Source organism: Hyperoodon ampullatus, assembly GCF_949752795.1.
Source record: "Hyperoodon ampullatus genome assembly, chromosome: 2".
Classification (NCBI taxonomy): domain Eukaryota; kingdom Metazoa; phylum Chordata; class Mammalia; order Artiodactyla; family Ziphiidae; genus Hyperoodon; species Hyperoodon ampullatus.
Window position 1 is genome coordinate 184608074 of NC_136915.1, and position 144179 is coordinate 184752252.

Genomic DNA, 144179 nt, shown 5'->3' on the forward strand with positions numbered 1-144179 from the left:
CAATTTTGTTTATCTTCTCAAAGAACCAGCTTTTAGTTTTATTGATCGTTGCTATCGTTTCCTTCATTTCTTTTTCATTTATTTCTGATCTGATCTTTATGACTTCTTTCCTTCCTCTAACTTTGGGGGTTTTTTTGTTCTTCTTTCTCTAATTGCTTTAGGTGTAAGGTTAGGTTATTTATTTGAGATGTTTCTTGTTTCTTAAGGTAGGCTTGTATAGCTATAAACTTCCCTCTTAGAACTGCTTTTGCTGCATCTCATAGGTTTTGGGTCATTGTGTTTTCATTGTCATTGTTTCTAGGTATCTTTTGATTTCCTCTTTGATTTCTTCAGTGATCTCTTGGTTATTAATTAGTGTGTTGTTTCGCCTCCATGTGTTTTTATTTCCTACAGATTTTTTTCTTGTATTTGATATCCAGTCTCAGAGTGTTGTGGTCGGAAGAGATACTTGATATGATTTCAATTTTCTTAAATTTACCAAGGCTTGATTTGTGACCCAGGATATGATCTGTCCTGGGGAATGTTCCATAAGCACTTGAGAAGATGTGTATTCTGTTGTTTTTAGACAGAATGTCCTATAAATATCAATTAAGTCCATATTGTTTAATGTATCATTTAAAGCTTGTGTTTCCTTATTTATTTTCATTTTGGATGATCTGTCCATTGGTGAAAGTGGGGTGTTAAAGTCCCCTACTGTGATTGTGTTACTGTCAGTTTCCCCTTTTATGGCTGTTAGTATTTTCCTTATGTATTGAGGTGCTCCTATGTTAGGTGCATAAATATTTACAATTGTTATATCTTCATCTTGGATCGATCCCTTGATTGTCATGTTGTGTCCTTCTTTGTCTCTTGTAATAGTCTTTGTTTTAAAGTCTATTTTGTCTGATATGAGAATTGCTACTCCTGCTTTCTTTTGGTTTCCATTTGCATGGAATATCTTTTTCCATCCCCTCACTTTCAGTCTGTATGTGTCCCTAGGTCTGAAGTGGGTCTCTTGTAGATAGCATATATTTGGGTCTTGTTTTTGTATCCATTCAGCCAGTCTAAGTCTTTTGGTTGGAGCATTTAATCCACTTACATTTAAGTTAATTATCGATATGTATGTTCCTATTACCATTTTCTTAATTCTTTTGCTTTTATTATTGTAGGTCTTTTCCTTCTCTTCTGTTTCCTGCGTAGAGGAGTTCCTTTAGCATTTATTATAAAGCTGGTTTGGTGGTGCTGAATTCTCTTAGCTTTTGCTTGTCTGTAAAGGTTTTAATTTCTCCATCAAATCTGAATGAGATCCTTGCTGGGTAGAGTAATCTTGGTTGCAGGTTTTTCTCCTTCATCACTTTAAATATGTCCTGCCACTCCCTTCTGGTTTGCAGAGTTTCTGCTGAATGATCAGCTGTTAACCTTATGGGGATTCCCTTGTGTGTTATTTGTTGTTTTTCCCTTGCTGCTTTTAATATTTTTTCTTTGTATTTAATTTTTGATCGTTTGATTAATATGTGTCTTGGCGTGTTTCTCCTTGGATTTATCCTGTATGGGACTCTCTGTGCTTCCTGGACTTGATTAACTATTTCCTTTTCCATATTAGGGAAGTTTTCAACTATAATCTCTTCAAATATTTTCTCAGTCCCTTTCTTTTTCTCTTCTTCTTCTGAGACCCCTATAATTCGAATGTTGGTGAGTTTAATGTTGTCCCAGAGGTCTCTGAGACTGTTCTCAATTCTTTTCATTCTTTTTCTTTATTCTGCTCTGCAGTAGTTATTTCCACTATTTTATCTTCCAGGTCACTTATCCGTTCTTCTGCCTCAGTTATTCTGCTATTGATCCCTTCTAGAAAATTTTAAATTTCATTTATTGTGTTGTTAATCTCTGTTTGTTTGCTCTTTACTTCTAGGTCCTTGTTAAACGTTTCTTGTATTTTCTCTGTTCTATTTCCAAGATTTTCGATCATCTTTACTATCATTATTCTGAATTCTTTTTCAGGTAAACTGCCTATTTCCTCTTCATTTCTTAGGTCTGGTGGGTTTTGGCCTTGCTCCTTTATCTGCTGTGTGTTTCTCTTCTCATTTTGCTTAACTTACTGTGTTTGGGGTCTCCTTTTTGCAGGCTGCGGGTTCCTTGTTTCTGTTGTTTTTGGTGTCTGTCCCCAGTGGCTAAGGTTTGGTCAGTGGGTTGTGTAGGCTTCCTGGTGGAGGGTACTAGTGCCTGTGTTCCGGTGATTGAGGCTGGATCTTGTCTTTCTGGTCAGCAGGTCCACGTCTGGTGGTGTGTTTTGGGCTGTCTGTGGCCTTATTATGATTTTAGGCAGCCTCTGTGCTAATGGACGGGGTTATATTCCTGTCTTGCTAGTTTTTTGGCATAGGGTGTCCAGCACTGTAGCTTGCTGGTCATTGAGTGGAGCTGGGTCTTGGCGTTGAGATGCAGATCTCTGGGAGATATTCGCCATTTGATATTACGTGGAGCTGGGAGTTTTCTTGTGGACCAGTGTCCTGAACTTGGCTCTCCCACCTCAGAGCCACAGCCCTGACGCCTGGCTGGAGCACCAAGAGCCTGTCATCCACACAGCTCAGAATAAAAGGGAGAAAAAATAGAAAGAAACAAAGAGGATAAAATAAAATAAAGTTATTAAAATACAAAATAAATAATTATTAAGAAAACATATTTTTAAATAATAAAAAAATAAATAAATGGACAGACAGAACCCTAGGACAAATGGTAAAAACAAAGCTATACAGACAAAATCACACACAGAAGCATACACATATACACTCACAAAAAGAGAAAAAGGGAAAAATATATATATATCGTTGCTCCCAAAGACCACCTCCTCAATTTGGGTTGATTTGTTGTCTATTCAGATATTCCACAGATGCAGGTACATCAAGTTGATTGTGGAGATTTAATCCGCTGCTCCTGAGGCTGCTGGGAGAAATTTCCCTTTCTCTTCTTTGTTCGCACATCTCCGGGGGTTCAACTTTGGATACGGCCGCAGCTGTGCATGTAGGTCGCCTGAGGGCATCAGTTTTTCACTCAGACAGGAAGGGGTTAAAGGATCAGTTGGTTCAGAGGCTCTGGCTCACTCAGGCTGGGGGGAGGGAGGGGTACAGATGTGGGGCTAGCCTGTGGCGGCAGAGGCTGGTGTGACATTGCACCAGCCTGAGGCGTGTCATGCGTTCTGCCAGGAAGTTGTCCCTGGATCCCGGGACCCTGGCAGTGGCGGGCTGCACAGGCTCCTGGGAGGGGAGGTGTGGATAGTGACCTGTGCTTGCACACAGGCTTCTTGCTGGCGGCAGCAGCAGGCTTAGCATCTCATGCCCATCTCTGGTGTCCGCGTTGATAGCCACGGCTCACACCCGTCTCTGGAGCTCATTTAGGCGGCGCTGTTAATGCCCTCTCCTTGCGCACCAGGAAACAAAGAGGCAAGAAAAAGTCTCTTGCCTCTTCGGCAGCTCCAGACTTTTTCCCGGACTCACTCCCGGCTAGCCGTGGCGCACTAGCCCCCTTCAGGCTGTGTTCATGCATCCAACCCCAGTCCTCTCCCTGGGGTCCGACCTCCTAAGTGCGAGTCTCAGCTCTCAGACCCCTCCCGCCCCAGCGGGTGAGCAGACAAGCCTCTCAGGCTGGTAAGTGCTGGTCGCATTGACCCTCTGTGCAGGAGTCTCTCCGCTTTGCCCTCTGCACCCCTGTTGCTGCACTCTCCTCCGTGGGTCCAAAGCTCACCCCTCTGCCACCCGCAGTCTCTGCCCGCGAAGGGGCTTCTAGTGTGTGGAAACCTTTTCTCCTTCACAGCTCCCTCCCACTGGTACAGATCTCATCCCTATTCTTTGTCTCTGTTTTTTCTTTTTTCTTTTGCCCTACCCAGGTACGTGGGGAGTTTCTTGCCTTTTGGGAGGTCTCAGGTCTTCTGCCAGCATTCAGTATGTGTTATGTAGGAGTTGTTCCACATGTAGATGTATTTCTGTTGTATTTGTGGGGAAGAAGTTGATTTCCACATCTTACGCTTCTGCCATCTTGAAGCTCCTCCCTGCTATGTTGGGTCTTCGTTGCTGTGAGTGGGCTTTCTCTAGTTGCGGTGAGCGGGGACTATGTGTCGTTGCAGTGCATGGACTTCTCGTTTTGGTGGCTTCTTTTGTTGCAGAGCATGGTCTCTAGGTGTGCGGGCTTCAGGAGTTGTGGCATGTGGGCTCAGTAGTTGTGGCTTGCAGGCTGTAGAGTGCAGGCTCGGTAGTTGTGACACAAGGGCTTAGTTGGTCCGCAGCATGTGGGATCTTCCAGGACCAGGGCTTTAACCCGTGTCCCCTGCAGTGGCAGGCAGATGCTTAACCACTGCACCACCAGGGAAGTCCCTTAAACTGTCCTCATTTCTTTTCATTCGTTTTTCTTTATTCTGTTCTACAGCAGTGATTTCCACTATTCTGCCTTTGAGCTCACGTATCCAATCTTCTGCCTCATTCATTCTGCTATTGATTCTTTCTAGTGTATTTTTCATTTCAGTTATTGTATGTTCAACTTTGTTTGTTCTTTAGATCTTCTAGTTCTTTGTTAAACATTTCTTGTAACTTCTCAGTCTGTTCCTCCATTTTTTTCTGAGATCTTGGATCACCTTTACTGTCATTACTCTGAAGTCTATTTTCAGATAGATTGACTAGCTTCACTTCACTTAGTTGTTCTTCTGGGGTTTTATTTTGTTCCTTCGTCTGGAACATATTCCTCTGCCATCCTATTTTGTCTAACTTTCTGTGTTTGCGGTCCCACAAGCTGCAGGATTGTAGTTTCTTTTGCTTCTGGTGTCTGTCCCCTGGTGAGTGAGGCTGGTCTAAGAGGCTTGTGCAGGCTTCCTGGTGGGAGAGACTGATGCCTGCCTATTGGTGGTTGGAGCTGGGTCTTGTCCCTCTGTTGGGCAGGGCCATAACAACAGGTGTGTTTAGAGGGGACTGTGGACTGAGGAAGACTTTAAACAGCCTGTCTGCTGATGGGTGAGGCTGTGTTCCTGCCCTGTTGGTTGTTTGGCCTGAGGCGACCCAGCACTGGAGCATGCAGGCTGTTGGGTGTGGCCAGTTCTTGGCATCAAAATGGAGGCCTGCAGACAGCTCATACCAATAAGTGCTCCCCAGTACCTTGACACCAGTGTCCTTGTCCCTGCAGTGAGACACAGTTGCCCCCCCTACCTCTCCAGGAGACCCTCCCAGACCAGCAGGTAGGTCTGACCCAGGCTTCTGTGAAGTCACTGCTTTTTCCCTGGGTCCCAGGGTGCACAAGACCTTGTGTGTGCCCTCCAAGAGTGGAGTTTATGGTTCCTCCAGTCCTGTGGAGTTCCTGCGATCAAGTCCCACTGGCCTTCAAAATCAAGTGCTCTGGGGCTGCTCCTCCTGAGGCCAAACCCCCAGACTGGGCAGCATGACATAGGCTCAGAACTCTCACTCCTGTAGGAGACCCTCTGTGATATAATTATTTTCCAGTTTGTGTGTCACCCACCTGGCAGGTATGAGATTTGATTGTATTGTGAATGCACCCCTCCTACCATCTCATTGTGTCTTCTTCTTTGTCTTTGTACGTAGAATATCTCTTTTGTTAGGTTCTGGTCTTTTTTGTCGATGGTTGTTCGGCAGTTAGTTGTGATTTTGGTGTTTTCTTGAGAAGAAGTGAACTCAGGTCCTTCTACTCTGCCATCTTGTCCTCCACCCAGGCATCTATTTCATTCTTTTCTATGGCTCAGTAATATTCCATTGTATAAATACACCACATCTCCCTTATCCATAAATCTGTCAATCTGTCAGTGGATGCTTAGGTTGTTTCCATGTCTTGGGTATTGTGAATAGTGCTGCTATGAACATAGGGGTGCCTGTATCTTTTTGAATTATAATTTTGTCTGGATATATGTCCAGGAGTGAGACTGCTGGATCATATAGCAACTCTATTTTTAGTTTTTTGAGGAACCTCCATACTGTTTTCCGTATTGGCTGCACCAACTGACATTCCTACCAATAGTGTAGGAGGGTTCCCTTTTCTCCAGAACCCCCTCCAGCATTTGTTATTTGTAGATATTTTAATGATGCCCATTCTGATTGGTGTGAGGTGGTACCTCATTGTAGTTTTGATTTGCATTTCTCTAATAATTAGCGATGATGAGCACCTTTTCATGTGCCTATTGACCATCTGTATATCTTCTTTGCAGAAATGTATATTTAGGTATTTTGCCCATTTTTTAATTGTTTGTTTGTTTTATTGTTATTGAGTTGTATGAGCTGTTTGTATATTTCGAAAATTAAGCCCTTTTTTGGTCACATCATTTGCAAATATTTTCTCGCAGTCTGTAGGTTCTCTTCGTTTGGTTTATGGTTTCATTTGCTGTCAAAAGCTGATAAGTTTGATTATGTCCCACTTGTTTATTTTTGTTTTTATTTTTATTGCCTTGGGAGACTGACCTACGAAAATGGTATGATTTATATCAGAGACTGTTTTGCCTATGTTCTTTTCTAAGAGTTTTATGATGTCATGTCTTATATTTGTCTTTAAGCCATTTTGAGTTTATTTTTGCACATGGTGTGAAGGTATGTTCTAACTTCATTGATTTGCATGTGGCTGTCCAACTCTCCCAACACCACTTACTGAAGAGACTTTCTTTTCCCTATTGTATGTTCTTTCCTCCTTTGTTGATAATTAATTGTCCATAGGTGTGTGAGTTTATTTTGGAGCTCTTCTATTCCATTGATCCATGTGTCTTTTTTCTGCCAGTACCACACTCTTTTGATAACTGTAGCTTTGCAATATTGTCTGAAGTCTTGGAGGGTTATGCCTCCTGCTTTGTTCTTTTTCCTGAGAATTGCTTTGGCAATTCTGGGTCTTTTTAGGTTCCATATACATTTTAGTGTTGTTTGTTCTAGTTCTGTGAAAAATGTCATGGATAATTTGATAAGGGTCAAATTAAATCTATAGATTGCTTTGGTTAGTATGGCCATTTAACAATATTAATTCTTCCAAGCCAAGAGCATGAGATATCTTTCCATTTCTTTTTATCATCTTCAGTTTCCTTTATTGATGTTTTGTAGTTCTCAGCATATAAGTATTTCACCTTCTTGGTGAGTTTTATTCCTAAGTATTTTATTTTATTTTATTTTTTGATGCAACTTTAAAGGGTATTGTTTGTCTACATTCCCTTTCTGATATTTCATTGTTTGTATAAAGAAATGCAACCGATTTCTGTATGTTAATCTTGTATCCTGCTACTTTGCTGAATTTATCAGTTCTAGTAGTTTTTGTGTGGAGTCTTTAGGGTTTTTCTCTATGAAGTATCATGTCATCTGCATATAATGACAATTTTACCTCTTCCCTACCAATCTGAACACATTTTATTTCTTTTCCCTGTCTAATTGTTGTGGCTAGGACTTCCAACACTATGTTGAATAGAAGTGTTGACCATGGGCATCCTTGTCTTGTTCCAGATTTTAGCAGGAACGCTTTCAGCTTTTCACCATTGAGTATTATATTGGCCATGGGTTTGTCATAAATAGCTTTTATTATGTTGAGATGTGTTCCCTCTCTATCCACTTTTGTGAGGGTTTTTATCATGAATCGATGTTGAATTTTATCAAATGCTTTTTCTGCATCTACTGAGATGATCATGTGGTGTTTGTCTTTTTTTTTTTGATTTGGTGCATTACATTGATTGATTTGCATATGTCAAACCATCATTGTGACCCTGGGATGAATCCAAGTTGGTTATGGTGTATGATCTTTTTTATGTATTGTTCGATTTGGCTTGCTAATATTTTGTTGAGAATTTTTGCATCTATATTCATCAAAGATATTGGCCTGGGGCTTCCCTCGTGGTGCAGTGGTTGGGAGTCCGTCTGCCAATGCAGGGGACACGGGTTCGAGCCCTGGTCCGGGAGGATCCCACATGCTGCGGAGCAACTAAGCCCGTGCACCCCAACTACTGAGCCTGTGCTCCAGAGCCCGCAAGACACAACTACTGAGCCCACGTGCCACAACTGCTGAAGCCCGTGTCCCACAACAAAGAGTGGCCTCTGCTCTCTGCAACTAGAGAAAGCCCGTGCACAGTAACAAATACCCAACACAGCCAAAAATAAAAAAATAAGTAAATAAATTTAAAAAAAAAAAAAAAAAAAAAAAAAGATATTGGCCTGTAATTTTCTTTTTTGGTGGTGTCTTTATCTCGTTTTGGTATCAGGGTGATGGTGACTTCATGGAATGTCATTGGGAGTGTTCCCTCCTCTTCAGTCTTTTGGAAGAGTTTGAGAAGGATTGGTGTAAGTTCTTTGTATGTTTGGTAGAATTTGCCTGTGAAGCCATCTGGTCCTGACTTTTGTTTATAGGGAGTTTTTTTTTGTTTGTTTGTTTGTTTTTTGCGGTACGCGGGCCTCTCACTGTTGTGGCCTCTCCCGCTGCGGAGCACAGGCTCCGGACGCGCAGGCTCAGCGGCCATGGCTCATGGGCCCAGCCGCTCTGCTGCATGTGGGATCCTCCCAGACCAGGGCACGAACCCGTGTCCCCTGCATCGGCAGGCAGACTCTCAACCACTGTGCCACCAGGGAAGCCCTATAGGGAGTATTTTTATTACAAATTCTGTTTCATTTCTAGTGACTGGTCTTTTCAAGTTATCTATTTCTTCTTCATTCATTTTTGGTGGACTGTATGTTTCTAGAAACTTGTTCATTTCTACTAGGTTGCCGAATTTGTTGGCATATAATTGTTCATAGTATTCTCTTATGGTATTTTGTATCTGTGCTTTCTCCTCTTTCCTTTCTTATTTTATTTGAGTCTTCTCTCTTTTCTTCTTGGTGAGCCTAGCCAGAGGTTTGTCAATTATGTTTACCCTTTCTAAGAACCAGCTCTTGATTTTATTGATTTTTTTCTATTTTTTTTAAAAATCTCTATTTTATTTCCTCGCTGATCTTTATTATTTCCTTATTTCTGCTGACTTTAGGTTTTGTTTATTCTTTTTTTTTTCTAATTCTTTTAGGTGGTAGGTTAGGTTTTCTTCCACTTTTCTTGTTTTATGAAGAAGGCCTGTGTCACTATGAACTTCTCTCTAAGAACTTCTTTTGCTGCATGCCATAGATTTTGCATGGTTGTGTTTTCATTGTCATTTGCCTCAAGGTATTTTAAATTTTTTTCTTTGTTTTCATTGTTGGCCCATTGGCTTTTTAATAGCATGTTGTTTAGTCTTCATGTAATTGTTTTTCTTTTTTCCTCATTTCTTTTTCTGTGGTTGATTTCTAGTTTCATGCCATTGTGGTCAGAAAAGATGCTTGAAATAATTTCTATACTCTTAAATTTGTTGAGTGTTTTGTGCCCTTGTATGTGGTCCATCCTAGGCAATGTTCCATGTGCACTTGAAAAGAATGTGTATTCTGCTTTTTTAAGATGTAATGTCCTGAAAATATCAATTAAGTCTAACTGTTTTATTGTATCATTTCAGAACTCTGTTGCCTTATTGATTTTCTGTCTAAAAAATCTTTCTATTGATGTGAGTGAGGTGTTAAAGTCTCCTACTATTATTGTATCCCCATCAGTTTCTCTCTTTATGTCTGTTAGTATTTGTTTTATGTATTTGGGTCCTCCTATACTGGGTGCATATATGTTGACAAGTGTAATGTCCTCTTATATTGATCCCTTTACCATTATATAGTGTCCTTCTTTATCTTTCTTTTTAGACTTTGTTTTAATGTCTATTTTGTCTGATATGAGTATTGCGACCCCCACTTTCTTGTCATTTCTGTTTGCGTGAAATATCTTTTTGCATTCCCTCAGTTTCCACCTGTGTGTGTCCTTTGCCTGAAAGTGGGTCTCTTGTAGGCAGCATATTGTAGACTCTTGTTTTTTATCCAATCTGCTACTCTATGTCTTTTGATTGGAGCATTTTGTCCATTGACATTTAAGATAATTATTGATATTTTATTGCCATTTTAAACCTTGTTTTCCCATTGATATTGTATTTCTTCTTTGTTTTTCTTTTTCTTCTGTTTTTCCTTTTGTGGTTTGATGATTTTCTTTTGTATTATTCTTGTGTTCTTTTTGGTTTTTGTGAATTTATTGTATGTTTTTTATTTCTGGTTACCTTGTTTTTCAAGTATATTAGCCCCTTCCTGTATCTACTGGTTTTAGACTGGTAGTCATATAGTCTCAAACACATTCTGGAAAAAAAAATCTACATTTTCATACTCTCCTCTCCCACATTTTATGATTTTGATGCCTTCTTTTAATCTTCATGTTCATCCTTTTGGTTATCATTGCTTTCACAGAAATTTTTTCTTTTAATATGTGTACTGGCTTATGTAAGTGATTTAGTTTCAAACTGAGATTTTCTGTTTCCTATAGATTCTTGTTTCTTTTCTATTTAGAGAAGACGTTTTGATATTTCCTTTAGGATAGGCTTAGTATTGCTGTATTATTTTAGTGTTTGCTTGTTTGAGAAATTCTTTATCTCTACTTCTATTCCAAATGATAAGCTGGCAGGCTAGAGTATCCTAGGTTACGTATTTTTCCCTTTCAGGACTTTGAATATATCTTGCCACTCCCTTCTGGTCTGCAACATTTCTGTAGAGAAAGCAGCTGATAGCCTTATGGAGGTTAGCTTGTAATTAGCTCTTTGTTTTTCTCTTGCTGCCTTTAGATATTTAGCAGGCCTCCTCTTTGCTCTGTGGTTGTCACTGCCCTGTCAGGGGCAGAGTCTGCTCCTGAGTTGTTGGAGTAGAAGCCCTCAGAACGGTTTCTGAGCTTCAGTGTGAGGTAGACGAGAGTGGAGTGTTCCCGCTGGGAGAGGGGCCACTGAGTCTTCCTTTGCCAGAGCTGTCTACCAGGGAGTGTGCTCTGTGGTGTCACCTGTGCAGGCTCACAAAGTACACTGTGGTTGGCACTGCCCTCGGCACCACCTCCACTGTGGGAATTCAGGCAGTTGTCCCTGTTGTCCCTCAGGCACTGTTTTCACAAAGCCACCGTTTTCACAAAGCCACCAGCACAGATCCTTAGATGCCGATCCACTGAAGTTGGGTACCAGGACCGCAGTAGTCACACACCTGGACCTGCCATGGGAGCTATGGAAACATCCCAGACCCCAGCCCCGCCTCCAAGCACATGTGACCGCAAAACCCACAGCTGCTGAGGCCAGACTTGTCTGAGCCATGGGAGCACCCACTGTCCTGCTCCCAGAGCTCATAGAGGCAGCAGGGAGAAAGAGGCTGTTATGGCAGGCTTCACTCCTCCCTTCACATGCCCTTTAGCAATGGCACTTTGCCTCTATGGCAGACCCACACTTCTTCTGTGTACACCCCAGTTGTGGCCCATACCACACTCCAGCCCCTTCAGGCTGTCTCCATGCTGCCAACCCCAGTCCTCTCCCTGGGTCTGTCCTCTGAAGCCTGAGTTTCAGCACCCAGCCCTGCACATACCAGTAGGCATGCATCTTGGACTGGGGATTGCAACAAAGTAGCACCGATCCTCTGTGCCCATCTCTCTCTGTTCTGCCTGCTGCCAACCAGTTGTTGCCCTCTCTTCCGAGCCTCTAAAGCTCCCTTTCTGTCCCAGCTGATCTCCCCACCAGTGAAGGTGCTTCCTAGGATGTAGGAACGTTTTCTCTTTCACAGCTCCCTCCTAGGGGCACAGGTCCATCCCAATTTCTTTTTTTTTTTCTTTTGCCCTACGCAGTTATGTGGAGTTCTTTCTTGCACTTCTGGGTGTCTGATATCTATTGCCCTAATTCAGTAAGGTATTACGTGAGAATTATTCTACATGTAGATGTATTTTTGAGTATTTGTGGGAGGAGGTGAGCTCCACGTCCTTCTATTCTGCCATCTTGATTCCTCCCTCCAAAGAATTTGCTTTAAAATATTCCAAACGCTGATACCCCACTTTTGTTTTCAGTTTGACTCCGTGGCTGATGTATCTGATGTGTCAAGCAATGTTACCCTAAAAAGTTACACCATGCACTTCGAGGTACCTCTGTGTGCTGCATGAATGCACGATCTTTGCATGGTGTGTCGATGGCATGGTGAAAAGCAGAACACTTCACTGATTGGTTAAATCAGCTAAATCAGAACCCTCAGATGTTTAGAGCAGCTACACTTCCTAATGGCACATTCTAGATCCTAATCATAGAGTGCCTTTGTCTTTCTGATGTCTTTGTGTGTCTCTTTATTTTGGAGCCTGGAATCCTATAACAAGGGGAACAATGTGGAATGAGAAAAGAGGGAGGGAGGAGTCAGGTTCCCTACATAAATCCAGGAATTTTAAAGTAAAATACAATTGTGCTCACTTAGTGACTGACCATGAGAGAACATTGCTCATTTTGCTCTGGGGAAGGGCTGTTCTCAAGAAGGGGGCTCTGTGCTGACACCCATGAAGAGGCTACCTTGCTAACCCGACCCCTCACCCTACTGCTTTGCGATGCAGCAGCCCTAGTCCACGGGGAACAATAGCCAAAGCACCAGTATGTGAACTCTTGGGACACTAAGAATGCTGGCCATCTAACGTGACCATCAGCTTATTGTCTCACCTTCACCAAGAATCCAGGGGCCACAGGATTCCACAGGAGCTAAGTTCCATAGGAGGAGATGGGGACAGCGTTCCCTTCATTGATGACATGTGACACATGATTTTCTATCCTACTTCAAGAGTATTTTCTTTAGACCTTAGTCACCAACAGTAACTTTTCTTTCAGGGCTTAGCTGATACCAAAATCCCCCGGTCTGGGACACCTGTGAGTATTAGGAGCAACCGGAGCCTGTCTGTACTACGCATCCCAAGTCAGAGCCAAGTCAGCCAGACCTATTCCCAAGGCTCTCTCCACCGCAGTGTCAGTCAGCTCATAGACATTCAAGACAAGAAGGTCTTGATTGACGACTCGCTGTGGGAAACCATCGTGGGCCATGATAGCGGACTGGTGAGTCAATTTCCTCATCCAGAGCCTTTGCTAAACATTCCAGAAGTATATCGATAAAGAGGTGGCATGCAGCTTCCTGTACCTCATTGAAGGATGGCCACACAGCACTCAGTGCATCCCTCTGACCATTTACCCAATTATTTTGCAACAACCTGTTTACCTGCTTGATGAGCAGGGTAGAAACTTTGTCTTGTTCTTCTGGCACAAAATAGATGCTCAAAAAATAAATTCATGCATAAGTGAACGGACAAACAGGCTCTACTTCATTATCTTGGGCAGAACATGACTGAAAACATTGGAACTGGCCTAAAAGAGGCATAAAGTACAAGCACCTGTTTTACTAAAGGGAAAAAAAAAAAAGAAAAGGAAGTGTGTTTTCCTTCTGGTTTATGGTTAGAGGAGAAAAAGAGTCTCTCAATAGGATCAATAGTTTCTTTCCAAGAAACTCAGAAAATTATGATAAATAAGGGCATTACTATTTATGAACTTTGTTTTTCATAATTTCAGTCCAGGGGATACAAAAGAGTTAACGTCATCATTATGTAATATTTATTTTGAGCCCCTAGTGGCTGAAATGAGTAAAGTTCTAGAGTTTTTAGCAACCATCACACTTCATTGTGTCAACTACCTCCATGTCTGAGGGAGTACCATTCCTTTGGAATAGTTGGACAATAAACAGACAGCCAACTAAGAACTTAGCGCCTCTGCTTACTCCTCTGAGCCAGAAGTCATCACCTCCATTTCTTTCAACTATCTGCTTCTGCATTTGGACTCTCACTCATCTCTCTCTCCCCACTTCTCACTTTTCCTTCACTGAAAAGTTGATGACTTCCATGAAACCTTTCTTAACTAATGGCAAGGAATAAAGCAAGTTTCCTGGCTCCAGGTTCCAATCACAACAAAAAATAAAGTTTACAGTCCTTCTGGTTTGCTTAGAATGATGATAAATAACAAGCATTTAAAAATCATGGGGCTGTTTGAAGTTGTTACAACTATTGAATTCCATGATTCCATTTTGGATCTAAAGTTTCTAAATATCAGGAATAATTATATTAGGTTGAAACATAAATAATTGTTAATTGATCATATTTGACATGCAAAATGGCAGTTCCACATAGTTCAACATAATACATTGAGGGCTTAGATGAATGTGTGCCCTTACCCAAGAACACACAGCTAGTAATTTTTTTGTGGAATTGGGATCTTAGAAACATTGTCTGATTACACTGCCCCCATTCTTCACTATTATACTGTATTGCCATTTTGCTTACTTTTGACCATACTGGTAATAGGCAGTATGCAAAGTGATTCAGTGAAAGCTTTTCAAGATGCCCATACTCGGCAAATTATCTGTTCATTATAACATTATAATCAGTATTACTAGCCCTATTCAATAAATATAAAATACAGTAAGAGAGTGAGACACAGTGGAGCATAACAGCTTGCATTCTGGCTCTTCTGTTTAATTTTGAACAAAATCATATAAAACGTCCCCACTTTACAGATGAGGAAACTGAGGCTTGAAAGGTTAAGATATGGTACAATGTAACGCTCAAATGATATATTAATACATTTTGCATAAGACTATTGCCAGCAAACATCCTAACCAGTGATGATTGGTTTCTTTTTCAGTATGTGGATGAAGAGGACCTGATGAATGCCATCAAGGGTTTCAGCTCTGTGACTAAGGAACACACCACATTCACCGACACTCACCTGTAAAGGATGGAAACCTGTAAGCTGGATGAGGGCTCCACACCCCATCCCCACTGGGTTATCACACATCATAAATGCTAAAAAGCCATTTCTTGTTATCCTATAATCCTTTAAAAAAATGAGGAGTGTTTTTGAAATTGTTCCTCCCTAATAGAGGTCTAAGAACTATTATTTGTCTGGCTGTCTGAAATGTGGGGTTTCTGAAATTTTATGTCCATATGAAAATACTTATTTTGCTCTCCTTATTTTGTGGAAGCTAAATAAGCATATAGCTTTTACTTGGCTCATTTGGCAGTGACGCCATTGTTTAAATGAATAATCAGTGGCAATTTCGAGTTGGCCCACAGTTGCTACCGGTAAATGAAGTTACTAATTTAAAAACTAAGGATTCTTCTGAGGGGATGTCATTGCTGCTTCTTTGAGCAGCACAGCACGGCTTCTGCTTTCATTCCCCTATTTCCATGAAAGTTGACATGATCCTGTGAGGAACAGTTCTAATAATAACTGCAAAATCAAGTCCCAATTTCAGATCAAGCTGAAACACTTAAGAGAAAAACAAACTCTGCATTGAGGCTACACATTTGGCTGTAGGTTCTATTTGATTACAATGATTAGGGATAAATATTTACCAAACCACATAAACTTGTAAATCAATGTCCATTCTTACATTTATGAATCTTCTAAAAAACTAAGGAATAAACAGCTAATTTATAGATTTCAAGGAGAAAAATGAAGGGTTTTGATAGATATTTTACATAGTTTTGAAACTCCAATCAGTACTTTACATAAAATTCTCTCAATTCACTGAATACCCAGGAATATTGATATCTTCAACTTGGCACATTTCACACGGAAACTACTGTTTTATTTGCATTTTTTAACTAGCCTACGTGAAATTAAAAAAGGAAAAATTTTGTGTTCCTTCCAGCCTTGAAATTATAAAATTAACATTTATATGTAAATACAGGATTACATATATGAATATGTATCGTATATCTGTACTATATCCCTTCATTTCAGAGAACTACTAGAATCACTAAGAGCAGATGATACTTAACAGTACCAATTTCCATGGGTCAAAAGTTTTTGCTATTTACTCTATTTGGATTATAAAGCTATTGGTAAGTCCTACATCAAGAAGCATTTTTCCCCCCAAGTCAACATAAAATGAAATGTATTTAAGTTTGTTCTTTGTGGAAAACAATGGAAGAAAACCCCTTCTTCATTCCTAAAGGTCTTAATGACTCCAGGAAGTTATTTTGAATATGTATGTCTAAAACACAACTGTCGGACATATTTTGTGAATTACATTCAGAAATAGGTGGATTTCCCCAAAGCTGAGATGGCAAAAACTTGTAAAACAAGGAATAACCTTACTTACTCTGCCTGAAAATGATGAATTACCCTAAATGTCCAACAGTCAAAAGATCATGAACTTTGGGGGTACTGAGATTTTATCCAAATCTGCGGAAGAGCAGCTCCTCAGCATGACCAACTCTTGGACAAGCCTTGCCAACCGTAAGTGTCAAAAGCACAGACCAGTATTAAGCAGAAGTTCTGCCCCCTTGTTAGAAATGCTACAAGCAAACGAATCTGAAATAATTGTGCACATTTGGCAGTGGATATTCAAAGTATATTGTCTCCTCGCCAAAAGTTTTATACTTTCTGAAATGGAAACAGGATTGGCTAATTTAGTTTACAGGTTTTAATTCCCACTTGCTGATTCAGTCTTAGCTATTTAAAGCTGGCACAGATGAGCCTTGACCAACCAAGGCTGAGTTTCTGATGCATGTGAGCTACTTAAGGTATATACAGAAAAGTGTTCCTTCCCAGTCCTGTGCTTGCATCCTTATACTTGGTCTACTCCTCTGCAAATATGATTGGCTAGTCATGGGTGGATTCAGGAGAATGAGCACATCTCACTGTTGAAAAATTAACTAGACACTATTATCACATTCTAAAGCTTCAAAGGAACATAAAAAGAAAATTGCAGGGGGTTTTATCTTAAGTTTTTCTCTACTTAATCATCTATTTAGACATCCGGTTATTGCATGAATTCGTTTAGCTGAATCATTTACATTTTGATCCCGTGGCTCATAGTGGACAGAAGCCTGCACAGCTTCCACACACAACACCACCCTTGTAACACTTTGAACTCTCCTTGTATTTACTTCAGAGAAGCCCAAGATGTTGTCTTGCTACTTTTAAGTGGTAATGTGTGCCAAGCCCCTGTTCAACAGTTGGACTCACCCCTGGAGATTCTGATTCAGTTGGTCTCGGGTGATGCTGAGGCACCAGTACCTTTAAAAGCTGCCAGATATTCCTAATGTTGAGACCCAGTTTTGTAAAGAACCTGCAAGAATACATGCTGTGCACAGGGACTCCAGTACTCTCCCACTTCTCCTTTACAGAGACTACAACAGGTGGCTCTCTCTAAATCTGACTCGTGTCCCCTCACTTGAAGAGGCCACATACTCAGCTTAAATTTTAAGAACTGCTTTGTTATGCCTGATATTAACTGTTTGATAAGAGTACACACCTATGCTTTTATAAGCTCTACCAAGAATTGTACTTATAGATGATCTATTGCCATTTCTACTAAATGGAAGACCTAAATATGAATCTGTTATAGTACCTTATGCTGATCTAAAAACCATGTTGGCATCAATATAATTCAATCTGAACAACCTGTAAATAAAACATAGGCCAGGTGGAATAATTCAGTGAGAAGGAATTAATTATGTCACACATGAATAGTTTATTTCCAATGCACAAATATCATGTAAATTAATCTAAAGATGGTTTGCTTAATAAATATTTAAATGTGAGCCGTTTGATTTAATATATTTATGAAAAAATACTAACAACTCTGAGTTGTATTTACAGTTTACACATAAATGATAAAGGTGAGCCCACTTAAGAAAAAAGGATGTTCTGAATAATCTCTCAACCATCGATGAATTAGGTGAACGTTAGAATCAACTGTTAAGACTTTTTTTCAAAACATGAGTCCCAACGACCAGAGATTCAAATTTAGCAGGTAACCTCAGGTGACTCTGATATAGAAGCCTGGATGGGAAAGCCAGGAAAAGACCATAGGCTACTGAAACAGATGTGGGTTCAGAAGGTGGCTCAGTAGCTAAGGAGCCTTATGGTGAAATTATTTATCCTCAGTGGGTCTTGGTGATCTCATTTTGAATGAGGATAACAATACTTATCCTAGTGACATGAAAATACTTGAGTGTTGTTTTGAAGTAATTTCAGAATTCCTGGAAAAACTTTTCATCATGAGAATTATAATTCTGTTGTTTTTCATCAATCACACGAAGTATATACGTATTTCTTTTTTTTTCCTCAATGTATTTGTTTTTTGAAGTTTTTTCTTGTAGTTGATTTCTAATCTCATAGTGTTGTGGTCAGAAAAGATACTTATGATTTCAATTTTTTAAAATTTACCGAGGCTTGCTTTGTGGCCCACCATGTGATCTATCCTGGAGAATGTTCCATGTGCACTTGAGAAGAATGGGTACTCTGCTGTTTTTGGATGGAATGCTCTATAAATATCAATTAAGTCCATCTGGTCTAATGCATCATTTAAGGCCTGTGTTTCTTATTGCTTTTCTGTCTGGATGATTTGTCCATTTAGGTAAGTGGGGTGTTCAGTTCACCCTGTATTATTGTGTTACTGTCGATTTCTCCTTTTGTTAACATTTGCCCCATATATTGAAGGGCTCCTGTGTTGGGTGCACATATATTTACAGTTGTTGTATCTTCTTGGAATCATCCCTTGATCATTATGTAGTGTCCTTTGTTTTCTCTTGTAACAGTCTTTATTTTAAAGTCTATTTTTCTGATATGATTATTGCTACTCCTGCTTTCTTTTGACTTCCATCTGCATGGAATACCTTTTTCCAACCCCTCACTTTCAGTCTATGTGTCTCTAGATCTGAAGTGGGTCTCTTGTAGACAGCATATATACAGGGGTCTTGTGTTTGTGTCCATTCAGCCAGTCTATGTCTTTTGGTTGGAGCATCTACTCCATTTATATTTAAGGTAATTTTCTATATGTATATTCTTATTGCCATTTTGTTAATTGTTTTGGAGTTGTTTTTGTAGATCTTTTTTCTTCCTTTCCTCTTTTGCCTTCTTGTGATTTAATGACTATCTTTAGTGTTGCGTTTGGATTTCTTTTTCATGTGTATATTATAGAGTTTTCTTTGGTGGTTACCATGAGGTTTTGATATAGCAGTCTATATATGTGTACATGATTGTTTTAAGCTGCTGATCTCTTAATTTCAAATGCATTTCCAATATCCTGCACTTGCACTCTCCTTCTCTCATGATTTTTGGTTTTGATGTTACATCTGTGTGTGAGTGATTTCCTACCTTTACTCTATTTTTGCCTTTACCGGTGAGCTTTCCCACTTCATAATTTTCTTGTTTCTAGTTGTGGCCTTTTTGCTTCCACTTACAGAAGTTCCTTTAGCATTTGTTGTAAAGCTGGTTTGGTGGTGCTGAATTCTTTTAGCTTTTGCTTGTCTGTAAAGCTTTTTATTTCTCTGTCAAATATGAAGAAGAGCATTGCTGGGTAGAGTATTCTTGGTTGTACGTTTTCCCCTTTCATCACTTTAAATATATTGTACCTTCTGGCCTGCGGTTTCCACCGAAATATCAGTTGATAGTCTTATGGGGATTCCCTTGTATGTTATTTGCTGCTTTTCCCTTTGTTGCTTTTAATATTTTTTTTTTGTCTTTCAGTTTTATCAGTTTGATTACTATGTCTCGGCATGTTCCTCCTTGAGTTTATCCTTTATGGCACCCTCTGTGCTGGGTGACTGTTTCCTTTCCTGTGTTAGGGAAATTTTCAGCTATTATCTCTTCAAATATTTTCTCAGGCCCTTTCCCTCTTCGCCTTCTGGGACCCCTATAATGCAAATATTGGTGCATTTAATGTTGTCCCAGAGGTCTCTTAGACTGTCCTCTTTTCATTCTGTTATTTATTCTGTTCCATGGCAGTGATTTCCACCATTCTGCCTTCCAGCTCACTTATCCATTCTTCTTTCTCATTTATTCTGCTATTGATTCCTTCTAGTCCATCTGTTTATTCTTTAGATTTTTCTAGCTCTTTGTTAAACATTTCTTGTGTCTTCTCGGTCTGTGCTTCCATTCTTTTCCTGAGTTCTTGGATCATCTTTACAATCATTACTCTGAACTCTTTCTCAGGCAGATTGGCTATCTCCACTTCACTCAGTTGTTCTTCAGGGGTTTTATCTTGTTCCTTTGGTACATATTCCTTTGCTGTCTCATTTTGTTTAAATTTCTATGTGTATTTTTATGTATGTAGTAGCTTAGTTACATTTCTCTATCTTGGAGAAGTGGCCCCTTGTAGGGGATGTACTATGTGTCCCAGCAGTACACTCCCCTCTTGTCACCCAAGGGCCAGGGGCTAGTTGGTCCCAGGGTAGGTTCTCATCTGTGCTGTGGACTCAGTTCTACAGGCTGCAAGACTGTAGTTTCCTTGCTTCTGGTGTCTGCTCCCTAGTGGGTGAGAATGGTAGAGAGGTTTGTGCAGGCTTCCTGGTGGGAAGGGCTGGTGCCTCCCCACTGGTGGGTGGAGCTGGGTCTTGGCCCTCTGGTGGGCTGAGCCCTGTCAAGCGGTGTGTCTAGAGGTGGCTGTGAGTCCAGAAGTCTTTAGGCAACCCATCTGCTGATAGGTGGGGCTGTTTCCCACCCTGTTGGTTGTTTGGCCTGAGGCATCCCAGCACTGGAGCTTACAGGCTGTTGGGTGGGGCAGGGTCTTGGTGCCAAGGACTCAAAATGTCTGACTCCATCTAGAGTTCACACAGGTCCCCACATCTGCCACCAGCTTTTATGACCCCCGAGAGCCACAGCTGCCCCTGCCTCCCCAGGAGTTGCTCCAAGACTAGCAGGTAGGTCTGGCCCAGGTTCCTACGGAGTCACGGCTTTTGCCCTGGGACCTGGTGAGTGTGGGACCTTGTGTGCACCCTCCAAGACTGGAGTGCCTATTTCCCCCAGTCCTGTGGAGCTCCTGCAATCAAGCCCCACAGGCCTTCAAAGGGAAATGCTCTAGAGGCTCCTCCTCCCAATGACTGACCCCTAGGCTGGGGAGCCTGGTGTGTGGCTCAGAGCTCTCACTCCTGCAGGAGAAGTTCTGTGATATAATTATTCTCCAGTTTGTGGGTTGTCCACCTGGGTGGTATGGGATTTGATTATATTGTGAGTGCACCCCTCCTACTGTCTCATGATTTCTTCTTTATGTCTTTGGATGTAGAATTTTGGCGGGGGGCGTTGGGGGGAGATTCTAGTCTTTTTTACTGATGGTTTTTCAGCAGTTAGTTGTGATTTTGCTGTGCCCAGGAGGGGAGGGTGAGCTCAAGGTCCTCCAACTCCACCATCTTGTCTGAAAATCTCTGTTCACGGTTCTGGAGGCTGTAAGTCTGAAATCAAGGTGCTGTCAGGCTTGGTTTCTGGTGAGAGTGCTCTTGTAGGTGGCCATCTTCTGAGTCCTCATATGGCCTTTTTTCTAAAATCTTCCTATTCTTCCTTACAACAATGGACAGTGTTAAAGATGTTCCTGTTCTCCTAAGAAGTGAAAGAAGTTCACACAGCAGAGGTGAGGAACAGAGGAGGTTGTGGCGTGCAGGTGGCTGTGGAGGTTTTTCCCCTTTCGGTCTCAAAAACTCTAATAAGGTAATTATCCCTGCTATGCCTAAGTTTTTTCATTATAATCTGCTCAAGGTTACAAGTTAAGTGCCAGAGTAGACTCAAGTTCCTGCTATAACATCAATGTTCAAGCTCTTGTTATGTGAAAGAGAAAAGATTTGTAGTATAATGCAAATATAGTACAGAATAATGATATAGTGAATTGCCTTTTTATAAGATTTTATTATATAATTCTTAAAAAAAACTTCCAGTGGCCTTTTACTCTTGGAAAAGATTGGGTAAAAACACTCATTTGTAAAGTTTTCTTACTTGCCCACCCAACTTTTACATGAGTATGATAATGAGAAAGAAGGGTGTAAGAGAGAATTAGAGAATTACAATCCTTAGTAATAATGAAATTATGCTTTGCCTAACAATATTTCCCCTCATTGGTAATACAAGTTAGTTTTCATACATATAAATTGCTCCCTCTCCCCTTCCGCTTTTTTATTATGGGAAAAAGCAAAGACAGACATGAACAAACTCATGGTAGGTGCACTTTAAACAGGGTAACTGTTCCTTAAATAACTTGAAAACACAGTCTTAATCACTTTTATTTGACTTAATTGACAAATACAAGAGAATGGCTGTGAAACCACTGGCAATATAGTAAACTTTAAAGAATTTATTGACTTGATCCACTTATACTTCTCAGAATGGGAATATATACATTATTCACCAATAAATGCTTAATGCTTTAAATTTACAATTACCTTATTTGCAGAAACTTGGAAATCATTCCAATTAAATGGAAAAAAAATACAAAAACTTTTTTGTTCTTATAATTCAAAATATATTTAAAATATTTCTACAGCAGCCAAAACCTTTAACCAAAAAATTCAGAACTGCAGTCTCAAGCTTAACAAAATGGCCACATTCTAATTTAATCATCTTGATTATTAACACAGGAAAAAAATACGGTGGCTCCTAAAACAAGGCAGACTAGCAACTGGTACAGTTTTCCTTTGTGGGCACTCAAAGCTGTCTTTATTATTTTTATTTCATCTGTTCAAACACAGACAATTGCTCCAACTTTAAGAAAGTTTAAACTGACTTTTGACCAATTTAATATTGGTGATGCTTGCTAAGATTTAAGAACTCCAACAATGAGACTCAGAAAATGACCACAATTAAAATAAAATTATCCTAAAGGACTTCCTACTACACAGAGTAATCTGGTATTCAATAGTGTTTTTGAATTACATACTTTTTCACAAACATAGCACCTCATTAAATAACTGGTAAACCACTTTGCAATCACAATAAGGGTTGGGAGACTAAGCTCCAAAGAGAATTATGTAATCCACTTAATATAACATTGCAAGACAAATCTCAGGCATAGTCAACATTAGGAATGCAGTCTGTTGGTTCCCACACTCTAAGGGGATGCTCATCTATATGGGCACCATCTTATTAAGACATGGTGCTATGCTTCCAAAATCCACAGAGTAAACACTGAAATAGACTCCTGCTTTACAAATGATCTATTAAATGTGCCTGTAAAACTAAAAAAAAAATTTCCAAAAGATCTGAAGAGATGATATGCTTATTTTATCTCCTTACCCCAGGTAATTCTGTCAAAAAGATACTGAATGAGGTCCAATCTTAATTTGTAAAGTTTTGGTGTAAAAGCTAATGTGCTGAAATCCAGTAAAGTTTAACTCTCATCTAAATTAATGAAACTACTCATTTTGCTGAGTTTTCACAAGCTGTACTCTTGACCTGAAGAATCACTTTTTTTGTGCCGAGGAGATGGAGTAGTCTTCGTAGGAGATGGGGATGCAGTACCAGGTGAGTCAGTTCCTCCATCAGAGGTACTTGGTGATGATGCCAGGTGGGGGACTTTCTTTCTTCCAAGGAATCCTCCTCCTTCAAATCCTCCTTTCTTCCGTAACTCCACTTTATTTTCATTTTCATCTTCTGATGACCTTTTCTTGGATTCTAGAAAACCTTCAGCTATTTTATGCACCTCCACTCCACTATCAGATTCTCTCAAACTTTTAACTTCGGCTCCAGGAGACTTTCTCTCATACACATTACATTCCCCTGTTGCCCGCTTCACTTCAGCTTGTACTGGACCCAAGTTACCATCTTCAGGGACAGCTCTTTCTACATTTCTGTTCAAGTTCACAGTCTGGAAGTCCCTGTAACTGTGAAAGCTCTCAGTCCTCCTTGCTCTTGCTAACAAGGGACTTTCTCTGTAAGGCCTCATGGAACCATAAGTAGCTGCTTCATGGATGGTTTCATGGTGCTGGAGCTGAAGACTGAAATACAGTTAATAATTACAGCTCACATTTCTTTCTGGGATTTTTCAGGGGCACATCTCATTAATTAAACTACCAGTTAAAACATATAAGTTTTATAATGAATACTATATCCTTATTTATATATATAAAAATGTATTTTAAGCACGCTATATACTGTATGTGTGTGTAGAAAATTAACAATGCAAATAATACACCATACATATATATTTGCAATGAAGCTAGATTTTTGAATAGCTGAAAAAAGCTGGGGAAAACACCTTTAAAACCAATGTGGAACCAACACAGTTTCAGTATTTGGCCCTTAATTCAGATTTTGGAATTTTTTTAAAAATATGGTTAACTAAAACAATATACTAAGGCATTATGTACTTTTAATACAATGACAAAGTAAGATTAGACAAGATAATGTTATTTTTATTAATATGTCCCTAGGCAATAGGAACACCAGTTCCACATACCATCTAAGGGGACATGTGATTTTTCTAATTTCCTTTGAATGAATTCTTGATCACATAATAATCCAAATTGGCAGCAATTCACAAAATAAGTAAAAGGGTAAAAAATGTTTTTTTATGAAAAGAAACGCATATAGTTGAGAAATTTAGTAAAAAAAATTAAAAAATTGAATAGCAACATAAAGTATGAATTTAAAATGTACTTTGAAAAATTTGGCTTTAAAGAACTATGTGATTACAATAGCTCAGCCAATTTTCCCAAAGCAATCAATTCAGCTCTTTAACCTACCTAGAATTTGATTCACGAAGACGGCTATGCTGAACCACAGAAGTTGCTGGACTGATATTAGGAGTAGCACAGCGAGATGTGCTCAGATCACATTGATCCAGTAATTTGAGTAGCTCCTCTTCAGTCGGACCACCTACATCTTAGGAAAACATACATCACTATAATCACTTATGTCAAAAGCCTACCCTGTGCCAAACACCTTTCCATATGGAACCTACCCTTATCCTCACTTTTGTTAACCATATCCATGGCAGTGGTCAGATCCCACATCTGAATGCTGCCATTTGTGTGGCCTGTGAACAAGTAGCGCCTTGGCCTTGAGCCCATCCTACTGGAGCCCTCACATTCTCTCACTGTAAATGAGGATATTGTAGTACAGTCAACAGCTTGGATCTCACAGATTCTGCAAAAGATATCGTACAGTTGTAAACCATGAGGAACAAATTACATTTTATAATTCAGATTTTAAAATTAATTGTCTGTTTGCAAAGTTACAGTTGACTCTTCCACACATATAAAACAGATTTAAAGGAGTCAAAGAAAGACAACAGGAATAAAATTCAAGCCTTGTATTCTCCAATATATTAATATTCAACTTTTTCAAAGAATTTTTATAGCTATCTTCATTGATTTTTTTCATAAAAGATAAAAGAACCTGACAAAGAGCAATTATCCACATTTGACAAATGAGGAGACCAAGCAATGTCAGTAAATGGTGTCCCAAAGCCATAGAAGGGTTAATAGAATTGTACTTGATTGAAACATTTATCCCAGCCTACTTCAAAACAAAGTTGAGGAAGCTTATTTAAAAAAAAAAAAAAAAAAAGATTATTAACAATTAGTGCCAGGCAAATGCAAGGTCTGAAAATAAAGGAGGAAGAGGAAAAACAACTCATATTAATGTGAGAAACACAGGAGCAGAATATGAAGCTTAGCTGAGCTTCCTAGCAGGCTGGGAAAAGGATGGTGGAAGGTAAGAGGTGAGTTCATTCCTGCAATGCCCACATATAGCAAGTGACAGAGCCCATCCCAGTCTCATTCCCAATCTCAAGGCAAAAGCTAGTATTTCACCATTCAGTATGAGGTTTGCTACAATTACTTTTGCAGATATTATTTATCAGATTAATGAATTTGCCCTTTATTAAGTGCTAGGATTCTTTTTTAAAAATCATAAATGGTTGCTGAACTGTCAAATGTTTTTTGTGTTTATCAAGATGATCACTTTTCTATTTTTGTTAATGTAGTTAATTATTTTTCAATAATATCTGTGAATTGACAAAATATTTTTAAAAATCTAGATTCCTGTTTCTGTTTAAAACTACAGTCAGCCCTCCATAATGTGGAACCCACAGACACAGAGGGCTGACTGTACTACACCAGTTCATATAAGGGACTTAAGTATCAGGGGATTGTGGTATCCACCTGCAGGGGGGAAGTCCTGGATAAGGATGTCCCACTGTAAAAAAAACAGTTGGACAGCCCCATGCAAATCAATGACAGTAAAACATGCCCTCACATCATACACAAAAATAAACTCAAAATGGCTTAAAGACTTAAAAATAAGACATGATACCATCACATTCCTAGAAGAGAACACAGGCTAAGCATTCTCTAGCATAATTCATACCAATGTTTTCTGAGGTCAGTCTCCCAAGGCAATAGAAATAAAAGCAAAAATAAATAAATGGGACCTAATCAAACTTACAAGCTTTAGTACAGCAAAGGAAACCATGAACAAAATGAAAACACAACCTACAGACTGGGAGAAAACATTTAGACTGGGAGAAAACATTTGCAAATGATGCACCCAACAAGGGTTTAATTTCCAAAATATACAAACAGCTCATACAACTTAATACAAAAAAACAACCCAATCAAAAAATGGGCAGAAGACCAAAAAGGGAACCCTCCTACACTGAAGGCAGGAATGTAAATTGGTACAGCCACTATGGAGAACAGTATGGAGATTCCTTAAACTAAAAACAGAGTTGCCATATGATCCAGCAATCCTACTCCTGGGCGTATATCCAGACAAAACTCTAATTCAAAAAGATACAAGCACCTCTATTTCACAGCATCACTATTCACAATAGCCAAGACATGGAAACAACCTAAATGTCCATCGACAGTTGAATGGATAAAGAAGGTAACCTGTCTACAATGGAATACTACTCAGCCATAAAAAAGGAATGAAATAATGCCATTTGTACCAACGTGGATGGACATAGAGATTATCATACTAAGTGAAGTCAAAGACAAATATCATGTATCACTTTTATGTGGAATCTAAAATATGACACAAATGAACTTATTTATGAACTAGAAGTAGACTCACAGACATAGAGAACAGACTTGTGGTTGCCAAGGGAGAGGAGGGATGGATTGGGAGTTTGGGATTAGCAGATGCAAACGATTATATACAGGATGGATAAATAAGGTCCCACTGTATAGCACAGGGAACTATATTCAGTATCCTGTGACAAACCATAGTGGAAAAGAATATGTGTGTGTGTGTATGTGTGTGTATATATATATATATATATATATATATATATATATAAAACCAAATCACATTGCTGTACAGCAGAAATAAATACAACATTGTAAATCAACCAAACTTCAATAAAATTAAACAATTAAAACAAGCCTAAGTGCATGAAAACAAACATATGAATATGATTTGGCTCTTTTAATTTTTCCTACGGGATAGATTCCTTAGAATTACTTCTTCCTTTAAAAGTTTTTACAAGTTTTTTTCCCTGCCTACTTATAAAGCCCTTTCATTTCACTTCTCATTGTTAAGAACCTGAACTGTCTTTAAACAAAAAGCTTTGCTTCACATTAGCTTCATAAGGGGCTGATTTCCTATTTAATATTACAAAGTAATTTGTACAATTAGTTTTTTTTATGGAGGGGAGGGGAATAAAGCCTAAGGGCCTGGATTTTAAATGAGAGAAAAAAACATTTCCAACCTGGCTCCTTGGCTTATTATCTTTACAACTATAGCTTTTCCTCTGGAATCATAAACTTAAAAACTATATAAAACTTGTTTTATCATGCAGAAATTGTAGTTGATTACAACACTCTGCTATTGTTTGAAGTGACAGAACAATACTTACGGAAAGAACAACACTGGAGAGGACATGAGCACTGAAGAAGAATATGAAAGACTACATTGTTAGAGAACGCTGTTATAACAGCAGCTTTAAACCATTTGGAGCTTCTTCACCTAACATGTACACCAACACTAAAGCGCAGTGATGCATTTCTCCAGATAAAAATCTAGCCTCTAACTACACTGTAGGTTCCTAATAATATTTTCTTAAAAAAATAAAAAACAAGTTTAGAACACAAAAAAGTCATTTTCTGGAATCAATTCATTTAACAATCACTGATGACTACATGCAATGAACTTTGATGGAAAGAAAATTTATCATTCAAAGACTTTTATCATTAAAATATTAAGACATCAGCGATCACATGCTGAAGAAAAGATAATAGAGAAATTCTTTAAAATATCACTAGCATTAGTAACATTAATATAAAAATTTGTAACCTACTTAGTAACTACTAATAGGAATTTTACTTTTTTCACTTTCTTGACATGCAAAAAATTTGTTTTTAAAGAGGAGAAATGTTACAGTGCAATATGTTTGAGGCTGTAAATAATAATTTTAAGTGAAGTACAATTTTAGTCAAATGAAAAAGAGGAAGAAACTAACTCCTACTGAGCATCAATTATAGGGACTATGCAAGGTATTTTGCATGTTTTTCACTCAGTGAAATCTTGGCAAGGTAGTTAAACTTTAAAAGAAACTGAGGCTCACAGAAACAAAGTAAGTTAAGTTGAATTTACATAGCTAGTAAGAGGAAGTGCCAGAATTAGAATTTCACTTGTCTACCATCCAATTCACTGTGTATCTGTTCTACTATCATATCGCTAGTCCTTCCTAAATGTCCACAGCATTAGTGAAAATCATAAGTAGATTCTAGAGAATAAGCACTAAGTATACTGTCTTAATTTTAAGTTAAAACGACCACAAGATAAAGAATAGACGTCTCTCTCAAAGATCTGTTTCTGATACCACTATTTATCAGTGTCAAATGACTTCACATGTTTTGCAACACAAATGTGCCTTCTGAATATAATATCTTTACAGTAAAGTGTTACCTCTTTCCAGTAGATGAGAGTCTTACAAACAGTTTGTTAGTGATGGGAACAACTTTCTGGATAAACACCTGTTGATCATCTCTCTCTCCAAAAGGCCCTTGGGTCAGAAAACAAAATGGCAAAAGTTAATTAAAATTCAACAGGTTTCATTTAAAAAAAGGAACATTAATTTTGAAAAAAAAGAATTCTTCATGTCTGTCAATGTGGCATTGCATTCCATGTCAAAATCAGACACAAAATGCAACACTACAAGTAGTTCATACTGCATCAGAAATTTAAAAAAATAATAACTCAAAATGGATTAGAGACCTAAATTTAAGACCAGACACTATAAAACTCTTAGAGGAAAACATAGGAAGAACACTCTTTGACATAAATCACAGCAAGATCTTTTTTGATCCACCTCCTAGAGTAAAGGAAAAAACAAACAAACAAGTGGGATCTAATGAAACAAAAGCTTTTGCACAGCAAAGGAAACTACAAACAAGACAAAAAGACAATCCTCAGAATGGGAGAAAACATTTGCAAACAAATCAACGGACAAAGGATTAATCTCCAAAATATATAAACAGCTCATGCAGCTCAATATTAAAAAAAAAAAAAAAAAAAAACCAATCCAAAAGTTGGCTGAACACCTAAATACAGACATTTCTCCAAAGAAGAGATACAGATAGCCAAAAAGCACATGAAAAGCTGCTCAACATCACTAATTATTAGAGAAATGCAAATCAAAACTACAATGAGGGCTTCCCTGGTGGCGCAGTGGTTGAGAGTCTGCTTGCCAATGCAGGAGAGATGGGTTCATGCCCCGGTCCGGGAGGATCCCACATGCTGCAGAGCGACTGGGCCCGTGAGCCATGGCCACTGGGCCTGCGCGTCCGGAGCCTGTGCTCCGCAACGGGAGAGGCCACAACAGTGAGGGGCCCATGTACCGCCAAAAAAAAAAAAACCTACAATGAGGTATCACCTCAAACCAGTTAGAATGGACATCATCAGAAAATCTACAAACAACAAATGCTGGAAAGGGTGTGGAGAAAAGGGAACCCTCTTGCACTGTTGGTGGGAATGTAAACTGATACAGCCACTATGGAGAACAGTATGGAGGCTCCTTAAAAAACTAATAGAATAGAATTACCTTATGACCCAGCAATCCCACTACTGGGCATATACCCAGAGAAAACCATAATTCAAAAAGACACATGCACCCCATTGTTCATTGCAGCACTATTTACAATAGCCAGGTCATGGAAGCAACCTAAATGCCCATCGACAGACGAATGGATAAAGATGCGGTACATATATACAATGGTATATTACTCAGCCATTAAAAGGAAGGAAATTGGGTCATTTGTAGAGATGTGGATGGATCCAGACACTGTCATACAGAGTGAAGTAAGTCAGAAGAGAAAAATATCATGTATTAATGCATTTATGTGGAACCTAGAAAAATGGTACAGATGAACCAGTTTGCAGGGCAGAAGTTGAGACCCAGATAAACATATGGACACCAAGGGGGGAAAGAGGCGAGGGGGTGCTGGTGTGATGAATTGGGAAATTGGGATCGACATATATACACTAATAAGTATAAAATGGATAACTAATAAGAACCTGCTGGGGCGTCATTCAAGATGGTGGAGGAGTAAGACGTGGAGATCACCCTCCTCCTCACAAATACATCAGAAATTCATCTACATATGGAACAACTCCTACAGAACACCTACTGAACGCTGGGAGGAGACCTCAGACCTCCCAAAAGGCAAGAAACTCCCCACATACCTGGGTATGGCAAAAGAAAAAAGAAAAAACAGAGACAAAAGAATAGGGACAGGACCTGCACCAGTGGGAGGGAGCCGTGAAGGAGGAAAGGTTTCCACACACTAGGAAGCCCCTTCACTGGTGGGGACTGCGGGTGGCAGAGGGGGGGAGCTCCGGAGCCACAGAGGAGAGAGCGCAGCCACAGGGGTGCGGAGGGCAAAGCGGAGAGATTCCTGCACAGAGGATCGGTGCCAACCAGCACTCACCAGCCCGAGAGGCTTATCTGCTCACCCGCCGGGGCGGGCGGGGCTGGGAGCTGAGGCTCGGGCTTCGGTTGGAGCACAGGGAGAGGACTGGCGGCATGAACACAGCCTGAAGGGGTTAGTGCGCCACAGCTGGCCGGGAGGGAGTCTGGGAAAAAGTCTGGAGCTGCCGAAGAGGCAAGAGGCTTTTTCTTGCCTCTTTGTTTCCTGGTGCGCAAGGACAGGGGATTAAGAGCCCTGCTTAAAGGAGCTCCAGAGACAGCTGTGAGCTGTGGCTATCAGCGCGGACACCAGAGACTGGCATGAAATGCTAAGGCTGCTGCTGCAGCCACCAAGAAGCCTGTGTGCAAGCACAGGTCACTATCCACACCTCCCCTAACGGGAGCCTGCGCAGCGTGCCACTGCCAGGTTCCCATGCTGCAGGGACAACTTCCCCGGGAGAACACATGGCGCACCTCAGGCTGGTGCAACGTCACGCTGGCCTCTGCCGCCGCAGGCTCGCCCCGCACTCCATACCGCTCCCTCCCCCCGGCCTGAGTGACCCAGAGCCCCCGAATCAGCTGCTCCTTTAACCCCGTCCTGTCTGAGCGAAGAACAGACGCCCTCAGGCGACCTACATGCAGAGGCGGGTCCAATTCCAAAGCCGAACCCCAGGAGCTGTACGAACAAAGAAGAGAAAGGGAAATCTCTCCCAGCAGCCTCAGGAGCAGCGGATTAAATCTCCACAATCAACGTGATGTACCCTGCATCTGTGGAATACCTGAATAGACAACGAATCATCACAAAATGAGGGGGTGGACTTTGGGAGCAACGATATATATTTTTTCCCTTTTTCTCTTTTTGTGAGTGTCTATGTGTAGGCTTCTGTGTGTGATTCTGTCTGTATAGCTTTGCTTTTTTACCATTTGTAGCAGGGTTATGTCTGTCCTTTTATTTATTTATTTATTTTAGTATAGTTTTTAGCACTTCTTATCACTGGTGGATTTCTGTTTTGGTTTAGCTGCTCTTCTGTTTTTTTAAATTACTTTTTAATTTTTTAAATTTTTAATCATTTTTAAAAATAACTTTATTTTGTTTATTTATTTATTTACTTTTTTTTCCTCCCTTTTATTCTGAGCCATGTAGATGACAGGGTCTTGGTGCTCTGGTCGGGTGTCAGGCCTGTGCCTCTGAGATGGGAGAGCCGAGTTCCAGACACTGGTCCACCACAGACCTCCCGGCTCCATGTACTATCTAACGGCAAACATCTCCCATAGATCTCCATCTCAACGCCAAGACCCAGCTCCACTCAACGACCAGCAAGCTACAGTGCATGACACCCTATGCCAAACAACTAGCAAGACAGGAACACAACCCCACCCACTAGCAAAAAGGCTGCCTAAAATTAAAATAAGGTCACAGACACCACAAAACACACCACCATATGCGGACCTGCCCACCAGAAAGACAAGATCCAGCCTCATCCACCAGAACACAGGCACTAGTCCCCTCTACCAGGAAGCCTACACAACCCACTGAACCAACCTTTGCCACTGGGGACAGACACCAAAAACAACAGGAACTACGAACCTGCAGCCTGCGAAAAGGAGACCCCAAACACATTAAGATAAGCAAAATGAGAAGACAGAAAAACACACAGCAGATGAAGGAGCAAGGTAAAAACCCACCAGACCAAATAAATGAGAGGAAACAGGCAGTCTACCTGAAAAAGAATTCAGAATAATGATAGTAAAGTGATCCAAAATCTTGTAAACAGAAGAACTAAAGAGCAAACAAACAATAATGAAGAACACAATAAATGAAATTAAAAATTCTCTAGAAGGAATCAATAGCAGAGTAACTGAGGCAGAACAACAGATAAGTCACCTGGAAGGTAAAATAGTGGAAATAACTACTGCAGAGCATAATAAAGAAAAAACAATGAAAAGAATTGAGGGCAGTCTCAGAGACCTCTGAGACAACATTAAATGCACCAACATTTGAATTACAGAGGTCCTAGAAGAATAAGAGAAAAAGAAAGGGACTGAGAAAATATTTGAAGAGACTATAGTTGAAAATTCCTTAATATGGGAAAGAAAATAGTTAATCAACTCCCGGAAGCACAGAGAGTCCCATACAGGATAAATCCAAGGAGAAATATGCCAGGATGCATATTGATCAAATTATCAAAAATTAAATACAAAGAAAAAATATTGAAAGCAGCAAGGGGAAAACAACAAGTAACACACAAGGGAATCCCCATAAGGTTAACAGCTGATCTTTCAGCAGAAACTCTGCAAGCCAGAAGGGAGTGGCAGGACATATTTAAAGTGATGAAAGGGAAAAACCTCCAATGAAGATCACTCTACCCAGCAAGGATCTCATTCAGATTCGATGGAGAAATTAAAACCTTTACAGACAAGCAAAAGCTAAGAGAATTCAGCACCACCAAACCAGCTTTCACTAGGCAGGAAACAGAAGAGAAGGAAAAGATCTACAATAACAAACCCAAAACAATTAAGAAAATGGTAATAGGAACATACATATCAATAATTACCTTAAATGTAAATGGATTAAATGCTCCAACCAAAAGACTTAGACTGGCTGAATGGATACAAAAACAACACCCGTATATATGCTGTCTACAAGAGACCCACTTCAGACGCATACAAACTGAAAGTGAGGGTTTGGAAAAAGACATTCCATGCAAATGGAAATCAAAAGAAAGCTGGAGTAGCAATTCTCGTATCAGACAAAATAAACTTTAAAACAAAGACTATTACAAGAGACAAAGAAGGATACTACATAATGATAAAGGGATCAATTCAAGAAGAAGATATAACAATGGTAAATATTTATGCACCCAACATAGGAGCACCTCAATACATAAGGCAAATGTTAACAGCCATAAAAGGGGAAATCAACAGTAACACAATCATAGTAGGGGACTTTAGCACCCCACTTTCACCAACGGACAGATCATCAAAATTAAAATAAATAAGGAAACACAAGCTTTAAATGATACATTAAACAAGATAGACTTAATTGATATTTTAGAACATTCCATCCAAAAACAACAGAATACACTTTCTTCTCAAGTGGCCATGGAACATTCTCAAGGATAGACCATACCCTGGCTCACAAATCAAGCCTTGGTAAATTGAAGAAAACTGAAATCGTATCAAGTATCTTTTTGGACCACAACGCTATGAAACTAGATATCAACTACAGGAAACAGTCTGTAAGAAATACAAACACATGGAGACTAAACAACACACTACTTAATAACCAAGAGATCACTGAAGAAATCAAGGAGGAAATCAAAAACTACCAAGAAACAAATGACAATGAAAACACGGTGACCCAAAACCTATTGGATGCAGCAAAAGCAGTACTAAGAGGGAAGTTTATAGCAATACAATCCTACCTTAAGAAACAAGAAACATCTCAAATAAACAACCTAACGTTACACCTAAAACAATTATAAAAAGAACAAAAAAACCCTAAGTTGGCAGAAGGAAAGAAATCATAAAGATCAGATCAGAAATAAGTGAAAAAGAAATGAAGGAAACAATAGCAAAGATCAATAAAACTAAAATCTGGTTCTTTGACAAGATGAACAAAATTGATAAACCATCAGCCAGACTCATGAAGCAAAAAGGAGAAGACTCAAATCAGTAGAATTAGAAATGAAAAAGGAGAAGTAACAACTGACACTGCAGAAATACAAAGGATCATGAGAGATTACTACAAGCAACTATATGCCAATAAAATGGACAACCTGGAAGAACTGGACAAATTCTTAGAAAAGCACAAACTTCCGAGACTGAACCAGGAAGAAATACAAAATATAAACAGACAAATCACAAGCACTGAAATTGAAACTGTGACTAAAAACCTTCCAACAAACAAAAGCCCAGGACGAGATGGCTTCACAGTCGAATTCTATCAAACATTTAGAGAAGAGCGAACACCTACCCTTCTCAAACTCTTCCAAAATATAGCAGAGGGAGGAACACTCCCAAACTCATTCTACGAGGCCACCATCACCCAGATACCAAAAACAGACAAAGATGTCACAAAGAAAACTACAGGCCAATATCACTGATGAACATAGATACAAAAATCCTCAACAAAATACTAGCAAACAATCCAACAGCACATTAAAAGGATCATACACCATGATCAAGTAGGGTTTATCACAGGAATGCAAGGATTCTTCAATATACACAAACCAATTAATGTGATACACCATATTAACAAACTGAAGAATAAAAACCACACAATAGGGCTTCCCTGGTGACGCAGTGGTTGAGAGTCCGCCTGCTGATGCAGGGGACACGGGTTCGTGCTACGGTCTGGGGAGATCCCACATGCCGCAGAGTGGCTAGGCCCGTGAGCCACGGCCGCTCAGTCTGCGCGTTCAGAGCCTGTGCTCTGCAATGGGAGAGGCCACAACAGTGAGAGGCCCGCGTACCGCAAAAAAACCCCACGATATCTCAATAGATGCAGAAAAAGCTTTCGACAAAATTCAACACCCATTTATGATAAAAACCCTGCAGAAAGTAGGCATGGAGGGAACTTACCTCAATATAATAAAAGCCGTATATGACAAACCCACAGCCAACATCGTCCTCAATGGTGAAAAACGGAAACCATTTCCACTAAGATCAGGAACAAGACAAGGTTGCCCACTCTCGCCACTATTATTCAACCTAGTTTTGGAAGTTTTAGCCACAGGAATCAGAGAAGAAAAAGAAATAAAAGGATTCCCAATTGGAAAAGAAGAAGTAAAGCTGTCACTGTGTGCAGATGACATGATACTATACATAGAGAATCCGAAAGATGCTAGCAGAAAACTAATAGAGGTAATCAGTGAATTTGGTAAAGTAGCAGGATACAAAATTAATGCACAGAAATCTCTTGAATTCCTATGCACTAATGATGAAAAATCTGAAAGAAAATTAAGGAAATACTACTATTTACCACTGCAACAAAAAGAATAAAATATCTAGGAATAAACCTACCTAAGGAGACAAAAGACCTGTATGCAGAAAACTATAAGACACCAATGAAAGAAATTAAAGATGATATAAACAGGTGGAGAGATATACCATGTTCTTGCATTGGAAGAATCAACATTGTGAAAATGACTATACTACCCACAGCAATCTAGGGATTCAATGCAATCCCTATCAAACTACCACTGGCATTTTTCACAGAAGTAGAACAAAAAACTTCACAATTTGTATGGAAACACAGAAGACCCCAAACAGCCAAAGCAATAATCTTGAGAAAGAAAAACAGAGCTGGAGGAATCAGGCTCCCCAACTTCAGACTATACTACAAAGCTATAGTAATGAAGACAATATGGTACTGGCACAAAAAAAGAAATATCCATCAATGGAACAGGATAGAAAGCCCAGAGATAAACCCATGCACATATGGTTACCTTATCTTTGATAAAGGAGGCAAGACTATACAATGGAGAAAAGACAGCCTCTTCATTAAGTGGTGCTGGGAAAAGTGGACAGGTACATGTAAAAGAATGAAATTAGAACACTCCCTAACACCATACACAAAGATAAACTCAAAATGGATTAAAAACCTAAATGTAAGGCCAGACACTATAAAACTCGTAGAGGAAAACATAGGCAGAACACTCCATGACATAAATCACAGCAATATCCTTTTTGACCCACCTCCTCGAGAAATGGAAATAAAAACAAAAATAAAGCAATGGGACCTAATGAAACTTAAAAGCTTTTGCACAGCAAAGGAAACCATAAACAAGACGAAGAGACAACCCTCTGGGCTTCCCTGGTGGCCCGGTGGTTGAGAGTCCACCTGCCGATGCAGGGGACACAGGTTCGTGCCCCGGTCTGGGAAGATCCCACATGCCGCGGAGTGGCTAGGCCCGTGAGCCATGGCTGCTGAGCCTGCGCGTCCAGAGCCTGTGCTCCGCAACGGGAGAGGCCACAACAGTGAGAGGCCCGCGTAGCGCAAAAAAAAAAAAAAAAAAAAAAAGATAACCCTCAGAATGGGAGAAAATATTTGCAAATGAAGCAACTGACAAATGATTAATCTCCAAAATTTACAAGCAGCTCATGCAGCTCAATATCAAAAAAACAACCCAATCCAAAAATGGGCAGAAGACCTAAATAGACATTTCTCCAAAGAAGATATACAGATTGTCAACAAACACATGAAAGAACGGTCAACGTCATTAATCATTAGAGAAATGCAAATCAAAACTACAATGAGGGCTTCCCTGGTGGTGCAGTGGTTGAGAGTCCGCCTGCCGATGCAGGGGACACGGGTTCGTGTCCCGGTCCGGGAAGATCCCACATGCCGCGGGGCGGCTGGGCCCGTAGCCATGGTCGCTGAGCCTGCGCGCCTGGAGCCTGTGCTCCACAGCGGGAGGGGCCACAACAGTGAGGGGCCCGCGTACCGCAAAAAAAAAAAAAAAAAAAAAAACTACAATGAGTTATCACCTCACACCAGTCAGAATGGCCATCATGAAAAAATCTACAAACAAATGCTGGAGAGGGTTTGGAGAAAAGGGAACCCTCTTGCACTGTTGGTGGGAATGTAAATTGATACAGCCAGTATGGAGAACAGCATGGAGGTTCCTTAAAAAACTAAAAACAGAACTACCATATGACCCAGCTATCCCACTACTGGGCATATACCCTGAGAAAACCATAATTCAAAAAGAGTCATGTACCACGATGTTCACTGCAGCAGTATTTACAATAGCGAGGACATGGAAACAACCTAAGTGTCCATCGACAGATGAATGGATAAAGAAGAAGTGGCACATATACACAATGGAATATTACTCAGCCATAAAAAGAAACGAAATTGAGTTATTTGTAGTGAGGTGGATGGACTTAGAGTCTGTCATACAGAGTGAAGTAAGTCAGAAAGAGAAAAACAAATACCGTATGCTAACACATATATATGGAATCTAAAACAAACAAACAAACAAAAATGGTTATGAAGAACCTAGGGGCAGGACAGGAATAAAGATGCAGACCTACTACAGAATGGACTTAAGGACATGGGGAGGGAGAAGGGTAAGCTGGGACAAAGTGAGAGAGTGGCATGGACATATATACACTACCAAATGTAAAACCTATAGCTAGTGGGAAGCAGCCGCATAGCACAGGGAGGTCAGTTTGGTGCATTTTGACCACCTAGAGGGGTGGGATAGGGAAGGTGGGAGGGAGGGAGACCCAAGAGGGAAGAGATATGGAGATATATGTATATGTATAGCTGATTCACTTTGTTATAAAGCAAAAACTAACACACCACTGTAAAGCAATTATACTCCAATAAAGATGTTAAAAAAAGAACCTGCTGTATAAAAAAATAAATAATTCAAAAATTCAAAAAAATTTATATAACATTTCAAAGTTATATTTTATGCACTAAGCCTGTAAAAACTGAAGGCAATAATTTGCTTGAGATTATACATTAAGAGTACTAGAAGGAGACCTGTTAAAATATAAGCTCTACATTTACTATCTTTCAGAGTGTGCTCAGTTTCTTATCACTTCAAGAAAGGGATGTATACATGAAGTTACTTTATGTATTGATGTTACTTTTTTGGAAAACTTAACATGCAAAATCTTAAAAAATAAAGTACAACTTCATTAAGTAGAATTTCATTTATCAGAGCCTGTTGTACCCTTCAAGGATTTCAATCTAAATGGTAAATTCAATTATTTTTACTTTATTGTACTTGGCAAGGTAGGAAAATGGCTCATGTGTTTTAGAAAGAATGTGAACAATATAAAGTGTTTTTATGCAAAACTTACACATAAAACTTTAATAATTCTTTCCTGATACTCATTAGCTAAATATCAACTCATTCACAAAAAGTATGTGATATACAACACATTTTTTAAAGATAGTATATCCCAAGTTATCTTATGTGAATCATACCTAATTAACAAACAGAATAAACACTCTTATTAATTAGCAAATACTTATGCTTACTATGTACACTACATGCTTTACAAATCACTCATTTGAATCATCATAACAACCACATAAAGGATGCACTATTATCATCTCCATTTTACAAACGAGAAAAGTAAGGCACCAACCGGTTAGTTAACCAAAGATCTCTTAGGTTCTACTTGATGGAACTGGAATCCAAACCCAAGCTGTCTGGCTTTTCACTAAGCTATGCAGTTGCCCAATTCCTGCACAACTCTCTGAAGTCTAATTCTATTGAAATGAAAAGACAGTCCTCACTCAATAACCCATAAACAAAGTCAAAATATTGATGACGGGTGAAATAACCAGGAAAGAGGATTACGGGACTATATCTTCCCTCCCCCTCAAACTTTATTACTGATGTGAGATTCTCACATAACTTCATACCTTAAGTAATTATCCATACCTCCCCTCTTATAGTTTCTCCAACACTTTTGCCCAAATTAGCACTTTTCCTTCAGAGAACACAAAAAAATATCCTTACATCTGTTATCTTCAATGGCGAAGAAAGGAAGAGGACTCAAACCTATGACCTTTGAATGTGCTCACCTTCTAACTAGCTCCATTTCTTTCTGGCACAGCTGTTTCCCGTATCTGTTACTCCAATCCCCTTTACCATCTACACTCCACCCCTACCATCCCCACCGACACTGGACTTTCTATTCTGTTCCACTAGTCTACATGTCTACCTCTTAGGATATTTTTTTTAAACAAAACTATGAACAGAAAAGAAAAAACATCTCCCTGGCCCTTTTAAACATTTTACATATGACTGTCTTAAGTAATTTACAGGGCTGCTTCTAAGTATCTTTTATTCACATTACACATGTGCTCCCCGATCTGACGCCTGCCTATCTACCTAGTCTCATGTCCTACTATTCTCAGCTACATACCAACAATTAATGACGTTCTTGACATTTGCCAAACCTGCCAGGTTCTATTGGCCTCTATCCTTTTAACATGCTGTTTTCCCTTCCAGGAATGTCCCTGTCCTGGAACTTACACCTTCACATCTCAGTTCAAACTCCTAGCATCACCCCCTGCCGCCTCTCTCAGTTCAAACATTAAGAACTCTGTGAAGTGCTCTGCCTGACCACTGGTTTCTCTCAAAGTTAAGTGGGGGTAAGATCTACCTCATAAAATTGTCAAAAAGATTAAATGTGAGTGTATGTTACAACACCTAGCACACAGACTAGCACTCTCTCCTAGGGGCTTTCCGTCCTATGCACTTGAGCAGTGTGCAAAATACAATCGATTGCTTTTTATTCCCACTGCTCACTATAGTGTAAGTTGATGTTCACTGCAATTTTTTAGATTTCTAATGCCTGGAGCAAAAGTACTCAATATCTGTTGATGCTACACCTTTAACTTACACTATGTTATATGTCAATTATATCTCAATAAAGCTGGAAAAAAAATTGTTGTCGAAATAAAACTTTCAGTGCCTATCATCACACTGGGAACTGGGATCACACAGCAATTGATAAAAGTGACAACACTGAGCAGCTCTGTTATAATGCTAAGACCGTGGTACTACAATTCTCTTCAGAAGCTTACATTTTTTAAAGATAACTATTTTTGGGGCTTCCCTGGTGGCGCAGTGGTTGAGAGTCCGCCTGCCGATGCAGGGGACACGGGTTCGTGCCCCAGTCCGGGAAGATCCCACATGCCGTGGAGCGGCTGGGCCCATGAGCCATGGACGCTGAGCCTGTGCGTCCGGAGCCTGTGCTCCGCAACGGGAGAGGCTGCAGCAGTGAGAGGCCAGCGTACCGCGAAAAAAAAAAAAAAAATGCATTTAGTACACCTAAGCTACCAAACATCATAGCTTACCCTAGCCTACCTTAAGTGTGCTCAGAATACTCACATTAGCCTACAGTTGGGCAAAATCATCTAATACGGAGTCCATTTTATAGTAAAGTATTGAATATCTCATGTAATTTATTGAATACTGAAAGTGAAAAAGAGAATGGCTATGTGGGTACAGACTGATTCTAAGCACATCACTTGTTTACCTTTGTGGTCACGTGGCTGACTGGGAACTTTGGCCTGCTGCTGCCCGACACCACGAGAGAATATGGTACCACATATCCCTAACCCGGGAAAAGGTCAAAATTCAAAGTCCTGTTTCTATTAAATGTGTATCACTTTTGTACCTTCATAAAGTCAAAAAAATTGTATATTTTGTGACTTTATAGAACTTAATCAGAAAAACATTAAACTTCTGTTTTAAATGAGTTTCAAAGTGAAAATGAAAAAATTATATTTAAAACTCCTTTTTAGGTTTCTACTACAGATAATATACTTCTTCAGCATTGCCTACACAGTCCTTGAAACTGTCCCCCCGAAAGATCTAGCCCACCTATGTCGTTTCCAGAGGAATAGCTTCCATGGCTTTCTGTCTCCTCCAGGGACAGTATCTTGAACGATGCTAGAGGAGTAGAACCTGGCTGAGTAGAGATCATTCCTCTGAATCGTGTTACCGTCCATGTCCGGACATGATTATTATCTGCACAAACTAGGAAAGAAAGAGAGCACACAACAGGTGTTAAATATAGATTATGAGAGCACCAACAAAATCACTTTTATAAACATATTTTAACTTTTTTCACTATAATTTACAGTAAACAGATCGTAGCACATTTTGAGTGGCAAACAGCTTACTTGTCTTAAAATTACACTTAATTTGTACCTAGCCAACAAAAATGAGATAACTGAATATGGTTTACCTTACTGCAAATATAAGGTATATAAGTAAAATCTATGGATCCTTATAAAAGTAGCCTGGGTATGAATTTAGAGAAGGTTAAAAAACAAACAGTGTATGTAAGAGAGAAGATGCTGAATATTTTTCTGTTCTGTGGTTAAACTCCATTGTAAACAAGTTGCCTAGTTTATTTTTTCCAACCATATAAATTGTTTCTGCTTATGTTACTCCAATATTAAACAACCAAGATCAGGAGCTACTGAGAATTTATTGGCACAAATAACATTTGTCAAAAAGCTTATAGGAACCAGTTATCTATTGCTCATTCACAGTTGCATCAAGAAAAATTAAGATTTCAATACTAAAGCTGAGAATTATTTTTATATGAGAGTCTGAATTTAAGAAACATTCCAATTAGCTTTATTTTTTCACGGTAATATTAAGTGGGTATATATTGAGATATCTCCTAACAAGTAATCTATTTCTGCTGTTTTTTCTGTCTGAATAGATACTCTGCTAAAAAATATAAACCAAAAAAAAGATATCATTAGTGTAAAAACTGTACTTTTGTGGCATGCCTTAATAAAAAATGTATTAATTTGCCATTTATTATGAACTCATCAGTATCTACTAGGAAAGTATCCAAAATTTCTTATACGCACACATTTCCTACTGGATAAAATGTCACAGTTGCATATTTTAAACAAAACTTTAGAAATTTAATTTTGGCAAACAGCAATAAGAATAAAAAGTGTACATATATTAGTTATACAACAAAATTCTCAGTTCTCAGGATGCCAGTTTTCTGGTGAAAAAGAAGACATTTACTTCTAGGCTACTGAATCAGCTTCACGGGAAATAATTTCCTAATTTCATTATTAAACTTACTAGGATTCAGAAAAATAACATACTTCTAGCTGACTCAAAAATGCAATTATGGATTGGGATTGACATATATACACTAATATGTATAAAGCAGATAATAAGAACCTGCTGTATAAAAAATAAAATTCAGAAAAAAATGCAATTATGCAATTTTGTTAGTATTAATCATTATCTAACATTTCAAACCTACATGAAATACTTGTGTTAAAATGCAAATTTAACTATGTAGTTCTTTGACATCACATACAACAATAACATCATTACCATCAAAATAATATCAACTGCTACTGAGTATGGCATTGTCATTTAAACATCAAAACAATCTTGCAAAGGAATAGTCTATTTTCTCACAGGACCAAATTACCTCATTTTATACAACATTTATTCCTAAGGACTAAGCTAAGTGCTGACAATAGGGTGGAGAACAAAAGTTTCTGCTGCTGTAGAAACTTACTATATTCTAGAAGAGGGAAAGAGATGATAAATAAGAAACAAAGTGATAAGTCTGTGAAGAAAACAAATCAAGATACTGATAGCAGAAAGTGTCTGTAGACAGAGGGCTGGCTAGTTTAGACAGGGTGGCCAAGGAGGCCTCACTGAGGAGATATTTGAAATGGGACCTGAATGTCAAGGAGAGACAGCGAAACAAACATCTAAGAAAGAAGATGTCAAATGAAAAGAACAAGTGCAAAGGTTCTAAGGCAATTTTAAGAAATAGAAAAGCCAATGAGTTAGGTATCATGAGCAATAAGAAAAGTGACATGGGAGGCATGAAAAGTGATTTGCAAGGTGAGCAGGATCCAGAACAGGAAGAGCCATATTAATCTGTTTATTCTATATACAGTAAGAAGCCATCGGAAATCAGATCTGCTTTGCATTTCTTTCTTTTTCTTTTTTAAAAATAAAATTTATTTATTTATTTTTGGCTGTGTTGGGTCTTCGTTGCTGCACACGGGCTTTCTCTAGTTGCAGTGAGCAGGGGCTACTCTTCGTTGCAGTGCGCGGGCTTCTCACTGTGGTGGCTTCTCTTGTTGCAGAGCATGGGCTCTAGGTGCACAGGCTTCAGTAGTTGTGGCTTGCGGGCTCTAGAGCACAGGCTCAGTAGCTGTGGCATACATGGGCTTAGTTGCTCCGCGGCATGTGGGATTTTTCTGGACCAGGGCTCGAACCCGTGTCCCCTGCATTGGCAGGCGGATTCTTAACCATTGCGCCACCAGGGAAGTCCTGCTTTGCACTTCTAAAGATATTTCTGGCTGCTGTGTGGAACATGTACCATAGAGAGCCAAGACAGAAACAGGGAAATAATGGAGTAACCTAGGGGAGAAATGCTGATTTGAGCTAAGGGGCTGGCAGCAATGGACACAAAGTGAAGTAATCAGACTTGTGACGTATGTTGAAGCAGAGAAACGGGACTTACAGATGTATTACACGTATGCGGAGGGTGGGGGGAGGCGGGTGCAGTGAGAAAAAGGGAAGAATCAAGTGTGATTCCTAGATTTTCAGCTTGGGTAAATGAGTAGCAATATTGTGTACTAAGATGGCTTTTGAGACAGAAATCAAAAGTACTATTTGATCTAGGTTAATTGAGAGATGCCTATTAAACATACAACCAAATACTAAGGACAAGCACTGGATATACAAGTTTGGAACTCTGTGGATGATCACAGGTAAAGGGAAAGTCTGGGAGTCACTGGCATGTAGATAATAATATTCAAATCACCACGGAAAGTACAGACAAAGAATGGAAAATCTAGAAAGAGATTTGAGGCAATCCAATACTTAGTAACTGGGCAAAAGAGGAGGAACCAGACATACAGAGTGAGAAAAACTCCTCAGCGAGGCAGGTATTAGATGAGTACTGCTCTATGAAAGATTTAAAAAGAGACTGTTTCAGAAAGGCATAATTACATCCAAAATAATGAGACATTCAATAACAGCATATTCATCCATCTATCCATCCATTCATATATGGACAAGGTATTTCAGCTCCATTTGGTGTTTAATTAGTGAAAGATGCATCACCTTTTTATATTAGGTAGTCTTCATATAAACAAAGCTGATATATGAAAATGATGTTTATAAAAATTTAAGTTAGGCAGGAACTGATCTACAAAAGATTTAATGCAAGATTGTTTTAAAAAAGCAAACTACTGATATACCTGACTCAATTCAATTTTCATAAACTCTTTCAGAAATCATCTATCATAGACAATCAATCTCATGATGGAATTTTACTTTGTGATCATTTTATTTTGTGTCAGGCTAATTTTGCTTGAAAATCTGTAACTAATTTTTTAAGTATCAAATTAGTATCTAAATGTTAGAAACATCTATGACTATGAAGAACAACAAACCGACAAATGTTATTTTCTTCACATCTCTTTACACATTTTACTAATTTTTAACATTAGTAGTTGATGTTAGTGAGACTATTAACATTCTACTAACTTTAGCATTAAACCTTAAGACAACACAACCCAATTTATATTATATTCATACTTGAAAAATCTCTCTAATAAAAAATTCTTCAACAGGATTACGATAAATATTCTGAAGTAAAATATGCCATAAAAACAAAATATTAAAATAGAGAGTAAATAAAAGATATGATGCCTTCTAAATTTATGTATACTATAACCAGACAATATCAAAGAAACCTTAGAAGACAATCATAGTATTTCTTCAGTTATTAAACTTTTCTACCACTTTTTCTGGTATGTTTTTCTTACATAAAACACTGCTTTTGTATTCTTTTAATTTGTAGGAGTCTAAAAAATAACACCCAAGGCAAGGATTTACATTACATGAGGTAGACCTCCTTACAAGTACTAATAAAATCACTTTACCTGATACAAGATGCTTCTCTGAGAGCATGATTTTTGTGACGGGACTTCGGTGAACTGTGAAGGTCTGAAAAAGCTGAGGGCCTGACCCAACCGTCTCTGGGTGCTGCACAATTACTCGTACAGCTCCAGAGCTCGTACCATAGGCAATCTCAATCCAGTTACCACTGACACCTAACCAAAATCAAAAATTGAAAGGTGATATAATAGAAGACAATAAAAAGAAAGCTGCCCTTGCAAAGTATTCCCTGTGACAGAAGAGGCAGAGCTGGATTCAGCACTTGTATCAGCCCCAAATCCAGCTCAGCAAAGAAATCTTAAGACTTCTCTGACCACCTTAAATTCATTATTTCCTTTACAAATCTTTTCCTAACACTCACTCCGATATAGAATTGTTCACTCTCTCCCTTGTACTTTGTATTGGGTTCTATCAGAGCAACTGTAACACCCCAATTCTCTATTTCCATGTCTATCTACCTCTACTCTTTATTGATAAGAGACTGGATCATAATCATTTTTTAATCTACATCACCTTACAGAGTGCCTGAGACATAGTAGGTACTCATTAAATGTTTAAAGAATAAATCTGACATGCTAAGAACACCACTGACACAACACAGTATTCCTAAAGCAATACTCCATATTACTTCTAGCCTCGAATGACCATCGGTTTTACTTCTGCCACAATATTGAATCTTCTCTTTGAATAATCAAGTAATCCATGTACTATTCAACAGTTTCAAAACTGTTAGCTACGGGAAAATATACCCATTACATTGCTTACATCACACTTACCTATATTGTTCTCTTCTAATTATATACAACTAGCTCATGACGTCAGGTTCATCTATGGCTATTTTTTCAAACAAGTGCCCAGATTCCATCATATATTTAAGACAGAATGGAGTTCAGTGACCTACATTCCTTAAAAGTGTCACAGAGAACCTTAGCTTTGACAGCTGTTCTTTCTGATTCACCTGAAAATACTGGAATCTAAGGAAAAGGGCATGCTATGGAAAACACTTCTCAAAACTTAAAAGGCAACTCCATTCTTGTGTCTTAAAAGAAGACACTGCCACCACAAAAGAAGTTTTATTCTCCCTTTTTAATTAGACTGGGGGGAAGGGGAGCATATCTCATTCTAGAGCAGGGTCAGCAAACTTTCTATAAAAAGCAAATAGTTTAAACTTTGCATGCCACAGCCACTCAACTCTGTCACAGTTGCAGAAAAGCAGCCAAAGACAATACATAAGGCTATTAATAAAAAGAACATGGTTTGCTGACCTCTGTTCTGGAGCAACATAGTTTAAATCCTACAATTTCAATCAAAATCATCTGTGCACACCAGAATCTTTCTTTCTTTCATACCAAAGATATGCATTCATTACAATGTAATGAATTCATGTAATGCATTCATTACAATGCATTCAATGAAATGATTATACAAGTAACATATTCAAACTATTAATATTACTAGCCACATGTAAATATTTCCTAGAATTCCTTTCATTACAGATTAATTTTGAATTTCCCATTTATGTTTATCTTTCACTCTAGAATATAAAAATTCTTAATAATTTACAGAGCTAGTTTGTTAATTTCATTGCAATGGCCTTTGAAAAAGCAATAAGTTATGGATACTGAGGTTTTCCAAAACTTAAAATTTAAAATTTCCCAGAGAGGGCTTCCCTGGTGGCGCAGTGGTTGAGAGTCCGCCTGCCGATGCAGGGGACGCGGGTTCGTGCCCCGGTCTGGGAAGATCCCACATGCCGCGGAGCGACTGGGCCCGTGAGCCATGGCCGCTGAGCCTGCGCGTCCGGAGCCTGTGCTCCGCAACGGGAGAGGCCACAACAGTGAGAGGCCCACGTCCCGCAAAAAAAAAAAAAAATTAAAATAAATTAAAAATAATAATAAAATAAAATTTCCCAGAGAAATAAGCTCATTTTTCAATAGAGATTTAAAGTCTAAAAGCTTTCGTTGTTGTTATTGTTGTGAAAAAAAAATAAAGCTCTTAGTTTCAAAATGAAATCAGCTGTCATAGGAAGGTAAATGTGCAGATAAGTTTTAAAAATAATTTTAGTTATTATTATAATAGTAGGGCTTAACAATACAATTCAGAAGAGGAAAAGTTCTAACTTCCCACCTCAGATTATGTTTACTGGTCATGTCTGACTTCAGTATAAAACCAAACATAAACTTTAGACTCTAAGAGATGAAATCCTCAGCACTGCAGTTCACCAAAACAAAGGGCCAGATTAGTGTTACAATAAACCAACGAATAAACATACATTCTCAAGAGAACTTCAACAATTTATAATAATTTTGCTATGCACTAACTTGTTTTGGGTGTGAGGTAAACACTCAGAGCAGTAATAGCATCATTTGAAGGATCATGATAAAGTTCAGTGACAAGAAGATCATTATCCTTCATTCGCAAAGGGAACTTCTGCATATCTAAAAAATAAAAAATAAATAAATAGCATTAAAATAAATAGTGAATCTATTTAAAACTAAAAAAGGTAATATTTTCTTGTTCTCATTTTAAAAATCATACTAAATAGGACCATACTAAGTGTCTGACCACTTACCTATATAATATATTGATCCATTGTTACATCCCAGTAGAAGGAACGACCCAGCAGTGTCATAACTAGTTATAGGAACAACGTCTTGAACCTGATATAGTGAGAATATTGTTAGATGTCAGTTATTAATTACAATCTATATTTTCTGCTCAATTTCCTCAAAATTTTTGAGTGTTTTAATAAAAAGGATACTAATATCCGATTTAAGTAGGGCTTAGAAAATACTTTCTTTACACACACACACAGACACACACACACACACACCTCCAAGGGGAACTCTGACCTTTTAAAGCTTTTTAAAAAATTTTTTATTTCCAACAGCAGCACTTTCCTTTCAGAATTTACTCATCTCCTTTTTCTGCACATGACTGTGAGGTCACAGCACACTTTAGGACTGGAAAACCAAGTCTGACCAGGCCCCTTTCCCCCTTCTCTCTCTCACAGAAGAGATGAAATGACCTGCCCAGAATCAGAACTAGAAAACAGATCAACCGACTTCCAGATAGCACTCGCCCCTTGGTAATTCATTACCATTTCTTTGAAAAGGTAGTCTTCTCTACTTTCATATTCCCCACTAAATACTTCACCTCTATTTCCTAGGAAATGGCCAAACAAGTTCTCAAATGCTTTTATTTTTTCAAGTACTAGAATAAAAAACTCAGTTTTCCAAGCAAATCAGTCTAGTTACAAATTAATGAATGCTTATGTGTGTACTAAGAGAGAAGCAAAGGGCATGATTTTTACTATAAAACAAAACGAGAAACAAACAAACAGTGCTATTGTACTGGTGATGACATCAAACTGAATCATCCCTATGTACAGCCAGGCCAGACATGCATGTGAAAGTTTACACACAACATTTAAATGAAACACTTTTTATGTACCAGATATTATCCAGGTGAACAAGTACTGGAATGGATAGGGATGTGAAATATCACTTTTGCTCTGTAGAAGCTTAGAAACTTGTGGGCAAAAAAGAAAAAAAAAGACAATTATAATGTGATAGGCACTAAAACAGAGTGTGCAATACAATCATAGAAGAGGGAGAAAGGATTCCCATCTCAACCCCAGTCCAGGGAGAAGCACAAAGATCAAGGAAAAGTTCAAAAAAAGTAAAGCTTGAAAACTAAAAAACTAACTAGGAGTTAGGTAGAGGAAGGGAAAAAGCACACTTCTGACAGAACAGCAAACATAGCAAGAGTCTAACTAAAAACACAAATTTAAAAACAGCTAAAACTTGGAAATAATGATTCCTAGAAGCTGTTCATGTCCATGACCCTAATTTCTGTGTGTGCCTTCTGGTGTCATGCATGGTTACAAGTTACACTAGAAATATCTCTGCAAAGACTCAATGACCACCCCCAACCCCAGGTCAGCTTTCTGTCTCATCAGAGCCAACACGTTTTGTAGCAGGTAAACACCGACAACTTCTCAGTGATATGAGTAAAGATGTCTGAAAAATGGAGGGAAGGCTGCTTCACTGACCAATTTTCTTACACCAAGTGCATCGTTTTAGCCCCAGCACTCCAGGAAGAGCTTCAATTCTACCCAGAATCTTCACAGTCAGAGGCTGGGGATAGGTAAGGTCATGAGATTCCTCTCCCTCTGGACCCATTTTTTCAGTGAAAGACCAGCAGCAGCCTGGAGCTTTCCCAGGCATGTTCAAGACAGATATCTGACCTTTCAGTTCTCTGGGAGGATGGGCTCCAGGATTAGAGCCTTCCTATCTCTTTTCCTGCAACCCCTGAGCATGTCCTCCTTTTCTGCTCAAGTCTACCCCTCAGAACAAGGAGAACAGGGAAAGCAGAGGATAAGTAAAGTTAGGTTACAGAGGAGTTGGTACTAAGTTATTCTCTCCCAGCATAAGCAAGGAGCCAGCCTTTCATGGCCTCCTCTTCTTTACCCCAACAGCTTCATGTCAGGGACCTGAGACACCATACTGATTAGTATATTTGGTTCAGTCATGGTGGTCACAAACCTAAGGCGGAAGTGGGTTTTCTCTCCTAATGTTGCATGCAGTGATTATCATTAACTCCTATGTAAAAATTTAAATGATTTACATTTTGAAAATCACTCTATCTTCCCAAGCAATAGAAGGCCGCTAGAATCCTTTAACTACAATCTCTACCTGGATGATGATCATTTTTTTTTAACATCAGTATGTTTTAACCCTCACCCATTACTTTTTTTTTTTTGCCGTACACGGGCCTCTCACTGTTGTGGCCTCTCACGCTGCGGAGCACAGGCTCCGGATGCGCAGGCTCAGAGGCCATGGCTCATGGGCTCAGCCGCTCCATGGCATGTGGGATCTTCCCGGACTGGGGTACGAACCTGTGTCCCCTGCATCGGCAGGCGGACTCTCAACCACTGCGCCACCAGGGAAGCCCCACCCATTACTTTTTAAAGACTTATTTAGATTCACCAACACATCTACAAATTCTCTGGCTAGTCATGTTTATTGTATTCCACTACTTCCTCTTCTAAGTATAAATAACCTTATCAAAGGGCATTTCTATAGAGGTCCTTCCACTGAAGGTTATAAGTGACAAACTTTGTATTATCTGAAAACATCTCTCATTCATGTTTGAATGATAGTTTTGCTGGATGTGAAATCCTAAGTTGAAAGTTATTTCCCCAACTAACTTGAGAATAGCCTATTGTCTTCTGGATTCTACTGCTGGTGATGAAGAGTCTGTTTTAAGTCTAACTACAGTGTACCTCTCATTACTCTGTGGACACCTTTATGATACTTTTATCTTCTATTATTGGTTGGCCAAAAGGTTCGTTCAGGTTTTCCCATAAGATCCTATGGAAAAACCCTAATGAACTTTTTTGCCAACCCAACACATCACCATGTGTGTAACTGTGAATCTCATTTTATTTAGCCTTGATGTATTTCTTTAATCAGTAGAGTCATGTCTTTCTTCAATTCTCCAAAATTGTTAGCAATTACCTTTCTAAACTGCCCCATCTCCACTGTTCCTTTCTGAAAGTGATATTCTCATTTTTTTCTTTTCATATTTTCTCTCTCACTCTTTCTGCTTCAGTGTCAATGATTTTTTCAAATGTGTCTGTCAATTCATTGTCTTTTTAGCTGTCCTTCTATTTAACACATTAAGAGTTTTGTTTTGTTTTTAATTTTCAATGACCTTTAAATTTCTACTCTTTCATTTTGCTTCTTTTCTGACTGGTCCTATTCCTTTATTATAGTCTAGCCCTTCTTCTATCTCATTAAATAACTTCAGAAATTTATTCTACATTAGTTGTCTAATTGTTCAATTATTTTCAGCTTTGGGGTACATTTGTACTCTAACTGCTAACATTTGATGACTTTCCCTCATTTGCTTTCATGTTTCATGTGTAGTTTACAAATTTGGGGAGGTTATGGGCTCACTTTCAGTAGAAAATATTTCTTCTGCAGAGTCCTGTGCGCCATATCTTGTGAAAGTTCAGTTTCATGGAACTGGAAATGCAAATGGCCCTAAACCAGCTTTTTACATTAATTTCTCAAATTGGAGTTCCCATACTTACCTTTGTGTTTTCAATTCACACATTTGTACTCCTAATTTGATTATTTTGGTCTCAATTTCTCATTGATGGTTTTCCCCTGCACCACCTCTCCCCAATCTAAGACACTAAACACAGGTCAAGCTTTCTTGTTCCAAAATTGTTGAGCAAAATTTTCCCATTCTTCTTCTCAGGGACTGAAGCAGATCTTTAAAGCTTCAGCTTTTTGCAGGAGGCTGGTTTACACTGTCCCATGAAGCCATGCCTCCTATTCCTGGTAGAACCCCAGACCCCAGAGCCTTTACTCTGATACGTGACATGCAAATATGTATAAACAAACAAATAAATGTAATTCAATACTTGATATAGATACAATATATGCTGTTGTAATATTTTTACCCAATATTTCTATATGTCAGATGATTTAGCTATGTTACTGTAAATCCTAAGTAAGCAAATATAACATACTCAGGGTAGTGGTCAGTACATAATAGACACCAAAATGTCAAGTCTTCTTACCAATAATTGATCTAATTCAGCTACGTTACTGTGAATCCCAAGTAAGAAATACAACATACTTGGGATAGTGTTCAGGACATAATAAGACACCCAAATGTCAGTCCTCTCCAATGAATTCTGGGCCTAAGATTCCAATGCCCACCTTATTCTTGTTCCTAACTTGCAGGGGTTCATAAACCTATTACAAAAACAAAAAACAAAAAAGTAAATCCCACCAAACCCTACTTGTGACATCAGTGCTACAAGTGCATCAGAGCACAAAAGAAGAGAAGCTACATCAAATAAGCCTCCCTAGTTCTTGTCCAGCACAGCCCATAAGAGCACAGAAATTCCCTTTGACTCCTTGTTCCCACAGCCAGTATTTCCTCCTCAAGCTCGTCCTCCACTGTTCATTTAGAGGCCAGGCTGTGACTCAGATGGTGACTCTGGCTGAAGATCTCTCGTCTTTCAGAATGAACACAGACAGAGCTCTCTGATCCTTTAGGAATCACAATACACAATGAACTTTCCAGGACTAACTTTCAACACTGTCTCTCTGTTTTGATATGAGAATGAAACATGTATAATCTATGTTTCCATTATACATCTAAATTTAAACTTGAACAACTTGGGAAATAATGCCTAAAGTTACTATTCTGCCATGTAACTCAGCCTAGGCCATGTATTTGAAACACTAATTCCTTATTACTAATCTTCTGAAGTCTAATGAAGAGGAATTAAACAAAAAAAAAGAAGAAAACACTGAAACTTTCTTTCTAAAAAATAATTTTCTTTTTTCTTACCCAAATCAGATACAATACTCATAAAATTTTCATTAACATTTTATTGAAGCTGTCCTAATAAGAAACTGCTACACCAAAATATCACAATGGCTTTTAGGCTCGAAAACGACTGCTCTCTCGCTCTCAGGCTCGTTTGTCTGACTCAAATACCTCAAATCAATCTTGACTGTACAGCGAGAGTCACAAACTACACTAGCTGTCCTGTGTACCTTCTGTGTCACTCATGGGCAGAACTGTTGCTAAAGGCCAGATCAGAACCCGCTCATCCAGTGCCACAGCAGCCAGCCTCAGGTCAGAACTGTCTGTTGAGGTTTGCAGATCAGACACTGAGATTTCATTACATCCTAGCTCTGCACTGCACTACCAAAAAAATACATCATCTATCTGGGCTCAAAGTTATAAGGCTTGTTTGCTGCATGAATGCTCGACTTACCCCAGGTCTTCCTGAAATGTAATAACAAACCTACTTTGTCAGCTATGGTTTTCAACTCATGCATATACCAAACAAGAAACAACAGGTTATACATACAGGACTAAACGCTTAAGGAGTAGTATCCACTTTGAGGATGCTAGTGTAGTTTTTGGGATCTCAAAATATGAAAACTTTTATATGCAGTTGTGACATTAGTAAAAAACAAAGAAGGTAATAAAGAAACATGTTCCTTTAGAAATCTAAATGCACCTTCCGAGTTTTGTGGCACAGATAGCACAGCTTCTCAGAGGCACTAAAAGCTCACTTGACATAATTAGCCAAGTAACTTACCTGAGAGCAGATCTTCCATAAATCATTAAAATCCACATTCCTCTTTACAGAAATATCACCAGCTGAAGAATCCCTTTGATCGACTTCCCTCCACCTCAACTTTAGATCAACCTACATCAGTCCTTCCCCACATTCCTTGACCCATCACTTTTATGGTAACAACCTGCATAATGCCTTTTCTGTGCCTATACGGAAGGTCCACTCTTGGCTAATATCTTTTTTCTACAAACATGACTTCCATGTCTCCATCTAGAATGAAATTTAACTTTCTACGATTGTAATCTCTCTCATCGGAAGTCATTCATTCTCTCACCATTTCCCCAGCGTCTCAGGCGCGGCCATAAGACCTTACGAATGTCCCTCCACAAGCTCAGCCCGATCACGACATTCAATTACCCTATCTCTGCCCAGACTGCAGCTTCCAGATCAACACACCACTTCTGCTGAGGAGCTGGGCACCTGGATCAGTTAGCTTTCTGTCCCATTCTCCATTACTGTTCTGGCACCTAAATGTTCACCCTGATGACCCTTACAGTTCTCTGACCACTATTTCAACTACTTTCATCTTTAAGTCAGTTCAACACAATTTAAATGGCTACATCAATGAGAACTGCTCCAACTCCAAAACCTGAACTGCAGTCTTTGACCACAACAGTTCCCGCTCCTTGTGAATCATCAACCTGCTTTCACTTCCCTCTAGTCCCTTGAATCCCTGCATCCTCCTCTGCTTACCTAGCACTCCTTCACTTCTTGATCTTACAGTTTCAATCACTTTGCCACTTTATGTTTTCTTATCCCTTTGTGTGTCATACCCATTTTATTACATCTCCAATCCTGAATCAGGCCGACCCTGTTTTCTTTTCTCTTGCTTCTGTTCCCAGTACTGAGGATTAAGGAAGAAACTCACACAACTGTACCAGCCAGGTCCACTATGAAGATTTACAATCTCTGCAATCCTTGCAACACACTCCCAATGTCTTTCTCCTCCACAGTACGCCTTCCTCACTCTTCCGTCGCTGAGAAAGAAGTCTCTCTACTCTGTTGGGGCAACCCCTCCGGCTGTGTTCTAGACCCCATTTGCTTCTATGGCACTAGCAACCATCTCCATTCTTTCAACCTTCAAATGCTTTCTCTGTCAACTCTCCTCTCTAACAAGCATGCTCAAACTTCTCCCGTCCTAGAGAAATAGTAAAATTAAGCACTGAATATCTTTTCCTCCAGCTAGCTTTGATCCTTAAACTATCACTTTGTTTCTCTGCTCTCCTTCACCACCAAACTTCTTGAAAGACACTCTGAATTTGCTAACTCTAATCTCTGATCTTTTAATTCCTTAGTTCCTGCAATCTGCCCCCCCAATCAAAACCTAATTAACTTATTAATACATCTGCAAATGATATCCTACTGACAAAACCAATGTCATTTCTCAATCACATCATATGTGTCATGTTGGCTCTTGGTTTCCTATCTTGTTCCCTTAAGAGCTATGCTCCTCAGGATTTTAACTTTGGCTTTTCTTTCGCTGCAGATATCCTCTCAATGGAAAATCTTACCAATTCCCATTTTTCAATTACCAAGTATTATGGTTTCCAAATACTTTTTTCTAGCCCTTTTCTTTTTCCCTAAATTCCAAACGGGTGCTTCCAACTACATACTGAGTTCCTGTATATGGATACCCACAGGAATCTCAAAGTAAACATATTTAGTCATTCTAATTATTCCTCATACTATCTACCAGCATATATGATTCTCCTCCTCCGTTCCCTATCAATGTAAAATATTACCAGCCACTCAACTGTCAGAACTAGAAATCCATCTCTCTTTCCTTTAATTTTTCTCCATCTAATCAGATACCAATCCTTATCATTTTAGGAAGGCTTATGAAATGTTTTTCAGATAGTCTCATCTTTGCCATCTACTCATTTTAGTTGAATCTCTGCCTCTTTTGCTGGATTACCTCCCTGATTTCCATTCCACTTTTCATATTAGCTAGCACTGTTATCTTTCTAAAACATGGATCTGGTCAAGTCACTCTCTGCTTAAAGTCCTTTAATTTTTCCCCTCTCCTTCAGAATCAGGCAATAACCTTTTTTTTAGTCTTATCTCCTTCCTGTTCCTCTCAAGTACTTGAAACAATTTAGCTTGCTATCTTTTCCTTGAACAGGCTATGTATTTTCACACAGAACTGTGCTCCCACTCAGGAGATGAAGTTTGCCTGGACTACTATTCCCAAGGCATGAAACTTAAAACATTTCAAGGAAATAAAGAAATGTCAAACCAGTTTAAAAACTCACTCATTTTCCAAAATGACTTAAAATTCTTGAAAACGTAGTCAAACTTGTATCCAGAAGCAAATTTACCAGTAAATATATTCAATATTCTATACAGTAAGTCCCCTACATACGAACCTCCAACTTGCAAACTTTCAAGGAAGCAAACATGCGTTTGCATGTCCAATTACGTTAAGTTAGTTCACATGTCTGGCGTGCACTGTCATGTGCATGCATCCTCTACAAGTGGTTGTGCTTTTGTGTATTTTACTGTACAGTACTGTACAGAGTACAGTAGTACAGTATCTTTATTTCAAGCCCAAGATATCTGGAAGCAAGCGTAAAGGCAGCAGTGATGTAGCTGGTACTGCTAAGAAGAGATTCACGACAGAGGAAATGGCAAGGCGATTTTCTTTATTTGAGGAGGCACTGTTAGTTTCTGAGGCACAGGACCCGGAAGTAGAACAGTACACCAAAGTTGCAGCAGCCATTCAGAATGCATCCAGTGCTACCGTGTCATCTATGAGGAAGAGAAAAGAGCTACTACCCAGACATCGCTGGATCGTTTTTTCAAGAGGGTAGACAGAATTGAATCCAGCAAGGAACCAGAACCTGTGCCATCAAAGTCAGAAGTGAGTGAAACTGCAGCTTGCCCTCCGTCGCCTATTGTTGACGATCCTTCAGCTCTACCATCTCCCACCTCCTCTCCCTCCTCCAGTCAGTAACTCTTCTTGCCTGTTCACTAGATGCAGCCTCTGTATGCCAGCTGCTGTACTGTACTACTGTACTTTTCAAGGGACTGTACTGTAAGATGAAAAATGTTTTCCTTATTTTTTGTTTGTTTTTATGTATTATTTGTGTGAAAAGTATTATAAACCTATTACAGTACAGTATTATATAGCAGATTGTGTTAGTTGGGTACCTAGGCTAACTTTACTGGACTTACAAACAAATTGGACTTAGAAACACGCTCTTGGAACTGAAGTTGTTCATATGTAGGGGACTTACTGTATAATCAAAACAGAAACAATGTGAATTCCACAATAAAGCAGATGCATAATCAGCGTGAGTTTCAGAAATAATTTCATTTCTGCAATATGCATTAGTTAAAACCAACCTGCCAGTGCTGGGTGACAGCATTCCACACTCCCACTTTCCCTGTATGACTTGTGGCCACCAACTGGTTACCGATGAAGAAGAGAGCGTCTACAGGAACACCAAGGCTGAACACGCCTTAAATGATAATAAAAAATAGAGGTTAATCAGTCACCATCTTTCGAATTAATCAAAACCCAGATTAAAAGCATCTTTTAAAGGCATCTCATTTCTAGAAATTATGTTCCAGACACTTTGGGAACCAGAAATAAGAAACTTGAAAGCTCTTAAGCAGCAGATAAAAGTCTACCCCAAGTAATCTCACTCTGATTGAACAGCTTGTTATCTGAAGCTGTGGCTCCCAAACCTAGCTGATCATCAAAACAACCATGTAGATTTAAAGTGAACAAAATAAAACAGAAAGAATCCTGGGATTCCTGGATTCATGCCAGACTCACTAAATCAGAAAACCCACTGCATGTCTATAAAATCCATAGGAGATTTAGCTGCAGCCTGCTCATGGACCCGATATCTGAGAATCACTAATCTGAAGACACAGACTTGGCAACCTCAACTATCCAGAATGTATCTAGAAATCTGGGAATAGGCAAAAAAGAGAAAAGAACGAAACAAAACAGCAAGAAGTCACACTGTATTCAAAACAAACATTCAGGCCTTTATCAGAGCTTATTTTAAACCTCCTGTTTCCCAACACTGCAGATCTCAAGTTAATTCACTCCAAAGACACTAACTATACTAGGCCATGGGATTAAAAAATATGAGAAGATAAACAACAGGGATTTACTGTATAGCACGGGGAATTATATTCAATATCTTGTAACAACCTATAATGGAAAAGAATCAAAAACAAGTATGTATACATATATATATATATATATATATCCGAATCACTCTGCTGTACGCCTGAAACTAACACAATATTGTAAATCAACTAAACTTCAATTAAAAAAACAAATAAACGTAAGAAGACTGGATATTACTAGGAACTTAAGATTTAAAAGAAAAAAATACAAACAACCAATTTTAATGCAATAATAACAGAAGGATACACAGAGTACAGTAGTAACCAGAGGAGTAAAAGAGGGCAGGAAAAGGAGTTTGAGAATATTTCTTAGAAAAGCAGCCACTTGAGTTGGGTTTCTTAAAAAGGTGAAAAGGAATTCATCAAACTGGGGGATCAGGAATGGGTAAGCCCAGGGAACCTGAGAAAAAAGGGAAGAGGGGTTGCAGGTGAGGGACCTTGTAAGGATAGCCCACATTAATAGCAAAAGAGCCAAGAATGTCTCGGCTCACCTTGGTATATAGCATGTATGGCCCTACATCGTTGTCTCTCTTTAGCTGAGTCCTACACCAGCAGGGAGGAGATTCTGGGCCGGAATCCTGGCTCTGACAGTACCTTTCTTTGCCACCTTCAGGTTCCTACTTCGCCACCTTCAGGTTCTTACTTACCTGATCTATAAAATAGGGTCCAAGCTATATGTCTCAAGGCTCACTTTCACCTTAAAAATGTTATAATCCAATTTTGACATTTAAATAGTATTCTATTACTTGAAAAGCACCTTATGAGAAATACTTTTTACCTAATTATGCTAGAAAATAAGCCTCACTATAAAATATTGTTTTATGTGGATCTTTAGCTGTTTCAAGTATCAGTTTTTTTATTTTTAAAAAAGTACCTAATGTGTGACAACAGGAACAATTTTCTCAGCATCTAGCTGAGAAAAACAAGGATTCACAAGGCTTTGAAGAACTCACGGGGGGAAACAAACCAATTAAATGCGACTGTAATATGTTGAAAAGCATAAGCCAGAAAAGATAACTGATTTCTTTTGAATCTTACACAAATGAGGGATATTTCTTTATGTTCAGAAGTGTACTATATACAAGACAAGACCAGTGGCAATAAACAACACCTTGAAAATTCTTAACCCATCTTGAAAAAGCCAGGCATCTAGCAGAAAGAAAAATGATATACACTGGACAAAAATGAAAAACAAACAAATCTGGAAAGTATTGCTAAGAATGTCTTCCATATGTACATTTTAACTTTTATGTACTCATAAATACATATTTATACACATGAATAGATCATCTCAGCCCAATCTGTCAACCAAAAAAAACCAGAGCAAAATAAAACACAACACAACATACAAAAGCTAATAAGCTCTCTGATCAGAACTGGCTGAGAAATTAACTTGCCACTTCAAAGCACAGAGTAATCATTTCACACACAACTTCAGGAACTCTCATGTATTAGTACTTTAATCTTGATGCTAGACAATTTTTCAGAACATGTTAAGATAACTATATTCAGTACTATGGGCCATATGAGAGGTAGAAATAAAAACAGGAAAACCAACAAACACTGATTACTCGAGAGAAGAATGAGATTCTAGGAAATCAAGGAAGACATTCTGAATGATCTCAAGAAATTTCAAGTGTCACCCCTGCTTAGACTCAACAATGCTGACCCCTATCCCCAAGGAGGACACCAGTATAAGTCATGACGAGCTCCTGTCTTAAGGGGCCCTGCTTATGGCACTAATCCAGCAGCAATGTCTTATGTAAGTTATAATGAAGGCGCTCAGCCTCTGGGGAAGCTCTATCATGGATACACCAGCCCTAACAATTTTCTTCGGATGGTGCCCTCAGGTTCTGAAGGATATTTGTAGCAACAAATAATCTCTTTTACATGAACAAATTACCATCTACCGTCTCATAAGGTAGCTACTGACCACACCCTTTTTCTGGGGGAAAAAAAAAAGCAAGGCATAAAATCTCCTTCACTAATTGGTATGTTACAAGCGGCAATTTGAAAAAACAAACAAACAAAAAAACCACAACTGATTTCTTTTCTGTATACTTACCAGTATATTAAAATTTCAAAATTTTTAAAGTATTTTTTTTCCCTAAAGTTTTAGGGGGGACTTTCACTGCCAGTCATGATGGAGTAAATGACATCAGACTATTCCTCACCATACAAAAACCTGCCAAAATACATGGGGCAACTGTTTTTAGGCACCGGACAACAGGGAGCAGAAGACCTGAAGCACAGTAAACACACAAGACAAGCCCCACGGTCACACGGGCTTTCTGTATAAGCTCTCCTGACCACAGCGAGGTGAAACCCAAGGGAAAATCAAGTGAGGGTTTCTCTCAACTGAGAAAGCTGAGGTCAGACTCTAGAGCTGTTGAGGCAGCTAGAATTTATGAACAAGGTATAAGAAAGAAAGAAGGGAAATGCACCAGTGTGGGAGTAGAGATGGCGCAGAACTTGTATAGGGGTTTTCCTATGCCTTGGCTGAGACCAGGCTGCACCTGGGCTGGGTGAGAATCCCCGAGGAATAAAAGAGAGAGGCTGGGGCTTCGCTGGTGGCGCAGTGGTTGACAGTCCGCCTGCTGATGCAGGGGACATGGGTTCGTGCCCCGGTCTGGGAGGATCCCACATGCTGCGGAGCGGCTGGGCCCGTGAGCCATGGCCGCTGAGCCTGCACGTCCGGAGCCTGTGCTCCGCAATGGGAGAGGCCGCAGCAGTGAGAGGCCCGAGCACTGCAAAAAAAAAAAAGAGAGAGAGAGAGGCTGCTGTAGGCCTGGGAGCTAAGTGGAAACAGCAGAGGTCATTTGTGGGTGGATTCAATAGTTCCAGCTCAGTAAGACTCACTCTTCAGGCATTCTGTTAAGACTCCAAAAAGATAACACCACACCCTGAGTAGGAGCCATGCCCTAAAATAAAATATAGAGGTGAAAAAGGCTACCTCTCCTTAACAAAGCAAAAAAAGCAAGCCTAGCAGGATAAAGATACTCTGGTAATTTAATTGCCTGCCAGAGCAAAACTCACATCTTTTAAAAGAAGACAGCACTATTACTCCCTACATAATAATAATAATAATTCATACTCCCTACATAATGTATCATGCACAAGCCCAACATATAATCACAACTTCCTAGACATGTGAAGCAGGAAAATGTAACTCAAAATAAATGAGATGGTGCAGATAGTGGAATTAGCAGACAAAAACTAATAAAACAGCTATAATGAATATGTTGCATTTAGCAAAAAATAAAACATAATGAGTGAATAGACAAGAAATCTCAGCTGAGAAACAAACTAAAGCAGAATCAAAAAAGGCAATCTTAGAGCTGAAAAGTCCAGCTTCTCAAATAAAAAACTTACTAGATAGGCTTAACTGCAGATTAAATGAATACCGCAGCAAAAGGGCAAAAGACAGTAAAGATATCGATCTAAACTGACGAAGGGGGAGAAAAGAAATTGGAAAAAAAAAAAATAGCGCTTCAGTGCCTTCTAGGCCAATACGAAGTGGCCTAAAATGTAACTGAATTTCAAAAAGAGGAAGAGAGAAGAGGGAATGAGGGAGGGATGTTAGGGAGAGGGAGTGAGGTGGGGGGAGTTGGAGAGAAAGAGATAAGAGTCCTCCCTCAATGGGGTCAACCAAAAATTCTCCAGACATTTCCACAGGTCCCCTGGAGGACATTATCCCTCGTTGCAAGCCACTAATCTATGTACAGACCTATTACAAATCAATAATAGGATGACAATCTCATAAAAAGAGGGCAATGATTTTAAGACACGTCTCAAAAACACAGTACAAATGGTCAATAAGGACATGAAAAGATGCTCAGTATCATTAGTAGTTAGGGAAATGCAATTAAAACCAACATTAAAATCACTGCACACCCACTAGAATGGCTCAAATTAAGACTGACAATAAAAAAGTGTTGGTAAGGGTGCGGAGCAACCAGAACTCTCACACGTTGCTGGCAGAAATGTAAAATGGTAATAACCACTTGGAAGACAGTGGTGCATTTTCTCATAACATAAACCATACACTTTTCACAGGTCCCAGAAATTCCACTCCTAGACACTTAAGAAATGTCCAAAGACGCAGACGTAGAGAATGGACTTGAGGACCTGGGGAGGGGGAAGGGTAAGCTGGGACGAAGTGAGAGAGTGGCATGGACATATATACACTACCAAGTGTAAAACAGATAGTTAGTGGGAAGCAGCCGCATAGCACAGGGAGATCAGCTTGGTGCTTTGTGACCACCTAGAGGGGTGGGATAGGGAGGGTGGGAGGGAGGGAGACACAACAGGGAGGAGATATGGGGATATATGTATGTATAGCTGATTCACTTTGTTATAAAGCAGAAACTAACACACCATTGTAAAGCAATTATACTCCAATAAGAATGTTAAAAAAAAAATGTCCAAAGAAAGACTGCTACCTTCATAGCAGCTTTATTCCTAATATCTGCAAACTGGAAATAAACCAAATGTCTACCAACAGATGAAAGGATAAATAAATTCTGGAATATTAATTCAATGGAATACCACTCAACAATAAAAAGGGATGAACCACTGATACACTCAACACCATGGATGAACTCAAAAGCATTATGTAGAATGAAAGAAGCCAGAGACAAAAGAACACATACTAACTACATAACTCCACTCATGAAATTCTAGACAAAAGAAATCTAATCTATGCTGACAAAAAGCCTAAACTGCTGTGTAAACAATGGCGTTTATGCTCAACATCTGCTTCCTTTTGGGAATCTGGAATCTTGATACAGGCTAGGCAGAGGGCACTTAAGTGACTAGCCTCTAGAAATAACCTTGGGTAACAAGTCTCTAGTGAGCTTCTTCCCAGGTAGACGTCTCACAACTTTGTCACAATTCACTGCTGGAGGATTAAGCATGCCCTGTGAGATACCACTGGAAGGGAACTCTTGAAAGCTTGTACCTGGTTTCCACTGAACTTCACCCCATGTGTCTTTTCTCTTGTCAATTTTGCTTTGCATGCTTTCACTGTAATAAACCATAGCTCTAAGTACCTCTATGTGCTGAGTCCTCTAAGTCCTCCTAGCAAATCACTGAACCTGGGAATGATCTTGAGGACCAGACACAGATATAGAGGAATGAAGTCCAAGGACTGAGCCCTGGGGCATGCCAAGATTTTGAAATTAGGCAAATAAGGAAGAACTATCAAAAGGAACTGAGAAGAAACAAAGAGCTATAATAAAAGTCAAGACAATAAGGTGTCCTAGAAGCCAAAGAAAGAAAGTCTTCAATAGGAAAAGAGTAATCAACTGTATCAAATATTATCAAATGACAGTTCTAACCAGATGAAGACTATAAATTGATCCTAGGATATAGCAGAGTACAGATCATGGGTCCCACTAAGAGGAATAGTTTTATAGAGTGGTTGGGGGCACAATTAGAGCAACTTCTAAAGAGAAGAGGAGGATATAGAAACAAGATCAGATAACTACTCTCTCTTGCTTTAAGAGGAACAGAAAAATGAAGTAAAAACTGGAAAAGACCATAGGGTAGTTTTTGCTGCTGATTTTAAGACGGAATTAAAGCACAGCTGTATGATGATGGAAATGATCCAACAGAGTGGAATAACTTCTAGGGCAATGTCTCCAGTAGGTAGAAGGAAATAGAACATAGTACACAGCTGGATATAAGGAGTTGGCCTTAGATAAGATCAGAGACAATTTAACCACAGTAATAAATGTGATAATAGATTATATGAGCACAGATACACGTAGATGGGCAGATGTGACTGAAGGAATTTAGGAGAAGTCTCTCCTGGTTTTCTCTATTCTCTCAATGAGAATGGCAGAAGATGTTGGAAGTTTAAGGAAAAAGAAGGTATGAAACAGTCATCTAGGAGAGTGGCAGAGCTGACAAGGGTAGTGTAGTGGGATTTCTGGGTAGCCTTCAAAGGCCCACCTGAGAGTAGAGGTCACGGACTGAGACTATTGTTTTGTGTGCATATGCATTTCTTTTTCCTCACCACCTTTAATATTCAGGGGGAAAGGTCGATTTGGCCAGGGATGTGGTTTCTCCAGGTAGGTAAGGCAAAGGGAAAGATACAAGAAAACTGAGGCTCTATGCTAGAGTGATTATAATGATGGAATCCAAGTCTATAAAAAGGGAAGTAATGAGGGAAGTTCCCAGTGGAGTTAAAGAATTTTTGAGTTGGAAAATCAGAGTTAGTAATTTCAAAGGCATGAAGATAGTAATCTAGAGGGCAGCTGAGGACTCCATCAAGCGTAAATTCGGATGGCATGAGATTCGAAATGTGGGCAGGCGTGGGGATTGGGGGAGTAGCTGGGAGAGAAGGGAAGGAAAATGGTCTAGAACAATGATTCTCTTCAAGTATGGTCTAGGAATCCTTGGTCTCTGAGAACCCTCTGGAAGTCTGAAGTCAAGACTATTTTCATGGTGATATTAAAGCACTACTTGCCTTTTTTTTAAACAAATTCTCATTATCTCAAGAATGTACAGACGAGTTTTCCAGAGGCTACATGACATGTGATGAGGTCACCACTTAGACAATGGCATCTGCATATGAGTTCTTATATTCTCTAGAATGGTTTATGATGGTAGGCTGGGGTATAACTAAGTTTCCCAAGACTAACTTAGTTTGGCCTAAATACTTCCACTATGCTTTTATTAGTTGTCTTCAGTTACATGTGCTATAATTATTTTAAAATACAAGTTTTCCTTGTGCCTACAAAGAAACACAAGAAGTACACTTTGTTGTTTTGCAATATTAGTTTTTAAAATGTTCTGAAAACCTTTCTTAATTTTTAAATTTTACCTAAAACTGCTTAAAATATTTTATTCTAAAATAAATTATTTTTAATGTATTTTTCTTATACTTAAATTGCCTTTCAATCCATAGCTGCACCAGCTAAATCTAACAGTGCTGGCAAAGATACATATGACATAGCAGAGTTCTTTGATTCAAGGAAGGGAGGACTCTAAACAAACTGAGCAAAACTGTATATAAAAATTTTAAATAACAAAAGTAATCTTTCCCTCAACTTTATAGATATTAATAATGCCTTACTGTGCCTATGCAACAGAACAATTTTGAACAGTATTATAAAGCCAGCTGTGCGTTCCCTGAGACCAAACAGAGTTTAAAGAAATATTTTAAATGAAGATGGAAAAAGTGTTTTAAAAGCCACAAATTGTTACAGATTTTCAAACTAGAAATGAAAAAGCCACTGAATCATCCTACAGGGTAAGTTATGGCATTGCACTGGCTAGAGGAGGGCACACAATCACTGGGAGACTAAGAAAGCTAGGAAAGATGGCGATGGTGAATGCCTGCTAGATGAAATGTCAGTAAAAGAAACCACAACACTGGCACTTTTCAGTGACACAGTAAGTCCTCGAATTAAAGACTGGTGCAGACAGTAGGTTGTCTGCAAAATTGTATTTTTGTCTTACAAAAATGAATACACAGATGTGGCTGGACCTGGTGTTTTGTTTCTGTTCATCCAGTATCAGTACCAGCCAGTCATCAGAGATCTTTTACCTGAGTATCTGGCCACAAACACACATGGTGTTGAAATATTCAAAGTGTTGAAAACTTATGAACATCACACTTTATCCTAGAACATTACTGTTGATCTTTGCACTAATGGTGCAAAGCAATGTTGGGTAAAAAGGGCAAGCACTTTAGCATGAATCAAAGCAGTGGCAGTAAACTGTACTGGTAGTGATTAAATTCTTCTCTGCCGCACACTTTCAATCAAAGAAAAAAAGGCAAGTTTAACTTAAGAATTTCCTGGATAAAGCAATCTGTGTAAGAATATGTATTGACTAAGTCTCAATTTTGAGTGTGTGTCTTCTGAATATTCTGTGTGACTAAGTACCATGACTGTGTCGAGGAGAAGCATCTTCCAAATTGCTGGAGCTGAGAGGAAACCAGCTGCTCTTCTCATAGCGTACCATTTTCATGTGAAAGCACGACTAACAAACTATGGTAATTCTGATTTGGTTGTTTGGTAGACTTTCCTAAAAAGCGAGAAAAGTGGACCTGTTACTTTAATGATACAAACTCAGTGTTTCAAGTGAATATCAGAATTCTGGAAAACGTTTATCTGCCACAGTGAGCATGACAACTTCCTAACACAACAGAGTTCAGAGATGTGATCAGTGGTTATAGTAATAAATGTGATTTTTTTTTTTTTTACTCTATTGTACAATGAAAGGTATCAACATTTGGAAGATCTACATGACTCAGAATAAACCAACACTTTCCAAATGACGAGTGCCTCATGTTATAAAATTATGTAAGGACAAAAGATCCATTCAAAGTACAAAACAGATTGATGGATTTTAATTTAACAGAGTATGATCTCTATGAACAGAGTTCATCGATATCATTTCAAAATTTTGGGACAGAAGCAAACACTATCCACAATTATCTGAAAAGACTATATAAAAATATGTTTTTTTCAACTATGTATCTGTGTGAAGCCAAATTCTCTTCATGTAGTTCAACCAGAGTAACAAAACGTGGCAGACTGAAAGCAGAAGTATCAGAATTCAAAAAAACATTAAAGAGGTCTACAAAATTGTAAACCATTGCCACTCTTCCCACAAAAATTTTTGGAAATATAGTTATTCTTCGTTAAAAATGTTATTCATGTTACCATGCAATGGGCTTATTTATGTTATTTTTTAAATTAATAAGCAGTTATTAAAATTTCAGTTTTAATTCCTATTATGGTAAATATCATTAGATAAAACCTATACAGACAAAAACTCTTAATGGTCCTGAACTAGAATGTCAAGTGAAATTTAGAAGAGATTTAAAAGCTTGAGACTTTCTGGCCTAGAAGCAACAAATGAGGAGGAACAACAAAGTTATTCACCCAATCCTCAGGCCCAGTGGTATGAAAGAGGTGGAAAGAAAGCAGCCACCACTAAACAGGATTCAGGAAAAGCACATTCTTGTAGAGCAGTCCGGTTTCAGTTTTTTTCCCTCCTTACCAGATCGTTCCTCTCACATTGAGCAGCCCTGTATATTACTGGACCCTGAAAATAAGATGCAGCAGCTCTAGCTAAAGAATAACTAGTCCAATAACTAGTTTTGATATTTACAGGCAATCCCTCTTAAACTTCAGAATATTATATATATAACAGCGTAAACAAGATTTTTCCTACCAATTTCACTTCCACTTCCTCCATCTTGGACACTCCATAAGATGATGCTACTCTCTGAGGCAACGGCGACCATTTTGTCTTTGTCTCCATGTGGACCTCCAACCACTTTTGCATTTAAAGCTACTCGTTCAATAGTCCAATCCAAATATGGGCTTGTAAACACTTGTTGCCATCCTGAAGATTCTTTGATTCTGTTAAGAACAGACACATAAGTGAGACTCAGCAGCACTTAAGCAAAAAAACACAAATGAATGTTCCAAAATAAATTGAATCACAGCTATTTATCTACCTTTATATTTATTAAATATAAAATTTTGTTGCTCTATATCCTCTACAAAGCCAGATTATTCCTGAGGTACCTTATATTTACATACATAGAACATACAAACCACTTAAAAGGAGCCTAGAGTTCTACACTTCTCCAAAGAATAATTTAGCCAAGTTCTTCAAATTGTAAAAACTTTAGTTACTTAAAAAAAAAAAAAAGGTAGCACCTTTCACTTTTCTACACAAAAATTTGGAACTGTGATTATCTATGGATGGAAATAGTCAACAAAAATCAGAGTTTCAGGCTAATTATTATTCCTTTCAGTTACTGATCAGTTATTCAGTTACTCTTATTAACTGAAACTCAACCAATCATTTTTTTTGAAACTTCAGATGATAGTCTATTCATGGAAACTACGATAATGGAGTGATCTGGTATACGATATATACTCCAACATCTTGGCACAATCAAGTGAATACAGTGTGGGGCTTTGGAAACCATTCTCTGAGGACTGGATTTTAAAGGTTTTATTCTAAATGAAAAAAGTCTCATGAGCCTATTCATTCCCCATATGTAAAGACTTATTATCATGATTCAGATTTGCAGTTGACTGAATAAAAATGCTTTAATATTTAACTTCTGATAAACACACCTGTAAATTTTTAATAATTTTTTCTGTTCTAACTGAATTTAAGTCTTTCAGACATGTATTCTCTGTGACTATACAGTAAGTCTTCATACACTTAAAACCTACAGTTAAGCAATCATGACAATAAATGACCTGAACTTTAACTACGGAGTATCTATTTTTTAAAGTTATACCAAATAAGTGATACAAACAAAATTGTAAAGATTCTCTTTGCCTTACCTAAAGAGAACAAATAAATGTGAAGAAGATAAGTGCTCCTTTATATACTACATGACATATTCACCACAAAAATCAAACTTTAGTATTCATAAATGATGATCACCTAACAACCTAAATAGAATCACTTTAGGGCTTCCCTGGTGGCACAGTGGTTGAGAGTCCGCCAGCCGATGCAGGGGACACGGGTTCGTGCCCCGGTCCGGGAAGATCCCGCATGCCACGGAGCGGCTGGGCCCGTGGGCCGTGGCCGCTGGGCCTGCGCGTCCGGAGCCTGTGCTCCGCAACGGGAGAGGCCACAACAGTGAGAGGCCCGTGTACCGCAAAAAAAAAAAAAAAAAAAAAAAAAAAAAAAAAATCACTTTAGCTTCATTTTTGTTTAAAAATGTACAATAAAGTAATACAACTATAATTCACAAAAATATGCAATTCAACCTTCTTATTAATTTCAAGAACTAATGATTTCCTTAAACTTAAAAGCAATACACAGAAATATGTATTATTTTTTCCTAGGCAATGGATGGTCTGTAATTACCCACTTCAGCCACCAGATGGGATTCATGTGTTGAAATACACAAATGGAAATAATTATCTAATAAACTCTAAATACTGACAAACATTGAGAAATGAAATAGAGATGGCTCTTAGGAACTGTCAGACTGGACACAAAGCAAGAATTGCCAGCACTTCAAGAATAATGATAATATGCTGCTATGTGGATGCAGACATATACTAGGCTCATACACTGTTCAAGAAAGAGACGCTGTACCTATTTAATGAGGTGAATGATGTAATCTTGTGATCATTAATTGAGGAATATAAATAATAAAACTAAATACGATCTAATCTTTTACAAAGAGTGTACTTCTAAATAATTTTTCTCTAGAAAAATTAGGGGATTATAAAATAAAGAGATGCCAAAAAAGAGTAAAACAATCAGGACAGCATATTTGAGAGGGATTATAACAATTACATAATTTAACTCAATAAGATATGTGAATTTACTTCTATTTCTAAGTTAAAATTAAGAACAAAGAAAAAGCAATATTTGCTCTATAATTTTCCATACATGTAATACAAAATTTCACATAAGTAAAACAAGACAGAACAAGCTCTGATATTATAGCACTCCATCTCCTTACTGCTGCCTAGTGAACCAATGCTCTGAAATCGGAAAAGCTATGTAAAGAATATGCATATTCTTTGTGGAAAATATGTGGAATACTATCAGGAATATTATGTGGATGTTATGTGGAAAATATGTGGAATATTATCTTCCACATTAAGATCTCAAAGAAACAGAGTGGAGGGGACATGCCTTACAAGATTTTGAAACTTACTATAAGCATACTGAACTGCAAACTGTATGACAATAGATACATATGTCAAAGAACCTAAGTGTCTAAAATGGCAATAAGAACATATATACCAATAATTACCTTAGATGTAAATGGATTAAATGCTCCAAACAAAAGACACAGACTGGCTGAATGGATACAAAACAAGACCCATATATATCCTGTCAACAAGAGACCCACTTCAGATCTAGGAACACATTTAGACTGAAACTGAGGGGACAGAAAAAGGTATTCCATGCAAATGCACATCAAAAGAAAGCTGGAGTAGTAATACTCGTATCACACAAAATAGAGTTTAAAATGAAGACTGTTACAAGAGTCAAAGAAGGACACTACAAAATGATCAAGGGATCAATCCAAGAAGATATAACAATTGTAAATACATATGCACCCAACATAGGAGTACCTCAATATATAAGGCAGATGTTAACACCCATGAAAGGAGAAATCGACAGTAACACAATAATAGTGGGGACTTTAACACCCCACTTACATCAACGGACAGATCATCCAGACAGAAAATCAATAAGGAAACACAGGCCTTAAATGACACATTAGAACACACGGACTTAATTGATATTTATGGAACACGCCATCCAAAAGCAGCAGAATACACATTCTTCTCAAGTACACATGGAACATTCTCCAGGACAGATCACATGCTGGGTGACAAAGCAAGCCTCAGTAAATTTAAGAAAACTGAAATCATATCAAGTATCTTTTTCTGACCACGTTATAAGGTTAGAAATCAATTATAAGAACAAAACTGTAAAAAACACCGCAAACATGTGGATGTGGAGGCTAAACAATATACTACTAAACAACCAATGGATCACTGAAGAAATCAAGGAGGAAATAAAAAAAAATACCTAGAGACAAATGACAATGAAACCATGACAATCCAAAACCTACGGGACACAGCAAAAGCAGTTAAGAGGGAAGTTTATAGCAATACATCTTACCTCAGGAAACAAGAAAAATCTCAAATAAACAACTTAACCTTACACCTAAAGTAATATGAGAAAGAAGAACAAACAAAACCCAAAGTTAGTAGAAGGAAAGAAATCATAAAGATCAGAGCAGAAATAAATGAAATAGAGACAAAGAAAACAACAGCAAAGATCAATGAAACTAAAAGCTAGTTCTCTGAAAAGATAAACAAAACTGATAAACCTTTAGCCAGACTCATCAAGAAAAAAAAAAAGGCTCAAATCAATAAAATTAGAAATGAAAAAGAAGTTACAACTTACATCACAGAAATACAGAGGATCACATGAGACTACTATAAGCAACTACATGCCAATAAAATGGACAACCTAGAAGAAATGGACAAATTCTTAGAAAGGTACAACCTTCCAAGACTGAGCCAGGAAGAAGCAAAAAATAAGGACAGACCAATCACAAATACTGAAATTGGAACTGTGATTAAAAAACTTCCAACGAAAATCCAGAACCAGATGGCTTCACAGGTGAATTCTATCAAAATTTAGAGAAGAGTTAACACCTAGCCTTCTGAAACTATTCCAAAAAATTGCAGAGGAAGGAACACTCCCAAACTCGTTCTATGAGGCAACCATCACCTTGATACCAAAACCAGACAAAGATACAACAAATAAAGAACATTACAGGCCAGTATCACTGATGAACATAGACACAAAAATCCTCAACACAATACTAGCAAACCAAATCCAACAATACATTAAAAGGATCATACACCATAAGTAAGTGGGATTTATCACAGGGATGCAAGGATTCTTCAATATCTGCAAATCAATCAGTGTAATACACCACATTAACAAACTGAAGACTAAAAACCATATGATCACATCAACAAATGCAGAAAAAGCTTTTGACAAAATTCAACACCCATTTATGATAAAAACTCTCCAGAAAGTGGGCATAGAGAGAACATACCTCAACATGATAAAGGCCCTATATGACAAACCCACAGCTAACATCATTCTCCAACAGTGAGAAGCTGAAAGCATTCCCTCTAAGATCAGGAACAAGACAAGGTTGTCCACTTTCACCACTTTTATTCAACATAGTTTTGGAAGTCCTAGCCGTGGCAATCAGAAAAGAAAAAGAAATAAAAGGAATCCAAATTGGAAAAGAAGTAAAACTATCACTGTTTGCAGATGACACGATACTATACATAGAAAATCCTAAAGATGCTACCAGAAAACTACTAGAGCTCATCAATGAATTCAGTAAATTAGCAGGATACAAAATTAATGCACAGAAACCTCTTGCATTCCTACATACTAACAATGAAAGATCAGAAAGAGAAATTAAGGAAACAATCCCATTTACCATTGCAACAAAAAGAAACAATCCCATTTGTCATTGCAACAAAAGTAATAAACCTACCTAAAGAGGCAAAAGACCAGTACTCAGAAAACTATAAAACACGGATGAAAGAAATCAAAGACAATACAAACAGATGGAGAGATATACCATGTTCTTGGATTGGAAGAATCAATATTGTGAAAATGACTATACTACCCAAAGCAATCTACAGATTCAATGCAATCCCTATCAAAATTCCACTGGCATTTTTCATAGAATTAGAACAAAAATTTTACAATTTGTATGGAAACACGAAAGACCCTGAAAAGCCAAAGCAACCCTGAGAAAGAAAAATGGAGCTGGAGGAATCAGACTTCCTGACTTCAGACTATACTACAAAGCTGCAGTAATCAAAACCTTATGGTACTGGCACAAAAACAGAAATACAGATCAATGGAACAGATAGAAAGTCCAGAGATAAACCCATACACCTATGGTCACCTAACCTATGACAAAGGAGGCAAGAATACACAATGGAGAAAAGACAGTCTCTTCAATAAGTGGTGCTGGGAAAACTGGATAGTTACTTGTAAAAGAATGAAATTAGAACATTCTCTAACACCATACACAAAAACAAACTCAAAATGGATTAAAGACCTAAATGTAAGGGCAGATACTATAAAAGTCTTAGAAGAAAACATAGGCACTACACTCTGATATAAATTGTAGCGGTATCTTTTTGGATCCATCTCCTAGAGTAATGGAAACAAAAACAAAAATAAACAAATGGGACCTAATTAAACTTAAAAGCTTTTGAACAGCAAAGGAAATGATAATCAAAATGAAAAGACAACCCACAGAATGTGAGAAAATATTTGCAAACAAAGTGACTGACAAGGGATTAATCTCCACAATTTACAAACAGAGCATGCAGCTCTATATATATAAAAAAAAAAATCATAAAATCGGCAGAAGATCTAAACAGACATTTCTCCAAAGACATACAGATGGCCAAAAAGCACATGAAAAGATGCTCAACATCACTAATTATCAGAGAAATGCAAATCAAAACTACAGTGAGTTATCCCCTCGCACCAGTTAGAATGGCCATCATCAAAACGTCTACAAACAATAAATGCTGGAGAGGGCGTGGAGAAAAGGGAACCCTCCTACACCCCTGGTGGGAATGTAAACTGGTACAGCCACTATGGAGAACAGTATGGAGGTTCCTTAAAAACCTGAAAATAGAACTACCATATGATTCAGCAATCCCACTCTTGGGCATATATCTGGAGAAAACCATAATTCAAAAAGATACATGCACCACAGCGTTCACTGCAGCACTATTTAAAATAGCCAAGACATGGAAGCAACCTAAATGTCCACTGACAGAGGAATGGGTAAAGATGTGGTACTTATATACAAGGGAATATTACTCAGCCATTAAAAAGAATGAAATAATGCCATTTGTAGCAATATGGATATACCTACAAACTATCATACTAAGTGAAGTCAGACAGAGAAAGTATCACGCGATATCAGTTACATGTGGAATCTAAAAGAAAAATAGTAATAATACAAATGAACTTATTTACAAAACAGAAAGAGACTCACAGACTTTGAAAACAAACATGGTTACCAAAGTGGAAACGCAGCAGGGGAGGGATAAATTAGGAGTTTAGGATTAACATATACTCAATACTATATATAAAATAGATAATCAACAAGGACCTACTGTAAAGCATAGGGAACTCTACTCAGTGTTCTGTGATGACCTAAATGGGAAAAGAATCTGAAAAAGAATAGATATATGTATGTGTATGACTGAATCAACTCTGCTATATACCTGAAACTAACAGAACACTGTAAATCAACTATACTCCAAAAAAAAAAAAAAAGACCTGTCTCAGTAGTGTCTTGTACAAGCTAATTAAAATCCAAACTAGAAGAGTAATATTCACCTCCAAGTTGATGCCTGTCCTATCCATCTGAACTATGGCACTCCTCACCAAATGTAGTAAGCAGAATAATGGCTCCCCAAACATGTCCTCATCCAAACTGCTGAAACCGGTGAATGTGTTACCTTATATGGCAAAGGGGCTTCGCAGTTGTGATTAAATTAAGGAGATGGAAGGATGATCCAGGTGCAACCAATGTAATCATAAAGGTCCTTATAAGCAGAGGTAGGACAGTGGGAGTTAGGGAAGAGACTTGAAGATGCTATGCTGCTGGTTTTAAAGACGGAAAAAGGAACTGTGATCCAAGGAACACAGACGGCCTCTAGAAGCCGGAAAGGGCAAAGAAACAGATTCTCTGCTGGAGCCTCCAAAAGGAACCCAGCCCTGCCAATACCTTGATTTTAGCCCAGCAAGATCTAGTTTGAACTCTTCTGAACTCCAGAACTGAGTGATGATAACTGTGTTGTTTTAAGAAACTAAATGTGTGGTAATTTGTTAGAACAGCAGTTAAGAAACTAATTCAAGTCACCTATGTTATTTTCTTCTCCTAAGTCTCTGCAGCTGAAACTTTGCTGTTCAGTTGATTTGTTTGTTAGATGTTTCCACCCCATTCCACTCCCTTAGGAATAGAAACCATAAGGTGAGGAGGGGTAGCCCTCAGACTGAGCCCACTCACTGCCTGTCCCACTGAGTCAAAGAATTACTAATAATATTGTCAAAATTGTTTGACGTTACTAACACCAGAGACCAGGAACACAGCATTTATTCTGATGCATTCTTAGGTACCTTCTGTGTGCCAGGGACATGGGAAGCACTGGGATGGAGAGAGGTATTAACAGCTCCTGACACCCAGATCTCAATACAATCACATGGAGCAACAAGGTAATATTGAATGTAAGATGTTTTTGAGCAATTAAAATGCAAATGGAATAGCAATGTTTTGGAAGGCTGTAATTTAAAAGAAAGGCATGGTGGGCACAGTGGTGAAGAGCAGTGGCTTTAGACTCAGGATTTAGTTGAGAATCCTGTCACTTCTTTCCCCAGGATGACCTGGGGTACTTTTTTCTCCAAACTGATTTCCTCACTAGTAAAATGGGGACGATGAGATCCATGCCACAGGTTGTTGCAATAATTAAATGAGAACATGTGTACAAGAGCCTTTGGTGTAATGCCTGGCATAAAATAATACCCCAATAAATCATAACTTAAAAGTCCAATTCATTTCTCAATATTCAGAAGCAATTTTTATGGAACTAGATCGTTTCCCAACCTTTTCTCATCAGGAACCTCTAGAGCTGAGTTATTATTTGTTTTTTAATTGGAGTAAAATTGCTTTACAATGTTGTGTTAGTTTCTGCTGTACAATGAAGTGAATCAGCTATATGTATACCTATATACCCTCCCGTTTGGACCTCCCTCCCATGCCCCCCCATCCCACCCATCTAGGTCATCACAGAGCACCAAGCTGAGCACCCTGTGCTATATACAGCAGGTTCCCACTAGCTATCTATTTTACACATGGTAGTGTATTTATGTCAAACCAAATCTCCCAATTCATCCCACCCTCCCCTTCCCCCTGCATACACATGTCCATTCTCTACGTCTACGTCTCTATTCCTGCCCTACAAATAGGTTCATCTGTACCATTTTTCTAGATTCCACATATGTGCATTAATATACAATATTTGTTGTTCTCTTTCTGGCTTACTTCACTCTGTGTGACAGACTCTAGGTCGATCCACATCTCTACAAATGACCTAATTTCGTTACTTTTTACGGCTGAGTAATATTCCATTGTATATGTGTACCGCATCTTCTTTATCCATTCATCTGTCGTTGGACATTTAGGTTGTTTCCATGTCCTGGCTATTGTAAATAGTGCTGCAATGAACATTGGGGTAGATGTGTCCTTCTGAATTATGGTTTTCTCAGGGTATATGCCTAGTGTTGGGATTACTGGGTCATATGGTAGTTCTATTTTTAGTTTTTTAGGGAACTTCCATACTGTTCTCCATAGTGGCTGTATCAATTTACATTCCCACCAACAGTGCAAGAGGGTTCCCTTTTCTCCACACCCTCTCCAGCGTTTACTGTTTGTAGATTTTTTGATGATGGGCATTCTGACCAGTGTGAGGGGATACCTCATAACTCTAGAGCTGAGTTATCTTATTTAGAAGAGCTCTCCCTCCTTCCCACATCTCCCCACTCCTTTTCCCACTCCCAAATCCATAATTTCTGCTCAGTGCTGAAATGATTTATCACACCAGATTCTGTCAATTAGGGTTTCCCTTTGCCTATTTTCCTTCGAGAGATGGACCCCAGCCAGATAGAGGGATTTGGAGGTTAGTTAGGAGACTCTCCAACTAAAAACACAACTGTGGTTTGGAGAGGGTACCATAAGAAGGCAGAAATATAAGGACACAATGATTCTTTCTTTGTGGTCAAGATGGATGAGCTACATTTGTTAGAGCAATTTTGTTTGCCTATGTTGTTGTTCTTTTTTTTTTTTGTAAAAACCACACTGTATATCAGCATAAAATCCCTCATTGTTTATTTTCTACTGGACCTTTCTCGATATAACTTTCACTGTTTTCTTTCCAACACCTCACTGCCAAGTTGATTAGAAAGGCAGTTGATTTTACCTCTCAAAGGTTAAACTGTGAAGTTAAACATATATGCAAGTCTTTCTCTTTAACACATAAAAATGCTTTATCTTGTTTCTCTTCCATCTAACCCAACACACAAAAATATTCAGTCTCCTATTCTGAATTCTCAGCAGATAATGAAGGGAATAATTAAGATGATCAGCAAATAGGCCTATGAAACAGAATCAAGAGCCCAGAAATAAACCCAAGCATATATAGTCATCTAGTATTTGACAAGGGAGCCAAGAATAGTGTATGGAGAAAAGGCATTTTCTCTTCAATTAATGGTGCGAGGAAAATTGGATATTGTAAAAGAATGAAATTTGACCTGTACCTTACACCACTCACAAAAATAAACTCAAATGGATTAAAGACTTAAATGTAAGACCTAAAACCATGAAACTCCTAGAAGAAAACACAGGAAAAATGCTCCTTGACATGTGTCTTGGTAATAATTTTTTTTTGAAAACGACACCTAAAGCACAAGCAACAAAATCAAAAATAAACAAGTAGGACTACATCAAACGAAAAAAGCATCTGCACAGAAAAAGAAACTATCAACAAAGTGAAAAAATAACCTATGGAATAGGAAAAATATTTGCAAACCATATATCTGATAAGGGGGTCAATATCCAAAATATATAAAGAACTCATACAACTCAATAGCAAAAAACCAAATAATCCAATTAAAAAATGGGGCAAAGGACTTGAATAGACATTTTTCCAAAGATATACAAACAGCCAACAGGTACATAAAAAGATGCTCAGCATCACTTGTCATCAGGGAGATGCAAATTAAAACCACAGTAAGATATCCCTTCACACCTGGCAGAATGCCCATCATCAAAAAGACACAAGATAACAAATGCTGGTGTGGATGTGGAGAAAAGGGAACCCTTGTGCACTGTTGGTGGGATTGTAAACTGGTACAGTCACTATGGAAAACAGTATAGAGTTTCCTCAAAAATATTAAGTATAGCTCTACCCTATGATCCAGCAATTCCAATTCTGGGAATATATTCAAAGGAAATGAAAACACTAGTTTGTAAAGATATCTACACCCCCGTGTTCATAGCAGCATTGTTTACAATAACCAAGACAGGGAAACAACCTAAATGTCCATCAATGGAAAAAAAAAGTCTAAAATTAGATTCAAGTATATAAAAATAAATATAAAGCAAGATAAAGGGGGCTTTCATATTCAATGAGAAAGGATGATTTATGTAATAATCAGAACATAATTAGCCACCCACTTGAAAGAAAATAAAACAGATTCCTAAATCTAACACCATATACAAAAAGTAAATTCCACATGGATTAAAGATCTAAAGTGTAATATAAGCTCCAAAAGGGAAGCAATCTACACAAATACTCTTCATTAATACAAGTAACAGGTTGTAAACTGAGCAAGAAAAAAGAAATATAGAAGTAAAACCTAACAAGGTAGAAAATTAATGAATATAGGTGAAAAATATTTCACTGTGCTATTCTTTCCTTTTTTAAGGTTTTAAATTTATTGATATAAAAAGCTGTGGAAAAACAATTTATTAAAATGATCACACTCTTAAAATAATTTGAATATTTTCCTTCCTTCTGAAATCTTTTTATTGGCATTGTGTTGAATGATTTAACTGTACATGAGAAAATCTAATATGTCCTTAATTCTTCCCCTTTGTCACTCTGCATGGGCATATTGCTCTGAATTCATCAACACTCAGTGAAAGCAAAGAAAAGTCATGGTCAAAAGCAAAAACAAAGAATGGAAAATGTAACAGCATCATCTTTTTTACATTAGTTACTCAATGAGTGAAATTTTGTGCAATACCGTGTGTCCCTGTCTGGCAAGTCACAATCCTTAGCACTGCTGTGCAGTAACATAAATTATGCTGTTACACCTGGATAACTTGGTATAATCGTTATACAACTCCTTTGGAATCCCCTATCCAAAAATGTACATAATATTTAAACAAACAAAGCAAAATCTAAAACCATTTCTCAATTTAGATCCATAAGCTGGTAAGTTCAAAACAACACTCTTAAAAAAAAAAAAATTCCCTTTTTCAAATCAGTCTTGCTTCATATAAAATCATCCCTGAAAGAAATCATCCAAAAAATATTTTTCATACTACTCAATAAATAATATTAAAAATACATATCAATAGAATGCTCTCAAAATGAAAAGTGTGCACCAAATCTCTACTGCAATGAAAATATAAAGTGCAGATTACTGATATAAGAGGTCTTTTTTTTTTTCCTTTAACACATACGACAAATCTCTCATAAACTGAGGGTTTTTCTTTTACTCAATACATCTGAGATCCTTTAAATGTATCTGTAAACTTTAGAAGACATTTTAAATATTTTTAATCTATTGTGGCTACTTTTTCTTAACTAAATTCAATAGTGACAAAATATTTATATGTTTTTTGATATTTCGGCAATTAAATTCAATAGGATCATAGTCTAAGTTAGTATATCCCAACCATTTTTGTTCTTCTACGCCATTCCCTGTCATCAACATTTCCCATTGCATATAGTGATTTTGAACTAATAATCCTACCATTTTTCCAATTAAAAAAGAGAAATCACTGGTGTACACTTTTCCTTGCTCCCTGTTAGTTTCTGAGAATGCAAGAATTAGTAAAACCAAACTACCTCTGTGTAAAGCTCACACATTATAGATGTTAAACTACATCACTTCTGCCTACAACTGTCCTGCTTCACTACCTCGCTCCCAACCATATGGCAGTCATGACCAATGTAGGGTCCTATTCTCCCCTACTGTAGAGTACAAAAGACTCAATCATTATAGACAAAAAACACAGGGCTCACATTAACAATCCTGCCTCATCATTTAATACAATAGTTAAATGATTCAGAAGCTGGATATACTAAGCAAGAAGATGTAACTTCAAGATATCTCAGTTATATCACAGTTCACACTATATATGCAATATTTAAGACATACTGAGGCTATCAATAATATTTACCAAATTAGTTGTGAGAATAAAAGCAAACTAAATCTAATCAGGAGATACAGAAGTGGGCAAAATATGAAGGAAAAAAATTTGATGACTAAAATAAATAGCTCTTAAATCTATAAAAATAAAATCACAATATTAAAAAATATCCCCCAAAATAAAAAGCAAACCATTATTAATTATACAATACCTGTAACACACAGCAAAATGGGCATACGCAGCTACAATCCAGTTGTGATGGCCAGCTACTATTAGTACCTTTCGTGGATCCACAGGAAATCCTGTTGATATTAGCAAAAGAAATCTTTTATGTTCTAAAGAAGGGGTTGGCAGAACTATGACTAACAGGCCAATTCCAGTCCTCTGCCTCTTTTGATAAAGAAAGCTTTGTTGGAACACAGCCATTCACATCTGTGCATACATCGTCATCGCTGCTTTCGTGCCACAATGAAAGTTGAGCAGTTCCAACAGAGACCCTTCGGCTCATGAAGCCCAACATGTTCACTGTTTGGCCCTTTCCAGAAAAAGTCTGCCAACCTCTGTTCTAAAGATTTAGAGCTAACAGAAGATCATGAACTTTCTAAATAAAAATTATGTTAGGTGAGATTCTTCAAGATATAAATGGTAGATCTAGATTAAAAAGAGATAAAGCAAAAATCACATCTTTAAAAATAATTACTCAATATCATCTAGAGCTAAAAACATACATACTTTTTTAAATTTATGTACTCTGCTTACCTAGCCTAACAGTCTCTTCTCCAGTTCCAGAGAGAACAGGCTGTGTACCATTTCCTCGAGCTTCACCTTCTGTAAAATTTAGTCCATTTCTAGAATCAGCAGAAGATCTAGTAGTGTTGTTTATTTTACGACTAGGAATACCTGTAAAAGGAAAGAAAAAGATAAGTTTATTTCTAAGTTCACTTACCAAAAATTTAAAATTTCACATTATGGCTAAGAAACAAACAAATGTGAATTTCATTATAGCCAAAATTTATCTTCCAATATACCAACTTACTGCAAATAATTAACTACCATAGAAAACAAGATGAGATTTTTTAAAAATGAAATTTATTCAACAGATTTCTGATACTTATCATGTTATATATATAAAAAGTAAGACTAAGATTTATCATGTTATACTCTGTATTTACCTAGCTCTAGGTTACCAAATCAATCAATCACTAACTCATTCATTCTGTCACTACTCTTCACATTTATGGAACAGTTACTATGCGTTAGGTACTATTTACTAATATAAACCGCTCTAGAGCTGAATTGCCTTGTACTTTCAAACATCTCTTATTTGGCAGGAGAGCCTTTTTCAAAATGAAATCTTGTTCAAAAGCCTGCTACAACACAGGTAAAGACCAAACTCTTCTAACTCACTGAAGAGGGGCAGAGATGACATGCACCTCACACTCCTCTGCCCTGTACACTGCTAAATCTCTAAAAAGCTCCTGGGGTTCCACAAAGGAGATCGACAACCAGTTCTCAAACACAGGAGTCAGCAAACCTGGCCATGGCCAAGTCCAGCCTGATGGCTGTTTACGTAAATAAAGCTGTTATTAGACACAGTCTCACCCATGCATTTCTGTAGCGTTTATGGCAGAGCTGAAGAGTTGCCACAGAGATCTTTTAGCTCACAAACCCATCTGGCCCTTTACAGAAAAAGTTTGGCAAATCCCTACCCTAATACACAGTATGACTTAACTTCTGTTAATATTAAAGGTCTCACTTTTTCTAGTAGATTTACAAAGGAAACTCAACAATCAAGAAACAGATTTTCCTACTCACACATCTGTACTTACTTAATGATAAAACGACTTAAAAAAAAGAACTAAATAAATAAAGCAGAAGTACCTGGTGGAGGCAAGTAACCATGAAAAAGGACACTGCCACAAGATGAACGCTCCAGTTCTTCACATAAGAGAAGCCTTCTTACTAAAAACATTTCAAAGCAAACTTGTCAAGAGTACATGCAAACACAAAAATAGTACTCCACTTTTATTTTCTCTAGTTAAAGAGGATAAGGAAAGAAAAGGAAAATGTTTAAGTTAAATCAGCTGACAACACCTTTTTACTATGAAAATCCACAAAAAGCAAGCACTGACTAGTCCATCAAAAATTAGAACCTGATATAAAACACATTTCATTTGGGCAAGTTTAGTGCTCAAAGGGTCAAATCATAAATAAAAAATACTAGGATACATACCTAATGGAGTGATTCCATAAAATTCTGCTTCATGCCTGAGAACATTAATACTCACTCCCCTACAAAGAAACCAATGAATGATGTAAATCCTCTAACACTGGCAACTCGGATTATCATCTGAAGCAGAAAGAAAAAGTACTAGGTTCTTAATGTTCTTAATGAACAAAGTCATAGGGCTTTAAAACTTACTTTTTTCCTAAGATCCTTAATTATCTGAAGAAGTATAGATAAAAAAACTGCACACCACCAAGAACGTTCTCTTACTAAAAAAACCATTTATATACAGATGAATTGGATGACTAAATGAGAGATTAGGGCTTTACAGGGTTAATACAAGTAATTACCAGTAAGTATCTAATAAGGCAAACAAGAGTGGAAATCATTCCTATGGTATTAATTGCTTTTAACCATAATTCCTATACATATTTTAACCTCCCCAATTATCCTATAAGCTCCCTGCAAGCATGTTCTCCTCTGATCCATGTTTGTATGCCTCATGCAGTGCCTACCACAGTGCTTGTATGTAATAGTTACGCAATCCATATTTACTGAACAAATAAATTCAGATAAATGACTCTTCTCAACAGAAAACAAAAACAAAAGCAAAACAGAAGGCAGAGGAAAACAAAGATCAGCCTTAAGAAGGGCTGTTACTCAGATAAAGATGTTACAATAAAGTAATATGAAAATAAGAAGTAAAAAAGAATAGAAGCTTAAGAGTTTTAAATGATTCATTTTAGGTTTCAGCTATAATCTATCCTTACTTTAAAAATATTGCCTGGGCAGAAAAGAGAGGGGACATCACTACAAATTCCATGAAAACTAAAAGAATAAAGGAATACTATGAACAACTCTATGCCTACAAACTTGATAACCAAGGTGAAATGGACAATTCCTTGAAAGACACAATCTGCCAGAACTCACACAAGAAAGACTATCTCAATCGGTCTACATGTATTAAAGAAACTGAATCAATAATAACCTTCCAAAACAGAAAGTACCATGCCCAGGATTCACTGGTGAATGCCACCAAACACTGAAGGAAGAAATTATACCAATCCTCTACACTCTCTTTCAGAGAAAGAAGCAGAGAGAACACTTCCTAACTCATTTTATAAGGCCCTCACTACCTTAATACCAAAACCAGACAAAGACATTACAAGAAAACTACAGACCAATATCTCTCATGAACACAGATGCAAAAATTCTCAACAAAATATTAGCAAACCGAATCCAACAATGTCTAAAAAGAAATATACACTACAACCAAGTGGGTTTTATCTCAGGTATGCAAGGCTGGTTCAATATTCTAAAATCAATTAATGTAATCTATCACATTAACAGACTCACATGATCATATCAATAGGTGCAAAAAAAGCATGTGACAAAATCCAACACCCATTCATAATAAAAGCTCTCAGTAAAATAGGAATAGAGGGGAACTTTCTCAACTTGATAAGACTACTTAAAAAAAAATCCTATAGCTAACATTATATTTAATGGTAAGAAATTTGAAACTTCCCACTAACATCTGGTTACAAGACAAGGATATTCCCTCTCACCACTTCTTTTCAACTTCATACTGGAAATCCTTATTTACATAAGTCAAGAAAAGAAAAGAAAAGGCATACAGATTGGGAAGAAATATATAAAACTGATGATCACAGATGACATGATTGTCTATATAGAAAATCCAAAGGAATGGACAAAAATCTCCTGGAACTAATAAGCAATTATAGCAAGGTTGCAGAATACAAGGTTAATGTACAAAAGTCGATTGCTTTTCAATATACCAACAGTGAACAAGAGAAACTTGAAATTAAAAACACAATACCATTTACATTAATACCCCCCCAAAAGAAATACTTAGGTATAAATCTAACAAAATATATACAAAATCTATATGAAGAAAACTACAAAACTCTGATGACTTAAATCAAAGAACTGAAAAAATGGACAGATATTCCTAGTTAATGGATAGGAAGACGTAGTATTGTTAAGACATTAGTTCTTCCCAATTTGATCTGATTCAATGTAATCCTAATCAAAAGTCTAGCTAGTTATTTTATGGATATCAACAAGCTGATTATAAAGTTTACATGGAAAGGCAAAAGATCCAGAATAGCCAACACAATATTGAAGGAGAAGAACAAAGTTAGAGCACTACCACTACCCAACTTCAAGCTTTATTATAAAGCTAGAAAAATCAAGATAGCGTAGTACTGGTGAAAAGAATCAACTACAGATCAATGGAATAGAACAGAAAGCCCAGAAATAGATCCCATACACATAGTCAACTGATCTATGACAAAGGAGCAAAAGCAAAACAATAGAGTAACAAATAGTGCTGAAACAACTGTACATCTGCATGCAAAAAGAAAGAGAGAAATTAGTCTAGACACAGACCTTACACCCTTCACAAAAATTAACTCAAAATTATTCACAGACCTAAAGGTAAAATGCAAAACTAAAAAACTCAAAGAAGATAACATTTAGGAGAAAACCTCAGTGAAAACTTCTGCTCTACGAAAGACAATGTCAAGGAAATAAGACAAGCCACAGAATGAGAGAAAATATTTGCAAAAGACAAATTTGATAAGGGACTGTTATCCAAAATATACAAAGAGCTCTTAAAACTCAACAATAAGGAAACAAATTCAATTAAAAAATGGGCCAAAGACCTTAACCAAGGAAGATACAGAGGTAGCAAATAAGCCTATGAAAAGATGCTCCACATCATATGTCATTAAGCATATGCAAATTAAAACAATGAGTTACTACTACACATTAGTTAACATGGCCAAAATCCAGAATCCTAACACCAAATGCTGGCAAGGATGTGAAGCAAGAAGAACTGTGTCATACATTGCTGGTGGGAAAGCAAAATGCTACAGCCACTCTGAAAGACAGTCTGAGGTTCCTATAAAACTCTTACCATACGATCCAGCAATGGCACTCCTTGGTATTTACCCAAAGGAGCTGAAAACTTACAACCACGCGAAAACCTGCACATGGATGGTTTATAGCAGCTTTATTCCTAACAGCCAAAACTTGGAAGCAACCAAAATGTCCTCTTTAGTAGGTGAGTGGAAAAATAAACTGGTATATTCAGATAATGAAATATTATCAGCATTAAAAAGAAATAACATGAATAGACATGGAGGAAACTTAACTGCATAATATTAAGTGAAAGAAGCCCATCAGAAAAGGCTACATACTGTGTGATTCCAACTATGACATTCTGGAAAAGGCCAAATTATGGAAATAATACTTTGTACAGTATTATAAAGATGAACATGTGTCATTATACATTTGTGCTAACTCATAAAATGTACAACACCAAGTGAACCAAAGGTAAACTGTGGACTTTGGGTGATTATGATGTCAATGTAGGTTCACATCAGTTGTAAAAAAAAAAAAAAAAAACAAAAGTATCATTCTGGTGAATGATGTTAACAGTGGAGGTTGATAATGAAGGCAGGGGGCACATGGGAAATCTCTGTACCTCCCTCTCAATTTTGTTGTAAACCTAAAACTGCTATTAAAAAAAGAAGTCTTAAAAAACAACAGACAAAAAAAATTCCGTAGGCCTAATGAATACATGTAATTGCAATATTAAATTACTTTTATTTGTGAAATTGGTTGTAACTAGTTTAATAAGAACAGTTAAAACTTTCTTATTCTATTTCAAAACTACTTGTGTTAACATTAGAGTAGCACTGGCTAATTATTTGTCTGGGGAAGACAGACAAATATGATAATACAGTGTGATAAGTGCAATACAAGAATTTTATGCAAAAAACAGAAGTAGAACATAATATTCTTTTTTTCAATTCCTTCCCACCTTCTTTTAGAAGGTACTACTCAGAGAAGTTAAGTTTGCTAGGCTTCCCTAAATGAAATAAAGAAGCAAGTTGAAAGAAAAGCAGTGAATACAAATATTTAAACTATTATAGTTCTGCCATTCATGGGTGATTTAGTCGTGGATTAGTCACAAGGACACTGACTAGAAGTAAATTTAGGCTTTAATCAAATGCTAAAAATAATTTTACCCAGAAGTTAAGTAGTTAGTAATATACTTCCCACTTCCACCCCAGGCCAAGAAATAGACAAACAAAAAGCCCCAACAAACTCTTTTATTCATTCAATAAATATCTATTGAGCAGCTACTATACATGCCGTTTTAACAACACTGGGACTACAGCAGGGAACAAACCAAACAAAAAAATCTTTGCTTTCAAGGAGCGCATATTCTAGTGAATATAAGCCAAAAATTATATATTATAAAGAAGCAGCTTAAAGAAACAATTAGAATTCTAAAAGCTGTTATCTAAAAAAGTATTAATAGGTCCTTAAGTGAAAGTTCATTAGGAATATATGAAATAAAAGAACAATAAAATACAAATTAGATTGTAGCTTCCATTGTAGATTGTAGACTATGGCAAAGTTAAAGAAACAGTTTAAATGGTCATTCATTTACCCACCAAAAAAAAATGTATCACTATGCGTCAAGCACAATGCTCGATCCTACAGGTATACAGTAAACAACTTGTCCTTTTAGAATTTAAAGTCTAATGGAAGATAGACTACTGGGGTAGCGGCAGTACAGGAAACTCTGAACACCTGTATGAGGCAGACACAGCAGGGATCATTGAAGTGATCAGAATCAAGCTGAGAGCAGAAAGGGTCGAAAGTGCTGAAGCAACAGAAATCAAGCAGGAGCTAGATTAGAGAGAGCCTTAAGAAACAACAGGAAATCCAAAATCCTTAGCCATTAATCCAGTAACACGTAAGAGTTTTAAGCAGAGGAATAACCAGATTAGATTTATATTTTCAGAAGTTAATTTTGGCTACAGTGTGAAAAATGAATTGAAGGGATATAAGAATGAAGACAGGGTTTAATTCTGATGAAACTTTTAAACAAAAATAACCTTGGGGTGGAGAAAAAAACTTTTCTTCATAAAATATACCCAAAACCATACCTTTGAATAAAAATTTACTTTAAAAAGATATATTTCTTACCTTAAGTCTAGTTCTTTGGTCCGAAGAAAATTTAAAATGGGTGCAAACGCTGCTGGATCTCTATCAATAAATATCTGTAAATAAAGAATTACAAATTTTACTTTCAAATTATAAATTAAACTTCTAACTTTAATATCTGTAACACTAACTTAGGGAACAAATACTGAATTATTTAAATACTATATCTCCTTGATTCCACTCTTATTAAATTTGAATGTTTCTAAAATTGAAATGTAGTTATAACCATGTGCATTTATGTGGTAGCAGTCGTGTCTTTTCTCCCCCTGAAAAGCTGTTGTTAGATTATATTTTAAGGTGCAGGAAAAATGGTATCAAATAAGTCCACTTTCTCATTTCTATTTAATTGATATCTTTGGTGAAAGGGACACCAAAGGGAAAATTTTTATCTGAAATATTCTAGAATTCAATAAATACTTTGAAAACATTATGCATGAATAATACTTTCTTACATCATCTGATCACTAATTATTGGTGACAGTGATTGTGATTTACATAGTCTGTGATTCATAAGTGAATAAAACAACAATGTACTTTTATAATACACACCAGGCAATCAAGAAAAGTAAAACTGCACACTGCTGTCCAAACTGGAAAACAGTAACACTTTTACATACCACTATCTCAATTTCCTCAAGGGCTGGGTGCAGGGTGAAGGGGAGGGTGACAACAACAACAACAACAAAATTTTTTAAAATAACAAACACAGCACCACAGAATACATATGGGGAAAATAAAATGCTTAAAAAATATGAAATACATAATCGATAACTTTTTACAGGAATGTATGCCAACACTATTCTGAACCAATTACAAAAGCTCTAACCATAAAATTGAACACCTTTTAAAGCTTGTGTAAGTCAATTACACAGCAGAATGGTAGCAAATAATAAACCTTCTTATATTATAATCAGTTACTATATACAATGAATGAGGTTCTTCTGGCTTCATAAATTCTTGCTTTTGTTTTTATTAGAATCAATCAGAAGTTGAAGAAAACACCAGAGAATTGTAGAGATCTAATTACTGATGTCCTTTTTATAATCTCACACGGACATATCTGCTTGTGCTGCTTTATTCCATCTGCAAATCTCATCACAACAAATAAACACCTCTGGTCTCTTTGTTGCCTCCCAAATGAAAGTCTTACTTGCTTTTGTGAGCCCTAGACATTTATTTTACATGTTATTGTTCATATTACAACTGCTTTTTAAATTTATAAACCAATTTTTTAACTGAAATTTAATAGTTCTTTACTTCCCTCACGACACCATTGCTGCACAAGTTCATAAGGTTATTCTCCACAAAAAAAAACTGTAGAACTCTACTAATTTGCAACATCTTACCATTATAATATTGAAATATTTTAGTATTTACATTCATCTGTTTACTGTTCAAGTTTCAATTATTGATTAAAAGAAATATTTCCTCTCTTGACAATGTAAGCTCAGATCCTACAATCTCTCTAATCATGATTATTTAAATTGCTATATACAGTATTCCCAGTTTCAAGTTCTCTTCTATAATTACAGAAACACTATTCATGACAAGAAATAAAAATCTTTAAGTACATATACTTTCATTTAGTAGTTTAGTAGTACTTTCATAGAGTAGTTTCCCTGTCTTCTTAGAGTATAAGGATCAAACATTATAAGCATTTTTAAATCTAATTTAGAGCATACATCAACATTGTTATACTCACAGCACCAGTTTCATCCCTAAGTGTTGAAATTCTTCCACTCAGCAAACTAGAAGTCATTAAGACAGAGTTAGTTTTTAAAATCTGAGTATGAATAAAATGCTCTAAGTCTTTCAAACATCAAAGACCAATACAAATGAATCATCCTATCTCCAAGGTAAAATAACAATTTAAAAATTATATTTTAAGAGTTAAGTTTTTTTATTCAATACATAAAAATATTTATTTTTATTGTTTTAATAAATAATCAACTGTATTTAAGAAAAGGTACTAAAGAATTATATGAAATACCTGGAAAAAAAAGAATCTGGAATCCACATAAGTGTTTGTCTTGAGGTACTAAACCTGCAATTAAAAAGTATCTGGTATTATAAGAGAGGACATGACTTGAAATTTCCATGTTAGTTAACTTGCTTTAACATGCTGGCTAATGATTTACAAGTTGCTGCATAGCTATAGCTGTATCAATTATATTCATTACTTTTAATATCTTTAAATTTTGCTACTTTCAATTCAGAGTTAAGATTATTCCAAGAGCTGTCAATAAAATCAAATAATTAATTTGCTTACATATAAAGCTTCCTAAAACACTACTTTCTAGCATGCCAATCTACTGAAGAATCAATAATTAGCGCACCACAACAAGTCTAAAATTCTCAACATAACATACTATCTTCAGGTCACGTTTCATCTCTCCAACACAAACTGTTTTCCCCTCTAATAAGACAGTACTTCTTAATATCCCCAAACAATCCATGCTTATACCACTTCAGAATCTCCATCCCAGCTGCATCAACCTCATGTTCAATTATCCAAGTTCCAGCCATCTTTTTTTTTTTTTTTTTTTTTTTTTTTTTTTTTTTTGCGGTACATGGGCCTCTCACTGTTGTGGCCTCTCCCGTTGCGGCGCACAGGCTCCGGACGCGCAGGCTCAGAGGCCATGGCTCACGGGCCCAGCAGCTCCGCGGCATGTGGGATCTTCCCGGACCAGGGCACGAACCCGTGTCCCCTGCATCGGCAGGCGGACTCTCAACCACTGCGCCACCAGGGAAGCCCCATCTTTTTTTAAAAAATAAATTTATGTTTTGATTTTATTTTTGGCTGCGTTGGGTCTTCGTTGCTGCGTGTGGCCTCTCTCTAGTTGCAGCGAGCGGGGGCTGCTCTTCGTTGTGGTGCACGGGCTTCTCATTGCGGTGGCTTCTCTTGTTGCGGAGCACGGGCTCTAGGCGCACGTGCTCATTAGTTGTGGCTCGCAGGCTCCAGAGCGCACGCTCAGTAGTTGCGGGTCACGGGCTTAGCTGCTTCGCGGCATGTGGGATCTTCCTGGACCAGGGCTCAAACTCGTGGCCCCTGCACTACCAGGCGGATTCTTAACCACTGCACCACCAGGGAAGCCCCGTCCATCTTTCTTGATACCATCCAGGTTCTACCTTCTCTTTAATGGCTTTTCCAAATACACTATCCTATATTATCTTTCTGAGCTCATATTAAACCCACTGCACATAATGCATTTAACATTTCCTTTATAGTCTTGGGCTATTCACAACTGTTGCATTCACTCATTCAAAAATCACTCAGTAAACACTGTTTAGAGGTTAACTGCCATTTGATCAAGTCTGCTTATTACCACCAATTTGAGGGGAACTTTATCAAAGCCTCGTGTAGCAGACCGAGGCAAAACAATCAGTAACTGATGTAAACTGGCATGACAAAGAATTTGATATAGGGCTCATCCAGTCCAGCACCTGATGTCTGAATATTTTCATTTTAAGACTCATCACACTGCACTATGTATTTCTGACTCGCTGCCCCATCACCACGTGTCCTCACACAGAAGAGAGCCCAACAGACCTTTACTTTCCCTCCACATTCATTTTCTAGCATTACATGACTGTTTTAAAGTAGCTCCTGTGCCCATTAATCAGGCTAAGAAAGGAGCCAGTTTACTCAAGAAAATATGGCAAATTTTCCCAAGCATATTTCTTACCAGAATCGTAAGAAAAAAATGAGAAGTAGATTACAACTAGTTAGAGGAAACTGACTTGGTCAAATCAATAGAAGCAAATCCAGTAAATGGTAAACTGAAATTTCTAAGGATCCACTGCAAAAATGAGTCACTGTGTTTTAGAGGCAATCAAATTAATTCCAAATAAGGATCACTTCTAACTTGTGACCTTTCACATTCACTGCTTATTCAGCAAATTGTTTGCCAAATAACTTAAATTTTGTGTTACTTAGAAAATTACCCAGGTCTGCTTAAAGTCATATTAGCAATTTCAATTAAAATCAGCAGTTCGGGGTGGATTTAGTAATCTGGAATTTCTGGGCAAAGGGATTAGACTCTCATCCCCACCAATTTTTTTTTTCTCCAAACAAGTGGAAGATAGGGGGGAAAATCCCAAGCTCTCACTGGTTCCAAATATGACTTCATGAAAACTACAACATTTAAAATTACATATGACAAGCATAATTCTCTGAAATGTATATATATGAAAAGCCTTTTCTATGTTTTTACCTCATATCTACAGTATGCCAAGAAAAAGATCACGTGCATTTGGCCTCAGCAAAACATATCCACATTTATACTCCATGCTACTTGCCTCCTACTAAATTTACTTGGAAACAATCTAGTTAAAATTATTTATTCTGGGCCTCCCTGGTGGCGTAGTGGTTGAGAGTCCGCCTGCCGATGCAGGGCACATGGGTTCGTGCCCCGGTCCAGGAAGATCCCACAAGACGCGGACCGGCTGGGCCCGTGTGTCATGGCCGCTGGGCCTGCGCGTCCGGAGCCTGTGCTCCGCAACGGGAGAGGCCACAACAGTGAGAGGCCCACGTACCGCAAAAAAATAATAATAATAAAATTATTTATTCTGCAAAGTTACTACTGATAGATAATGCCACTAACCCTTGTATTTCCCACTTATTGCTTCAAATTTTTTTATCAATCCTGGAAGGCTGGTACTATTATTGTCATTACACATTTTAGGAAACGAAGCACTAAAAAATAATTTGCCTAAGGTTGCTGAGCTAGTCTCCCACTGGCTGGTCCCAGACTTCTCTCCTGAGGCCTCAAATCATACTCATTCAAACAGAATTAATCATAAATGGAGCCACACTGGTTTTCTTTCACTTCATTAGGGTTTTTCTGGTAAATAATAATAATATTAACAATTCTAAATGAAACCTCATCTTCTCTACTTTCTGAATCATCCATGAAGTGTTAAATAAATGATAAAATTTGGTCATTTTTTTGATTAGACCCTACCTATACCATGTGCTTCTCTGCTCATAAGAAACTCTTTGACTTTCACTCTATCACTCCACAGCTGAGTTCAATTCTATGCCACAGGTGGTTCTCCCAGTGGCAATTACTCAACTTCAAGGAAATTAGAAACTAGGGCAGGGATTTTAAATGACTACAGTGCTACTCTTCTGAAGGCCAGCTCTTGCAGGGTATTACATTTTTGCATCCATAAGTTACCAGAGCAGCAAAATTTTCAGGTGATTTTAGGAAAATATCCATGTCTTGCATTAGGAGACACCAATCTTCCCCTCCATAAAACCGGAATCTATATAGCAGCAATAACATTGTAAACTAATAAACAGTTTTGCTTGGGGGATAAGAGGGAAAAAAAGAGTGAGCAGAGAAAGCATTACTGTTTCCTGTGTTGAATTCTCCAGCACACTTAGAAAACTATTCAAACACTATACATTTTTATCACTATGGTTCACAGTGCTGCCGTTTTGCATTTTTAAAAATACTAGTTAAAAAGTCCTAGGTGTTGAGCATAGTAAAATACACTACCTCCCAGGGCGCTTCATCGTTTATCTTCCACCTAGCTTAAAACTCAACTACCCCTTCCTTGAAACAGCTGGCAAACTCCCATTTCCGAGAGGAGTGACTCATAAACCATAGCAAATCCACAGAAGTATGATCCCCCCCCCAACAAGCTTATTAAAAGACATAGTAAGGGAGTGGAAGGCCAGAGAGAGATCAGAGAAGAGCTTTCGGTCTGTTTACTAGCAGAGCGCCACAGGGTGCCACTACCCAAAGCTTCCCAGAACCAACTCTTCAAACTGCAGTTTCTGGACTCGCTGCCCTACAAGTTGAACAGATCCTTCAGAGCCACGCACCAAGAAACTCTGAAAATAAATAACAACGTACCGCGCAACTACGGCACTCCCTCCACCGAAATTCTTGGAGATTTCAAACAGCCCTTACTGAGGCATCATCGCCCGAGCAAATCGATTTACCTTGTTGACCAAAGAGAAAGGGAGGCAGGTGCACCTGCAACAGTCAAACCACAAGGCCCGGCTTCCACAAAATAAATTCCTCAAGTACGCGCCAGGGTTAGGTAAGGAAGGCTATAGAATGTTCCTCTCGGCCTGATCCCCTAGAAAGGGGGAGGGACGTAGCTGATATTCTAGGAAGGCGGCAGCGCGGCCAGATGAACCCTAGTCTCGGTGATTGCCAAGGCCGCCTGCCCCTCGAGATCCGGGGACCTGCTCCCGCCCGGAGGGCCCTGCGCTCCCCGCCGACTCGGCGCCCATGCTCGCCCGCTATCCCGCCCCCCCGGGGCCCGGCCTCCCCCGGAGGTCGCCCGCCCGCTATCCCCCAACCCCGAGCCCCTTCTCCCCGACTCACCTGGTGCCCCCCACGTTCAGTTGCACGATCTCGCCGCTGCCGGCCGCCGCCGCGGCGAAGCTGCCGCAGTGCCCTCCCGACATGTCCGGCGGCTCCGGCAGCACCCGCCGCCCTCCCTCCCCGGCCGGGGCCGTCGAGCCCGCGGCGGGAGCCCGAGGCGGAGGCAGCGGCGGCGGCGGCGGCGGCGGCGGCTGCAGGGCCAGCAGGGCTGCGGGCGCCGGGGGGCGGGCGGCGCGCGGAGCCTCCCCCACGTTCTCGGCGACCGGGCGGGGCTGGCGGGCGTCCGCCTCTTCCCCTCCGCTCCCGTGGCGCGGGAAGGCGGGCGGGCCTCCACCTCTCGTAGCCTCCAGGCCGCCCAGCCGTGGCCTGCCGTCAGCTCTCCGCTGCCCCCCTCGCAGCCGCTGCGGCCGCAGCGCCGGCGGGAGGAAGGGTCGCCGCGTGGGACAAAATACCGCAGCGTTCTGCCCTTCGCCCGCCAAGGCCACAGAGCTTGAGGCGGAGGAAGGAAACGGGGAGGAGGAGCTTCCCAGCCCAGCGGCCGGCGTGGAGGGGGGTGGGGGGTGGGGGAATGCGCTCCTGGACCAAAGCCGGGTCCCATGGGATCCTGTTTCTTCCCTCCTACCCCTGCAATCCCAGCACGTTTCTCTTTTACATTTCAGATTTTCCAGCCCCGTGACTCAGATTTGCTCAGACTTGAGGGCAAGTCTGGGCAAGCTGTTCTAAGCATCCTTATTGTCTCCCTTCTCCACGTGGATTTGGGAGATGAAAGGAAAATTTCTTAGAGGAAGTTATGCCTAAATGTTTACATTGCTATTTATGGTGGAAATGCGGTGAAAATTTGGGGATTTAAAAACTTTATAGCGCTTATCTCAGCAAACTCGTTACTTACCCTTTTCCGTCTCATCCCTACTCTCCCAAGCAGTTTGATTTCGTTAAGCAGGGGAGAAAACAAAAGACAAAAACAAGGAAAAAAAAAAAAAAAAAAAACCCTAGGCAGTGTAGAGCCACACGTTTCTGGACTATAGTAAGTACTCAACTAATGTTACACACACACAAATACAATTTTTTAAAGTTTATTTATTTTTTCTTTAAACAGTATATATTGGAACTGGAAACCTTAATGGCTACTAAAATATATATTTTAAATGGTAATACTATAATACCTGGTGAAGTAAAATTCATATTTTATGGCAAGAGGGAAAAAAATTAAACATACAATTTTCCTTGGCTTCCTTCGTCCCTTTGGGGCGGAATGAGCATCTGCATTCCCCGGACCTCCTTAGGAGGTAACGTTCCTTCTTAATCTCATCAAGGGTCACAATTCCTTAGGAGATAATCTTCCTTCTTAATCTTGGGGCCGCTCACTTTGTACTTGTAGATCTGGATTGTGTTACTGTCAGTAATACATCATTTAATGTACAACCCTCTGTCTCAAAAACTTGTATAGCTGTGCTTTGACCTCATAGGCAGAACAGACCTCGAAGCTTTCCGAAAGGCTGTTCCTGGGTTATAATTTTCAATTTGGCTCGAATAAAATGTTTCATTTCTTTCTTTCTATTTTATCTTTTAAATTTAGAGATTTTCTAAATTCTTTTTTATTTAATGTTTTTACTGTAGTATAGTTGATGTATCCATTTCTTTCTTTTATCGACTAATTTCTTTTGTTAACCTGATGGCTCCACGAGCTAACAAAGACAGTATATTATGTTTCAGAAGTCGTTTGTGGTACTAAAGCCTTAGCATGAATCCTGTTCTGCTATAATTTTACCATAAAAATTCAAAATGAAGACCTAGTATATTTTAAATTTTCATTGTCATAATAATTTTTTTAATCCTCTGCTGGCAAATATGCCAGTGAGATGATATCCAAATTTGACTTAAAAGAGGATAGCAGTACTTACAGATATAAGATAAATATTATTTACCCCAGTTGATGATAATAATAATAGCTAATCTGTATTTAAGGATTTATCATATGCTAGGTGGTTTAGATATTTTCTGTCATTTTTTTCTTCACAACTATTGTTTCACTATTTTAAAAATAGAAACGTGGGACTTAAAATGATCAGAAAACTTGCTCAAAATTATGTAGGTGGCATATAGCATAGCAAGAATTTGAAGACAGGCAGTTTGAAATCAGTGCACTATAACTCACTATATCTCACATATTCACTTGATACTAAGAAGATCAGATTAACGGAGAATTGAACTAATAATTTTTCACACTTTTTAAACAGTATTAGCTGTCTTTGTTCTAACCCTTAATATCTATTTCTATAAGGATTTGAAATTTTGCTTTCAAATTTGCAGGATAAAATTAGATGGTAAAAAAGGCCATTTAATTATCCCTGGGCGTTTAATTTTCCATTGGAAGAATGTAAAAGAGCACTTATTAACAGATTTTTGCCTTTAATGAATTCAAAAGGCAACATAGAGTTATTTGTGACAAGGCTTCTTATCCTTCCTGAAATAAATAAATGAAACCACATTCATCTCAATGCATAGTAATTATTAACTATCAGCAAGACATCTCATCAGGAGAGGGGAGAGGACTCTATTTTATAAACCAAAATGGTCAGAGCTTCTTGATGTATCCAGACCAATGTGAGTCTGTAGGGATTTCTTACTCATAAAACTTAAAGTTAGGATATTATTTACTTCTTAAGAGTACATTGAAACATTAACAAAGACAGCAGAAAGGGAAAAAATATTTACAATATCTATGAGACAAATGATTAAAAATCCACAGCACTTGGTTGTATGTGTATCACTTTTCAAATCAACTGAGGAGACAAAAAGGGAAAAATATGGAAAGTATATCAACAGGCAAGTGATGGGATGATAACTAACGAAAACACTGAAATGCTTGCTCAAACAACAGAAAAGGATGTAATTTTCACTCACGAGGTTGGCAAAAATTAAGAGGTTTGGTAAAAATCCAGTGTTGAAATGGTCACACTCATGCATAGTTGATTGGAATTTAAAGGGCATAGAGTTTTTGAAGACAGCCTGAGAGTATCAACTTTTGAAATGTATATACCCTTGACTCAGCTCTTGTCTTCTAGGAATAGATCCTACAGACATATCGTAGAGATGCACAATGTGCAGATCAAGAAGTGCACATTCATTGTAGCAGTGTTTAGAACCAACTAGACTGTTCAACAATAGGGGGATGATTTTTAGAAGTGCTGCATATTATGATTATTATGGGGCAAATCTATATGAACTGACTAGAAAAGGTCTCCAAGTATATTAGTGGGAAAAAAATCAGGTCACAGAATAATGCATTATGAGTGCAACCTCATTTATTAAAAAAAAAAAAAGCAAAACTAAAATTGTCTGTGTCTACTAATTTCTATCTAAAAGTGCATGTATTAAACTGGGAAGAAACGTTAACTCTAGAACAGTCATTAGAATCAGAAGGGGGAAGTCAGCAGTGATAAATAGAGGTAGACCCTTTCAACTCTGTGGACTTTCACATTGTTTAAAGTGTTTACAGTGGGTTTTCAGTCATGTATTGTATGTATGTATATGTGTGTGTACGTGTGTGTAAATAGAGTAGATTCAAGGTTGTCTGCATGACAGTTTTTTAAATTTATTTATATTATTTAAAGACTTATGCATGTAAAAATATAAATTAAATGTTCTTTAAATACCATTACTTTTTTTGTAGATGTGTTGAATTTGAGATGTCTACTAAACCAGTACTTCTCAAACTGTCTTAGGTGAAGGACAAGTTTACTTCATTTCCAATTCATTGGAGATCAATGTTTGTTCCTACTGCACATGATTGGAACTCACCTCACACCACATGCAAGTTATCAAGCAAATTTGACAACATCTGAACTGGTCTACACCCTGTGCAATGAGATAAGACCACTGCTGGCATCAAATTGCTGTAAATGTTGTTAAACTCTTTCTCTTATTTTTATACTCAGTTTGTTGCAGACTGATGACAAATGATTTGTGGATGGACCACACTTAAGGCGGCACTGTATTCAATATTGAAGCGAGATGTTGAGTAGGCAGTTATATATAGGAGTCAGAAGTTTGGGAGGGAGACCCAAACTGAAACTACTGTTATCTTTACTAAAATAAAAATTTGGAAATTAGCAATATATAGATGGTTTTTAGAGCCATGAGTCTACCTGAGATCATAAGGGGGTGAGTGTAATATAAAGAGACAAGAATAGGAATTAGGAGGGAGCCCTTGACTATACAATATTAGGATATTGGGAGGAGAAGGAGATACAGCCAGGGAGACAGAAAGGAGTACCAATAAGAGGAGGAAAACCAAAGGAGTATGGGGTCCTGTGAGATAAGAAGTCTAGTAAAATAAAGACTGAGAACTGACAATTGGTTTTAGCAACATGAAGGAAATTGGTGACCTTGTAAGTAAGGGTAGTTCTAGTGCAGTGATGGGAGAAACAGCATGATTGGTGGGATTTTGCTGTAAAGAACAGTAAGGAGATGGATGGTAGCAAACAGATGAAAGTAAGGTCAAGAGAAGGCTTCGTAAGATGATAAAAAAATAATAGTAATAACCACAGCCAATGGAAACCATTCAATAGAGAGCAAAAAAACAGGTAATTCAAGAGAGGCAGAAGATAATTATTGGACTTATGTCTTTGAATAGATGAAAGGAGACAACTTCTAGTTAACAAGATAAAGAAACTGAGCCAGAAGGAGAATGGGTAATTTGCCCAGTGTTTGCAGTTGCCATTATTATTATTATCTCCTAACCCACTCTAAGTGTAGACACACCCCTTATTTGGGGTATGACCCTAATGATATACTCTATATATCACATTTTAAAACAACAGCTTTTAGATTACAAACAACGATAGGGAAAACTTCCTCAAACAGATCTGTCAATATCCAAAAACATGCCTTAAGAAAAGGGTAAAGGACTTGAAGTTTCACTAGGTCTCATCGATCAAAGCTAGAAAAATACACATTCCTAGCCTGATGGTATACTCATCAAAGATGTTAGTTTAAGGGAAATGAAGGACAGTAATTTGGAGGCAGTAGTGAAGGGCCAGGATAACATCTACCCTCCAGCCCCATGGTATGAAGATTACAGGGAAGAAACTAGCCTACATTTGAGAGAACAGCAATGGAATCAGCGTCCCCAAGGCAGCCGCCTTTCAGTCTGTTCTAGGAACATTCAGAAAAGAGGGTGAGGCTAAAAGGGGATTTTCCTGATGAGTGACCATGAATTCCAAAGGACACATTGGAAAAGTTATATTTTGGAGGAAGACAATAGAAAATGAGCAATGATCTGTGCTAGATTTTTGCAGAACAATATAAAATGGGAAAATAGGTGTGAACAGATTATTCCTGAAGTTCCCTTATGCAGATTACAATAATGATCCAAAGAAGGTTTTGTTTAATTTGGAGATGGGAATGACAGTAAAGGCTTTTGCCTAGAGCAGTCAGAGTTCAATGAACACTCCGAGAAAACTCTTCCTCCAAAAAATTTATTAAAGGTCTGCAAGGTCTGAGATGATCTCATACCCCACCTATCAACTCTCAATCTCCCTCTGCAGTCTTCTCGCCATGTTCCTTCCTACCTCTCTACTCAAATCCAGGTACCCAGCCCACCTTGCTATTATTCCAACATGTCAAATAGGCTCTTGCTTCAGGACCCTGCACCTGCTTTTCTCTCTGCTTGTAAAGTTTTTCCTTGAAACAGACAATGGGCTCACTCCTTCACTTTCTTCAGAACTCTACTCAGTCATCACTTACCAGAGAGGCTCTCACTCTTATAAGCCAGCAAGGGAAACAAAAAAACAAAAACAAAACAAAAAAAATACTCAATTAATTAAAAAGAGGGCATAAAAAGAAGGCAAGGACAAAGAATAGATGAGACAAATAGAAAACAATTAGCAAGATGATAGGTTAAAATCCAGCCATATCAATCATCTTATTAAATGTAAATGGTCTAGGGACTTACCTGGTGGTCCAGTGGGTAAGATTCTGGGGCTCTCTGTGGCGGGAGAGGCCACAACAGTGAGAGGCCCGCGTACCGCAAAAAAAAAAAAAAAGAGAATATAACAATTGAAAACATTTATGCAACTAATATCTAAACTTAAAAATACAGGAAGAAAAAACTGATAGAACTGCAAAGAGAAATAGACAAATCCACAATTACAGATAAATATTTCAATATCCTTCTTCCAATAATTAATTGAACAAGTAGATGAAAAGTCAGTAAAGATATAGAAGATTTGAACAGCACCATCAACCAACATAACCTGTTGATATTTTTAGAACATGCCACTCTACAACAGCAAAATGCATATTCTTTTCAGGCGCTCACAGAACATTTACCAAGATAGAACTTATTCTGGGCCACAACACAAGTCTCAATAAATTTTAAAAGATTCAAGTTATACAAATTATGGTCTCTGGGCACAATGCAATCCAATAAGAAATAAATAACAGAAAGATTTTTGGACTATCCCCAAATATTTGGAAACTGCATAACACAGTTCTAAATAATGTAGAGATTGTGGAGAAATTAGAAATTGTTTAAAGTGAAAGTGTTTTGAAACTGAATATAAAAATTTATGGGATGCTACTAAAGCAATACTTGGAAGAACTATTTAACACTCAACTTGTATATTAGAAAAGAAGAAAGGTCTAAAATCAGTGACCTCAAGGTCAACCTTAAGAAACTAGGAAAAGAAGAGCAAAGTTAATTCAAAGTAAGCAGAAGAAAAGAAATAATAAAAATCAAAGTGGAGGGACTTCCCTGGCGGATAAGATTCTGCGCTCACAATGCAGGGGGCCTAGGTTCTATCCCTGGTCAGGGAACCAGATCCCCTGTGCATGCCACAACTAAGGAGCTGGTGAGCTGCAACCAAGGAGCCCGAGAGCTGCAACTAAGGAGCCTGCCTGCCGCAACAAAGATAAAAAGATCTAGTGCCACGAAATAAATAAAAAAATATTTTTTTTAAAAAAAGATAACTTCTATTAAAAAAAATCAAAGTGGAAATAGAAAACAGAAAAACAGCATAACCAAAACCCAGTTCTTTGGAAGATCAATTAAACTGGTGACCCTCTAGCCAGACAAATCAGGATAAAAGAGAGAAGACATAAATGACCAATTTCAGGAATGAGAGAGGGGCATCACTACTGATTATACAGATATTAAAGGAAAATAAGAAGATGTTATGAACAACTTTATGCCAATGAATTTGACAACTTAGATGAAACAGACAAATTCCTTGAAAGGCACAGATTACCAAGTTTCAAGAAGAAATAGGTAACATGAATTGCTCTATTTCTTTTTTTCTTCCAGTTTTATTGAGATATAATTGAAATACAACACAGTATAAGTTTAAAGTATAGAGCATAATAATTTGACTTACATACATCATGAAATGATTACCACAATAAATATAGTGAACATCCATTATCTCATATAGATATAAAAATAAAAGAAAGAAAACATCTTTTCCTTGTGATGAGAACTTTTAGGATTTACCCTCAACAATTTTCATACATAATATACATGATTTCGTATATAGTCAATAATCTACATGATTGGTTTGTTTTTGAAATATAGTTGACCTACACACTATGTTAGTTCCACATGCACAACATAGTGATTTGATATTTCTACACATTACAAAATGATCACCACTGAATAGCTCTACATCTATACATTACAAAATGATCACTGCTGAATAGCCCTATTTCTATAAAAGAGTTTGAATTTGTAGTTTCAGATCTTCCCACAAAGAAAACTCCAGGCACAGTTGGCTTCACTGGTGAATTCTTCTAATATTTAAGAAATAAATAATATTAATTCTATATAACTCATCTACAAATCATAAGGATAGAGAATTTCCAACTCATTTGCTGAGGCCAGAATTACCCTGATACCAGAATCAAAAAAAAAGACATTACAAGTAAACTACAGACCAATATTCTTCATGTACATAGATGCATAAATGTTTAAAAAAAATATTAGCACACTGAATCCAACAAAATGCAAAAAGAATAATATTTTCTATGATGAAGTGGGATTTATCCTGGGAGGGTAAGTTTAGCTTAACATTTGAAAATCAGTCAATGTAATTCACCATGTTAAGAAATTAAAAATTAAAACCACTGTTTATGGGACTTCCCTGGTGGCGCGGTCGTTAGGAATCCACCTGCCAATGCAGGGGACAGGGGTTCAATCCCTGGTCTGGGAAGATCCCACATGCCGCAGAGCAACTAATCCCGTGCACTATAGCTACTGAGCCTGCGCTCTAGAGCCCGCGAGCCACAACTACTGAAGCCCACGTGCCTAGAGCCCGTGCTCAGCAGCAAGAGAAGCCACCGCAATGAGAAGCCTGCACACCGCAACAAAGAGTAGCCCCTGCTCACCGCAACTAGAGAAAGCAAAGCAATGAAGACCCAACACAGACAAAAAAAAAATAAATTAATTAATTAAAAAAAAAACCCAACACTGTTTATGACACAGAAAAAACATTTGGAAAAAATCCAATATCGATTCCTGATTAAAAAAATAAAATAGGGCTTCCCTGGTGGCGCAGTGGTTGAGAGTCTGCCTGCCGATGCAGGGGACATGGGTTCGTGCCCCGGTCCGGGAAGATTCCACATGCCGCGGAGCGGCTGAGCCCGTGAGCCATGGCCGCTGAGCCTGCGCGTCCGGAGCCTGTGCTCCGCAACGGGAGAGGCCACAACAGTGAGAGGCCCGCGTATCGCAAAAAAAAAATAAATAAATAAAAATAAAAATAAAATAAAATAAAATAAAATAAAATAAACAAAACAACCGTGCTTCCCTGGTGGCGCAGTGGTTGAGAGTCCGCCTGCCGATTCAGGGGACGCGGGTTTGTGCCCCGGTCTGGGAAGATCCCACATGCCGTAGAGCGGCTGGGCCCGTGAGCCATGGCCGCTGAGCCTGCGCTCCGCAACAGGAGAGCCCACAACAGAGAGAGGCCCACGTACCGCAAAAAAAAAAAAAAAAAAAAAAAAACCTCTCAGCAAACTATTAGTAGAAGGATACACCCTTGAAGGACATCTGTGAAAACCCCGCTATTATCATACTAGTGGTTAAAGAGTGACTGAATGCTTTTCTCCTAAGACCAGGGACAAGATGAGTATTATCTTTCCGCACCAACTGTACTCAACATTGAACTAGAGATTTTAGTCAGTGCAATAATGCAAGAAAAACACACAAAAGACTCCAGATTGGAGAGAAAGAAACAAATTATCCTTAAAAACGACACAATCATCTATAGAGAAAATCCAAAGGAATCTATTTTTTTTAAAGCTACTAGAAAGTGCAAGTGAGTATAACAGGTTGGCAGGATACAAGATCAGTATACAAAATTCAATGAATTTTTTATATACTAATAACAGAAAAAAAATTAAGGCACTACTATTTTCAATAGCATGAAACAATACTTAGAAATACATTTGGAAAAAGATGTCAAAGACTTGTACACTGGCCATCATAAAACACTGTTGAAATACATTGAAGAGGACCAAAAAAATGGACAGATGTACTAATCTGTCTTAATATATCAATTATCCAGAAATTCATCAATAGATTCAATGCATCAAAATTCCAAAAAAAGAATTCCAGCACACTTTTTAAGTAAAAATTGACAAGCTGATTCTAAAATTCATATTGATATACAAAGTCCTAGAATAGCTAAAATTACTTTAAAAAAGTAGAACAAAGTTCTACTACCTGACTTTAGGACTGATTTAAAAACTATAGAAATCAAGATCATGTGGTATTGGTGTAAAGATAGACAATTGATTCAATGGAACAGAACAGAGTCCAAAAATAGAACCACAGATTTCAATAATGGTGCAAGGGTAATTCAGTTTAAAAAATTCAGTTTTTCAACAAATTTTACTAAGCAATTTGATACTTTAAAAAAGATATTTGATCCAGAATTGACACTTCATACAAAAAAATAACTGAAAATTGACTATACCTAAATATAACTAAAAATATAAAACTTTTAGAAGAAAACATAGGAGAAAAATTTGTGACCTCCATTTAGGCAAAGATTCCTAAATACAACACCAAAAGCACTATCCATAAGGTACAAGTTGATAAACTTCATCAAAATTAAAAACTTCTGAAATTTGAAATATACTTTTAAGACAATGAAAAGACAAACTATAGATTGGGAGAACCCATTGCAAGTCATAGAGCTGATAAAGGACTTTTAATCATAATATATAAAGAACCCCAAAAATCAATAATAAGAAAACAAATAATCAATAATATATGTGCAAAAATTTAATAACATACTTTAATGAAGAAAATATATAGTAGGCTTCCCTGGTGGCGCAGTGGTTGAGAGTCCGCCTGCCGATGCAGGGGACACGGGTTCATGCCCTGGTCCGGGAAGATCCCACATGCCGCGGAGCGGCTGGGCCCGTGAGCCATGGCTGTTGAGCCTGTGCGTCCGGAGCCTGTGCTCCGCAACGGGAGAGGCCACAACAGTGAGACGTCCACATACCGCAAAAAAAAAAAAAAAAAGAAAAAAAAAGAAAATATACAGTAGGCAAAATAAGCAAAGGAAAAGATGCTTTGCAACATTAATCATTAAAAAATGGAAATTAAAACCTCAATTAGTTTTCTCTATACCCCTAATAGACCGGCTGAAATTTTAAAAACTGACCATTCTACATGTTGGCAAAAATGTGGAACAGCTAGAACTCTCACACAATGCTGATGAAAGTGTAAAATGGTACCACTTTGTAAAAAACAGTTGGGCAATTTCTTGGATAGTTAAGCATACACCTACCATATGATCCATTCATTTCACTCCTAGGTATTTACCCCAAAGTAATGAAAGCGTATTATATTAACTTCTATATATAGAAGGCTGCTATAACAAACTACCACAAGAGTGGTGACTTAACAGAAATTTATTTTCACAGTTTGGAGACTAGAAGTCCAAGATCAAGGTGTCAACAAAATTGTTTCTGAGGGCTGTTAAGAAAGAATCTGTTCCATGCCTCTCTCCTAGCAGCTGGTGGCTGCAATAATTCTTGGCATTCCTTGGCTTGTAGATGCATTACTCCAATCTCGGACTCTGCCTTCACATGGCCTTTGCGTGTCAAATCTCCTCCTTTCTCTTATAAGAACACCAGTCATTGGATTTATGTCCCATAAATCCTAAATACAAGATGATCTCATCTCAAAATCCTTAATTACGTCTCCAAAAAAATCTATATCCAAACAGGATCACATTCACAGGTTTCAGGGATTAGGACTTGCACATATCTTTTGGTGACCACCATTCAACTCACTCTTCATACGTCCTACAAAAACTTTCACACAAATATTCAGAGCAGCTTTATTTGTAATAGCCAAAGCCCAGAAACAATCCAACTATTCATCATCAGGCGAATGGATAAACAATTCCATTCCTTATAAAGGAAAACTTCTCAGTAATAAACATGAATGAACTGTTGCTATACACAAGAACCTGCATGAGTGTCAAAATAATTACACTCAGTATAAAAAGCCAAATGAATAAGAGTATGTACTATGTGATTCCTTTTATATAAAATGCTAGAAAATGTAAACTAGTCTTTAGTCTTAGAAAGCAGATAGATCAGTGGTTTTCTGGGGGAGGGAGATGGAAAGAGAAGGGGATTACAAAAGTGCACAAGGATAATGAATATGTTCGGTATCTTTTTTTGTAGTACACGGGCCTCTCACCGCTGTGGCCTCTCCCTTTGCGGAGCACAGGCTCCGGATGTGCAGGCTCCGGATGCGCAGGCTCAGCGGCCATAGCTCACGGGCCCAGCTGCTCCACGGCACGTGGGATCTTCGCGGACCGGGGCACGAACCTGTGTCCCCTGCATCGGCAGGTGGACTCTCAACCACTGCACCACCAGGGAAGCCCCAATTCTCCTTTCTTTATCTTCTTATTTCTAGACCAGTCAGTGGTAAGCTATGGTCCACAGGCCAAATCTGACCCACCACCTGTCTTTGTAAATAAAGTTTACGGGCACATAAAGTTTTATTGGGACACAGCCACACCTATTTGTTTCTGGCTGCTTTTGCACTACAATGGCAGGGATAAGTAGTCACGACAGAGACCATATGGCTTGAGAAGCTTAAATTACTTGCTATCTAGCCTCGTATAGGAAAAGTTTGTCAACTAGGCCATGGCCAGTGCCTACCAATGCTTAAGAGATCAGTCCTCTTTTTGTAACTTTCCAAGGGATAGTTATATCATGACCCTTAGACAAACAATTGGACGAAGTTTTGAAATAAAATTTTCTTTAACTTCAATCAAATTCTTAGGCAGGACTTTTCTTCCCACATTGTCACCATAGCTAGAAAGGAAGCAATAGAATGATTTCACATTGTCCAGAGGAAATTCCCATGGTTGGGGTTGTTCTTCCCATTTACCCCTGATGTTGTGCAACATATTTAATTTAAATTTCTGATTTACAGAAATGTGGGTTAGTTATTGAAATAGGACACAGTAGATTGGGATATCCCATAAAGTTTGAAATCTTAAATACAACCAGATATAAATACATGGTTCCTTTTTATACAAAACTGAATACCAATAGTTCCTTTAAATGTAGCAAGAACTAAAACTTAGACTACATTGGTGATAATAATATGTTTATTTTGGAACAATTTCTCTGATGATGCTATTGATTAATATATTCAGTCGAGTACTTTTAAAAAATCTTATTAATGAGTAAAAGTCTCTTATAACTATTAGTCAATATATATTGAATTTTCACTAAAGGTTAATAAATCATTATATAAAAGTGTTTGAAAACTATAAATCCAAATCCCATTCCATTATCACAAGGTTTGGGAAAAAAGGGAAGGAATCAGAACAATTCTTCAAGTGTTCAAATTGTAACATTATGCCCCATGATCTGGTTCGTCCCTATAAAAGCACAAAATATAGAAGCATTTCCCCTATAATTGGTACTATTTTCTTTACGTCATTTAAGAGAGCATTAGTTCTGCCTCACGTTCTTGGAAGAAAAATTCATGAATTTCATTATTTCAGAGGTACTACATTTTCTTTATAGCTTTGCTAAAAGTCCAAGAATCTAAGTGTAGTGGACATCTTAATAAAAAGAATATAGAGGCTTCTCTGGTGGCGCAGTGGTTGAGAGTCTGCCTGCCGATGCAGGGGACACGGGTTCGTGCCCCGGTCCGGGAAGATCCCACATGCCGCGGAGCGGCTGGGCCCGTGAGCCATGGCTGCTGAGCCTGCGCGTCCAGAGCCTGTGCTCTGCAACGGGAGAGGCCACAACAGTGAGAGGCCCGCGTACCGCAAAAAAAAAAAAAAAAAAAAAAGAATATAGAATAACTTGGGGGACTTCATTCAGTAAGATTTTTAACTAAAATTGGTTTCTGTGATGAGGATTACTTAAAAGTACCACCATCTTATACTAAATTTAATAGAAAATATATGGACAAAGAAATCTGTACCATTATACATGAAATTTTGAGAAAGCACTTCTTAACTCTATGTTTTAAAGAAGAAATAATATCACTGTAGTCTGAAACTTGTGATCTCCTTTATCGAATCATAAATAGTCTTTCTTCAAGTCTCAGATTGAGTTCACATGATGAAGAGAAAAAGTTAGTAAAGGAAGATTTTGTTAACATATCAGCCAAAGTATTAGACTACTTAAATGAATAAATATATCAATGCTAAATATAATTTGAATATTAAAAATTCCCCAAGAATCTGAACGGTTGGTCTAGGAAAAATTTCATCCTATTTTATAACCATTATTTTGAGAACAATTAGGTAGAGAGAAGAGTATTACTCCAAACCTGTCTCCATTCAGCACATCCTAATTATTCTTTTCTGGTTGACCAATAGCTCAGGCTTAATATCATTTTATAATAAGTTATTATAACATGAGAGCTAAAGCTTCTTTTTTTGTGATTTCTAAAAGCCATTAAAGAGCCATTTTGCAGAGAACATGTAAAGAAACTTTTCTCAAATTTTTCTATAAGTATTAGTAAGTGGTAGATTTTAATCTGAATAATATTTTTTTTTCATGGTGGTCACTGTTTACATAAGTCTGATATTCATTTAATTCTACCAATGAAATAAAAATTCTTTGTCCACCATACAGCTGTGGCAGAGATTAAAATAATAAATGACACATCAAGCATATCATAGTTTAAATTACACTATGAGTCTCCATTCCTTCTCAACAGAAAAGATCTTTTTCATATACCACACACCCTCATTGACTGGGTTGTTACTAGAGATAGCCATGGTTCAGTGAATTCTGTATCACATCTGGTTTGTGGACAGACCATATTCCAGATATTGGAGTAAAGGTTTTACACACATCACGTTCCAGGTTTAATTATATAATACTATCTAGCTGCTTCCATAGGGGTGTCATATTGTTTCTTTATCTGTCCAATTCCAGTATCTTGCACCTCCCTTGCACAAGGGACAATAATCCTCTTGTTATCAATTATAGTTGGTTCATTAGAGAATATTACTGAAGTCCTCACCATCCAGTCATATGTCCTGCTACATTTAGTGTTCATCATAGTTTACACACAAACTCATTTATTTACCTTGATTTCTACCAAACCTGGTAACTGACCTTTAAAGACAGAAGATCCACTAGTGACTAGAATGTCCAGTAGTCTTTCCTGGGTGACGGGGTAATAAGCTCATTGTCAGCATTATTGAAGGGGATGGTGCTCCATTAGAGTCATTATTCAGTTAACTGTTCAATTAGAGATTTTCTGTCTTCCCAAGCTGATTTCCAGACACATACAACCTCTGGGCAGAAGTTGGCCACTTTCTATGGTCACAATCTGCTTTCCATCATACCCAGATAGCTGTTTTAGCAACATATCGTCTTGATTTATGGTCACATAGAGCGCAAACCTCTGCTGTTCAGCATCATCTCCCTTATTAGATAAATTGGTAGCAATTCTCTCATGCCATCTGAAAAATAACCAGGTGGTAATGTGGTCTTCACATTGTGAATAGAGTCAGAGCTGTAATTGATAATCTGTAAATTGAGCAGCTGTCTTCACTACTTGAGGGAGAAGGAGGTGACCATTTACGGGGGGGGATTGATGTCAGGTGGGTTCATCAGTCACCAGGGGCTAATTCAGCCCTATAATTAAGATGATTGGATAGTCATGTGAGAGAAGCAGGGCCTTGAACTAAACAGTTCGAGCAGGGGAGGCACAGAGAGCAAGAGAACAGCCATCTTGAGTGGTGGCATGACCACGCACCAGGTCACCCACAACTTCTGTCCACCTTGGCTACAAATCTAAGGTTTCCATAACCCCCTCCTCGGGTTTGATTAATTTGCTAGATTGGCTCACAAAACTCAGGGAAACACGTACTTGTATTTACCAGTTTATTACAGGATGTGTTAAAGGACACAGATAAACAGCCAGATGAAGAGATACACAGGGTGAGGTCCGGGAGGTTCCCAAGACAGGAGCACCTGTCCCTGTGAAGTTGGCGTGCATACCTTCCAGGTACATGAATGTGTTCACCTACCTGCAAGCTGTCCGAACCCCATACTATTGAGATTTTTATGGAGGCTTCATTACGGAGGCATGGTCAACCAATTCCATTTCTGACCCTTCTCCCTTTTTGAGAAAATGGGGGGCAGGGCTGAAAATTTCAAGCTTCTAATCATAGCTTGGTCTTCCTGGTGACCACCCCTCATGCAGGACCCATTCAAGGGCCCATGAAAGTCACCTCATTAGAACAAAAGGCACTCCTATTACTCAGGAAATTACAAGGGTTTCAGGAGTTCTATGCCAGGAACTGGGAGCAGAGACTAATATGTGTATATTTTCTATTATTACACACATGGTGATTGCCTTGGGTTGGGTGGCGCTGGGGGTAAGAACTAAGGGAATAGATGGGTATGGTAAAAAGGAAAAATAGAGAAATCGGATGCACATTACAAAGGGCCGTGTATGCCATGCTGGAGAGTTGTGACTTAGTGTTATATTTTATAGGGAAGAAAAGGAATTTGTTCCAAATTAGAACTGCTAAAAGCTTTGTGGCTACCCCATTTCAGACTAAACTTTTTGAATTTTCTTTGCTCTTAGAAAACTTTCTTAGTTGAGAGAATAAAAACCCAAAATGGATCTTAAAAGCAGTTTGAAATTGGAATAGCTTTTACTAAATGATGTTTTGATGAATTAAGATTAAGCAAATCAGAAATATATGTGTTAAATTTTCCTTGGAATGTACATAAGTACCACAACAGCACAGTTTATTATAAATCTGGAAATTTTTTGACTTAAACACAATAAGCGGCTAATCACAATAAGCAACGTATCTTCATGCATACATCACACACAAATTCACACACGCATTTACACATACACACACATGCATCCATACACACATATCTACACACAGAAACCATCTCTTAGTTCTATAATGCAATATTGTGTCATTACCACCTTCAGCTAAAATATATTTGTAAGAAACCCCCTCTGATACTAGGATTGTGTCACCATATTGAATCAACACCTTGAAAAATTAATGAACATCCAAAATAGAATATTGGACTTTATAAACTTGTTATTCTCCAAGATATATGTACAGACTTCAGAAACTGTGCCCTTGTATCAGTGTCTGTCTTTTTTAAATACATTTATTTATTTATTTATTATTGATTTTTGGCTGCGTTGGGTCTTCACTGTTGTGTGTGGGTTTTACTCTAGTTGCAGTGAGCGGGGGGCTACTCTTGGTTGAGGTGCGTGGGCTTCTCATTGCGGTGGCTTCTCTTTTTGCTGAGCACGGGCTCCAGGCACATGTGCTTCAGTAGTTGTGGCACTAAAGCTCAGTAGTTTTGGCTCACGGGCTCCAGAGCTCAGGCTCAGTAGTTGTGGCCCATGGGCTTAGTTGCTCTGCGGCATGTGGGATCTTCCTGGACCAGGGCTCAAACCCGTGTCCCCTGCATTGGCAGGTGGCTTCTTAACCACTGTGCCACCAGGGAAGTCCCTATCAGTGTCTGTCTTGAAGCTACATACCATGAATTTGTTCACATCAGCTCTGTCAGCAATGTATAGTGACTGAATAAAAGAGTAAGGGTAATTTCTTATGTTCTCACATATGTTCAAACAATACCTTTCTTTAAAGAAATATATTGCTTTGCCAGTACTACTTCATTAAAATTAGAATCATCACTACAGGAAAATAATTCACATTGTCCCACCAAAGAAAAAGGCCTAAAGTTCACCAAACAAGTTTCCTGGGACTTACTGTGAGTTCTGATTTTGACGCTGCTGTTTTATTAGCTCTGTAACTTCGTGCACGTTTCTTTCACTTTCTGAGTCTCGGCTTTTTTTGTTTGTTTGTTTTTTTGCGGTACGCGGGCCTCTCACTGCTGTGGCCTCTCCCGTTGAGGAGCACAGGCTCCGGACGCGCAGGCTCAGCGGCCATGGCTCACGGGCCCAGCCGCTCTGCGGCATGTGGGATCTTCCCGGACCGGGCACGAACCCGTGTCCCCTGCATCGGCAGGCGGACTCTCAACCACTGCGCCACCAGGGAAGCCCAGTTCCTGCGGTTTTATGAAATCTGGGGCAGGAGGAGGGGAACCATCACCCTGAAGACACATAACTTGGGAACTCTGAAACTTTGCATGGTGGAACCAAAGCATCCTGGATGAGAGACACCTTGAAACCTGGTTCTTGGAGAGGCCTGGGACTCATTAAGCAGCAAAATCCAATGGGATTGACTGTCACCACCCCTGCAGCCAAAGCTTCATATAATATTGCCAGGGTGGCCCCCTCCAGCCAGGAGGATATCTGCACAGCGGGCCCTGGCCATGGTCCCACAGGACTGTGTGTGTGGGAGGCCCAGCTGCCCAAGGCCTGGGGAGAGGGTCATACTCTGCATGCTAGTGAAGCCAGGGTTCTGGGATGGGTCACCAGTCAGGAGAGGCCAGGGCAACTGAGCAGGGTATTGGGGGAACAAGACATCCGCCTGATGCAAAGTCCTAAGCTGCTCCAGTGCTGGCAGGAACTAGACTACCTTGCCAGAGTGGGTCGGGCTCAGGCTGGCTGGGGTATCTCAAACTTAACCGCAAGGTCGAAGCTACCACATAAAGAATATTCCTCCTGAAGACGAAACAAAAGGGCACTAAACTGCCTTGCCAGGGTGGGGCTTAGCGGGCTGGTCAATATTTTCTCCAATAAGAGACACTCGGAGCCCTCTTTGTTGGAAAGCCTGGGACCCTATCAGGCAGCAAACCGAAACGGGGACTGACGGTCGCCAATTTGCACCTGCCGCCTCAAGAGTGATTCTGCAGGGTGGGTGCGCCCCAGAGTGGAAGCTCTACGGGTGTTTGGGGCCTGGAGAGTTACAACGGCCAGTGGAGGCGGTCCCGAAGGCCCAAGGAGTGCTGAAAGGATGCGTAATGCGCATGCGCCTGCAGCACAGTCCTGGGTAGCCAGGGCCCTGCAATTGGGCAGAAGTCGGCAGAAGCCCGGTCACGGTAGCCGGCGTCAGGGGTTCAAGAGGCAAGCCTAATCGTAGGTCTAAACTAACCAATGGGGAATATTCCCCCTAAAGGTGAAACGCAAGGTTACTTGACGGTCTTGGCTGACTAGAATATTCTCTAATAAGAAACACCTGGGAGGCTTATTTACTGGAGAAGCTCGGGATCCAATCAGAAGCAAGTCCAGATGGGGGCTGGGGGTAATCTGCCACTGCCATCTCAGAGTGATACTCCAGGGGGTGGGCTCACTCATCCTGGAGGTTATGCAGGCGTTTGGAGCTTGGAGTTCGCTCCAAAGGCTTGGAGCGCGGGTCGCCAAAAAGGCAGGCTGAAGTGGTGCGTACTGCGCAAGCGCGTCCAGCCCGGTTCAGCCTCGCCGGGGAACTGGAGACCTCAGGTCACAGGACCCGGATCTTTTTTTTTTTTTTTTTACAACTTTATTGGAGTATAATTGCTTCACAATGGTGTATTAGTTTCTGCTTTATAACAAAGTGAATCAGTTATACATATACATCTGTTCCCATATCCCTCCCTCTTGCGTCTCCCTCCCTCCCACCCTCCCTATCCCACCCCTCCAGGCAGTCACAAAGCACCGAGATGATCTCCCTGTGCTATGCGGCTGCTTCCCACTAGCTATCTACCTTACGTTTGGTAGTGTATATATGTCCATGCCTCTCTCTCGCTTTGTCACAGCTTACCCTTCCCCCTCCCCATATCCTCAAGTCCATTCTCAAGTAGGTCTTGAAGCACAAGGAGCATGTGTAATCTCAAACCCAGAGCTCTCAACCCATTCCCCCTGAAGGCAAAATGCAAGTTTACTCAACTTCCTTGCCGGGGCTGGCCTGTCGGGAGACTGCGGTATTCTCCAATCAGAGACTCATGGGCGCCCTGGTTGCTGGGAAGCCCAGGACCACGTCAGGCAGCAAGTCCAAATGGGGACTGACCGTGGCCAGCCTGCCACTGCCGCGTCAGAGTGATTTTGCGTGGTGGGTGCCCTCCACTTGGTAGCTATGCAGGAGGTTGGGGCCGGGCTCTGGCTCGACAGACCCGGAGGGCCACAGCTGCCAAAGCCGGCTCAAAAGGTGCACGCTGCCCGTCCCAGGGTAGCCTGGGACCTGGACCAGGGCCGGGGACTGGAGAGGCCGGCGCACAGGAGCGGAGTATTGAGGGAAACAAGGCTTCTGCCTAATTCCAAACCCTCATCTACAGAAGTGCGCATGATCATCCTTAAGGCAGAGCAGGTGGGCACCGTACTGCCTTGATGGAAAACACCTGGCCAGGTATCCAAGCGACCGCTGGGAGGGAGCACGAGTTGCTGGAGAAGCCCGGAGCCCAATCAGGCGGGGAGTTCAATTGGGAACTGAAGGTCGCCAATTTGCATCTGACGCTTCACAGTGATTTTCACTTACCCAACGGAGCGTATTCCCTCTCCGGGCAAAACGCCAGGGTACTCGAGTTCCGTTTGAGGGAGGGGCCGCGCAGGCTCACCAGGGTTTTCGCCATAAGAGACTGCTTGGAGCCGTGATTTCTCGAGAAGCCTTAGCCCTGGTCCGGCAGCAGGTCTAAATGAGGACTGTCGGTTGTCAGTTTGTAGCTGCAGCCTCAGAATGATTTTCGGGGTGTTGGTGGCCATCACCGTGGAGGCTCTGCCGGTGTTTGAAGCCTGAACCTAGCTCCACAGGCCTGGAGGGCCCCGCTGCCCGAGGACCGCTAACCAGGTAAGTCCTGCAGATGCGCGTGCAGGGCAGGCCAGGGTAGCCGGGGACTTTTAGAAAGCAAAGCAAAGGTCGCGAGAAAAGGGGTCACAGGAACAGGATCTTGGGGGACAAGAGGAGAGAGATGGTCGCCAATTTTTCTCTGCTGCTTCAGAGTGATTTTCCTTGGGTGGACTCCCTCCACTCTGGAGTCTGTGCTGGAGTTTGGGCCGCGACTTAACTTCAGAAGCTGGAGGGCCCGGGGTGCCCTTGGCCTGCAGAAGGGGTGCTACCGCCCCTGAGCGTGCAGAGCAGGTCAGGGCGCCAGAACCTAGAACAGGGCAAACGTGGGGAGACGCTGGGTCCCAGGAGCGGGCTCTCGGGAACAAGGTGCACGTGTAGCCACAAGCGCTAACCTACCCAGTGGGGCGTATTCCTCCGAAAGGCAAAACGCAAGGGAGCTCGACTTCTTTGCCAGGGCAGAGTCGGGCCTTCGCTCCACAGGCCTGAAGGGCCCGGGTGCCAAAGGCCTCCAGGAGGGGTGCGTACTGCGCATGCGTTTGCAGCTCATTTCGGGGTACCCAGGGACTTGGAATGGAACAAGTGGCAGGAGCTGGGTCAGTAGTGGGCATTTGCTGGAAAAGAGGTGTAAGCCTAATCGCAAAGCCTAACCTACCCAATGGGGAACGTTCCCCCGGAAGCAATAACGCAAGGTTACTCCACTGCCCTGAAAGGGCTGGGGCGGGCGTGCTGGTATGCACGTGGGAGCCATTCAGGCAGCAAGTCCAAGTGGGGACTTACGGCTGCTAATTTGCATCTGCCGCCTCAGCGAGGGCTCCCTCCACCCTGCAGGCTGTGCAGGTGTGGGCCGGGACCTGGCTCCGCAGGCCTAGATCGGGGCTACATCATCCAAGGACTGCTGAAGGGGCGTGTACTGTGCATGAGCATGCTGTGCAGTTGCGGGGAACCCGGGACTTGCAAAGGCAGGGAGATGCCGGGTCACCGAAGCGATCCCTTGGGGGACAAGGCATATGCCTAATCACAAGACCTAATTTACCTGTGGGGACTGTTCCCTCCGAAGGCAAAACGGAAGGTTGCTCCACTGCCTTTGCAAGGCGGGGTCCGGCGGGCCGGCCGTGATATTCCGTTAGATGCTCCTGGTTGCTGGAGAAGCCTGGGACCTGCTCAGGCAGCAAGTCCAAGTAGGGATGACGGTGGGCAATTTGTTACTTGTGCTTCAGAGTGATTTTCGCCGTCTGGGCTCTCTTACCCTAGAGGGTGTGTAAATTTGGGGGCCGGGCCCTCTTTCTACAGGCCTGGAGGGCCCTGGCTGCCTAAAAGCTGCTGAAGGGGGTGCGTACTGCATATGCGCGTGCAGCGCAGTTCGGGGTGGCCAGCGACCTGGAACAGGTCGCCCGTTTGCAGCTGCAGCCTCAAAGTGATTTTTGTAGGGTGGGTGCCCTCCAACTTGGAGACTCTGCAGGTGTTTGGAGCCTGGACTTAGCTCCACAGGCCTGCCCAGGGCCCTCAGTTCGCATGGCTGGCGGTCAGGGAAGCCAGGCACCTAGAACAAGGCGAGGGCTGACTGTAGCCCGTTTGCGGATGCCGCTTTGCAACCATTGGAAGGAGTTGGCTCCCATCTCTCTTAAGGCTGTGCAAGAAGTTGGGGCCTGGTTGCCCAGTGTGTGCAGCGTCTGCCTGTTCCAGACAGTTCAGGGCAGCCAGGGACCTGGAATAGGGCAAAGGTCAGCAGTGGTCAGGTCACAGGAGCACGATCTGGGGGAACAAGGTGTGTCTAATTCTGAGCCCAAACCTATGCAAATGGGCATGTTGACCTCGAAGGCAGAGTTTAGGGATTCTGTACTGCCTTGCCAGGTTTCGTGGGGCAGATTGGGTTGGTTATTTCCCATAAGAGAAATGTGGGAGTCCTGGTTGCTGGACAGTCTGGTTGCCTGTGCCTTGATGTTGGAGGTCTAACTGCTCTGGTGGGCTAGTGAAGCTCTCCATGTAAGGGTAAGAGGATCCGACCCTGATACCTATACAGGGCCAGGGCCCATTCAGGTGTGGTGAGTTTTTTTTTTTTTTTTTTGGTGGTGAGTTTTTTTTTTAACTTGTTCATTTCCTGCGAGATATGCTGTTTGTGTTTTCCAGTATCCATTTCGTCATGTTTAAGTAGCAAGTACCCAACTTGCAAACATATCTCACACATATACCCCAAATTGCCCCAACAGCCTTTAGATGCTGTATGTTGTCTGCTTCCATGTCAATAGGTCATTACTGGAAATAGCACATGTGCTACTCTGCAGTTTTAAATTTCTCACAAAATTGAACACAATCAGAGCCTAATTCTTAAAAATGAGTTATTGGCAACACAGTGAATGTTATCTTTGTGTGAATTATAGTAGCTTTTGTTAATTGCCTAAAATCTGCAAACCTGCGGGAAACATTTGCAATGAACTGATTTTTCCACATGTTGCCTCAGTAATAAGTAAGTCGGTGGTGATTAATAGGCGCCCCTCCTTTTGATTTTGTTCCCTTGTAATTAAAAAAACCTGAAGACAATCAAGAGAAATCTCAAAACTACATCCATCAAAATATCACAATAAGAACACCAACCAGGGCTGAGGTCTGAACTTGTTCTTAACCTTAACTTCCACTGTTGAGACTCTTTCATTTGCAAATGACAGGAACAGCATTTATATAAAGTAAGCAAATAAATCTTAGGGCTGTGCAACTGGGATTTTTAAAGGAGATTTTGTTTAATTGGAGTATAGTTGGTTTACGGTGTTAATTCCTGCTATAGAACAAAGTGATTCAGTTTTATATATATATATATATTCTTTTTATATTCTTTTCCATTATGGTTTATTACAGGATATTGAATATAGTTCCCTGTGCTATACAATAGGACCTTGTTGTTTATCCATTCTATATATAATAGTTTGCATCTGCTAACCCCAAACTCCCACTCCATCCCTCCCCACCGCCCCTCCCCCTTGGCAACTACCCACAAGTCTGTTCTCTGTGTCTGTGAGTCTGTTTCGTAGTTTCATTTGTGTCATATTTTAGATTCCACATATAAGTGGTATCATATGGTATTTGTTTTTCTCTTTCTGACTTAACTTCATTTAATATGATAATCTCTAGTGCCATCTCTGTTGCTGCAAATGGCATTATTTCATTCTTTTTTATGGCTCAGTAATATTCCATTGTATATATGTACCACATCTTCTTTATCCATTCATCTGTTGATGGACATTTAGGTTGTTTCCATGTCTTGGCTATTGTGAACAGCACTGCTATGAACATAGGGGTGCCTGTATCTTTTTGAATTAGTTTTCTCTGGATATATGCCCAGGAGTGGGATTGCTGGATCATATGGTAATTCTGTTTTTAGCAACTGGGAATTAATACAGTTTCAGGTTTGGTTGGATCAGAGATGTGAAGGAAACCAGAATATGTCACCCCAAAGTATTCCTCTTTGACATAAAACTATTTTGAACAGCAAACCCAGGAAAAGCTCCCCCTTTTCTGCAGGAAATAAATTCTCCTTTTACTGGGGGCACATTTATCAGCCCAGAGACCTTCCGGAGGAATCTGCAAACAAACCTTCCTTTAGTAGTTGCTCCCATGTGTTTATCTCCCTTCAGTATACCACCCTTGGAAGCCTGAAACTGCTGTGCTTTGTCCTATCACTTCTCTATAAAGTATTCTGTGTTAAGGATGTTATGTAAGCTGGAATCTAAGCAGCACTTTGAGTTACTTTTCCTTTAGTTTTCGTCCACGTGATAGGCACAGCTGCATGTTGATACACTGCTTGCTCTTCTCTTGTTAATGTCTTTTTGTTAACAAGTTCCAGCTGAAAACTGAAGCAGGGTAAAATTTTGTCTCCCCTGCATACCTTTCTTCCCCTTGGTTTCTTGGTTCTTACCTTTCCTTGGAATCTTTCTCATGTTTTCCTTTTAGTTGGCAAAGAGCTAACCTCAGACTAGCCCTGCCCACATCATTCCTATAACTCGTGGACTTAGACAAGGAAAGATTATCTTTCTCCTAGATTCCACATATCAACTTTCAGGGCTGAACACTGAAGTCCAAGTTGTATATGCCCACTTAGGACGTGGGCCAAGGTGGGGTTAGTGTTCCTGAGCGTCTGAAATATGCCAGGTATTGTCCCAGGTACTGGCAATGTGATGTGAACAAGAGAAATGCAGCCCCTACTCTCCTGAGGTTTACATTCCTGGTGGGGGTGATGGGACATAAACTAAACAACCAGCCAACCAATTTCCAATAACAATAATAATTTTATATCATAAATGTGCTTTGAAGGAAATGAAAGCAGGTAAAAGGGATGAAAGATCATGTGGTATTTCAGTGGTGGTATCGGTGGCTAATTTTAGATTGTGGGGTGAGGAGAGAACTTGGTGAAGAGGTGACATCTGAGTGGCAACAGAGCACAGCTTCACATACTGTGGTGTGACTTTTTGTTTACTCTGGGTGAAAACCCAGGAGGGAGATATTTGTCCCCTGGGCTCCCGGGAATATACATGGTAAGAAATCTCTCAGACACGTAGGGTTGGGTGTATAAAAAGACAGAGTCAGGGACTTCCCTGGTGGTGCAGTGGTTAAGAATCCTCCTGCCAGCACAGGGGACACGGGTTCGAGCCCTGGTCTGGGAAGATCCCACATGCCGCGGAGCAACTAAGCCCATGTGCCACAACTACTGAAGCCCGCGTGCCACACCTACTGAGGCTGTGCTCTAGAGCCTGTGCTTGGCAACGAGAGAAGCCACTGCAACAAGAAGCCCGCGCACCACAAGGAAGGGTAGCCCACCACTCGCCGCAACTAGAGAAAGCCCACATGCAGCAGTGAAGACCCAACACAGCCAAAAATAAATAAAGTATAAATAAATTTATTTTAAAAAAAAGACAGAGTCAGATGTAGGAAGGACTATTTCCTCTTCTTGGAGATGTAGCACCTTACCCAAGACACATGGCTTCTCTAGATGGAAGTGTGTGTGATTCCCAAGGTCTCTTTCAGCTCTAAATCCAATGATTCTGAAGTCATTCTACAAGTAATTCGTTTTCATATTTTCCTTTAACATTCAATAATATCAGAATGAATGATGCAAGCAGGACAAAATTGAATTGGAGAATCATCATTGAAATTCATCAATTTCTAGAAGGACATAAATAACCTTACCTAAAAAAGATAAAAGTTCTATTCTTTAATGACTCTGTCACTATTTGTAAATTCTATTAAATAACTTTAAAAATGCCTAGTGACAGTCATTACTTTCTAGCTTCCAAGCAACTGTGATTAGCTTCACATCTTTTTGATCAGTAAACAGCCTCTAAGTATAGTTGATATAACCTCGGCAGCCAGTAGAACAAATATGTTAAGTAAAACAGTCGTCAGTATTATATTTTGTGCCTATACCTATTAGTACTACATGATTTAATAAGACTAAAAGAACTCCCCAGAGAAATGTTACCTATAAGAAGTGATTCTTTTTAATTTTTTAATATTTTATTTTTACAGGGTTTCACATTTACAGCAAAGTGATTCAATTACATATATGTGTGTGTGTATATATATATATATGCTTTTTCAGATTCTTTTCCATTATAGGTTATTACAAGATATTGAATATAGTTCCCTGTGCTATACACTAGGTCCTTGTTTATTTTATATGTAGTAGTGTGCATCTGTTAATCCCCAATTCCCAATTAATCCCTGCCCCCCGTTCCCTTTTGGTAACCATAAATTTGTTTTCTTTGTGAATCTATTTCTTTTGTAAATAAGTCCATCTGTATCATATTTTAGACTGTACATGTGATATGCCATGATGTTTGTCTTTCTCTGACTTACCTCATTTAGTATGATAATCTCTAGGTCCATCCATGTTGCTGCAAATGGCATTATTTCATTCTTATGGCTGAGTAATATTCCATCGTATATATTGTACCATATCTTTATCCACTCATCTGTCGATGGACATTTAGGTTGCTTTCATGTCTTGGCTATTGTAAATAGTGCTGCAGTGAACATTGGGGTGCATGAGAAGCTCTTCCTTTTATTGACCAATCATGCTTACAAAATAACGATAATAATATCTAAATAATTATTGTGTTAAGTAATAACAACAACAATAGTAGTAGCTAACACTTATCAAGCACTTACTGTATGTCAGGCACTTTTCTAGAAGCTTTACATGTTTAGTTTAATCTCAGCAACCCTATGAAATGCTGCTATTGTTAACCTACTTTTCAGATGAGGGAATTGAAACGTGGAGAGGCACTTGCCCTCGTTCACACCTGGTTGATAGCAGAGCAGGGTTTCAAATCCAGGTGTTCTGAATCTTCATTTAAGTTCTTAACCACATATGATACTTTAGGTATGTTTTAAATCTGAATGGGAAATGTTATTTTGTCTGGGGTGGCAAATTATATTCAGAGACTGAGACTGTCTTTGCCATAGGTTGTCTATGCCATAGGTTGACATAGCATAGGCTCGGTCATTCCTAGTAGAATTAGGAATTCTACTAATTTCACAAGCCAGTAGCATGCGGGATAATATCTCTTACTAAGCCAATAAAGAAATAACATACTCTTATACTAATCAAACAGGGAAATTATTGTTCTAGGACAATGTGAATGTTTTAAAGTAATAAGTAAATGTAACACAAGTAACAAATATGGAGACACGGGGGCAGGTGGAAAGGGTGAGACACATTAGGGGTGAATGTTTTCATGCTTCATAGAGGGGCCTTCAATACAAGATTGAAATTTTAAGCCTTCATGTTAAAATAGTATCTTTGGAATGATCCTTTTTTTTTTTTTTTTCTCTGTATGCGGGCCTCTCTCTGTTGTGGCCTCTCCCGCTGCGGAGCACAGGCTCCGGACGCGCAGGCCCAGCGGCCATGGCTCATGGGCCCAGCCGCTCTGCGGCATGTGGGATCCTCCTGGACCGGGGCACGAACCCATGTCCCCTGCACTGGCAGGCGGACTCTCAACAACTGCGCCACCAGGGAAGCCCGAGGAATGATCCTATTTTTATAAAACTATTTTTAATCCTTCTATCTGTATTTATATCTGCATGTATGCTTAGAAGTATATTTAGAATGTCATTAACCCAATGTTCATGATGGTTATTTCTGGGTGTTAGGATTTCAGCAGATTTATTTTTATACTTGATTTTTGACCTATTTTCATTATCTGACATACAAATATACATACACACATACATGAATATATGTGTGTGTGCATTATAAAAACTATGCCATGCTTTAAAAAAAGACTGAAAGTAAATATGGAAAGTTGTCTTAAAAAAAAAAAGTACTCCAAACCAATACTAGATTAATCACATTATAGTTCCAGGTCAGGGGCAGAGGAAAAGAATTAAAGTCCAGATTTAATTGAGATGTATCTTTGGCGAGCTGATGTCCAGCTGCTAGCACAAAAGTGAAAGTCCTTTGTTGCTAGGGCACGTTGCTAGGGAACGAAGATGCCAGGGTTGGCAGGCAAGATGCTCTCCTTGGGCTGCTGCATGGCTTTCACCACTACCTGGCAAAGAGTTGTCTTGCCCAGGCAGGAGCTAATGCCCCAAGGTCTTTGGCTCAGCAAACCCGGATGGAACACTTTTGGGTTGCTGGTCAAACTTCTTGGCATTTGGAGCTTAATGTCCCCCAGCCATAGTTGCACCCCTACGTGTTCTTGTCCCTACGTGCCCATCAGTGCTGATCTGCTCAGTGCTTGACCACAGGTGTGGGCGGTGACATCCTGACACTGCTTCCTCAATGTAAACAATTTCACTCAGAACAAAATGACTTCATTCTTAGATTAAAAAAAATCAACCCCCAAAACAAGTGGATTTGAAATAATATAAACCAGTATTCAACAGTGTTTAAATCTAGTTTAGGAAAAATTGGGCCCTAAGTGACATTTACATACTGCCATTTTCTCTTTTCATCTCTACTCAGTTGCCCACTGCTCATTTCCCTCCTGTAACTCCCAGGGCTCTTTTGCTCTGTTCTATCACCCTTAAAATGTGTGAACCCACAAAGAAGCTAGTAGTAGTTGATTGTAATTTAGTATCACTTTAAGTAAATGGTTTGCATCTTTCAGGGGGACTTAAAATTTATACTATATCTTATGTAAGAACAAAAGGCTTTTTTTCTGCTAAAGGAATTTCAAATTGAAGCCAGGGGACGGGAGAGAGATTTGGAGGGTCAGGTTGCTTCTGCAGTATGGTTTCAGAGCTTGGAAGTCCATCTTCTACCCTGCCTACGTAAATTGTTTCCCAGTATTTGACACTGTAGGAAAGGGTATTTAAACTAATTATATTAAATATGCAAAAGTATGGACGGGCAAAGGATGGCACCATTCCTTTGACATCGTTCCCCAGGACGATTTTAGACTGCAGTGCATATCGAAAGGTCTTTGAAAAGAAATGGAAGAAAATGAAATAAAATTCTAATAGTTCAGTGGCCTTCTATTGTGATGAGACATAAAACGTTTTGCTCACGAAACGAGGGCTAAACACCTCGCCTCCTAGAGAAGTGTTTCTGGTTACATTGATTGTTGGTCAGTCACATTTCCTTTCCCTGAGCAATTGTGTACGTGCCTCGGATCTCCCCAGTTCCTATCCCACCTGGAGGGCAGGAGGGGCGATGTTGAGTTAGACCAGCCCTTGGACAATTAAGGACCCCTCAGTCATTGCATTTTTAACCCTGATTTGTGGGGTCTCTGCCTGTGTATATTTTGCTTCCTTTATCTTCCGAACGCCATGTGCCTATCCAGGTGACTGTGTTTTCTAGTGGGGAACCGTTGCCTCAGATGCTGAACTTTGGGGGAAATCAGAGGCAAGCAGAACTGGCAGAGCTTCCACTCTCCCTCTTTTCCCAGTCCCTTTTTTCCTTTTTTTTTTTTTTTTTTTTTGCGGTATGCGGGCCTCTCACTGCTGTGGCCCCTCCCACTGCGGAGCACAGGCTCCGGATGCACAGCCCCAGCAGCTGGGCCCAGCTGCCCCACGGCATGCGGGACCCTCCCAGACCGGGGCACGAACCGGCGTCCCCCGCATCGGCAGGCGGACTCTCAACCACTGCGCCACCAGGGAAGCCCCCATTTTTTCCTTTTATGAGTCTTCTTTCGATCCTTCTCTCCCTTCTCCCTTCCCTTTGACCTCCCTCTCTTCCTAACTAGTGCTCTGGAGCCCAACTGCCTCCCTTTGAATTCTGGCTCTTACGCCTTCTTGTTGGGTGCCCTCGGGCAAGTTCCTGAACTTCCTCAGTATTTACCTCACAGGGTAGGTGAAAATATTAAAAGAATTTAAAAAGTGTAAAGCACTTCAGATAACGCCTGACACATAGTAAGTAGTCAAGTGTTAATCATTCTCATCAACATCAGGATTACTATTCCCTTCCATAAACATGTACTGAGTCTTACCTATGTTTTAAATGCTGTGCTAAACGAGCAAATGAACAAAATATTTCAGCTGAGAACTCTTGGACTCAATGCTGAGTCCCCCAAGTCACACTGTCTGTTTCCTTAGAGCATCTTTACTCTTTTCCATGTGAAATCATACCTGTTCTGTTTTCTCATTCCTTAGAGAATCTCATTGCCAAGTGGCAGTAGGTGGTAAAAATGTTAGTTTGAATCCAGTAAATATGCATATGTTTCCAGAAGGCTTTCAAAGAACCAAGCTTGTGGTCATAGGTTCAGATGTCACAGCTACTGTACTTTTAGCACTTAATTTTATTCACGTTGGCCATTCAATGACACTCAAGTCACATCCTAGTCTATTAATTTTTTATTTTAAAATTTTTTTGCAGTACGCAGGCCTGTTACTGTTGTGGCCTCTCCCGTTGCGGAGCACAGGCTCCGGACACGCAGGCTCAGCGGCCATGGCTCGGGCCCAGCCGCTCCATGGCATGTGGGATCTTCCCAGACCGGGGCTCGAACCCATGTCCCCTGCATTGGCAGGCGGACTCTCAACCACTGCGCCACCAGGGAAGCCCTATTAATTATTTTGCTTGCACATTTGGACAGCTCTTGCTGCTAACTTACTTTGTCTTTGGCCATGCCCTGCGGCATGCAGGATCTTAGTTCCCTGACCAGGGATCAAACCTGTAGCCCCTGCAGTGGAAGCACAGAGTCTTAACCACTGGATCGCCAGGCAAGTCCCCCTGCTAACTTTCTTTTGTAATTGACATAAAGCAGATAATATTGAGGAAGAAGGAGATGTTCTCTACTTGCTTTTCATGGTCTTTTTAACTCTTGGAGGTTCCCAAAGTTCTTTTTGATCAATTTTTTTGTTTAGAATTTGAGGGTTCATTTTAATTCCTACTAAATAATAGTTCTTGCCACCATGCTTCAAACCCTTTTTATCAGATTAATGAAAAAGAAAGTTTGTAATCCTAGGGCCATTTTCTGGGTCCTTTGTTAGGTTATTTATAATTTCCGTGGTAAAAATGATCCCAATTACTGGTCTTCAGAAAACTACGTATATCTATACTTTACTAGTTCACTTTGGTTGAAGCACTCCCTAAAGGGAAAGTACATATTTTCATTTTTTTCTTTTATTGATTGGTTCATGGCTATGCAGTGAGGGTCTGAATGTCCAGTCCACGTTGCAAGATACATGAGACCCTCATTGGGTTCATCCCTAGTGATGGCATTTATGCTGGAGGGTTTTCCCCTAACTCTGCTTTCCTTGTCAAACAACAGAATATCCAATTCTGGTCCCTGTTTACTCAATTCACTAGAAGCAGCATTTAGGGAGGATGACTAATCTGGAAGCCAAAAGAAGCTTGTTCTACTCAACAGAAGCAGCCTCTGACAGAAAGTGTAGGGCAAAGTAAGAGGAAGATGACAAAACCTGCTCTACACACGTACTCTTGGTTTGAAGGCTGACACTTAGGTGATCTTCCTGCCTTTGGGGCTTCTGCCTGTAAAAAATTTTAAACAATTAAAGAAAAATACATTACCCTGAAAGTGGGTTATGCAGGCAAGTGGCTCTACGGAACACACACCCTCTCAGCTGCTCAGTTTAGATGGTGATTTCAGACGCTTCCTGAAATTGTATTACATCCCGTTTCACTGATTTTTTTTTTCCTTCGATTAACAATTCAGTTTTGTGTAACCTGCCAATGAGTCAGAAGTTTCAGCAAGAGAAGGGGCCTGCCAAGATGATGACAAATTACGAGCTATATGCTGATAGGGTCATTGTGGGGATTAAAATGCATAATCCGTAAAAACATTTACAACTGTGTTTGGCAGAATTTTAAGCGCTCACTGCTTGTTAGCTCCTAATAGTATTACTAGTCTTAGGAATTTCTCTGGGCTCATTTTACCCTGTGGCACTGCCTTGCAATTAAAGGGACAAAAACCAATACAAACACAGAGTAAGAGCCTGATTAAAAAATGATTATTTTAATACGGACTCACATTGCTCCCTGGGATGTTTAGCAAGTTCTATCAATAGCATTGGAAAAGTCAATTTTAAATCATTTTGAATTCAGTTATTACCAGTTTATTATGGTGACTGTATCAGGCAATCAGGTACGCATTCTACCTGTAACTATAATTAACTCCTTTTATAGCTGAGAAAACCAAAGCTCAAAGAGCCTTTAACTAAACTTCCCAAGTCACACAGCTAGAGAGTGGGTATTACATTACCACCCTGGTTTAAAAAATGTTTTGAAATAAACCCTTTATTATGGTATTTTGAGTTTCACCCTGTCTATTAATTTCCCTCTAGCTACTTCTGTGTGTGGTTTTAACTATTGATGATTTCCTTTAAGTACGTCATGAATTCACACTGTTTCCCAGGAGTCCAGATCGCCTGTTACTCTTCTTGTTGTATATTGACATAGTTACCTCAGCGGGAGGGGTAACAGTGGTCCCTCACAGGTGTCCACCTCTAATCCCTGGAACCTGTAACCATGTTACCTTACAAGGCAAAAGAGATTTTACAGATGTGAGAATTGAAAGAGGGAGGCAGGAGAATCAGATATGAGGACGGATGCAGAGGTCAGAGTGCTGCAGTTGATAGCTTTGAAGAGCCATGAGTCAGGGAATGGAAACCACCTTTAGAAGCTGCAAAAGGCAAGGAAACCAGTTCTCTCCTAGGGCTTCAAGAAGAAACACAGCCCTGCGGACACCTTGGTTTTAGCCCTGTGAGACCCATTCTAGACTTCTGATCTCCAGGTCAAGTTTATGTTGTTTGTAGCCACTCAGTTTGTTACAGTGGCAATAGGAACCTTATGTACTCTCTTTGCAGTGTTTACGAAGTGTCCCACCTTTTATTTTAATGCTTCTATAAGTTAGGGCAGTTAGCTTTTTATTAGATCAGGTTTCTGATCAAGTTGTTTGCAGTGATACACCTGTATCAACCCTTTTTTTAATCTTTTTTTTTTTTTAAATCGGTAAAGACCTTTGGGGTGGGTTGATTCAGTATGTGAGTCTGGGAGAAGGAAGGAAGGGAGATGGCAGCTTGACACACTGGAGATTGTAGGGGACCTTGAAGGGAGGAAATGGCTTCAATTTGAGAGTTTCTCAGGAAATCCTGATTAGGCATGATGAGGGCCTTGTCTCACCCAGTTGAAAATCATTGACCCAATGGGACTAGAGACAATTGAGCAATTCTGTGCTAATTGCAGTCCTAAGAGCTTTATATATTGACTTATTTTTTCCTTATACTGTAACAGCCCTGTGAGGTAGATACTATTGATAATATCTCCTTTTACAAATAAGGAAAGTGACATATAGGGACATAAGTTTTACTTAGACATTTTGCTTATAACAGAATTAATACTGAACTGGTTGCCAAATTGTAAAATACAAAAAAAAATCACAGAATTATTATGTTCACATTTTAAGCCTTTAAGCTTTTTTTCCCTACCGCTTTGTAATTAACTAGCTATTGGGTTACTGGTTTGCCATTTAGCAAATAACTTAAAGGTAGTGTAAAAAGCTGTTTTAAGCATCTTGTCCATCAAGGTATTAAGCAAGAAGCTGCCTTTGCATAAAATGTCCACTGGGTGGCAGTTTTTCATAAAAAGTACAGGGCATTAGATTTCACATCATAGTTTCCCCAGATTTATAAAGACCAAATGAATCATTTATTTTGGGTTGTTAAATAGCTAATTTTGGGGCTTCTTAAAGGGGGGGGTGCCCTTGTACTGTATTTAATACCCTTTCAAAATAGAAACAGAGCCTTAGCAGCTCCACACATTTGAGATATATATCCCTTTAAGTAAGAACTTACTTTGAAATGCATTTTACACACAAACTAATTATAACATACTCAGATAGCACTTGAGCCCACGGGCAAACTTGTAAAACTGTTTTTGATTTTTTTTAAATGAAACTATAATGATAAAAAGCCTATATATGGTCTTACATCTAGTAACTTTATACTAGAAAACATTATAATTTTTTAAGAAAGACTAGCAAAAGATTATACACTATGAGCTTCTTTATATTTAACTGCATGAATTTCTTTCCTGCATGCTTAAAGTTTTCACATTAAGGACAAATTTCCTCCCACTAAGAATTTTCAGGGTTACAATTTGAGGCCAGATCAAAGTTATTAGCTTGTTTAGTGATGTAATTCAGGAAAAAAAGGTACTTTAAAAGCTACTTAGTGTACCTTTAAATACTATTTCTATAAACGTGTGCTTGGTGCCATTGTCAGCAGACGCCCACTGCCTGCCCCCCATCCGCCACTGTAGGTAAGATATGGCCACCAGGGGGCGCTGTACCTGACATCAAGGAGTGCCCACTTCCACATTCACTTACGCACAGCTTATTAACAAGTAGCTTTGTCCTCCTCCTCCTCCTCTCCTGCTGCTGCTGCTTTAATCGCTTTTCTTTTGGACTGTGTATCAGGTTGTTAGCACAGTGATCTAGGTGTTTCCAAGACATCACAGACTCTTCTATGGTAGATGCTATAAGCTCTGGCTCACTAGCTTTTAACGTGTAAATATGCCAATTTGTGCATTTTAAACTCTACTTTAAAGTGATCAGTTTAGTAGTTTGCCCTAATTATGAAAAAGAAAAAAATTCTGCCACTATGCCCTAATTTAAATGTCAGTGACTACACATTTAATGGCTCTTATCTGTTGAGCTGAATTTGTGAACTTAATTTTTGAGGTAAAAATATTCAAATACAGTTGAATTTTGAGCCTATCATAGCACATGTGACACCCAACACAAGTAACATGAAGCCAACCAGAGTATTTTCTACATCAGTTAGCTGTGCTACACAGCTAAAAGGTGAATTCCCCTGTGGCAATTTATTCATATCGGTTTGGACAGTTCTCAAATCTGAAGCTTAAATGTAAACATCAGCACTTTATCTTACTTTATACTGGTACTAAATTTAAGCAATGTTTTAAGTTGAAATGTCATGATTTCCTTATCAGAAAAAATAAAGGAAATGAAAAAATCAGTGACTGATGCCAGTTGACAGAAAACATCATAATCAATTAGGGGGATATTGGGTATCCATTCAATGTGGAAAATACAGAAGCTACTCAACTAATACTCCTCTGCTGGTTGATTGATAGTGCTTGTTTCTGTCCACTAGCCTGAGGCATTTTTTTTTTTTTTAAAGTCACTGCAAGGGAAAATGTAAGCAAACAGCAGTAATCGACTCTTCTTTTTAAACTTTTAATTTTATATTGGAGTATAGATGATTAACAATGTTGTGTTAGTTTCAGGTGTACAGCAAAGTGATTCAGTTATACATATACATGTATCTATGTTTCAAATTCTTTCCCCAATTAGGTTGTTACGGAATACTGAGCAGATTCTCTGTGCTACACAGTAGGTCCTTGTTGGTTATCTATCTAATATATAGTAGTGTGTATATGTTAATCCCAAACTCCTAATTTATCCCCCCCTGCCCCCCTTTCCTCTTTGGTAACTACACGTTTGTTTTCTATGTCTGTGAGTCCATTTCTGTTTTGTATATAGAGTCATTTGTATCATTTTTTTAAGATTCCACATGTAAGCGATATCAGACAATATTTGTCTTTGTCTGACTCACTTCACTCAGTATGACAATCTCTAGGTCCTTCCATGTTGCTGCAAATGACATTATTTCATTCTTTTTAATGGCTGAGTAATATTCCATTGTATATGTGTACCACATCTTCTTTATCCATTCATCTGTGGATGGATATTTAGGTTGCTTCTATGTCCTGGCTATTGTAAACAGTGCTGCAATGAACATTGGGGTCCACGTATCCTTTCGGACCATGTTTTTCTCTGGATATATGCCCAGGAGTGGGATTGCAGGATCATATGGTAGCTCTGTGTTTCCTCAAATTGGCTATCATCAAAAAATCCAGCAACAATAAATGCTGGAGAGGGTGTGGAGAGAGGGCAACCCTCCTACTCTGTTGGTGGGAAGTACATTGGTACAGCTGCTGTGGACAACAGTATGGAGGTTCCTTAAAAAAAACTAAAAACAGAGCAATCGACTCTTGTTTTTAGCTAACTCTGTTGTCTCATTGCCTGGAATCCTAGAAAATATAGGTTCACATTAACTTTAAACACAACTGTAGGAAAACATTTAGTAGAGTCCTTTATGCATTGGGCAGTTGTTGAGTTTTTTTGCTGTGCTGAGTTGTACTTTTTGCCTTTCTTTTTTTTAAATTACATGGCTCATTGACTACCATCAAATAACTCACAATTTTTGGCAAAACAAGACATACACGAACTGGACATCTGGCTAATGAAAGAGAACAAAGTATAACTAAGTGTTAAAATGTATAATGTCCTAAAACTCACAGCGACAAGCATCACAATGCAAAGCAAATATCCAGGGAGACCACTTTGCTCTACAGAATAACTAGGTCTAATTTTCTTTAAATAAAACACTTATGTGTTGTCATTTTTTAAAACTCTAAATGAACGCAAGTTCTAAATGTAATTTTAATGCCTAAGTCTTTTCTACTTATGATTTTGAAATACAGAATAATTAGCATTTTTCATTTTTTATAGCTCCTTGGAGAAGTTACCACATCATATAATACATGGAAAATACATTTCAGAGAAATCCTCATCGAACTTACTAAGACTTCGACTTGATTTTACCCTGCAGACTGGTTATAATAATAATAAAAAAAGTCGGCATCTAAGGCCATATTTTATTTGGTCTAATTATTTTTTTCGCATTCTGTAACTCTCCTCCCTAGTTTTTTTTGGTGCTTTGAGCTTTTGTCACCCGTTTTGTGGCTGGGCTGTAGGCCGAGGACTGGGGAGGCGTGGCAGGAGGCAGAGCTGGGCTGTCCTCACCCATCTCCTCGGGCAGTGCTCTCTCCCACTCTCCAGACGTGGCAGTAACATTACATAGAAACGACTGTCAGAGGAAGGATTCTGTTTCTTCCCTCAGGATTTAATGGAGAAGCTTAGTACGTATTCTGAAGTTCCACAGCTCCAGGATGGAAGGCAAGTGGCAGAACCCCCAGTGTTGTCTGTTGGCCCACTCTGATGTTCCAGCACAGGATCAAAAGCATTAAATCAGATGTCCCCCGCCAAGTAATAAAGAAGAATTAATGAAACTCCCTACATTTGAATTATTTTTTAATTTTTTTAGTTTTTGCAGTACGCGGGCCTCTCACTGTTGTGGCCTCTCCCATTGCGGAGCACAGGCTCCGGACGCGCAGGCTCAGCGGCCATGGCTCACGGGCTTAGCCGCTCCGTGGCATGTGGGATCTTCCCGGAACGGGGCACGAACCCGTGTCCCCTGCATCGGCAGGCGGACTCTCAACCACTGTGCCACCAGGGAAGCCCCCCCATTTGAATTATTTTAACTTGTGTTTAGAATCACCAGCAGTGTTACTGTTGCTCCAAACCCACAACATTTTATCTTCAAATGTGTGTATAAAATGCCACATAACACTAGAAAATAACCGATTATTCCATTTTCATAAGAGCTCAGTTGAGGTCCAACCCTACTGAGGCAAAATCAATATGCAAAGAACAAACTTGGTTCACACGTTCTATTTATACAGTCTTTGTTAACCTCATTCTCATTTATGCATCTAGCTATTTGGATACTACAAAGGTAGAATATCTTTGGATGTTATACTGGAAAAAAGCAAAAATGTTGGAGAAAAGCCAGCCGTGGTTAAATCCTGCCTCTTTCACCTGTTTAACTATGTGATCTTGGGCAAGTTGCTTGAATTCTTTTACCTTTTTTTCCTAATCTGTAAAATGGGATCAACAAAATCTACCTTATGAAATTGTTGTGAGAATTAAGAGTAGATATTAAGTTCCTATATGGTATATACTCAACAAGGTAGTTTTCTCTTTTCTTTTATATAGTTAACTCCACTCATTAAAAATAGTGATACCAAAAAAAATAGTGATACACATAGAATTATACATTAAGCAGAGAATCTCAGAATTGAAGTAAGCCTTTAATATTTTCTAATCAACTTCCATCTCAGTTTTCTCTGTAACATTACTGGAAATTTGTGTGCAGACATCAGGGGGGTCCCTGGATAGCATATTGTCAATGATATTTTCAGCTGGAAGACTCAAACTGCTTTAAACAAAAATAAATATCACATTATGAAAAGTTCATTGGTCAGGCAGTTTGGTTGATTTAATAGGTAAGGACCCAGACTTTTCCCCATCTCCGCTTTGACTTCCTTGACCTGTGGATTTTACTCTGACCCATGATCTCAAGATGCTTCAGCTGTGCTCAGCATCACAGGCAGACAGTGACTACAGCCGGAAGAAAAAGACCTTTCCTCAATGTCTGTTAACTTATTAATTTAAGAATGAGGAATTCATTCCTGGAAAACCCCCTCCTCCAGTTTCCCTCTCATTTTGACTGGCTGAAATATCCATTTCCAAATCAATTACTTGCAAAACAAACAAAATCAAATGAGTTTACTGTGACTATTGAGAATAATCATGTGGAGAGAAAGATTGATGATGAGTCAAACTTATTACTTTGCTGCTTTTCAAAGCAGCTCCCTGTCGAGAGTTTGCTAGTTGTCACCAAGTTGGCCTCCTTTGTTCCAGTTAAGACAAGCAAAAGGTCGTTTAGAAAGGCAAGGTCAGGGACTTCCCTGGTGGCGCAGTGGTTGGGAGTCCGCCTGCTGATGCAGGGGATACGGGTTCGTGCCCCGGTCCGGGAAGATCCCACATGCCGTGGAGCGGCTGGGCCCGTGAGCCATGGCCGCTGAGCCTGCGCGTCTGGAGCCTGTGCTCCGCAACAGGAGAGGCCACAGCAGTGAGAGGCCTGCGTACTGCAAAAAAAAAAAAAAAAAGGCAAGGTCAGCTTTGAATGATTGTTGTAAAGATTCTGTGATGAGCAGCACACAGATGTCATGGTGCACAGTCCAGACATCCTAATGAAGGATGGTTCGCGTTGGTGCTGAACTTGTGATTTACTCTTGATTTCTTAAGTTTCATCAGTGAGCTCCCTCAACTTTAATTTAGAGGAAAATTCAGAAAGTTGCTAGAGTGAATTTTGGATCTTATCTTTCCATTGAACCATAACACATTATCTTCAAAATTATCTTTGGATCTTCTAATCATTTTTGGTAATGCGTAGGGGAAAGGGTAATAAGTGAGAATTTAGGTATTAAAGAGGCAGCTTTATTTTTCAGGTAGACAGTGGCGGGCAGCAGGGTGTGCTTACTGTTCCTTTTCTACTGGGGTGTGGTACAGCCCAATCCTGTTCTGTTTCCTGGCAAAGGCAGCCCTTAACCGAAAAAAGAGCAGCATCACTTACACTTTCTTTTTAAAATTGAAGTTTAATTGATTTACAGTGGTGTTAATTACTGCTGTACAGCAAAATGACTCATTTATACATATATATAATATATAATAATATAATCTTTTTCATATTCTTTTCCATTATGGTTTATCACAGGATATTGACTATAGTTCCCTGTGCTATACAGTAGGACCTTGTTGTTTATCCATTCTACATATACCAGTTTGCATCTGCTAATCCCAAACTCCCAGTCCATCCCTCCCCCACCCCCCTCGGCAACCACCAATCTATTCTCTTATGTCTGTGAGTCTGTTTCTGTTTCATAGGTAGGTTCATTTGTGTCATATTTTAGATTCCACATATAAGTGATATCATATGGTATTTCCCTTTCTTTTTCTGACTTACTTCACTTAGTATGATCTCTAGGTCCATCCATGTTGCTGCAAATGGCATTATTTCATTCTATTTTATGGCTAAGTAGTATTCCATTGTATATGTGTACCATATCTTCTTTATCCATTCATCTGTTGATGGACATTTCGGTTGTTCCTATGTCTTGGCTATTGCGGCTGCTACGAACATAGGGGTACATGTATCTTTTTGAATTAGAGTTTTGTGTGGATATATGCCCAGGAGTGTGGGATTGCAGGATCATATGGTAATTCTATTTTTAGTTTTCTGAGGAACCTCCTTACTGTTTTCCACAGTGGCTGCACCAACTTATATTCCCACCAACAGTGCAGGAGGGTTCCCTTTTCTCCACACCCTCTCCAGCATTTGTTATTTGTAGACATTTTAATGATGGCCATTCTGACTGGCAGTGTGGCATCGCTTACACTGGAATGAAAGAATTACTGCACTCTGATGTGAGTCTCTACTCCGAGCTGTGAAACAGATGGAGGAATGAAGAGGGGGATTCTGCTGTTTGCTGTTTTTTAACAGAAAAAAAAAAACAGGAAGAAAAAAATTACTTGAAGGAGAATTATATGTGGACTGTTTTCCCTTTAAATTTATTTTAAAATGGTAGTGATAATACTGGTTATTATAATATCAGGAAATAGAAGGCTTCCATTCATAATTGCATAAATTCCTGAAAGAAGGGCCCACTTAAAATATTCACCTATATTTATATATAGTTTCCAAATAATAGTTAGTGTCCTGATTGTCTTTAAAGAAAAAGGTACCCCAAACACTGTATTTCCTTCATCAAAATGGCCCGTTGAAGGCAGATCTGCATATTGTGCTCAATTAGTCAGTGGAGTGCATGCTGGTGGGGTTTTCATCCCCCAGTTTTCTTGCTTTACAACAATATGAAGTGACCCAGATTGCTGGTTAAATCAAGTGCCTGAACTTTCTCTCCAAGTTTTTTCTACCCACATTGTTGATTGAGTGAAGGAAAGACCTAACGAGGAGATGAGAGAGGTTAGGCAGTGCTTATTAGACAAATACATGGCAGTAGCATTTATTTAACACATGCTTCCCCGACAATATAAAGTTTGCACATAAAGTGAGACCATTGATATCTTCACTAATTACATGCCACTATTTAAAAAAACCGCATAATTTAAAATGATGTGAAATAAGACCTTCTGTGTTAAGTGCCTGCATTCATGTTGGGTGTCAAGAATTGCGAAGGGGTTGAAATGTCACCCTTCTTACAGTAAACAAGTAGCCTACCACTGTTTCCTAGGCGTGGGATGAATACACAAGACTGCTGGGGGAGAGACGAAGGATGTTATTACTCAGGGCACAGTGAGCTGCCTGAGCATCACCTATCCTTGGGTTCCCCCTGACCTCCGATTCCCTGCGGTGGTGATGGTGGTACTGAGCAGACTCAGGGGGATGCTGTGCCGTCCCTCTGTGCCACCCTGAAGAGAACCAAGCTTAGGAAATTCCCGGCGTTCTAAGGGGCCACTGACCAACCCACCAATCCTTTGCCCTGGAGGGAGGCTAGATTTTTCCTATGGTCATCAGGAGACACGTGTCCTCCATCCCAGAGGAAAATACTCTATTTTTCAAGGCTGTTTGCTCTACAGACATTCTTCAAAAGATAGTCTGGAATAAAAGCTGTCACAAGGTGTGTGAAAATGGACACACCCACGGAGAATTGTCTCCTAACACTGTATTACACGTCTGTATGTGGTATGTGTGGTGTGTGTGTGTGTGTGATATATATGTATACCACTTAAGTCTCTCAATAATTCTGTAAAGACAGCTCATAATTCTTGTTTTAGATGTAAAGAAGCATTATCAGCTAAGCACCTTGCCTAATGTCACAGAGACTGTAAGGGACAAATTTGGATATTCAATCCTTTGTTCTGCTCAACAGCCCATAATCTTTTTGATCAACCAATACACCAACTGCCGTGGAAAACACAGACATACATATGTCTTCTGTGATACCGAGTTCTAGAAAGAAGTCCCTTTGGCTTTTTATATTACTTCTAGTAGAATTAAAGAAATACCCATGGTGCTGCTGTCCTCATAATTGGACTTATTATAAATTGTATCCTGTGCAGTACCATTCAAACAAGTATGTAAAATGGTGGTCAATGAAACAGTATGTTTTTTTTCTCCCTTCAATCAAACCAGTTGCTCAATGTAATTATTATCTTGGAAGATATAGTTAAAAAGATGTTGAATTAAATTGAGCTTTTGAAAATTGCTCACCTCATGATTCCTTCTGATTACATTGTGGCATAATTCCACCAAGTTTCAATATGTAATTTAGGGATAATGTATAATTGGTACTGGAATCATTGCAGCTTCTCCACATTTAAATGAGAGGCCAATTTTATTAGTAATAACTATAATAACTCTGCTAAATAGGTTCTGTGACTTAGTCACTGATTAGGAAATTATTTCTCAGCAGGAACATATTACCTTTATATATTTAATACAAATTTTAAGTAGGAAATTTATTAGCAATGCAGGTGTTTGCAGGGAGATAGTTTTTACAGATACTATATTCGGGTGCTAATCAATTATTTCCTATGGTGTTAAACTCAAGAGCTTATTTTTCATTAATTTTTATTCTTTAAAAAACTTTATATTCACTTGAGATATTTAAAAAATAAGCAATGATGTTTAGACCCCTACTATCAAAATGCCAGAGAGGTGACAAGACGCCCTCCAATTTCATCACACAGTGTTCTGTTGATACTTTTTATTGGGGAAAAACTTTTTTTTTTTTTTTTTTTGCAGTACGCGGGCCTCTCACTGTTGTGGTCTCTCCCGTTGTGGAGCACAGGCTCCGGACGCACAGGCTCAGCAGCCATGGCTCACGGGCCCAGCCGCTCCGCGGCATGTGGGATCTTCCCGGACCGGGGCACGAACCCATGTCCCCTGCATCGGCAGGCAGACTCTCAACCACTACGCCACCACAGAAGCCCGAAAAACATTTTTGTATTAAAAAAAAAAATGACAGGGACTTCCCTGGTGGTCCAGTGGTTAAGACTCCCCACTGCAGGGGGTGTGAGTTTGACTCCTGATTGGGGAACTAAGATCCCACATGTCACATGGTGTGGCCAAGAAAAATTTAAACAAAAATTACTACAAATATGTAGCTAGACACCGGAATCCATCATATACTAACCTAAATGATGACTACTCTAAAAGGAGTCTCTCCAGTGAAATAAATTTGGAGAAAAGCTGGCTAAGTTTTTACAGGAATTATACTGCATATTAAACAATGGTGCTGAGAGGTCCTGCTCAGAAATTTGCTTTCTCATCATCTTTGAGATGTGTTTCGTCACAGAGCCCTTTTACTTTGGAAGCCTCCCGAGATTTGAGGAAGTCCTGAACACCCTTTAATGATCTTTTTATCCCACTAGAATGACAGGGATCATAACCTTAGTTGTTTTGGGGTTCTCACATTATTGGGTAAAACTGCTTCTTCAGTCAAAAAAATTCAGTGAGTTTCTATCCGTTCCCAGGCCTCATGTGGACTTGAAGAGAGACGTGAAAAGATCATTATAGCAGGTGGAAGAGGTGACCTAGGACCCTGAGAGATTCAGAAAGTGCTAGATTGATGCCGGGGAATGAATGATGGGGATTTATTGGTCACTGCCTCTAAGCTCTTATTTACTGTGTCTTGATTTCCTTATCTTTAAAATAAGAATAATGCCTTCTTGGTGTGTTTACTATAGATATTTGTAAAAGCATCTACTTTGGAATATTCGATAAATGGCAGCTATTATAATTACTCATTATTTCAGCTCTTAAAAAGTGACTCTGGAAGTTACCTAACATGGAAACATGGAGTAATTTTTTTCCCTAAAAGTTACCACCTTCTTAGGATTTCATAATACTTGTATGAAGCAGTGTACATAACTCATCTAGCACTGTATCTAGCATGCAGTACGATACACGTGTACTTGAATTTCTTTGGAAATTAGCACTGAATTGCGTTACATTTTGCTAAGTAAATTCAGCAATATTTTTGAGCTACCATGGGGCAGACACTTCTCTAGTCGCTACAGATACATCAGTAAATAGAAAACAACAAAAAGTCCCTACTTTCATACAGCTTATGTTTTCAATTGTAAGCAAGTTCTTACACTTGTAGTAAAAGCAAAGAAAATTACAGAAAATTAGACAAGCATCTTGACAATAGCATGTGAGAAAGACTTAAATTCAGTTGTACTAGGAATAAGCAAGACTTCATGTTAAAAGCAGCTTGATTAATTTCTTGACAGAGACCGTGTGCTTGGGTGTGGCAGATTATCCGTAAGAATGCTCTTACAGCTCTGAGCTGCTGACTTTAAGATGGAATGTTTTTATATTTGTAAACTACTAGCTACTTATTTTTCCACCTAACTTTGCAGACATATTTTTATTTGATCTTTAAATCTCTTCTTAGATGATAGACTATGTAAGGCTCATTCTGTTTCGCAGATTTGAACCGCTCGGCTTAGAGAGGGGCTCCCTGAGTTCACAGAGACAAGCAGCTCAGTAGAGCACAGGGAGAAAAGAAACCAGATCTGACTCCTGATGGAAGGGAAAGTGATAATACTGCCCTTTACAGACAGTTACAGCAGAGGATGACTGAGGCTGACTTTCAGCATGCATACAGTCTAAACATTCTTCAGAAATCATTTTTCCCTGAAGAGAGATAATTACATGTAAAGTGAAACCTTGAGAATGAGAAACAGGTTAAGGTTGTATCGCCTTTGGTTTTATGTTACTAATTATTCTAAATACAATTTCCAACTTTACGTGTTTTGAGTGAGCTCTAACAATTTGTTAATTTTTTCCTATACCGTGAAGGAGGGCTACTAGATCCATCACAAATATGGGTAAGCCCTGGGTTTGGAGTGGCATTCACACTGGAAAGGAATTACTCAGCTACAATGCTGGTTAGGAAAATCTACTTGGTAACGTTTCTCATTTGTATAATGTGACCCCTCTTTGGGAAGTATAGTGGTTAAAGCACCTGTGGACGGTCTCAAGACTGGGCTCAAGTCCTGCCTCTACTAATGGACATTATTTGACATCCCTAAGCCTCATTCTTCTCAGTGTATAGTAGACATACAGTGATGTCTACTTCATGGCATAATTTTAAGGTTTAAATGAGATAATGTATTTACCTGATAATTAGTGGTCACTTAGTCAAATATTAACTGTTAATATACTGCTTTGAGGTTAATTGTTCAACTTATGTTCAACAAAATTACCAATCTGTTAGACATCCCATTCTAAGTTACTCTGCTCAGAAATTTACCTTGAAAGTGTTTAGTGCTTATGGAAATCTCAAATACTGATAATTTAAAGAAACTAAAAAAGAATTGTGTAAGACAGATAAAGAGGTGACACGCAGCCAGGAAAGGATAAGTCCATTTTGAACGTGACTTCTTATATTTGTCTCATGTTTATAAGTTTGATTTTATACTCATATGAGTAAGTTCTTGAAGTTTGTTTTTCATAGGTCCTCTTAAGAAGAATTTATGCCATCAATGAGAATGACAGTTAAACATAGCATTCCTTTTCAGATTTGTCTTAACATAACAGTCTTAATTTAATTCCTAAGGAGGTAGAAGTAGGAAGAAAAGAGAATCTGTAGAATGTTCCATGACTGGTTTTAGGCCTGAGCATGAAGGAAAGAAACATGTTATCCTGAGGATGCTACAGTGGCAAAGTACGGGATCCTAGTTGACAGCTTCGGTGAGGAAATTGCCCTGATGGCTCCTTGTCAAAAGATAAGAAGGCATTGACCCAGCAATCCCACTACTGGGCATATACTCTGATAAAACCATAATTCAAAAAGAGCCATGTACCACAATGTTCATTGCAGCACTATTTACAGTAGCCAGGACATGGAAGGCAACCTGAGTGTCCATCGACAGATGAATGGATAAAGAAGATGTGACACATATATACAATATATGTGCTCAGCCATAAAAAGAAACGAAGTTTAGTTATTTGTAGTGAGGTGGATGGACCTAGAGTCTGTCATACAGAGTGAAGTAAGTCAGAGGGAGAAAAACAAATACCGTATGCTAACACATATATATGGAATCTAAAAAAAAAAAAAAAAAAGGTCTCAAGAACCTAGGGGCAGGACAGGAATAAAGACGCAGACGTAGAGAATGGACCTGAGGACACGGGGAGGGGGAAGGGTAAGCTGGGACGAAGTGAGAGAGTAGCACTGACATATATCCACTACCAAATGTAAAATAGATAGCTAGTGGGAAGCAGTCGCATAGCACAGGGAGATCAGCTTGGTGCTTTGTGACCACCTATAAGGGTGGGATAGGGAGGGTGGGAGGGAGATGCAAGAGGGAGGAGATACGGGGATGTATGTATATGTATAACTGATTTACTTTGTTATAAAGCAGAAACTAACACACCACTGTTAAGCAATTATACTCCAATAAAAACGTTAAAAACAAAAAAAAAAAGTTCAGGTGGGACCTTTCTCCCTGACAAACTAGCAAATTGAAATTCAAAGAAATCCAGTGACTTGCCCAGGTTACACAGTTATTAAATGAGAGGGTTGATTCTCTAATGAAATGTCCAGTCGGATAGACTTTCTCCTTTAACATCCTCTTTATCAGGTCATGCCTGCACCGTCATCACAAGTGATGATTTTACCACAGGATAGATATTTGACGGAGTTAACAGATGAATGACATAAACAGCAAAAGCTGTGGTTTCAAGGGAAGGTCAGGTAGAATAGCTAGACTGGAGAGCTGTGGAAAGACATCGGGGAATGAACTGCTAGAACTGGGTCTTGATAAAATCTTGGAAGCCATAAGAAACACACTGCAACATGGCTGGTACATGAATGCAGGCTGAAAATAAAGTATCAGCTAAAATCGTAAAATATTTTAACATGTAATTAAAAAAGAAATAATAAATGGTACAGTATATTATATAATGATTAGTTTCCACATATCCAGAAACATCTAATTCTCTATCTTGTTCTTAGCTTTGTAAGTTTGAGACGGAATCAGCCTTTATTCTAATATGTAAGTTGCCCCATCACTCAGTATAAATTGCATGCCTTCAACAATTATGGAAGATATTAAGCAAAGCAAGACAGGGAGAAAATTAAGTCAGTTATGCAAAAGGAAATATTGCCTTTTCGGTAGCTTTTTACTAATGTCACTTTGAAAAATCTTGAATATCTGTTTTCCTGTTCAATTATTAAAAACAGTATGCTCGTGAGACTTAGTCCATTAGTTTCGAATTTTGTTTCATGCTGTTTTGTATAGTGAGACGCTACTCTAATTATCCTGGGCAAAAACTTAGCCCTTCAATATTTTTCTTTTGACTTGTTACATGCTGCCAATGATTTATAAATATTCAAATATAGTTAATGAAATCTTTTTTTTGGTATGTTTAAGAATAATTGAAAAGCGTGAAGCAATATCTGGAAAATTTGTGATTTAAACATAAAAGCTTTGTGTCCCAATTAAAATTTCTGCATATACCTAAAACTACAGGCATACAAACCTCTGGAAAAGGAGATGCAGTTTATAAACAAAGAATAAAATACTTGGCAACATGCATAATGCCATTTTGGAAATATTAAAATGGATCTAATAAAATAAAATTTACTGAAATTTTGGTCCAACTAAATTTTACTTAGTGATAATATTATTCAAGCAATGTTACTTAATTTATTTTTTAGCTTAACACTTCTAAGAAAACATAAAAGTCAAAGCCTTTTTTTAATCTCTAAAATAAAATTAGCATCTCAGAAAAAAGTTGTGATACTTTCATTACATACTATATTTCTGCCACCAGGTATCAGCTACCACAATGTCAGAGGTAACATCTCAGGAAGATAAATTCAATGTTAAAGAGAATCATTTCTAAGTATATTTAGATCATAAATCCTTTTGAGACCCTGATGGGAGCTATGGCACCTCTTTCCAAAAAAATGCACATATGCACTGTGTGTTTTAGGTTTACAGGTGAAATAACTTTTGCCAAAGGAAATTTGCCTTGTGATTTAACTTATTTGAGTCAATATATATTTTTAGTGTACTGGGTCTGGAAAATATGGAAGAGAGAAGGTTTACAGCTTTTGTTGGCTAGTGTGGCAGGACAGATAACATAGCCACCGAGATCATGGAAAAGAATTAAAAGAAGGGAATATTTAGAGATATAGGGAGGGTTTAAGAAACTAATAAAGGATGGTGGAGTTTCTTTGTTTTCTTAAGTAAAGAAAAAGTCCCGTAATTTGTCTTGGTATCTATTTGGTAAGAGAAGATATTGCATCCATTAAGTAGGACCTGGATGCCATCCAAATGAACAATCAGATTAAGAGAGAGCTCTTCAAAATTAAACTGCTAGTTAATATTTTTAAAACCATGAATAAAACTGAGCAAGAAAAAACTGAGTAAATCTCCTCAAATTAGAAAAAAGTACAAAAAAGAAAGACAATTAAAAAAACATTAAAGGACCAATCCAAGAGATGCACTATCGAAGGCTCAAGACAGTGGGAAATGCTGTCAGAATGCCAGGAGAAAGTAATATACAATCTATAATTGCATACCAGGCAAAGTAGACACCAAGTATGGGGGTGGCATAAGATTATTTTTATTATGCAAAGCTTAAACTTATCTTCCATGTAGTATACCCTTTTTTAAGGAAGTTGCTGGAGAATGTGAGCCATCAAATGAAGAAAACAGCAAAGACTTGAGGTTAAAAAGAAAGAAAAAAAAAAAAGGAATGACCATGGGTAAAGGTGAAGGTTTTGTCCAAAATGACAGCTCTTCAGAGGCTAGAAGGAAGCAGGAATTTTAGACTAGAGCAGAGTTCCACAGATCTGATTGTGTGGAAAAAGCATATTGAGGGGTGTGCTACAGAACTGTGGCAGGATATGCAAGGACTTAGCCAGAAGTACAAAGAACAGATTCTAAAAATGAGGCATATTGACTGTAGAAAAAGTAAAAAAAATTCTATAAGAAAGGAAATATAGTCATTGTACTTGACTCAGCTATGATCAATAATTATGTAGTCATAAAAAATGAAAACACTAAAGACTGATTTAACCAAAAATTGAGATGTAACTATATTGGAGGTTGGGGGAACCATGAACTTGAGTAATAAGTTAATATACTTAACTTACCATTCAGTATCTGTTTACTAGTGCTCTTTGGATGTGTCTGAGTTTTGAATTTATTGTTTTGACATTAATTCTCTGATACCAGCTGGGCTTCTGTAATTCCTAAAGTTAGCATAGACCACATAAGTTAAAAGCAAATTCTTCCACAAGACTGCCCCCACTTCAGACACCAGTGGCAAGTCTCAAATCCCACCCACACTTCTGACTGACCGGCTATAAATTCTGGAGTCCCATGACCCCCTCAGTTTCCCTCTTAGGTTCAATAATTTGCTAAATGACTAACATAACTCACTAAAAGCCCTGCACTTTCGATTATAGTTCTACTATAAAGGATAGAACTGAAGAACAGCCAAATGGAAGAGATGCTTAGGATAAGGTCTGGGGAGTAGAAGGAACACACAAAACTTTTATGCTCTCTCCTAGTGGAATTCAGATGAATAACTGTCGAAACACATTAATGTGTTGACCAACTAGGAAGCCTTTCTGAGTCTTGGTGTCCAGGTATTTTACTGGTGTTTTCACTATGTAGCTGTGATTGATTAATTCATTGGCCGTGTGATCAAATTTGATCTCTGACCTCCCTGAGCCCTCCTCCAATCTCTCCCTGGAGATCTGGCTGGCCCAGAGTTCCAACCCTCTGATCACTGGTGGTTGGTCTTTCTGTTGACCAGCCCCTACTCTGAGCTCTCTAGGGACCCACCAAGAATCACTTCATTCACATAGCAAAGGCACTCCTGTCACTCAGGAAATTCCAAGGGTTTATGAAGCTCTGTGCTAGGAACCTGGGATGATATATTCTTTATTATACCACAAAAGTTAACCAGTTAAGCTCAGTAGATTCGGTTTCTAGAAATGCAAAACAGATGATAGAATTTAGGGTTGTACAAACAGTAAAACCACACCCACAGGTCCACCTCTTATAGTGCATATTTCTTTCTTCTGACACATATCTACAGTTTGAGAAGGAATGTTTTAAAAAGGCAATCCTGGATTTTGTCCCCCTTTGTAATGGAAAAAACAGTTAATTACCCTGAGAAAAAGTTGAAGCTGTTTGTCACTCTTTAGGATGAAGGGAGGAAGAAAAGCCTCAGGAAATCTCTATCTCTTGGGTACCAGTCAGCCAGCTCTTCTTATCTGGGTAGGTCTTCAACCTCCCTTGTCTTGATAGGGATTTGATATGGTTGTCCACTCCTGTCCTCCTCTGAGCATCTCACATTTGTGGGGACAAACTTGCGGTCCCTTAAGGACTATACAAATCATTTATCATGCTGATTCCAGGAACCAAGTGTTCATATTTTCTTCTAAATGATATATTACATAACACTTAATCTAGAAAATTATAACAGAGAGGTTAAGAGCTTGCTCTTTGGAAGCACACAGACCTATCTTCAAACCACAGTTCCACTACCTATTTTCTGTGGGACCAGGAATATTCAAATGATTATAAAGTAGAAAAAATATTATTTATAAAGTGGCCAACTTGATATAATGCTGTTTACTTTTTGTCATGCAGGCAGACCTCAGAGATATTGCAGGTCTGGTTCCAGACCACTGCAATAAAGCAAGTATCACGATAAAGTGGGTCACCAATTTTTTTTGGTTTTCCAGTGCATATAAAAGTTGCATTTACACTAGACTAGTCTATTAAGTATGCAATAACATATCTAAAAAATGTACATACCTTAAATAAAAAAATTATTGCTAAAAAATGCTAACTATAACCTGAGGCTTTAGCGAGTTGTAATCTTTTTGCTGATGGAGGGTCTTGCCTCAGTGTTGATGGCTGCTGACTGATCAGGGTGGTGGCTGCTCAAGGTTGGGGTGACTGTGACAGTTTCTTAAAGTAAGACCACAGTGGAGTTAGCTGCATCAGTTGACTTTGTCTTTCACGAACAATTTCTCTGAGTGTGCAATGCTGTTTTGATAACATTTTACCCACGGTGGAACTTCTTTCAAAATTGGAGTCAAGCCTCTCAAATTCTGCTGCTGTTTTATCAGCTAAGTTTATATAATATTCTAAATCCCTTGTTGTCATTTCATCAGTCTTCAAAGCATCTACACCAGGAGTGGATTCCACCTCAAGAAACCCCGTTTTGCTCAACCATAAGAAGCAACTCCTCATCTGTTAAGCTTTTATCATGAAGTTGCTGCAATTCAGTCACATCTTCAGGCTCCGCTTCTAATTCTCTTGCTATTTCTACCAAATCTGCAGTCACTTCCTCCACTGAAGTCTTGAGCCCCTCAGTCATCCGTGGGTTGCAATCAACTTCTTGCAGACCCCTGTTGATGTTGGTATTTTGGCCTTTTCCCATGAATCACAAATGTTCTTGATGGCATCTAGAATGGTGAATTCTTTCTGGAAGGTTTTCAATTTACTCTGCCCAGATCCATAAGAGTAATCACAATCTGTGCAGCTGTAGCCTTACAAAATATATTTCTTAAATAATGAGACTTGAAAGTTGAAATTACTCCTTGAAACATGGGCTGCGGAACGGACGTTGTGTTAGCAGGCATGAAAACAACATTAATCTCCTTGTACATCTCCATCCGAGCTCTTGGTGACCAGGTGCGTTGTCACTGAGCAGTAATATTTTGAAAGTAATCTTTCTGAGCAGTAGGTGTCAACAGTGGGCTTAAAATATTCAGTTAACCATGTTGTAAATAAATGTGCTGTGATCTAGGCTTTGTTGTTCCATTTAGGGAGCACAGGCAGAGCAGATATAGGGTAATTCTTAAGGACCCTGGGCTTTTCAGATGGTAAATGAGCAGTGGCTTCCACTTAAAGTCACCAGCCACCCTAACCCCTGATAAGAGAGTCAACCTGTCCTTTGAAGCTTTCAAGCCAGGCATTGAATTCTTCTCTTGAGCTATGAGAGTCTTAGATGGCAGTTTTCCCCAATATAAGGCTGTTTCATCTACATTGAAAATCTGTTGTTTAGTGTAGTGACTTTCATTAATCTTTCATTATCTCATTGAGATCTTCTGGATAACTTGCTGCAGCTTCTCCATCAGCACTTGCTGCTTCGCCTTACACTTTGATGTTATGTAGCAGTTTCTTTCCTTAAATCTCATGAACCAACCTCTGCTAGCCTCACACTTTTCTTCTGCAGCTCCCTCACCTCTCTCAGGTCATAGAATTGAGAGTTAGGGCTTTGTTCTGGATTAGGCTTTGCTTTAAGGGAATGTTGTGGCTGGTCTGGTCTTCTCTTCAGCCCTATAAA

General features: G+C 39.0%; 2 protein-coding genes across 5 annotated transcripts in view; one reads left to right on the forward strand and one right to left on the reverse strand.

The window, feature by feature from the left end:
• The window catches only part of USH2A (usherin), a gene marked incomplete at both ends in the record, with an annotated part of 756807 nt that extends 742190 nt beyond the window's left edge, over window positions 1-14617 (forward strand). For both annotated transcript variants that reach the window (XM_079697601.1, XM_079697602.1), the window contains 2 exons: window positions 12674-12895; window positions 14528-14617. In XM_079697601.1, coding sequence (XP_079553727.1) covers window positions 12674-12895; window positions 14528-14617 — 312 coding nt within the window. The remainder of the gene's footprint in view (window positions 1-12673; window positions 12896-14527) is intronic.
• Window positions 14618-23036: 8419 nt separating this feature from the next.
• KCTD3 (potassium channel tetramerization domain containing 3) lies at window positions 23037-92528 on the reverse strand (the record flags this gene model as incomplete). Of its 3 annotated transcripts, none has more annotated exons than XM_079696996.1 (18): window positions 23037-23598; window positions 24346-24484; window positions 24564-24748; window positions 28517-28613; window positions 40880-41035; window positions 44956-45126; window positions 47290-47406; window positions 47541-47628; window positions 56493-56608; window positions 66486-66676; window positions 79040-79130; window positions 79654-79728; window positions 80710-80790; window positions 81062-81120; window positions 86084-86157; window positions 87804-87849; window positions 88092-88145; window positions 92446-92528. In XM_079696996.1, 18 exons carry the CDS (start codon window positions 92526-92528, stop codon window positions 23037-23039), a joined length of 2385 nt encoding a protein of 794 aa, XP_079553122.1. The 3 variants fall into 3 exon arrangements, with proteins under 3 accessions (XP_079553122.1, XP_079553121.1, XP_079553120.1); XM_079696995.1 differs by having other exon boundaries at window positions 24346-24478; window positions 79588-79728; XM_079696994.1 differs by having other exon boundaries at window positions 79588-79728.
• Between the last annotated feature and the right edge of the window lie 51651 nt (window positions 92529-144179).